The sequence below is a fragment of the Sinohyriopsis cumingii genome, unplaced genomic scaffold (assembly GCF_028554795.1).
Source record: "Sinohyriopsis cumingii isolate HCF-2022 unplaced genomic scaffold, ASM2855479v2 utg000360l, whole genome shotgun sequence".
Classification (NCBI taxonomy): Eukaryota; Metazoa; Mollusca; class Bivalvia; order Unionida; family Unionidae; genus Sinohyriopsis; species Sinohyriopsis cumingii.
The window spans coordinates 1,824,364-1,968,542 of NW_028315892.1; the positions used below are offsets into that span (position 1 = coordinate 1,824,364).

The following is a 144,179-nucleotide window of genomic DNA, read 5'->3' on the forward strand; positions in this document are numbered from 1 at the left end:
ATAGTACCTAGACTTTCACAATCACTTTTGTGTTCATGATCTGACATAATCCTTTTCAAGTGCCTCACGCGCGTGTTAATAACCTTTTTCGTTTCGTAAAGCTGATCTAATTTTTTCAATACGAATTTTTTTACTTCCGTAGCTTTGACCGTAGCAAAGGATTGTAACATAGACTCCTGAATGAGCTTAATAAATCTATACTCTGCTGTTAGTGTATATCAGTCTTCACATTTTTGTGTTCGTAATGATTCAAAATCACAAATAATTTATTCTGGAACAAGCTGATTTTTTTATACCACCATATTTTAATTTTTGAATTGCAGAATAATAGCATTAATATTTACTTATATATATATATATATATATATATATATATATATATATATATATATATATATATATATATATATATGTATATTCTTTATTATATGGACGGCACAGCATATATCAAGCTATTTATAACATTATATTAAGCTATTTATAAGATCAGATTAAGCTATTTACAGCACTATAAACAATCTTAGTTCTAAGGACGGCACAACATATGGCAAGCTATATATTGCATTGTATTAAGCTATTCACATCATTGTATTAAGTTAATTATATCATTATATTAAACCATCTACAGCATTGTATTAATCTCTTTACAACATTGTATTAAGCTATCTACATAATTTTATTAAGCCATTTACAGCAATGTATACAATCTTAGTTATATTGACTGCAAACCTTAGATCAAGAATGTATAGCATTGTGATAAGCTATTTACAGCATATTATATACAATCTTAGTTATAAGGACGGCATAACATTGACCTAGTTCTAAGGACGGCACAATACATATACGAGGCCTTCTCTACGTTCAACAGATTTATCACCCCCATCATATTACTCAACCCCAGAAGAGTGCAAAAGAGCACCCACCACGGGGTAATACGGTATGGAGGATATATATGTTTTTGTTGAAGCTCGAGCGTGGGGTGCACCCCCACTTTCATACTCAAACATCGCAAAATATTGCCAGCGTCGACAGTCTCAGTCACGGGATTAGATAGCCAGACATCGAGTATGAGAATCCAACACGTTAATACTGCGCTACACACACATCATACATATATATGTAATATAAATTATTATAAAGTTGTCTATCATGGATTACTACAAATAACAAAAACGTGCATTTATGTTCCATTTCTCATAATACAGCGTATTAAAATAAACATATATTGTACACATTTCTGACTTTGAGTAAGTCAGATTTAAAACACACGTAGTTCTGTATCACAAAGACATCCAAAAAAATAGCTATTGTATTGCAAAGCGGAGATTGACTTTGTCAAGGGATACGAAATTTAGTTGCAATTATCCTTTTACTAAATTGAACCATTACAAAATTAAATTACTTCAATGGTACCAATTATCACACATATGGTTAAATTATTGTATATTTGTATATAAATAGTTACGATGACAAAAAAAAAATGTGGTCCAGATCACAGTAACAAGAGAGATTACTACTTAATTACTCTACCGGAGAGAGCTTATATCAACAGAGTTATCTCCCTTCAACATTAATAGTATTTTTTGTTTATTTTTCTTCCAAAAACCCGATATGGTGATATCATCTGCGACATACATTACTGAACGTGAGCTAATATCAAAATATTTTCCAGCTTCATTTATTGATTTATTTCTTCGCTAGTTTCTGTTTTTACTGACTTAATCATTTGTGCACATTTTGAATGGTTACCGATTTTTCCAAATTTGCTGTTCTGCCTTAGTGTTATGGCTCGTATATTATTTAAAGAGTTATCGACTTTTGGCCACAATAGGACTGATTACCCCACGAACACATTTGTAGACAAACTTATGCTTGAGATAATCTTTATTCCCTTTGCATTGAACACGAGGTAACCATTATTAATGATGGCATTACCAACTGGTTATTGAAGTTGACACTTCCTGATTACAACATTTTGGGATCCCTCGTAATCCTTGATGATAGGATGTTTTACAAATTCTTTTTGCTCCATTATATATAATAACAGTATATGTCTAATTCATTATTTTGAAAATCTAGCGAGATAATCGTCAGCGCCTTTTATGACTGTCATTATTATCAGTGTTGTTTACTATCATAATATTTTTTTAGTTCTCTGTATTTTATCACCCCATTGCACACACACCTTTCCACTAACCCCAACACCACATTTCAAACACGATTTAGGTCCTGCACTCCCTATATTCTAGCTGTGTTACATGGACTTGTAGAATCTATCATAAGCCATATACATTTATTCTTTGTTTGAATCATTGTGTGTATATATATATATATATATATATATATATATATATATATATATATATATATATATATATATATATATATATATATATATATATATTTATATATACACATATATATACACACACACACACATATATATATATATATATATATATATATATATATATATATATATATATATATATATATATATATATATATATATATACATATACATATATACATATATATATGTGTGTGTGTGTGTGTGTGTGTGTGTGTGTTTGTGTTAAAACCTCTGAATATAGATTCGATTTTATTAGTAGAACCACTGACCCACCAAGACGAGCTCTGGATGATCCGACGAAAAATGTAATCAAAGGTATTCGAAATACTTAGAAAGAATTTCGTGACGATCTCACATGTGGTCAACATTCAAAATCAAGAACGAAGTCATCGATGCTACAATGAACAACCAATGAGCGGCGGCTATTATTAATTATCTCGACAATCAAAGATATTTTTCAGAGCAAAGTTTATTAAGGAAGTAGACGATACTTGGATTATCAGTGACAAACGTGTCCCTGTCCTTCATAATGAAAAAAACGCCGTATTAAGTAAAAATCCAAACCAGTAATGTTGACTGGTATTGGAGCCGTATTATGAAAGAGCGTATCCTGTAACCAATGTTATTTGTGCAATATATCCGACAAAAATGATAAACCCAGCGTTCAAGGTCGTTAACCGATGAAATTATCCAGGCTATATTTTGTAGCTGAACGAGAAACGGAACATTTTACAATTTCGACTTGTGGAAATGGTTTAACTGATGAAAGACGTAATATAATAAATGATTGGGCAGAAATAGTTAAAGATACCGGAGTGCCTATCAAAGACGTTACTGAGCTAGAAACAAATTAAAACTTCCAATGATGGTAAAAATGATATCCGGAAAGAGTTTGGAAGAAGCAAAGGATAAATCGAAATGAGCTGCGACTGAAATTATTGGTCGTAATGCGCTTGCGTGGACTAAGGCAGCAATAATATTTCCACGAAATCGAATTGTTAAAATTTACCAAGGAGATATATTTGACTTTGTTTTAAAAAATAAGTATAAACGATCCTGTATGAGTATGGTTATTTCAGAGTTCCGATTATGACAACTAATGTCGATATGTATCGTACAGAATCTCTCCACGAATAAATGAAAGATACTGCGTCAAAATAAAACCATGGCGATGTAATTGTTTTACGATCCCATCAGTCGCGGCTCATTTTGTTAGAGAGAAAAATGTATTGAAGCCTACGAGGTTTGATTTTCTCAATGATATAATATCGAGTTGTGTCGAATACGGACACTGTGGATTATGGAATACCAGTTACGATTGTAAGGATTTTATCTCGGTTGATATGGTTGCATGTTATCCCGGAAGTTTTCTTGGAATTGGAGAGTTTTTAGAGTATTTTTAGCGTTTTGGACATCTAACTTACGAGATGACCAGAGTATTGATAAATGGACCATTAACTAGATTCGCTTGTATTAAGTCATTTAAGTTTGCCGAAGAACTTAATCCTATTTGTTATGTCTGGTTTGGCAAACATTTTTCAGAAGAAACGTGGGCACCAACAGTGTTATTACGATATATGCTCGTTGTAAAAATACTGATGTCGTTTGTTGCAAGTGTAGCAATCATAGAATATAAATCGTAGAAACATGTTTGGTCACCACAGCGATATAAATAGTCTGATGACGGAAATCCTGATATGACTGAATTTGAGAATATAATCGCAAAACATCTTGGCAGAACAATAATCGATAAATTCACCCAAGGAGGATCATATGATCATAAACCAAATTATATAATATTAATTTTAGATGATGCTTAACTCGATTTTCTAATTGCTGATACAAAGAATAGAAACAAATTTATAAGTCGAAGTTATGTTAATTTATCAGTCGGAACTAAATTAGGTACAAGTGTGAGTTACATTGATGGTGAGTTAACACAGTGTACTAATTTAAGATCTTCAATGCTCGCGTACACTTCGAAAAACCTATTATCAATGATAAATATAGTTTCTGAGTTTGCTGTCAAAGTCGCTACGGATTCATTTTGTACCAATACAAATTACAGGATTGCTATGACAACTTCATATTGGCACTTAAGCATCATGGGATGAATGGAGAATTAAACAAGAAAATATACTTAATTTATCTGAATCCGCCGACGTTGAAATTAAAGATATTTATTACCCAAAAAATCAAATATTAAAAGTGTCATCTGCGCCATCGGTATATGACCCTGTGACCATAAATAGGACTGCTTTTCTCAATGGCATGCAGGTTCTGGTAAAACAAGTCGTGAGATTGAATTATTTCGGAAGTTTGATATAGTTGAATTAACACCTACACACGGACTCCCAAGGGAAATGAAAGAAAGAAATGCTAAAGCATATACTTATCAAAATTGTTTTCGATGGAAGGGAGATAAATTGACTCATGAACGAATGGGCGAGCAATATATTCCAAGGAGTATTGTTTGGGACGAAATATGCACCGTTTCATTAGAAACGTTAACATTATTGCTTGATTAGTTATTGATAAAAAATAATGCTGTGATAATGTGTGGCGATCATGGTCAACCACCAGCTTTTGTGGAGTTGTCTCCACATAAACGGCTGAAAATATTGTGGATTATTATGATGAAGTAACTGATGATCCTAGAGCGCTTGCTCCAGAATGAAGAGAGTTTAAGAAATTGATCAGAATACAACCGAGTACAATTCAATAATGCGTGAAATAAATTCAGAAACTCCTATAAACATTTTTTGGAATTTATGGAGACCAGCTGATTTGATAGTTGCAAATAGGAAGATAGTTCGTGATACACTTCAACAACAATTATTTATGTTACCTAAAGAAAAATTGTCAAATCTACCCGTACTGTTGTGTTATCGACAAGCAGATAAGCGACAACAAAATATTGAAGTTGATATACCAGGATCGTCTGAGAAATAAAACCTTTTGTTAAATGATATTATGTTACGACCTGTCCGTGTTGTTGAGAGTGCGTTAACTATGGACAAAACTCCATGGTGGCTAGGATACGCAATGACAATTCATTCATCACAAGGATTAACCATCTTTGATACAAATGTTTGGATCGTCGATGATGGTATCGACTGGACAAACTTAATTTATCTCGTAGTGTCTCGAGTCAGGAGAATCTCTCAGTTGCGGAGAGTTATCATAGACTTCACAGAAAATACTAATCAAATACAGGAAACTAACGATGATATAGTAAGAATTTTTTAAAATTATAAACAGTAAGAAAAAATCCCGAATAAACCCCACTTTGATATCGATGCTTAATTTATCACGACATTGAAACAACGACAGAATAATCTTTGTGCGAGCTGTAACACAGTAATGTGGTGGCAATTTTCAAATAATAATCCAAGAAGATTTGCCGTATATAGAATTAATAGTAGTCTGGTCACACACGCGAAAATGTGATGATGATAATAATGATAATAATAATAATAATAATAATAATAATAATAATAATGAGGACTTTCTCTAGCGCCTGATCTTTAGAAGCTCTAAGCGCTTTACAACTTTAGACAACACCTGTAAGATAAGACACATACTAATATTATTACAAAAACAAACAACATGAAATTAGAAAAACATTTAAAAAAATAAAAAACATGCTGAGAATATTTCAGTTAGGAAACATTATTAGGCCTTTAAATGTGTTCTTGCTGTCGAAATAAGTGAGTTTTGAGAGCCCTCTTGTAAGAAACATCTTGTAATAAATGATGACCTATCTTGAATGTAATCAATGTCGAGGTGCTAGTTTATCGAGGTGAATGCGGTCGTAATTGTGTGTCGTCAGGAATTACTTGTAATTGTTCACGTACAAATCCACGTTGAAGAGCAGTTGAATGTAATCTGTTGATTTGCAGGTATACCCATGGATCTTATCACGCTGGAAATTGTATGTGTCGTCACACTCAACATAGGATCAGTCGCAATTGTTAACAACTTCAAGTTCACAGGGTTCATATAAATATCTTACAGTCACATTACCTAGTACTGGTTGTTTTGCAAAGTCATGTCGTTGTATTGATATATGCTCTTTTGTAATCGCTTTGTTGGGTTTCATATAAATTAAACGAGCAATTTCATTACTTAACGAAGATATCACACTTGGTATTCCTGCAACCCTTTCGCGAGATCTCATATCTTTCTGAATTAGTTCCTTTTCACATTGATATCCAAATAATCGCTCAGAAAGTGTTCAAATAAATCGCTCAACTATTTCCTGATCACAATGAATTACGGCATGTCCTCGTCTAATTGTGACATTATGCTTTTTCATCAGAGATGACATTGCACCAATAAATTTCTTGCCAGGATCAACCTGCAGCATCTGTGGCCATCGCAAGTGGCCTCGTTGATAAATTCGTTCAAAAGCAGATACAACTTCAGCTGCTGATTTAGTTAATAGTGGCTCTGCTTCCTTATATCTACTTGCAACGTCAACGAGTTAACTCGTATTTGTATGTACGTGATTGATGTCTACCAATTTTAATAATATCGTGTGGTAAAAATAAATATCTGCTTGATGAACTTCATTAGGAATGCTGGCATCAAGATATGGCCACTTAATTTGTTTAGGTGGTGGTGAATAAATTTGCCATATTGCCCATCTAGCTAACCATTTTGCAGCAACAGAACGTGTAACATTTTCTGAATATACAAGTTTACTAATCGCTGCTCTACCTCTCCAATACCCTATTCGGCTGTAATAAATCGATTCCATTGTTTTATGATAATTGATCGATTAATTACCAACCTCTAATACTAGTTTACCTTTCATCGCAGATCTTACCAACCAATTAGCTAATGAGTCTCAAAAAGATTTATGTTTTATTGCAATTCAATCAGTGAATCAACTTAACATCTGAACTATGTCGTTGATTTAAATCTTTACTTGTATAAGCTACATCATGAACGTGACATACTTGATCAATTGCACTTATTGGATACTTTCAAGGTTTTGGTTGGCATCGCTCGTCAAGTTGGATATCAAGTCGAGTTTCAGCACCACAACAGTTGTATCCAGTAAGATGTTTTTTTCTCCTGGACATTTAGCCCACGGTGTTCCTTTTAATTTTGCTAATGAAGCAGCGATATCACCACCTGTCCTTATACGATACGAAATAAATTTATATTGATATGCATCACATTTCACACACTTGCCTGTAAGTGTACGCTTTTTATGTTTTGTTATCATTGTTGTTAATCCACTTGCGGGGTGAATGCTCTGAATCGAACACAATATAGATCGATATTATTTATTATACTTGTACAACATGGATGTCATTGATTTTTCCGCGACAGGAAGGCAAGAGCCAGAAAAACATCACCCATCGCTACCAAATTATATCAGAGCAATTCTCATAGATCAATCTGGTCTGGTAAGACGCAGTTATGACTTAATCTGATAATGAGATGGCTCAAGTGGGATAAGTTGGATCTAGTGGCTCCGTCAGTTGATGATCAGAGATGTTACGATGTACTTACAGATTTTAATGCAAATGCACAATTGTCGGACGAGGACGGTAGTTATATTTTTAATTTTATCACATATATTGACGAAGCCCCATCTGTAGATGACCTCGATGGATTTATTTATAATTTTGTAATATATGATGATGTAATGCTAGATAAACAACCAAATCCACTCAGATATTTTCTCAAGGAAAACATAAAAATATCGATGTTATATATGTTACCTAGCATATACACAAATACCTAAAGTGATCAGAGATAATTGGAATAGTTTAGTTGTGTTTAATGAAAGCGATACAGATACTCTGCGAAACATTCTTCGGACTTGGTGTTCAGGGGATATTGACATGATTAAGTTCAAAAACTCAAAAGCACAATTTACCCTACAACGGTTTATAATAGTAAACTTACATGATCCTCGATCACGATATCGTATAGTTCTTGACAAAATATTCAGCTGAGAGATTGATCTAATCAAGATTTAATTACACAACACAGCAGCAGGGAGGGTGCGATCGCAAATACGTGTCACGGTAGATAAACTAAACACATACACATTTTTAAAACACGAACGATAAACATACTGTAACAAAACAAACTAACCCGATTGGAGAAACTCTCAGTCTTAGTTAAAGGATTTGGTTTGACGTTATTGACTTATTTTTCATGTTTCGTAGAAAGCATTATTTTTCAAAAATGGACCTTCCAGCAAGTAGTCTGTTCACCCTCTTTGCTGCTGACGAAACTAAAAAAAACATTGTTTAGTCTGTTGGTATTTGGTTGAATGATTTATACTTATTTGTAATTGCATAAATCATATTGTAATATATTGTAATATATCTACCATGCTATACTTTTGTTGACCTCATTTCGAGTTATATGACACAAATACATAGCGTAATATCAAAATGTTGATCATAAATCTTCGGGCATGGAAATCGGTTTTACACGGGTTTACTTTATAAAGGTCCTGAGCTATTAAACCTGTATACTGTTATACCATTTACACCAATCAATCTGCGTAGATCCAGACACATATTTAACGTTTGCCCAAAATAGGCAAAAACGAATTATGAACGCAAATATAGTACTAAGACACCTGAAACATACATATTTCTCTTCGTGTTCCTCAGCAATAGTAATCATGGTGGCTTACTTTCGTAGAACGTCGTTACCGATGACAATGGGAAAATAATTTTTTTTTTTATTTCACACTACAAACAATTGTAAATTGATGATGGCAAGGCCGAAATACGGTTCAGCCATACAGACATACGAAATATTGTATCTTCTCCCATATTTATGGGTACAGTGTCTTTGTACGAGAATGTTAATGGAAATTTACCCTTTATGTATTTAGCACCCCCACACCGAGTCCAGTACTTAGGAAATAAAAGCCGTTTGAGTGTAATCCAGCGTTTACATTACGAACTATTTCCTTTCATGAAAGATTTTGATATATAACACGGATTGAGTCGCATCATGTTTTGCTGATTCGTGCTTAGTCGTTATGGAATATGAGCTGGTGTGTGCAGGCAAGGCGATGTGTGCCGTTTACGCGCAAACCTGAGTTTAAATCTCCATAGAGTACTAATTAATATGTATCGAACATGTATGACAGTATTATTTGTATTAAACTATTAATTCTGACCACTATTATCAAGTAATAATCTATATACTCCAGGAATAACACTTTCCATCCTGTTTGATGCATATTTATAATTCTTTATAATTAATCATCCGGAAGGACTGTGAAGATAGATGAGAATTAAATACTTTGTCGGCATGCGAGTGTGTCTGCTACGCACGACTGAATATAACACCGATTCAGTCGCTTCATTTTGGTGATGCGTGCTTAGTCGTGATGGAATTGGGGCTGGTGTGTGCAGGTAAGGCGATGTATGCAGTTTCACCGCGGACGTAAGTTCGGATCTCCGTAGAGTACGAATCAAAAATTCTCTAACCTGTATGATAGCATTATTTCTATCAAAATATTAATTCTGCCTAGCATTAACAAGCATTCTTCTATATACTCATATATATAGCAAACACGGTTAACCGCAATTATTTTAGGGACCAACAGTTTAATTTCCTGATCACAAAACTTCATCCTACGACTTTCAAGAGATTTATCTCTAACCGGTGATGTTCCAAAATATCCACATTGGGCATGTGTTTGCCAAGGATCTAAACGGTTTTATTAACAGGTACGGTGGATGGGAGGTTATATTAAGTCCGGTAGGTATAGTATTCATTAAGGTCCACTAATGCTCTCGTTCATTAAAAGATTGTGGCCTGTTAGTTACTGTCTTATGAACAGTTGTAGGTGTTTTTGGAAGTTTCTTGGTTGCCTCTCTGTATTCGGCAAATACATTAGTGCAAAGATTTTCCCAATTTCTTCGAAAAATTCTTTGGCTACCTAAATTGCTTCTGACAATGGTTCAATAGTAACCGCGGTTGCCATCGTGGAATTCTGTATATCATTGGTGTGTTTAGCTATCGTACGAATCGTATCCTGTTCTTCGTCTCTTCTCGCTACCGTGGTATCTTCTTGCGGGAATACTCTAGTGGTCTTTTGAATATTTTCAACACGTGTGGGCCTGGTGAGTGGTTTATATGTTTGTTCAAAGACATATGTGAGGTCTTCTCATGTAGTCTGGTTTAACTTTAACATATCTTTGACACCTTTGCGGCCGGCTATAACCATACGAATCAGATACTGTTCCTGTTCATTTTCAGCTATGATAACTCTGATAGGTGTGAAATGTAATATGATTATGCTCTTTTTTTATCTTGTTTCATCCAAAACCCGTGCCATATTTGTTTGACACACTATTTAATTCAATACGGAGAAACCTCGCCAGATCTTAAGTGACCTGCACAAACTTATTCCAGAACTCATTTTAGGAAACACCTGCGGCACATCGCGTCAAATGGGCAGTTGCTACACCATGACTAACATTATCATGTTACAGTTGTCTCGGATGACTTTGGACATGTGTACATATGTAACAACCTCAGCAAAATATTCTCGAGTGGATGGTTTGGTGTTGAAGAATCGCGCTGTCGTACACAACTTGTTTACATCTAGTTGAATACGTGTCATCATTGGCAGGTGGTTCATCAATAGTGGGAAATAAGTCGAAAGGATGCAATTTACTTTTCAAAGATGACTGGAGCGATATCGTAAATACTTTAAGAACAGCATAACATTATTTATCATCAACCGACGGCGCTATCATAACAGACGATTTCATCTTAACCATCTCATACTCAGATTCTACAATAGTTGAGGTTTTCCTGATCTAGCCGGAAAACATAGTTAACGCTCGAACTGAGTTTAGAAACATGATACCGTACTTGAGTGGTGATTGCCTACTTGAAAAAATGCAATGATATAAAAAATACAGAATGCTTTCAAAAGATCTTCATTTTCTTTTATTTATTATGACCGGCAATTTTTGTATAATGCAGTTGTTATATAATTCAACCATCTTTTCATATTATGTGGTATGCAGCATGAAAACACTTCTCAGGAACATGTGTTTGATATGAAACAAAAAAGTTAGTATTTGTCTGACCTTCAAATTCTAAAAAAAAAATTTCGCTGGTGATGTCGCTTTTGCATTAACAAAACTACCATCGACACCTAGGATTAAATAAACTGGTGACGAACACATTCCTGGATATAATTACTGTAGGTTTGATATACGACTTGATTCTAATGCCCAATCGACACCAAAAGAAGCAGCACTAAATCGTATTGATACGGAATGTTATCGACATACCATGTTTTTTTAACATCAAATATTAGCCGTGCACGTCAATGTCACCATATGTAATTAATATATGACCTACATTCAGTTAATCCTGCACTAGGAGGAAGAATAGCCAAATGAAATATGGAGGCCTAGATATGACTGGTAGGTTCCACCCCCTTTGGCAATATCCATTAATAGGAGGTAAACTATGTTGATATAATGGCACACGATCAAAATATTCTAGCGTCTATATGAAAGGTGAAGCGACAATTCCAAAGAATGCAACCGCGGCAAATGGCACACTTTGGTTAGTCTAACATAGTTGGTCAAACAAGCTTTATGATAAATATACCTACCTGCATCAAGGTAGATTACCCTTAATTGGTTTGATGTCTAAACATTCAACGAGGTTTATTATGTTGATCTTTTCTTTTTCTACATGACTGAATGTGGAGAAGAATATACAAGTACACATGAACCATTATCAAGGTTGTGCGAATGTAGAAGATGAATTAACCATATTCACACACGCGGATCGCCAAGGTTGTTAAAAATAGATCAGAACCTTTTCTCTTCTGATCACATAAAAAGGTACATGTACGTGACGGACAAATTAATCAACATCGTGACCACGTTTACGAAATGTTCAGTCTTAACCTTTTTCGATCTTTTGTTGTATTCTTCTTTCCCTTATTTACTCCGGTAAGAAAACGTTTCATAATCAAGTGCATAGTAGTTGTTTTTCAAGGCCATCAACTGGGCGATACTATTTATCAGTTAAGATGGTAATGTTTAATATTACATCATGCCTCCTAATTAAACAGGTTCATTTTCCTAACATGGGTTAAATGTGTAAGGTAGCAAGTCACAGTAACCTTTCTTGTTGCTGTATTATGTCCGTTTTACCATTTATGTTATACATGCTTGTACAGCAACTGTTGCATCAAAGCATATCCTTACATATCCAATAATCTCAAATATTTGTGTCGCTTATACATATAATCCATGCTGTAAATTGATTGCTTAATTATGGCTTTAATAAATTTATCAAACATGTCAGACGTCTCGCTTCTGCGTCATTGTAGATTATTTCGTACGTTTTCTTACAGTGGATGAATGTGTACAGCTACTATTATATGGTCTTAAACGAACTAATAAAAAATAGCGAATACCAAAATTTTGTGCAAACGTCAAGAAATATTTTATTTTCCCTAGAATCCAAAGTGAAAATTTAGAAAGGACTTACAGTATGGTGAATTAAATTCCAAATATTCTTAAACGTTATATCATAACTCCAAGTGTAATCACCTCAATATTAATTCCAGGGATGATGCGGTTTAATTCCAATTATACAGGTGCTGATGTGTCAATAGCCTGAAATGTGGTGATGTATTAACTGTATCGATGTATCACAATTATATAATCCAAAATGTATTTGAGTGAATTAACAATAATGTCTCAATAACATTTTTGTACAAAAAGTAAAAATGATGAACATTTTACAATTCCAGTGAATAATTTAAATAAATACATTTTCCCAAATTAAACAATGGACACAGCAATAACCTGATTATGTTTCGGATTATATGGTGGGACATATGAATTGCGAAGTAAACGAAATGAATATAATAATCTGAGGCATAATAATAGGGCCAGGATATATGTCAATTTCCGTTTTAAAACGTCCACGGTGTCAACAAGGTCAGGAATTTTCAAGTGAAAAAGTAATGTTCTAAAGTCAGATACAGGCAAAAATGTTTACCTCCAGTGATAACGATCTGCATGTATAATAAAGAATCATGAATAAATATTAGCTACGTAGTATGTTTCCAGAATAAATGTAAATAGCAAGATATACCCGTTCCTCAATTTTGGACAAAGACCAATTGCATAATACAGCTATACATATCGTATAATCATGGAGATAATCCTAAATAAAATACAAATTAAGCATACTAATACACTCATCATAAAGACAAATAATGATTTATGCAGGAAAACTTTCTTTTACATATTAGTCATATATATATATATATATATATATATATATATATATATATATATATATATATATATATATATATATATATATATATATATATATATATATATATATATATATATATATATATATATATAATACTATGACAATTAAAATCATACAGGAAGGCGACTTATGATATGACATTGTATGTGACAAAAGTGATAGGAATGAAAAATGTATTAGATAATAATGCTCAAAATATTGAACTCACCGAAGGACAATCTGGTATACCAGTGTCGGTAAATGTTCTTAAGCTACACATTGCAATATGATCACATAACTGGCACTAATATTAATCATAAAATCAATACTTGCCAAGAAGTCAACAGAAATCATTTATATTGACAAATTCTTTGATTTGTCATAGGTTTCTTGCATAATCGTTAGTGCATCTTATTAAGATTACGAATTTTTATTTTGTCCTCCCAAGAGAAATATTGTTATCATATTTCCATTTATATTTTAAATCTTTCTCGAAAGTAATTTCCTATTATAGTCAAACATATCGTCAATTTTGACCGTTTGGCTTCATGGCAACCAACGTACATTGTTTAAATATCGTTGTATTATTATCATTTTGTTATTTGGTCCATAATTTCAAAACCATTTTCGTCATTGATATATTCTTTTACAGATATCTACACTGATAGTCAACTTATATGTTAATTATCGTTATAATGCTTGAATAATTAATATAGCTTGATTCACTTGATGTTCAAAAGTATCGTTTGTACATATCACATTTTCCCTTGCTGCTTTTACTTCGTCCATCTCTTTCCCCATACTTACTAAGTCTTTAATGTCTTGACGCAATAATTTTTGCAGTACATACATAGTAAGTTATTAAGGGCTAAAGGGAAGGAATGAAACGAATTTGTTCTCTTTCTGGAGAAGGTTGCCAGTTTGCACATTACATTTTGCCAATCTATTTCATGCAAACAAGTATTCTTTTAGAAGTTAGGTAAAATGCTAGATCGTTGCATGTGTTCTTATTACTACTTTTCCTTCACCAAATTGACATATTTCAACTTTTGCACTAGAAGTTTGCTGTTACTGTGCTATACACAAGCGACGTATACTTAATCGTTTCATTACTTTCTGATAATACTGACCAAATGCATCCAGTTATTACGACGAAGGACCATTCAAACTCTGACTAATGAGATACATTTATTATTATTTACATTTGTGTTTCGTCGAATGAAGCTTCATGATCTTGTTCCCCATCTGCAGTAAATAAATAAAAACAAAGCTCTGACATTTTCTAAATAAACATGCTTACTCTTATTACAAAATGTTAACATGCTCATCCTTTAGATTGCAAAATCACGGATCTCAGTAGATTATATTGATCTTACATATATTGCTTATCGATAACATGGAACTTGAAAAAAACAATTAAGAATTTAGAAGTGATCAAATGTTGCCAAGGACATATGTAGATTTAAGCAGGAATTATCATGGCATCATTAAATGGAACATACAAGAAGATAAATAATATGAGTTACATAAAATGAATGAAACATATACGAATTTCATAAGAACATATTGTAATGCTCAGGCAGCAGAGATATCTAAGTTATTATTTAGCTTTGTCATATAGAGTTTTATTTCAATAGTTAGCAAACTTTTCCAGTTGATAAATGATAAATACACAATGACTATAGATGTTCTATCGAACTTAATTAATACTTTACTGACTTTTGTGTCATTTACAATGGGTGATTGATATACGAAAGAACTTTATCAACTTTAAATCGTATTGATTGAGGAAAACAATACTGTAACAGTTAGCTTACTGACTTACTTGCTAAGGATCACAAATGTTTTATTTCCTACAAATTACCCTACAAGGTGTCTCATATTGTATTTGGGACCATGCAAACAATCACTTTATAAAGTTTACATTGTATTTGTTTCCTTTCAGATTACTATCACCCGAGTATAATGATCTGTGAAGATAAGAGTGTTAAAAGAGAAGGCAATAATCTTCAGGATTAATCGAATGTTCATATTGTAACTATTGTAAAATATAGATGTCCCTTGAATTTTATCTCCTATAACAACATTGCATATGTATGTTCCCATACAAGCGAAAGTACCTAGTCGCAGAATAATACCAAACATAATGTTACAAAACTTAGAGAATACGCATTGCAGAAACACCGAAAAAGTATTAGGTAAAACAAAATTATCTTCGGAATATATAATTTGCACGTATAACCTTTGCCTAATAAAATGTCTTAGTACATTAATAAAGGAGAAAGGAAAATTGCATACCATATAAAAACAAAGACCCCATTTTGGAAATGTTGTTTTCTGTGTTCCACCTTAACAACGTTCCCTCCTGTTCCCCGTGAGAATTTTTATATAGAGTGTTATATCTTTAGAGACACATAACATTTTCTGTTTCAAATTCTACATCATTTATACATAAGCGTTTATTGTTTTCCTTTCATCTACCTACCAGCATGTCTCTCTCGAACTGATAGTAGAATTGGACTTGTTCCTCTTTGAGATTTTGTATGCACTATTCCGAACTCTGTATCAAAAATAAATAATGAACATCTGCTACCTCATTTAATTTTACTACCTCATTATTACGTCCGTTAATAAGTGTGAAAGTACGTTTCATATTACAGAATGACTGCTGTTAAATAAATATATTATGACAAATTCAACCATATCGACTAAATGGACATTGAAGATATTTTCTCGAAGTAAATATATATTGCTCAAAACATATTAAAATTTAAGTATGAATCAGTCATTTCTATCTTAAATGGAATATACAAGTGTATAGATGCTGCAGTGGTGCAAATATGAGAAACTCAGTTGAAGTAGGACTAAATAACATTGAGAACATACCTAATCATACAATATTAGACTGCATCCGAAGGATACTAACTTCAAGTTACAGACAAAAATATTGCAACACAAACACAAAATATGTACCTACGGTTGAAAATGAACAATACAACTTTGCATAATATCAAGCTAATGTAAAATGCTAAATATGAAATGTGAAGGAACACGAAATGTATAATACGGACGTTGTAAATACGAGACAATTATCTTTCAGAACAATCATAACTTCAAACTGTTAAATGGTAAAATTATAGCTTCAATGAGCATGACTATGACATGTGATTATCGGTGATTGAGAAAAGATATTTATTCCTTAAATAATAACAAATAGATGATTTTATAGCATTTCCTGGCTCCTCAAAGCCTTTGGCGGATACTAGCTCAACAGTACACCACTTCACGACATCGAAAAAACACACTTATATGCTACTCTTATAAAATTTCTAAGAGGTGCACATTTGAATGCGTAAAACATGCCACAATAGCTCCAGGACCCAGAAACAATGTATGCACAGTTCATTAGTCAATATTAAACTGTGTTGTTATAATTGTATATACATTTATTCTAAAGCATGTTTTGTTTTAACGTTTAACCAACCTTCAACGAGTTGCATAGGTAAATGTCTAAAGTAAATAAGTTTAGTTTGGTCTAGTCAAAAAACAATTATTCATTTATTTTCAGAGGTATTCTTTCAGATCAAATAATTCACAAACTGATTTTAAAGGTTAGGATGATAGCAATATTCACTAGTTCACGCTCTTACACTCCTACAATCAGACACAGCAAATAAGCTCGTTTTATACTGATATTTGCCCAAAATTGTCAGATACATATTTATGCAGTCCCTATACACGGACAACCACAACTGATCCAAGAGGACAATACTACACAGGACTCTTATGAAAAAAACAAAGCGAGTGAGCTAGAGTCACCCTAAACATATAAATATCAAGAATAATTGAGGCATGTTCAGATCAAAGGAGTAATAACGAATTGTCAATTATATTGAAATTTTGAAATCTGTTAAGAATTACTGGTTCTTTAAACCTTTGACAAATTTAATGATTATGTATTTTGTTCCAAAAAGAGCTGTTCATTTCCTGCATTTGTTAGTCCAATTTTACCAGCTAAATGTAAAGATTTGTATGGTCCTTTTAGTCAATTCGCTACCATTTATTTCATCAAGGTCGTTATTCCTAAGTACGTTAGATAAGCTCAAAATCACCTGCCATACATGTATCACCTACTTAGGCTCAGAAGAAGCTCATTGGTACAGATTTCAGTACAATTCTTAACATGATAAATTAAGGATATTCTCTACGCTGGCTCAAATATATATATAAGCTCTTATGAAACGGATATGAATCTGAAAACGAACTTACGTCTCTGCAGTATCTTTAAAATCACGATCACAACTAATAGGACGAGGAAGACTATGACAAGGACAACCGAGACTATGACAACAGTCGGTAAATCATTCGTCTGCATTTGTGGCATTTCGGATAATGTTGCTAAACCGTTGCCTGTAAAATAAATCAATAAAGTTTGTACATAAGGCACTCGAAATTTGTTTTATAAATATCTTTCATTAGTCCTGCATACTTGTATTAATACTATTGTTCACGTACCCGGCAGAATTTTAGCTACAACAAGGCCGCTACTGTATGTTGCTCACATCCACTATATAATGTTTGGTAATTGTAGTATAACTAGTATAAATTAAAAACGAAATATAAATTACAAATTGTGATAGTGACTATGACATGACAGTAAATTTCCATTATATGGCTTTTGCGTTTGACATATGTGGTGACAAAACATTTTCCCATCTTCATCAAACAAAGCGTCTCATATCAGTTTAAAATACCTATTTGGCGCCCGGTTTAGGTGGAATTGCAATAGTTTAGATACTTAAAACTCCCACAATTCTTTTCTAGTGCTTATGAAGATTGCTGCATTTAACAGTTTCAAAGTGAACCATATACTCCCTTGGAGTTCTCCTATCCTAGATATCCAATCTAACATATCAAAATAACAGCATTCTGCATTTACTTTTAGCGCTTTAATCTAGTATCATTAGGTCATATGCTTCACTTTCAATGCAAATATTGTTTTAAAGAGATTTTAGATGTACGTGTTAGGCCCAATTACACGTTTATCTGCATTAGATCACATTTTAAAATAAGCTACGATATAGGTAGGACTGGCGCTTCAACATGTTGCTATTCTAATAGTTAATCCTATGCTAGCAAATGTTTGTGGTGTTGCTAAAATAGAGAATGCATAAGATAAAAAACAGACTAAAGTTAAATTCAAGTGCTTATGTCGTCAGTAGAATAAAATATGGTTAGCATTCTGCTTTAACCATACAGGAACATTTGTATATATATCCAAACTATATTAGTAATATCTTTGTAGGCAGTTCTTAAAATGTATCCTTTTTTATCTTCACTTGGATTATGACGTTTCATAGTATTATCAATGGAAATTGAAGGTCTTTACTCACATAAGTAAGTATATCTAAATCAAAGATTTATAAATGTCTGACTGAAGTGTATCTTTCTTTACCTACTTCTATCTTATTGTTATCTTCGTATTATTTAATACATTGTTTTCGTTTCGTTTGTTTATGCTCGCCTGCATTTTCCTTGTGCCAATAATTCTTTATTAATCGTTTCACTTTTACACTTAAATCGTCAATATTTCTATATACCACACCAATATTCTGCCTCTGTATAAAATGTTATTTTTCAGTAGTGTTCATATTTGCGAGTTCTCAGTTCTGTTATATCTATTTATTATTAAGTCGCTTCGATCTGGAAAAGACAAATCGTAGGTTGTATTCGTGTGTATTATAGAAATTTCAGCAGCATTCATTTGTTTTATTTTTTATCAAATTTTTACTACATTCTATCACACGTGTATTGATTTTTTCTAGTCAAATGTAATGAATCCTTTCTAATACGCTACATTTTGTTTTATTTGTATCTAACTTTAAACTAAAATAAGTTATTCGTTTGCTTAAAACCGCAACGGATAATCGTAGGTTTCTTTGAAAGAATCAAAATATTATCATTCACATTAATCTTATATATAAGTCTTCTATTTTATATTGTCTTCATGAAAGTCATTATTTTTCTGTAAATGTTAAAGGCTATAATTATGAACTGCTCTTCAGTCTTTCAGCTTTATTTAAAAAATTTAAAAATATGTAATAATTCTATTTTTTCCCATTATTTAAGTTTTCTGCTGACGTTGAATTGCGATTGTAATACAGTAAATGACTTGAACTAATTTTGTTCCTCCACAACAACTTCGAAGGGAGATATTTCAGCATATTCCTTTTATTTGATGTAATACTTTCCTGGTGTTCTCTACGGGTCATATATTTGTGTACGATATATCAATTATAAAAGCAGAACAGTAGTAAATAGAGTAATTCAACTTTAGACAATACATATTTGGCATCATAAATATTGTTCCTTTTGTTATCTTTCGTTTCTGAAGTTCTGTGAATTGTATAAGAATTTTTGCAAATATCTAATCCACAGCTGTCAAATTGTTCTAACCTTTTCATAATACCTTTAGATTTTTAACGTTGTATTACGGCATGGTTATGGGGTGAGAGTGGGGATGTGGAACGTGTATTAGCTGCATCATTTTTAGCATCAGAGAGGGCGAACAGCCTCTAACTGACTCACTAGCGAATCGCAAAAATAAGCCTTCCTAAAAATCACCAAATAAAATCGCAAAAAAAGAGATCGCGGCAGTGACTGTGCCGAGACAGCGCCCTCGTTGCTTATATCAAAAAAAAAAAAATTATAACAAATAATGCCGAAAGCCCAGGAATCATGCACAGCTAAATTAGCTCAAGAACGATTAGAAGCAAGTATGAAATATATTCATATACATAATGCTGTTAAACAAAAACTACAAACAGGTCAAGAATAACAAGTTGAATATGCAGATTGCACAGAACAATTGTTTAGACCTGTTACAGGAGTTACTGAAAGAGTTGCAACGGCTACTGAAGGGTTTTCTCAGACAATAATACAAACCGCCGTACAAACAAAGAAGAGTTTACAAGATCTTCCGACTAATATAGCTACCGCACTACGGCCACCTGCTGATAAAGAAATACTTGAAAACATCGGTGAAATATGAGGAGAACCTGCGCCTAAATAAAAATTAGGGGAAGAAGCGGAATAGGAAGAGCAGAGTAAAATGCTTGATACATTTACTGACAAAACTATTAAGCAAATAGAGGGGCAGTATGATATTTCCAAAAGAGCATCGTTTGCAGCTTCGAGTTAAAATTACATAGACATATATTTAAAACCCGAATATAATAAATCCGAAAGTAAAGAAACTTGGTACAAATGGATATTTCGCATACTTATTTTAATTAACAATTGAGTCTCAAAAGGTGATGCGATATATTTAGCATATTTAGATGAAACAAATACATTTTTCTGGGTGATCAATTTCTACAACAATCTCCTCAACCTCAATCTAAACTAAAACCTTCTCCATGGCAACCACAAAAACGATCACAGCAAAGAATAGAAGGTAGCCGACCTAGAGGTATGCTTACTGATGATGCTCTTAATTAATTTTAAGACCTGGATAATTTAATCGATGTTGATGTAGATGGATATGAAATTATTTAAAACAACATGATCGCAAGATATCACGTGGTAATTGGATTCTTGTGGTATAATTTGCTGCAAAAACTCACCGATTAATCTACAAGATCAAGGATAGATTGAATTCAAACAGCACGTAGACAAAAGAAAAAAACTAGAACAACTTCTCGACCACAATCTCCATATCTATATTATGATGCACCTGACACTGGTGCTACTGAAAGTGTTATTACAGGAAGTGATCTTGTTACTTGTTCTAAAAACATCCTCGATGACGTGCAACGACTAAAAGTTCTCATAGGAGGAAAACGAGCAGGTAATAAATTTCCAGAAATTATTAATGAAGCAGCTGATATTTGTCGACGATTATTTCAAGGCGGTATCATGGATATCAATGTTTATCGAGCGTTTATTGATAAAATCGAGGACGGCTACTACAGTGATTAGATAAATGAATAACAAATAAGATGATCATACACAACAGCGGCACCGCAGACCCGTGATGGTCAGAGTAGTAAATTCACGATTACCTGTTTACAGCTCGTATTACGGAGATAGATTCGGTAATGTTGTTCAGGGATTATTTGCAAGGATGGCTCCCAAAGCAGCACCAATCGCAAAACAATTATCAATGAACGTCATCGACGTTATTCGGGAAAAAAGTTCCTGGTGCAATCTGTAACGTTGCTCGTAAAGCGTTCTCGGTAATCAAAGACAGAAAAGCACGATTAATACGCATTTTAAAATCGGTCAAACCACAATCAGAGAAATTACAATCCACGGAAACCATGCCCGCGGTGTCAGTAAAAAAATAAATCAGGCCGCAAATCAAAAACGATTAGATCAGGTAAATCAAGGAGAACCTAGGGTAGAAATAAACACACGTTTCATTTCAGGAAGTGGTCTTCGTAGATCTGCGCGATAACCATTTGTAAAAACGGTAATCCAATAAGATGTTCAAGCGTACAGCCGACACAGCATGCGACATGGATGAACCAGTTCGCAAAGATGAATCCATACGCGATTATCGATTTTATTCTTATGACGCACGTGTTCCTAAGGCACGAGAAAGAATTGAATAGCAAGTCCATGATACAATCAGACATATTTTTTTTTTACCCGCCGAGGCATTTATTGAAGTAGAATGTGAGCTTGTAACATATATTCCTCTCAACAAACCATACGACAGGGATGTTACAGTTGGTTTTGTTAATAACGGTATTATGGCGTTATTTGACAGCGCCACATACATGATTTTTTGCCAAAACATCGAGACAATTCAAAAGGATGTTGACTTTGCCACAACAAGAGTAGCGTTAGCAGGATACTCTGACGATTATACAAGATCAATTGATCCGTCAAAGATGTTTTACAAAGATAACTCTGATCATCATGATACCATTCAATTTCGTCATATACTTGTACCACGCAATACTGCGGTTGATCCACAACCACCTGGAGAGAATAGATAGACCTGGCGCTGACATTTTTATGCCACATAGCCACAACAACGATTAGAACCTTGGTTTTGTCACACGTTGGACAGTGTTGAAAGGTGACTGTATAATATTTCATGCGCAATTCCACTGTCACATATCCTTTGGATTTTTCAGAAATATCAGAAAAAAATATCTTTGGAGCGAATCACACAGTTGTGATTGTACGAAAAGGTAACGATAATGATGCTATTTGGCGATCAGCCGTAGCAGGCGTTACTGATGGTAAACTAAATCCGCATAGATTTTCACTATGGATGCCAGTAATGACTCCACCACTGAAGAACAACGATTATTTTCTTTCATGAACACAAATGTAAGTCGTTGCTATCATGGCATACAATGTCCACATATTGCATTCAGAGCAATATGGCCGATATATATACATGTCAAATAGCGACTCAGCAAGATGTTTCTGCACCACATGTATTTGATCCCCTTGAAGTCAGTTAAGCATCTTTACGAGTAAACGGACACCAAGAACAATCCGAGGATATAATCGTGAATTTTGAAAACAATAGTGTTGCGTACGTGTATCATCGATTGTTTTCGTATATGGGACGTGATCAAAATGTAGATACCGGTTTACAAATCTCACATTTGGATTTTACAACACTGTATCCCATCTATTACTTTTCACTGGGACATTTAGATTTATTTAGGCAATATGTCGTTGACATACACTTCAGACCTAGAGTAAATCCAGGTGGTGTTAATTGCAGAGCAATTGCGGTTATACTCAGCGACAAGGCAATGCTGCTTGATGGTGCTGGTGGTCGAATGAATGTTGTTGAAGCACCAGTTGAAATCATGTAACTGGTGATTTAAAATGAAGTTTAATTATAAATGTTATCATGTTATCATGTTTGTGTCAGTCTGACTCCTGGTCAGATTAAAAAGCCACAATCCGCATCATTACAACAAACAGGAACCACAATAACGCTAAAGCAAAGCCAGATTATAGGTGGTGAAAACAATTTATCGCTGACAGAACGTCAGCTTAAACATCTTAATAAAGCCAAACAATCCAAGACTGGAATACGACTTGAACTTTCCGCCGGTGTCATTGAAGATAGTGATAAAACCGGCGGTATATTTCCACTCCTCGAGGCAATACTAGCGTTAATGTTGCAGCAGCTCCAGCCGTTGCAAAAGCATCTGCATTAGGTGCTGTTCAGCAGCTGGTGGAATGGCATTAAAAAAGCAATGGCTAATGGCTTAAGACTTCCAGGAAGGGCCTTAGACTTCCAGGAACACTTCGTTAACACTGTTGTCAATTTTTGGTTTAATTGATGCTGCCAAGCAACTAAAAATAATATTAAAAAAAACTTCAGATGTATTCTCATGCGCGATCAGTTACCGAAAACGACCAAACAGCACTGAGACGGGTATTACTAATTTTGATAGCATTACCGATGTAGGAACTCATTGGGTATCATACGTGACTGATCCCTGTGGAATGGTTTATTTCGATTCGTATGGGTAGCCTCCCCCGCTTTAATTTATCAACTATGTCAAGCATTCCTTGACGCAGTCAAGGATCCTGGTTTGGCACTCAAACACTAACCGATCCGAGGATATGCGGCCGTGAGGTAATTGCTGTGCTCGATGCTATATCAAAATTAGCGCTGCCACCTCACAATGTCGTGCATACTTATACAAGTGGGCGTTATAACGAATAATTGTAGATATTTACGGAATCAGCCGCGACGATACTACTAGGGGAGTACAAATGACGATGAAATAGATTTGTCAAATTAAGAGACAAAGGATGAACGAGTAACATCAAGTGGAATGGCATTATTCGTAGAGTTCATGGCGCTGCCACGGATAACATAACTGTGTTTCCTTAAACGCGGTATTCAGAAATGAAATTGCAAAAATCGTTGCTAATCGTCTGAAGAATGCCGGTGATATAATCACAGGTGAACTCAAGATAAACGGAAATAAAATAGTTGAATTAAGAGATACAATATCCGACGCAGATGCAGCAATAAAAAATATTTAGACGTTAACTACAGCGTCGTTGATGGTAAATTACCAACGCTGCGGGTCGAGTATGACATTCGCGTAAATATGTTCATAAACACGCGTACACATTTTCAGCGACTTAATAAAATCGCAAACGATTTCTTTTGTACTCCGTTGACCACTGACATCAAACTCTCTGATATCAAGACGGGCATTTCTGCAATTAAGAAAACACTAGATGTCTTAAGTGGAATTCCTGATATCGTTAAAAAAATCTAATACGATTAAAATTCCTCACAAACAGATTGCCAATATAGTAAACACAGTGGTCACAGCAAAATAATACTATCAAACATACCGCGGAAGTCACTGGTGTGTACAGAGTGTCTGTGTTCAGCGTTGAAAAATTTAGCATATACAGTATGTATCCCTGGCGCCATTCAACCGATACATTTTCTGGAACCGTGTCTATTGTGTTAAATAGCGAAGACGAAGAAACGTTTATGCTGGAAGCAGCTGATAAGAAATTAACCGCAGCATCTTACTGGTGGTGTCTGGAATTTCCTGCCGAAACGCCGCGATTGGTTACTATGTAAAGTATATGAACGTTCAAAAATGTATATATGATCTGGTACGTGATTGGCAAATAACGTCGAAAAAAATCATCGACAAGTACGCAAAGAAAGCATAAAAAAATACCGAATACGCGCGGTTCTCATTGATGTTATTGTGTACTCTGTATCTACGCTCGTTGCTGGTATCGGTGTGGTATTATCAGCGCTAGCACCAGTGACAACAATTGTAGCTGCAACAATATGTGTTTCATCACCGGCAACCATCGCTGGGGTTTCTAATATTATCGCGATAAAAATATCCACCTGCACGAATACAAAATTGCATAATTACCCTGTAAAATTACACACGGCAACACACGTGTATTCTAAATTATCGTCGTTGATATCATCAAGCCTCGACAATACGACGATATCAGATTCTGAATTTGACACGATGCATACAACATACAATGAAGTCCTTGGTTTAGAAAACCATAATATCAATCGTTGCTTCAGCAGATAATCGCAAATACAACCCCGCTGAAAACCACGATAATATCAGTAGACTCCATTAGCCATGAACTCAGCATTACTTTTCCAACCGCGATTCCAGTAAATAAAATCTCGTTGGATCAGTTGTGAGTATACTTCAGTTGGCCTAATATTATATCAAAATCATTCGGTGGACTACAATCAAATAATTCGTTGGTATTTCCATTTAAAAACAAGATGATGGAACACCCGATTGGCAAGTTGTTGGAATACCGACCAGAATTTACCAAATCGAACAAATCAATGATGAATTCCAGTGCAGAATAAAATCGGTAACAGGCCAATAATCCAGGATAGCCATAACATTACATGAACCGACATTTTCAACCGCGATATAGATAAATTCCTCCGACTACGCCGTTGATATATATGTCAACGATTAGATCGGTACTAGGATGAGTTGATGTTGCACCTGAATATCAAGGACTGCCATAACCTACGCGGTGGTGATTTTTCCACTAACAAAATAAAGTTCATAATAATTACAAAATACCGAGAAACAGATCAGTGGAGTGATGTGGGGAGAGGAAGATAAGCTATGATTGGAGACTCTTTTGCTGTGACTATTGGTAAAAAAAAACTTAAAAGATTTTGTAGAACACTACATGGTTTAAATGAAAAAACCTGGCGTCATTTTATAGATCTTGAATAATTTTTTTAATGAATATGCTAGGTCAATCAAATCTGAACATACACGTGTACTTAATAATCTACAAAATGTATTTTCCAATATTACGCAACATTATAGTAACGATGTAAAACAATAAATTATTGAAACAATACAACATTTAAATCAAATTGAATCAGATCTTGAATTTGTTAATTATCTTATTGTTCAAGAAGCTTTTTCTAATGAAGATTTTACTGATTATGATACTTTTCCGACAAAACCAATACGTACTAGATTAAGTAGGATATTTGCTGATCATTATAAAATAGCCGAAGAAGAACTACCAACATTTGTAATATCATAATTTAAGACCGTAGATCTCAAAAATTCACTCAACGATCTTATCAACCAAAACATTCCTAAAGTTGTCGGATCATGGAGAAAAATAACCCCACCATCAAATATTATCAGGTGTAATAATAATCCACACGGTGAAGGTTGTCATATTTATCCCGCAGTTGTAAATATAACCTCAACGATCGCGGTTAATCTTGTATGTGACGTAACTGATGGGAGCTATCAGACAAACACACACAAATCAAATCAGCCACAGGAAGGATATATTCCATAATCGTTTACACCACAAGTCCCACCCGGATATCTGATTGTGCAAGAGCCGATCAATCCGATCTATATATGATGTCATAATCCGCTATTATTAAGCATACATTTTAATATAACTGACAAGATCAATATTTTTGCTTGATCTTCGTGGAGAGGTTCTAAGTCTCAATCTATGTGCAAAATCCTAAGAATTTCCAATCTTGGATTTTTACTCGTACGAAACTTGAAAAATACGACTGACGCGTGATATATACATTAAAACAGGAGAAAAATGTACAATAATCCCCGTCCTTGATCTTCAAGTGGATTTGACAAATCAGTGGGAAAAAAGACAGTTAGTATTCACTGACGATCTTTTTTAAACTCATCTGACATGCTTTTACTATATGATCCTGGAATTGTTTGAGTATTTCCACGAATTAACCTAACATTAATTTTCACTAACAGTTTCTGACATAATTTTTCTTAATTGTCTTATACGGGTGTTGATTGTCTTTTTTGCTTCTTATTCACGAGACAGTTCTAATCTATTTTTTCTATTGCGCGCGAGAGAGAGTGAGAGATAGAGACGAATTACCCCGCTTCAGTTTAATTTACTCTAGCCAACGATTGAAACATAGAACTCTGAATTCGCTTCCCAAACTTATATTATGATGGTAGTGTGTTTCCACCTTTGTGTTTACGTTAATGTAATGTTTCAAAATATTTTTTTCAGGATATAGTTTATCAGATATATTTATGCAATCATGTTTTAATTTTTTAATAGCAGAAATAATATCATTGATATTTTAGTAATTCATCATACAGTATGTAATATATCTTTAAATTATATTTCTCAACCATGTAGTATAATACAATTGTGTTAAACACAAACTCTAGATTACTGAAGAAAATGTTTCACTTTCATGTGCCAACTTAAGTCCAGACTGATTAGAAAGTCGCGATTCCACGTCTTTATAATTATATAAGGTATTTCAAGTGAATCGGTTAAATTGAGTTATTTTGGGAATGTACATGATGAGTTATTTTGGGAAATGACATGATGAGTTATTTTGGAAATTCAAGCGATGAGTTGTATTGGGAATTTACGCGATTCACTGAAAATACCTGACTATAACAATATAGACGGGGGAATCGCGAATTCCGAGTCAGTCTGGACAGAAGTTGGCAGAGGTAAGTGAACTATTTGCTTCAATATGTTATATAAATTATCACACAGACATTTGAATTGTATGATCATGGCAGCTACAATGATCAAAAACAATATTTACTCAGTAACAACGATAACTATTTAATTAATCTACCGGAGAAAAGTTAGCCTGACGGAATAATCTGTGTAGATTTTATCAAGGACGTTGTCCGTATCTAACACTTTTGGAACATAAATCCAATGTTCATTCTTCTGTTAAAAGGCCGATTTTGTATTTTATCTGCAACACGTCGTACTGGAGTTATGCAGATACCGAAATACTTGCCAACCGTGACTGAATCAGTATATCTTCACCGGTCTTAATATTTACATATTTTAATTGCCTTCCTTGCAACAGTTTTACATTTTCCAGTATTTCCGAATGCACAGTTTTTGCTCTGTTTGATAGCTTTTAAGTTATCCAAGGAGTTATTGAGTTTTTGTACGTCATTATGATATATCACAAGACTGTCTTTGATCTCCTCGTGAAAAGTCTCGTATACAAACCAATGATTGTAATACCTTTTCTTCCCAGCGATGAAAATTAGATGACCAGTATTATTAACAAAACCAACATATTTTTTCAACAGACAGTGTCTTGCTACACCATCATGTGATGCTCCATAATTCTTGATGATAGGATGTCTAACAAATTCTTTTTACTCAAATTTATATATATTATTATTTGTCTAAATTATAATTTGTCTTTACAAATATAGCTATGTAATCTTCAGGTTTTCTTATAACATATCGTGTAAATTTGTATCAAAGACAGAGTATTTGACAACGTCAACACTGTTATGTTTTAATCATAATATCGTTTTAGTTCTCTATATTTTTTACACCACATCGCACACGCAACTGTGTTTTCCCTTTAACTCCAGCACAACAACATAAGCAGGGCTTTGGACGTAGACTCGTCTTCTTACTCATTGCAAATGTTGTCCGAAGAATTCATTTGAACAAGATTTGTTACAAAGAGTTAAACACCTTATCATCAGCCATCTGCACTGGATTTTAATGGAGTCATTGTATATATAATATTTTTATTTAAATACTTGTCTAAAATATAATGTGGAAGAGTCTGAGAGATTATCCACAATCGAGCCCTGGAAAACTTTGTCTCTGAATCCATATTCGATCTTGACAGAAGAACTCCTGACTTGCGGAGGCGAATTCTGGCTGTTCCGAAGAATAATCTGATTAATAATATTCGAGATGCTTGAAAAGAATTTTGCGACGATGGTGCATCTCACGTATGGTAGACATTCAAAGTTATACGCGGTGGAAAAGATTATTAATTATCTCAACGATCAATGCTATTTTTTCACAATAAAGTTTATTGTGCTAGCAGAAACAGATTCCGATGAGTGGATTATCCGTGACAAACATGACCTTGTCCTTTGTAATGGTAAAACCGCTGTGCTAAGTATAATTTCCAAACCAGGAATGTTGACTGGTATTGACAGACCATATTATGCTCGAGCATATCATATGACCTTGGTTATTTATGGAATTTATCAACTAATTAATAACCCCAACATTAATGATCTTGCACCAATGAGATTGTCAAAACTAAATTTTGTATCCGAACGAGTAATCGAACATTTTACAAACGCGATACGTGGAAATAGGTTAGCGGATCTACGACGTGAAAAAATAAACAAATGGGCTGAATCGGATAAGGATACCGGAGCTACAATAAATGATGTCGCCGAGTAAGAAGTAAATTAAAATTTCCAATAACATTAAAAACGATTACCGAAGATATTTTATACGAATCTAAGCATAAGTCGAATGAAGCTCCAATTGAAATTGTTGATCATAATGCGCATGCGTGGACTAAAGGAGTAACAATACTTCCACGAGATCGGACTGCAAGATTTTAACCAGAGAAAGGCTCTTGGGGAAATATGTTTGATTTTATTCAGGAAATAAGAAAAAACGATCCTGTATCAGTATGGCTATTTAAGAGTTCAGATAATGAAAGACCTGATCAATTTCTAGGACCTAACAGCGAAATATATCGTAAAGAATCTCTTCATGAAGAAATGATAAATCTTGCGCAGAAATTTTCACCAGAAAATAATGAAACATTACTAAATGATTGTTTAACCATTCCGTAAGTTGCTGCTCACTTTGCAACAGAGAACAATTCGTGGAAGCCAATGCAGTTTGAATTTGTTGAGGACGTACAGCTAAGCTGCTGTGAATACGGACACAGTGGATTGTGGAATACCGATAATGACCACAACGTTATCTCGGTTGATATGGTCGCGTTTTATCCGATAAAGTTTCTTGGTTACGGAGAGTGTTATGGATATTTTAGAAGATTTTGGACACCCCACACACGAGATGACTGTAGTGGCAATAAATGGACTCCTGCTCGATATTAAACTGACAGGATTCGATCGTATTGTATCATTTGAGTTTGCTAAGGGTCTTCATCCGATCTGTTATGTTTGGTTTTGTAGTCACTTTTCAGAACAACGTTATAGTGCTGTCACGTTATATGCTTGATTGTAAAATACTGATATCGTTGATTATTAGTAAGGCAATTATATCACACGGTCCTCAGAAAGAAGTTTGGTTGCCATCAGAGAATTATTCTGATGATAAAAATAAAATCGTATAAGATCTTGGTAGAAGAATAATTGGTAAATTTGCTCAAGGGGGGGCATATGATCATAAACGACATTATATAAGACTGATCAAAGACAATGTTGAGCTCGATTTTATAACTGCGATGCAACGAAAAGAGATATATTTATAAGTCGAGAAAACGCTTACTTGTCTTACGGAACACGATTAGGTACAATTGTTGGTTATATTGATGGCGAGTCACATCAATTTACTCATTTAAAATCCTCAATGCTAGATTATATTTCTATGAATATATTATCGATGATAAACATATTTCCTTCCACCGCGGAAAGAGTTGCCACGGATTCATTTTATATCGAAAACAAGTACTTATAAATACTGACTCAATTTACCGTTCATGATGCATCGTGGGGTAAATGGAGGATAAAACAAGAAATGTTATGTAATTATTCTGAACCCACAGACGCTGAAATCAAAGATATTTATTACAAAAATAATCAGATATCAGAATTATCATCTGCACCGTCCATGTATGATCCAGTATCCTGACACAAGACTATTATCTAAACAGATCAGGTAGTTCCGGTAAAACAACTCGAGTGCTCGAATTATATAGACGGAGATCAGATGATATGGTTGTTTTAACAACTACACACAGACTCGCAAGATAAATGAGCGAACGAGGAGTGCGATCATGTACTTATTATAGCTTCTTCCGATGGAAGGGTGACACACTGACTCCTGACCGAATGGGCGAGAAATACATTCCATGGATCATCATTTGGGATGAGATATGTACATTATCTTTAGATATATTAAAAATGTTTCTCGATTGGCTATTATTAAAAAATACAGCTGTGGTCATGGCGATCATGGTGAACCACCGCCGTTTTGTTGGGTTATCTCCACACGAATGGCTAAAGAATTGTGTGGTTTATTAAGAGGAGATAACTGATGATCATATATCTCTTGAAGTAGAATAAAGGGAGATTAATAAATGAATCAGACTACAACCGAATAAAATTCGTGTGAAATAATGTGTAAAATAAAATCCACTTTGAGGGGAAGTTGAATCTAATCTGTAAATTGCGGGTCTCTCGTGGATCTTACCACGCTGGACAGTTTATGTGTCGTAATACCCCATATAGGATCAGTCGCTCTTTCTTTAACACCTTCAAGTTCACCGGGTTCATATAAAAACCTCACAGTCATATTAACTAATATTGGTTGTTTTGAAAAATCCTGTCCTTGTACAGGCATATGCGCTTTTGTGATCGCGCTAATAGGTTTCATGTTAGTTGTTCGAGTAATTTCATTATCTAATGCAGCATTTACACTAGGTAATCTTGCAACCCATTCGCGAGATGTTTTTTCGTGAATTATTTCTTTTTATACTGATATCCAAATAACCGCTCAGCAAATGTTCGATTAAATCGATCAAGAATTGCCTGATCACGATGAATTGCAGTGTGTCCTCCTCGTATTTCAACGTTATGCTGCTTCATCAGCGATGATACAGCAACCTGAAATTCTTTGCCAGGATCTGCTCTGGCCATCGTAGGGGTCCTAGTTGATAAATTAGTTCAAACGCAGAAGCTACTTCAGTTGCTGTCATTGCTGATAGTGGCCCTGCTTCCATAAATCTACTTGCAACATCAAAGACAGTTAAAGCGTATTTCTACGTGCGCTGGCGTCTTCCAATTTTAATTGTGTCGTGTGGTAAAAATCAAATATCTGCTTGATGAACTTCATTTTTCAAGATAACATAAAAATGTGCATAATCGATTAGTTTAGGTGGTGGTAGTTAACATTTGCTGCTCAGCGAGCTTGCTAATCTCTGCTCTACCTTTCCAATATCTTCTTGGGCTATAATAAATCGATTCCATTATTTTTTATAATCGGATGATTAAATACCGGCTCCTAATAGAAGCTTACCCTTCATCACAGATTTCACCAACCAATTAGCTAATGATTTATTGAAAGATTTTTTTAATGGAATTTAACGCATAAATCAATTTCACATCTGCAATATGTTTATCTTGTATGTTTTTACTTTTATAAGCAACATCATGAGCGTGAAACGCTTTATCAATAGCGTTTACTGGATACTCACCAGGTTTGGGTTGATTTTAGTTATCAAGTCGGATATCAAGTCGGGTACCAGGACTGCAATACCCATATCCTGGAAGATGTTTTATCCTGGGTACTTAGCCCATGGTGTTCCTGATAACTTTGTTAACTGTGCGGCAATATCACCTCCTTTTCAATACTATTTCTGATTAGAAATAAATTTAAATTTCTTTGTACTACATTGTGTACACTTACCTGTAACTACTGATCTGTTATTCTTTGTTGTAATACGCGTACTGCATTTTACACATTATAAATATCCATATTATTTATTGTATTTCTACAACATGGATGTAATGGATTTTACGGCGACAAGAAAGCGAGAACCGGTTAAACATCTCGCAGCGTTAACAAGTTATATTAGAATGATTATCATAGCTCCATCTGGAAATGGTTAAACGCAACTGCTGCTTAATTTGATAATGAGATGGATGAAATGGGACAAATGATATTTAGTAGCTCCGTCAGTTGATGGTCAGCGATGTCACGATGCACTGAAAGAATTCAATGACAACGCAAAGTTGTTGGATGAAAACGGTGATGTTATTAAATGTATTACTGATATCGATGACGCACCGTCCGTAGATGCCCTTGATGGATTTATTAATAATTTAGTTGTGTACGATGATGTAATACTAGATAAACAATCAGACCCTGCTAGAATATTTTTACGCGGTAGACATAAAAACACAGACGTGATCTATGTTACTCAACGATACACACAAATACCTAAAGTGATCAGAGACAATTGTAATATTTTAGCTGTATTTAACGGAGTTGATACACATACTCTGCGACATATTAATCAGACTTGGTGTAGCGGACATATGGACATAATTATGTTTATAAATTTATTTAGTCAGGCTTAGTTATCCCCGCATGGATTTATAACAATAAACTTACATGATCCGCGGTCGAGATACCGAGTCGGCCTTGATAAATTTTTTGGATAGCAGCAGCAATGAGGGCGTTGTCTCGGCACCCCCAGTTACCGCCACGATCTTCTTTTGAGATTTCTTTTGCGATTTTCAGGAAGGCTTATTTTTCCGGTTGGTGAGTAAATCAATTCGAGACTGTTCGCCCTCTCTGCTGCTTTTTATTACAGGATTCACGGTAGGCACGAAGCAGTGTCGGAGGTGGCTGTAGAGGCGGCGTAGACGGGGGAATTAGCCATAACGAATTAATTGACAAATTTCATAAATTATCATAAAGATAAGCAATATTGGAAGTGTATTAACCTGGCTGGAAACAAAAATTTCTAAAATCGCATGCTTCTACACATATTTTGTTAACCCGGGTCACATCTCTTTCAGGAAGAATTCTTTCTGCAAACTAATTAAATCTTTTAAAGATTGAATGTTTTCGTATCCTTACGGAAAGTGAATTAAGTTGCACATTTCGTAATCTCGGTGGAGGGAGATTAGAGATTTTTCTCTTAAAAAGTACTACATGCATTTTGTCCGTTGATTTTTTCACGAAAATTGATCGTTGGTGAAGTGCTATGCAAAATTATAATGAAAGGTATGACGGATTTAAGATGAAGATACATTTCTTTAATGTCAGTCGAATGCTGCGAATAGAGTCTTGCATGACGCAGTAGTAAACCAAATGAGATCGATACAAAAGAACCTTCTTGAAGATGTTTCAAATGGATCCTTTATGTGTAGAAGCATGTGATTTGTTCACGGTTAACAATTTAGTCAACGTTCAAATAAGCTTGAAGACTGAATTAAAATATAAGAATAACTACACGTATACATTATCCCTCCGATTAATTACTAGTAATATCCCTTTGGAACAATTAATGTTTGTTTTTTTACAAACGGATTCACTATAAAGACAATCCAGTTTTGGGTAAATGATATGTGATTCACAAAGTGCTTTAATTGAGCTCCACCGCATTTCTGTAGGTAAATTGTAAAATAGAGATATACATGTATTATACAGAAGACATTTCTCATTAATAAAGATTTCTCTAGGCGGGCGTATTTTTCATGATATAAATTCATGATCCTTATCCGTTTTAACTTTGATGAGTTTTTAAATACCAACAGTCGTGATTTTATCGCAATTTTGATGCGAATATGTGTGTGTTGTCTGTTATTCATATTTAAAATAGATGTATATAGAACGTCTACTGGTATATAAGTTTCCTCCTGTATATTTCTGGATGGTGCTACAATATTTGACACCAATTATCGCTTAAAAAACTCTGTCTGAACAGAAGATCAGCGATATAAAGTAGAGCTTATGATGACTTTAGAATAATGGTCATTTTAGCTTTATGGTATGTTAAAAACTGTGCAGGAACACATGTTGTTTGATTTTGTAAAATGTTCTGGTCAATGGCTTTGTATTTTGTGACTAAGGTGAGGTGTGTCGAGCTTTACAAACGGTATAACAGGTGTGAGAATAGCAGGGCAGTGGCTCTATATAACAGAGTCTCTTTAGACCTTAATGCCAAATGAGGTAAAATTATTGTAAGGAAGTCGTATTTGGCTATGTATAATATCTTAAAAGAACTATCAAAATAATGATAATATTATGTGACAGAACAAAAACAATGTCTTACTTCCTACTATAGGTTTTATATTGAAGCTTGTGCAGTTGTCCCATTGCGTTGAATTTTTTAGACACTTTAGGGCCACACCCTCAATACAGGCTCTATATGTACCAGCTTCCTTTCCATGCGGTAACTCTATTACTGTTTCGTCCTGTAAAAGAACATATCTTAGAAGGCTTCGTGCTGTGATAATTGCTTTAAATGTAAATTTGAATATGAAATCTCTCGCCCTATCCATGATACAAAGACAGCGAATTATCTCTTTATCGTTGAACTTTTAACATATCTACTTTCTTGGATATTTTCGTGATACTTAAACTATTGTCATTTTCAGTTATCGCTTTTCGGTCGGATTTCAAATGTCAGGCAATAAAAACGTTGCTTAAACCAGTCAATCACTATTTCATGTATTTTGTTTATTGTTTTTATTTAAATATCGCTAATAAAATTTACGTGAGTCAGGCATTGTATCAAATCTTTGAAAAATAAATATTACCTTAAGCACAAATATAAAATGAAAGCAGAGAGTAGGAGATCAATATGTGGTTGGTGTGCATTTAAACACGGTCAGTACTATTAATTTTTTACTTCATACATCTACTGACTATTTTATAATATTTAAGGCAATATATAACGGGCACATACAAACATTGGAAGTAGTTTTAAAGTCACGCTTGTTAAAAAGCAGTTCTAATCTGATTTAGTTATACTTTAAATAAATGTAAATTTAATATGATGAAAAAAAGACTTAATAATGTATATCGGAGGTTTCCTGTGAAAACGATTTGTAAATATGACAATAGATCGAATAATTTGTTTGTACAATAATTATGAAAATGTATATTGATAATAACGTTACATTTAGAATTTAATATTATAAAAGATACATGACAAATGTATTATCTCGATCAAAGCATAATTTGGCCACATAACTTCGGGGTATTAAACAATGCTTCTCTCACATATGTCGTTTATCACAAATAAATCGAAGGAAAAAAAAAATCAACCATTGTAATTATATCAAATTACTGTACCGAGAAATCAAATTCGACTTTCATCCAAAACTTTCAAGATCACAAGTTTACAAAGCGGACATTAAATGGATATTTAAATCATGTCACGTTATTACATGCAAATATGTATAAATGGTACAATATACACAATGAAAATGATGAAAAACAAAGAGGAGTGGAACATTACGTTTAATTCCATTCTGCCGCTAGTCCCTCTCACCATGTTGGCCACTAAGTGTAAGCGTGGATTAATATGCATAGTCATGGTTACTTTGTCCAAATCTACTCAACAAAGCCCGCACATAGTTACCATAACCCATAATAGTGATAAAATTAATAATAATAATAATAATAATAATAATAATAATAATAATAATAAATACTGATAATATTATTAATAATGTGGACTTAGTATACGGCCTAATCTTTAGAAGCTCTAAGCGCTTTAGAATATTACATAACACAACAATATGCACAAAGATAAGATTACAAAAACGCAACATGAAATTAAAGAACAAAACACAAACAGGTTGACAATAATTAATGAAATGAGCGTTATTAACTTTTTAAGTCTCTTCTTGTAGGCGAAATAAGTGCGTTTTAAAAGCACTCTTTAATGCGATGACAGTTTCCATATGTCTCACATATATGGACAATTTTGTTCAACGTTTGTGGGCCATGGTACGCGGAAGAACGTTGTCCATATGAATTCGTTATAATAGTGGGAACATTGGGAATACCAGTGTCGAATGAAGACATGTAAGTTTGTAGATGGGGTGTACACGTGGATGATGCTAGACATATGAATTTGACTGAATTAAGTCAACGATTGAATGGATAGACAGAGAAGATTGCAGGACAGGTAAAGGTGTGCTCATTTTTCGTACTCTAAGTATAATCCGAGCAGGAAGGTTTGAATTTTCCGTTAGTTTGTGGTTGTCTTTGTACCGTAAGAGAGGGCCGCCTATTACACAGTTGCTGATGAGGCAAAAATCCACATGTCCTTCACTTTGTCATTTGCGACTCCACAACAATATTACCGCACGCCCTACTCATTGTTTGTATCGTCTGTTCTTACCTTGGTATTAAGATAACCTTTTATCACGAGCATGTCGTGTTGTGTTGGAAATTGCTAGTTCATACAAGTCCTAATCTTCCTCCTCAGCTTCGTTTGTAGGGGTATAACATTGCGGTATGGTGAACGTTTAGTATTGGGACTCGAATGCTGTTCTAATAAATCTGACACTAATATTGGTTCCCATTCTAGGAGTGATTTTGTACTAGCTTTGCTGCTGATAATGGCTACACCACTGGAATGGAAATCACTGAGCCATCACTTGTCATCTTGAATCCAAAACATTTTTATATGGTCCCACTGACACCGAAGATATCCTATTTTTACCTGTTCTTCCCATTAATGACTGGTGCATGTTTATTGATGTTTCAAACATAGTGAGGAAATGTCATGCACCAAGACCAGCCGTAGTTTAGGGTCCTAATAAAATTCCTGGTCGAGTCTCTGAATCATCGGGAATGATTTTTATCAGAAGCTGTCATGACACCTAATAGTTGGTTGGAGTTGTTTATTTGACCTCATGTATTTATTGGAGTTGAAGTTGAAGCTGCTAAAGTTTATGTAACGGTTTTGTTTTACCATCTACCACATCTCTTCATATTTCTGTATGGTTTTACTTTAATGCTCTAAATCCCGCTGATGTAATTGCATATCACGCTCTAAAATGTGATTGATCCAGCAATAAATGTTGTCAGAGTTTTTTGCCAGTTTGTTTGATATTCTGGCTGGAAAGATGAGCATTGCTCCAGCAAAAGACATGATCAACAACAACAACATCCGTTTAAGAAACTATGTTTCATACCCAATATAAATGAACTACGGGCTCAATTTATGTTTGTGTAATCTCATGTCGAGTACAAATAATTTAGAAGTACGGTCTTTTCCACTGTGGCGTCGGTTTTGGAGCCCGTAGTCTCCCAAGATTGCAAGTTCTAGAAAACGGTAGCATGACGCGAGGAAAATAAATCGTACAAACGTGCTTATCAATAATAAGCAGAGTCACAAGCCAGTGCTGCTGAAATGAGGGAAATATACATTAAACTATACAGAAAGTAACTTTCTTAGACTCAGAGAAACACATACAAATTCACTTTACACTTCTCATGAAGCTCATGACTCACCTTCCAAGCCGCGGTGAGGACATTGCAGAAAAAAGGCATTACAAAAATGTTTTAAAAAATATCGACTTAACAAGGCAAATAATAAGAGGTGAAGCACCATCATAGAATTTTACGAATGGTACAAGGCAGAACTAGATGCTTCCATACCACATGCAATGATGACGATATGGAAGAATCGAAGTAGGCAGAATTCCATCCTGTGCCATCTTTGACGACATCAGTTCAAATGGAATTTGAAATCAAACGGCCAATCACATAATAAAGTGATCGAGATGAAAGTTCCAGGTACTTGATTGTGAAAATTATCAGATCCGACAACACTAATCCAGCTACCGTAGTTCCCATCAGAAATTGTATGCAAAGTTTGTTAAGCGACGTGGTTTTCTATTTAAAACAAATAAAAGCACTTATGTCACGTACAGCATTGGCACTTAATTTTGCCATGCTTACCGCGATAATCTACTAATTTTTGCAAAAGAAGCCAAGCAAACATACGTTGATGCTTGCATGGTGTTAAAATCGGACATATTGTGAATGTTTAAAGACATATCTGATTAACGAAGAAACTGCAGACGACAATGTAGGATTTAACTACGGACAAGAAACATCAAACAGGAACGCACATTATGAAAATTTTACCCTTGGGCCTGTGTTTGTACACATATTTATCAAACAGCAAACGTGTGCGTCTAAGACTGAATTGAAGCACGTCCTCCATTTGATAGCCAAATTTAAATGGTACAAAGCGAATATATTGAGTGCAGGTAATCATTCTGCACGACAAATCAAAGTAAAATCCCTTCACCATTGTCTCAGGACTATAATCCAGGTTCAAAACTATTGTCGTCTAGGACCAGATTCTTAAAGTTTAATTCGTAGCATTGTCAGAGCTCAACATGTGTATCGGACACTTTAATCTTATTTTTCACCACAAAGAATACATACGATCTTACCGGACACTGCTTGAAGCCAAAGAACAATTGAGAATCAACAGTTTTCATGACAATTTATACGACAACTATGCAAGATGGTATTGCCTACTAGGATTTAATTTCACACCATTCCAAGAAATGACAAGGGTCATTTTCCACCCTATACAATCATGACAGCTCGGTGTTAAGCTTCAAATTGCACTAGAGCTTAGGAATGTGAGCTTTATTACAGTTTTTAATAATATACTTGAAGACAGCAGTCTACGAAAAGTAACCACGGACCTCTTAGCCAATTATATTTATGACGATCAGTATTAAGAAGTACAACAGTTGAAGATCCAACCTAAATCGTGAACTAAAGAAGAAAGAAGTAAGAAAAGCTAACAGTAGTGTCAAGATAGCGAGAATCAAAACAGGATCTAGTTTCAATTTTGCTGACAATTTGGCTGATATGATCACAGTTTGTGGTTGTTAAATCCGCCATCATAGTCAAAGACTGTACAAACAGTACTTAACGATGAGTCAAGAATAAAGTTAAAAATGTAAATGTATGACGCAGGGTCTCTCGTCCAAGAAAATGATATCTAGATAGTTTGGTATACATTAATTACAGACCATTTCAAACCTCACCTGTCTGATATTAAAAGAAACCCAACGAGTTGTTCGACACACCTGGCAGATCTCCTTATTTAAAAAATTAAAGAAATCATTGCTTATCATTAACTTTGAGACAAATGAGCTAATACATGGAACCTTAGTGACCTTCTGATCCACTGTGCGTATACACTACTCTGAAATCCAGTAGCTTGTGCTGAGTATCCACTTCAACGGTTGAAATCTAGAGTTGTTTGAGATTGTCATCATAATAGACGATATACAGATACCAGGAAACCCATGGATGTGAGTCTACTATTGCAACGACTACAGTGTAGAAGAGTTTCACTTCAAAGGATTCCACTAAGTTCAATACTGTGACATTACAAGGATCTCATTTCCACGCACGTCTTATTCATCTCCCTTCCCTAATCCGGACATTTGAAAATTTGCTCACGTTAGATCTCAATTGGCTATTTAGTGATTCCATGAAGTAGATACATGTGTATGAATCAGGTTGTTTGGAAATATATATATTTGTTTTAATGGACTTACGTTAGTCGCTAAAAATCACCGCGTGTAATCTTTACCGAGACAAACCATATTCATGCTATAGTAATTACATTAGAATCTATGATATTCGAACACCTCTACCAGAATTCTCGACATTACACAGTTGCATAAATTTGTTCATTTTATATCTTCACTACAGCTATTATAAGGATATTGATTTTTCAAGTAGACCGATTAATCAAATGTAGAATATTGCAATGTATTTAGATTTTTCAAGACATTATTTATCCAAATGCATTTAGTCAAAGAAAAATGAAAGGCAGATCTTGACAGATTGTACAATACATTTATAAATACACTTCGGGTAAAAACAATTTACTTACTGAACGGGAACTATTATGATACTCCATCCAGTGGACAGCCACTACAGGTTTTCCGCAGTAATCTGGATTATCCAGAGACACAGTCAAAACGTTTCCATCCTGTACTATGTTTGGTTTGCAGGGCTTAGTTGGTGGAACTGACAATTTTAGAGAGAAGATATTATATTTGCTTAAGCTAATCATTTGTATACACAAGTTTTGAAATCTCTCGACGACGTATTTTAAAATCAAGAATAGGATGTTTAATTTTAATAATATATATATATATCTATATATATATCTATCTCTCTATATATATATATATATATATATATATATATATATATATATATATATATATATATATATATATATATATATATATATATATATATATATATATATATATATATTGCAATTTAATATTTAAATAGCAACACACAATTAATGCTTGCAAATTAAATATTTTATATTCTTTTGGTAACGATATTATCTTAAGTACACTTACAGGTACACTGTATTCATATACCAAAATAAATTATCATACCGCATTCATACTATGTGAACACAAATATGAAGCTTAATAGTGCAATCCCCACCTCATGCACGATAAGTTCGTCGAACGTTTTAAAAGGATATATGTTGTAAGTGCATGGTTTCATCGACGCATAATAAATGAAAAAATAAACAAGATCGTACATTTTAATTACATATCTACCAACTGTCAGCTACTCTAGTACAAATTCTGAGCACTCAATATTTTCTTTTTTAACTTTTAACTAGTACAATACCGATGTATTCGCAAAATGTATCACATGTATAACTGTTGTATGTATGTATTTTTGTTGACTGTAGTAGAGCTGATGAGCATCGACAGGAGCGAAATTTCAATAGTTCAAAACGCAATACATCATACACTGAAATTTAATCAGTGATATAAATATTAATTGATTATCATAAAAGCAACAATACTTGTCTCAAGAGATGGTGTATATCTGTTACTTGATTTGAGTGGATACGGGTGTCAACAAATTGAATTGTATTACAAATAATACAAGATACTAATAATAACGAATCGGGATTTAAAGCAGTTTTAAGATATCTAGTTGCAAGGAAAATGCAGATTTGCTTTCATCATAAAGATATACAGATTTAACAAATTAAGATCAATAGTATAGTGCAGGGCGAAGAATATATAAACAGTATATATATATATATATATAATATATATACACACATTAGATATTACACTCAGCTGAAGGAAGGATAAACACAAACATCAAATGTATGTATTATAATATCTGAAGTAATTAAGCGAACATTGCATTGTCTAATTTAGTTGGTGTCACTATCAATCATCGTATATAGTTTTGCAACCCTTTTCAACACTAATGTTACAAGAAGTTTCTTATAGTGTGCTCTAGATCTAATCTCAATAATACTGTGATTCGTCTATATTGTGTCCTCTTTTTATCAAGTCATTGAAGTTTCTAATAAGCGTTAGTGAAACTGTTTTCATCTTTAACGAGTAACCATTTTAATTTCAGATGCACTATATATTAATCGACCAAAACCATCAACAATATTTACAGTGTCATCAATGCGAATTTAATCGGATGAACCTACCACTTTATGATCTCTTTATTCGGGGCTTTCGTCTTGTTTCATTTCATAACCTTTACACTCAGCCATTTATTTGCTTTTTTGAATAGTGAAGAATGAACTGAGTACGCGTGCAGAGCATACTATAGATAGAATCAAGAAGTTAGATTTATCGATGACTAAAGTAGAAAACACACTTTCCTCGAGAGATTTAAAATTACATGAACAGAACATACCTGTGTAAATAGAACATATAAACAGATAATCCGTAAACGGTTGAGTGACAAATGAGCCGGAGAAGTGTGACAAAATCAAGTTAGGAAATTGAAGAGCTCCTAAAAGTTATGTTCAGTTGTCCTACTAAGCACCGTAATATATATGAATACTAAAACAAATTCCAAGCAAAGTCTTGGAGGTAACGCTGACTTGTATTTTCTGTTCACACAGTTATCACTTATCATTAACATTTGATTAAGTTGATCAAGTTAACTGCCTTGAATCATTCAATATAGGTATCTTCAATTGCATTTATCTTGGTTATTTTCTTAATTTTGCTCGTTGTCGCTGCATATTTTAAAGTTTCAGCTATCAAAAAGTGCATGTGCTTCCACATATAAATGTTCCGCGAAACAAGCAAGCAAACACAGACAGTAATAGCTATGTTAACCTTGCCGCATTCTAAACTGCGCTCAGGCAAGCACTTAATGTAAGTCGATATGTCCACATCAAACATGGACTTTAAAGGTGTTGGAATAGTTATCATTGCTCTTTACAAATTTAGACTGTAAAAGATAAACATGTCACCGTCGACTACCTAATGGAACATGGACCCTGCCTGACAATATTTATCAATATAATCACAAATGTAAAATTAAATAGAAATTGATAGACAACTTAAGTTTCTGGGGTAATACACAATAGACAAATGTCGACTGAAATGATAACGTTTACCATTACTAAGTTAACTTATACTTCTGCCTAGAATGTGATGTGTATCAGGGTACATATTATGTCTACAATGAAACATGACCATTTAAAAGTTGTTTAGTACAGCCGGTTTTCGATTGAATAAGACATAGTATTTGAAGTCTTAAAGACATAGTCGTTCGCAAAAAATAACAAAAACAGTAGGCAATCAAACCATTCAACCGAAGGACAGATAATAAGCAGCAGCAGCAGCGGCTAAATCTACAAGAATAAGAACAAACAATAAACAACTATTAGAATGATATTTGAGATTTTAATAAAATATTCATAACAGACACAGGAAAGGTGAATAAATAGAAGCTGGCAGCATTACAAACTGTGTAACTCATAAATAGAATGATCCCAACTACGGGTGTTTTGATTTTATTTTAAGGAAGAAAATTAACTATGATAAGTAATATGAAACAAAATCAGCAACTAATTAAAATCAAACGCTTAATTATTTGAATGGTGATTTATTATTTGAACAAACAAGACGCAGCATTTGCCATGTACGCATCTACTCATAGTGACCATAGTAAAGATTTTTTGACCATTTCATATTGCAAAAGTTCATTATTTATACCATCATTCAGAAGCTTAAGTAAAATATGTCATGTCTATCTGGATGATTTTGTGCATGGTGTCTCCAGGTTTATGTAGCTTATAATTCTCATATATTTATATTCAATAAATATGAACATATAGTAAACACTGATGCCACCTCTGAAACTGGAGAGTACACCTTAAGAAGTTAAATAAGCCAACAAGCCAGCTTACTACATCCGCTTCATGCAGTATTAAATAGGAAACATTCTATGTTTGAGAACTGTGATCGGACATTTAGGATCATTTGGGATTTCATTCGCAATAAAATGCTGTACCTTGAATTTCCAGTTTGCATTGTATAGAAAAAAAATCTTAGCTGATTTTACCAACATATCACTTTCATTATATTGCATAACTTAAGGCACAGGATCGTAACAAAACTTGGGAGCTTTTGGGGATCTGAATTTCTTCAAAACAAAAATATTTCAGAGATATATATTAAAACGTATAAAATTTAAATTGACTTTGTTTCGGAATTGTCATTTTCCCTGGAAAACAGTTTAATTTAACACATTTAATCGGATGTTGATACATTGACTCAAATCCTACCCAGGATCGGTTAGAGTCTATAAAAAAGGACGAGGTGCTTCATCAAGGTATACATTTTGACAGTTCTGGAATGAAAGAATTTTAACAAAGAACAAGAATGACAATTCTTTTATTCAGTATTTGGTTGGAAAGACAAGCTGGAATATTATTGCTTTGGATTATGATAGCAAATTGACAGAATTATAGTTAAAAACAACTGATGGAACTGGAATAAGAAAGTTCATCTTCAGAAAAAATGATGGAAATACAAATTCAAAGGCAGGACAAGAAGAATGAAATAAAAGTGCAAATTAAATTAAGAGTGAGGAAAACCAAATGCAAATGCAGAAGGAGAAAAGAGCAATATGAGTAAAACAATGAAAATTCGGCATAGACTAGTGGAAATAGAATTGGTAAACAGATCACTCCTCTCTTACAAAAATGCTAGGCATTAATGTCACCAGAAACATTAGGTTGGAATCCAGTTTTTCAACAACCAGTAGATACTTATTTTTCACTTTGAGAATATTGTTAAAAATGTTAAATGGCATTGGACTCTTCTATTACAAAGTGTAATTACTGACAAAGATCTGGAAATCTACTGTTCATTGTTAGTACAACATCCTGCTGTAGATTTTCCTTCAGATGTTTTATTTTGGTAAAAAAATGATCTTAATCTCATACGGGTACTTTCAAATATCAATCCATCACAACTTTTAGAAATCAGATATCGATAAGACTGATCAAATATCCTTATCTCCTCCTTGTCCTACCTGCACGCACATTAAAATAAAGGACACGTCATTTCTGATTACAATAGATCGTATAATATAATAAAGTACAATAAGCAACAAAATAAAGGTTTTCCAAATGATCTTATCTTCAAGACCTTAAGGTCACGGTCTTGTATTAAAACAGTACATTGTTAAACCCCTCTCTGATTTCGGAGAATTATGAACCATGCATGTCAGCATGTTTTTATTGCTTCGCTAGGATTCTGTCAAGCCTATCTCATCTCTGTTAAAACATTAATGTACAAAGGAACTTCCGAGAGCCTTTTTGTATCAAGTACTGAGAGGAATTTCGAAAATATTATATCTGGATTCCCAGTGCATATTAGTAAAAAACAAATAATGCAATATATTGATATGATTGTATATTATTTGAAAATTGTTCACATTTATCTACAATTGCCGTACTACTGACAAAATTGTTTGCAATAAGAAAGCCATATTCATTCCTCTGAAAATGTAGGAAGGCTTTTAACAAAATAAAGACCATACTTAAAAGTGCACAAGTTCTTTCAACACAAAATTCCGGTCAATTATTTAAAATGTCTCTTGATGCAATATCTTCATGACAATCCAGTGTTATTTATGATGCAACAGCGGTAATTGAAAAGGGAATTATTCCTTAAATATTGATACAGGAGCTGGGAATTCACAAAACACTGTTCTTGAAGCTATACAGTTTGCGGTGTATGGCAATAGGTTTATTGTCCTCCACATACACCAAATCATAGATTTATGTGCATTTCAGTTCTTCCTCTGGCTTTAGGATTTAACGCAACATTTATAAAAAGCTTGAAATTGATCTAAGGGCTTACATGGACTGCAAACTGGATCTCGGGTGTTGATAGTCGGATAGAAATACCTCTGAATTAATTGAACAATCAGTTAATGACACATAAAGAAATGGCGCTGTGTTATTTTGCTACAGCATAACGATTGGGAAAATAATCTACATTGCAACTACTACAAGTCGTGAAATCTTATAATTAGATCATCCACCAATGTTTACTTCTGCACACATTTGTATGTGTGCCCATTTACCGTGCATGGGCAAAGATCGCACCAATTTAAAAGTTCGCGAGTTTTCCAATATAAGTCTAGTTTTGGACTAATTGCTTATTTGGGTTGAGATGTAATAGGAAGGGAGCAGCATTATATTTTATACTTCATTTCTTGTAAATAAAAGAGTCTTATTAACTGGTAATCTGTATAATAGAAATGCTATGTATAATTAGGCATTCTTAGTATTACCACTAGTCTAGGAAGTCATCTTCAAGCAACACATTTTGCTTAAATTATGTATTCGTTCGGACTAATGTATTCGAAATATTTTAGATTATTTTGATTTGTAACAGCTGTCACGGAAATACTATTTAAGGACTAGTTGGATATTTATAGCCGTTACGGAATTATTGTGGATTATTTTAAAGACATTTTGGGGTTGTATTATAGTGCTTTTTATCTCGTGTTGATAAGCCAATACAATAAAGACCAAATCAAATTAATCGATATTTTTGGAATTGATAGACCATTTAAGACCTTAATAATTAATTCACTCTACTTTACGTTATTGATAATTTTTTTCAGTTTCATTTCCTGCAAAAAATTATTTTAGTTAAAAATATTAATATTTTCAGTTATACCAAATGTGTTGGTTTTTCCTCCTTCACGTTATTTTATTTTAAGACCATAGTGTTGTAACTATATATATATATATATATATATATATATATATATGTATCCAGCGTTAACAAAGATGTCTTTAGATGTCTTTAGAAACCACTATGCTGAACTATAGCACAATGTTCCAACTAAATATATATATAGAGAGGTGCTGGAACCAGTCGTCTGTCCAACGTGCGCTGTGCTGATGTATGCTTTTCAATGCATTTCAATGCGCGCTCCGATTCTTATACGTGCATCTGATTGCCGCCTCTTCTTGTATCGGGTACTGTGTTCATAATGATAAACATGATTTTCTTGTTAACTGTTTCTCAAAATCAGCTGTGATGAATCAACGTTTATGCCATAAAGTGCACATTAGGTTTTTTCACGTCCGAAGCAGTGATGGAAACAATGTCAGCAGAAACAAATGACGTTAAATTTTTGTACTTAGAATAGAAGTAATGAAATATTTTGTGTTATATTTGTCATCTAAAAATGACTGGTATGTGCTTATGTTCAAAACATTTGCAATGCAGATTCATACAGAGAATATTGGTAATCGAGTTGTCTTGTGCAAATTGCAAGGTAGTGGGAGACAAATCGTGGAACAATACATTTAGTTACATCGACTAAATTTTGATCTGAACTACATTTCTGGAACGTCTAGCCATAACAACATTACTTGTATTCGTTGCATTAGTGGTAGGGCTTATTCAACGTACTGAATGTGTGTCAGCTGTCGCTTGCTAATGATGAAATAGATGAAATGATCAAATCGTATTATATCCAGTGCCAGTAAGTATACATAAGCTTCTCAAATTATTGTTGACGTTGCATGTTTCTGCAGATAATTGAATGCTCATATATAATGTATTTTAAACTGGAAAACTATGACAAACTTAAATGCCTAGTATCCTGTAAAACAACACGGAATTGTCATTTCATAAAAACTACTAGCTGTAAGTGAACATGTTGGGAGGATGGATAACGTCGGTCACATGGTATGCTGAAGCTGCAACCATAAAATATGAACATATTGGGTCATATTCTCTCTCTCTACCTCTCTCTCTCTATCTTAATATTAACACTTGAAACAATAAATATATACATATATAAACCTGCATTTGGCTGATTATTAATTAATTAATGTGTGTGGCTTATACTATGCTGAAAATTCACTGTTTTGCTATCTTTTTGACATCCTTCCAAAGTCTTTCGGGGAAGAACGCATTGCAAGTAAATTAGAGCGTGGCAACAGGTGCCATTATTCGCTGTGCGTATTCGAGTCCTTTCGGACTAGAACAAATTAATATTCACTATGTTGTGCGATTATAACTGGGGTATTTTATATTATTATATACAAATTTGTTTCATTTGATTATGTTTTCATGTATGCATCGTGGTGCCCATGGATAAACCATTTCGTCTCTGTTTGACCTCAGTATTATTAGCTCTTAATCTTTATGTGCTATTGTTGAATTAGAAATAAATAGGTTTTGATAGCGAATATACAAAGCACCGTAACATGATCAATTTGCATTCAACTTTTTTCGCAAAGAACAAGAGGACAAAAGAACAATAATTATAGAATAAAATGATACATGCAAACGATTTAGAGCTGAAATTTCTGACGTATCCTAACTCGCTACACTGCTATAAGTACATACAACAAATCTGGACTATAAAAGTATAATTGAATACTCACCAGTTGCACATATTGCCACCTTGTTCCTTTTAGATAAACCGTCATATAAAATAGTATATATCGCTTCATCCGATTTTTGAAAGTCTCTTATCAATATATCTCCATTTTCCAAAGACAACTTTTGCTTGTATCTATCATGTATTACATCTTTTTCGCTACGAAACTGAGCAATTGCCTCTACTTTATCGGCAATTTTTTTGTAAAGGATAATATCTCCACTGAAATTGGAAGATGTAATGTTTTGAAACACATGTACGGGATCTCCGATGCAGACAAATATAAAACTATGTCTTGTATCTGAAATTTAAAATATTAGATAAAAATATTTTTATCTGAAACATTATCGTCAGAAATAATACTACTACTACTACTACTACTACTACTACTACTACTACTACTACTACTAATAATAATAATAATAATAATAAGAAGAAGAAGAAGAAGAAGAAGAAGATGATGAAGAAGAAGAAGAAGACGAAGAAGAAGAAAAACTAGAAGAATTCCAGGATTTTCGTCATCAACGACAAGAAGTAAGTGATGAATGTTCATATGGTCAACATAACTGGTCATGTCAAGGAGGAAGAAAAGCGCTACAATCAAACGGACAACCCTTAACCCGATAAGGTGGTCAATGGGGGAGAAGACTCTATCCGATGGTCTTTGTCTTCTAATAATAGACAGACAAGGAAGCGTGGTGGCTATAGAAAAGTGTATGATATTAGCCCCTGAACATTGTTAGACGGATTAGATAGAATGAACTACTATGCATGTTTATATGTTGGATGAACCATGAAAAAGGTAAATACTGATACTTCGGACTATATTATTAACACTGACCTGAATATAAACACTAACCATAAATGTTCAGTATAAATATTGATATAAAATAAATAGAAGAAACTGGAACAAAATACAAACAATAGCGTTTAGTCGAAATCCAGACAGTTAGAGACACGCAGCCGTGGATCGTGGAACTAAACTATCAAATAATGGTATTAGTATCAAACAATGATAAAAAGGAACCCTGCATTAAAAAAACTAAAGTACCAAATAAGCATCAGAGATCGATTTAACGCACGCCGTGTGCTAAAGCTATTACACACCGACAGAATCGAATACAAAAATATAAAACTTATATTCGAGGGTGCTGCGATAATAAACCAGGCTCTGTGCAGTAAACTTTTCAACAAAACTGCAAACGAAAAGAATGCCATCTAAATAAGCAAATACATATTACAGAGAAAATAAAAACCAAAAGGAACCAAAAAGAAGGAGGGGCATAACATATAATTAAACTAAAATTAGACAGAAAAAGATGGAAAACGGGTTATTAGCAGAACAGCATACGTCATTAGTTGTGTAATACATAGACCAAGTCATTATATGAAGTGATCGAAATTCTGAAGCAAGAGATCTACGGGTCATAAGAAATGAGTAGATATAAAAAGTTTGCAAAATAGTGCAAATAAGACTAGCGATTCAAGATCAAGCAACAACAGGTACACTCAGAGATCAGTGTTCGAGATAACTTATCCAGTACCATGCTGCACAAAACTGAGGGTAAACCGATTAAACACTAAGGCAGATCAAAGACGGGGAGGAGCTGAAGGATGTCGATCAGCAAGAATACAAATTAAGACCAACAGAACGGATGGGAAATTATTACGTCCAAAGTTCAACGGTTCTGCCTACAGAAATCCACCAGTATTGAACTATATTTGCAAGACACTACTGCATACTCAAATGCAGGTTTTCTGATGAATGAGGAAAGTCTGCAAGATGATTTCCTAAATGAGACGAACTACATGTTAATTAAAATATTTGCAACTACAAAAAAGAAAAGGTCCGGGTTGAAACGATCAATATGATCTTCGACCAAATTTGCCAGCAACACAGATTCGGCTTCCCATATATAGCAGTGTCATCCGAAAAGGAAGAGATAATAAACGAAACAAGTGATTAACATTGATAACTTCAGAAATGCACTCTGCACTCTTGGATCTTGGAATGTCTGATAGTCTGCAAAGCCTTAAACACGCCGAAATTCATTGCATTCAGTAATTTATCTAATTTATCTTCCTGGATGCAGCCATTCAGGGCTTTTTGAATCATAACTGATGTCTTCTATATAGGTTTTATATCAAGATAGTTTTCTTAAGTGTGTAATTTCTCCTCGAGCGCTTATTATGATTCCATATTAAATACATTAAAGAATGAAGGACTCCATAAAAATAAATATCAACCACCTACTGCCGACGGACAGCTTTATAATATAAAGTCACAGATAAACTGAAATTGAGGTTTCTTTCCAGACAGTAATATTTTAATAATACTCTTTAGATAGATTCTGGAATTAAATAACTTGATATTTTAAGTATCACAATATAAACGAAAGATACACTGAGGTAACACTGTAGCAGTCGTGATATTTGCACGGCCTCAGGTGTACGGTACAAATCCTGCATCGTCGATTGAACCAAAAGAATGAATGGAGCTGAATTGATATATATGGTGTACTGAACCGAATATATGATGATATATGAATTCATGTCATTGGTGCCGGAAAGTCTTTAAAAGGCTATTATACCAAATACGGACGACTCGCTATTACATACATTAATTAACAGCATGTACAGTTTCTGAGAGAACCAGTGCAAGAGGCTAGAGATTTTACATCTAGATATGACTTCATCTGGGAGAAGCAGTACTACAAAGAGAGGAACCTATGAGACTAGAGCGGGAGCACAATAACCAATAAGGTAAAGACGAAGTAGTAGTCAGTATGTATCACTTTTGGGCAGAGTTAATAAGCATAGTGATAGAAAGGTGAATAAACCATTTAATATTTTCATGGAACTAAAATATTAAACAATGGTATCAGTGTCAAACAACGATAAAATACCTCCTGCATTAAAGGAGCTAAAGTACCAAATAATCATCAGAGATCGATTTAACGTACACCACGTACTAATACTAGTCCACACCGACAAAATCGAAGAAACAAACATGAAACTTATATTCGAGAGTGCTGCGATAATAAACCGGGATCTATGCTGTAATCGTTTCGATAAAAACTGCAGACGAAAATAATGCCATCTCAATAAAATACAAATTGCAGAGAAAAAAATGAACGAGAAAAGGGGGTGCATATCATGTAATTAAACAGAAATTCCACATAGAAAGATGGAAAAAATGTTATTAGCAGAACAGCATACGTCGGTAGTTGAATAATCTAAACACCAAGTCATTATATGAAGTGAGTGAAATATTGAAGCTAGAACTCTACATAATGTCGTAATACTACAAATAGAGGAACTTCTCAGAGTAGAGCAGGAGCACAATAATCGACAAGGTAAAGATGAAGCAGTGGACAATATGTGTCAGAGGTAGTTAAATTAATGATAAAACGGTGACCAAGCTATGTTCTGCCTTTATAAACTAACACAATGTGAACACACACACACACACATTCGTTAAATTGTTTCCAGCTATTCACGGGCAACAATCTTGGAATTATGTGTGCATTGTAAAGACAAATGCTACGATTTTGTAGCAGAAGGAGCAAATACATTTGAAACTGAAAAGATGGCAGACAATGTAATAGTTGGCCAAAGCGGAATCTGACATACATGAAAAAGTTGACGAATGAAGGAACATGATTAATTAAGAACAGTGATTTTGCCAAATAACTTTAGATTTATGGAAAACTAGACTAGCCTAGCGCACCGAATCTCTTTTTGGAAGCAATGGGATTACTATTATGAACTGAGCTGTTATTATTATAAGCTTCCAATACTATAATCTACAATACTTGTCCTTATGGATATTTAGTGCATAAAACTAAATTACCCTATTTCACATATACATAGAATTACTTTGACGATACTTGTAAGAGTGCGCCATGTTTATAATGTAAACAGTACTTTTTCTGACGAGTTCATTGATAAACAATACAGCTTATTTTCTTATTTCTAATAGTAACATAATCTGCACATATGTGCTATGTTCCTCAATATGGTTTTAAATTGTATTCGTGTGTGTATCTATTATTGAAGTGACACAAATCAAGTTCTGAAAGAAAGTTCCTGTTATTGTCTTGTGAAGTAACAACATTATTGAATGTCAGAATTAGTTCACATATACCAAGTAAGTTAATATCTGATTAGAGTCAATCTTAATCTTGTGTTTGCAATTCTCTTTTTATTTCGACATAATTTGAATGTTTCCTTTTTCCTTGCCAGTTTGTTTTCCAGGACATTTTGTCTCAAATAAGAGAGAAAGAACGAGGTGAGGAAAAGCAATATGCCCAATCTCTTCTTATAAATAGAAAGATAAATATTTATATTCAGAAACTCACATATTTTTTGAAATAATATGATAATATATATTATATACCATTGAACAACTTATTAAAACGTAACTATAGTGACATTACCGACCTGTACACAGTGATGCCAATAGAGTTACCGGTAAGAACACGCAGCAATGCAAGGGTTTGATCATCTTGTTAATCTAAAAGTAAGAAATGGTCATTAGTACACGTGAACAGGCATATATTTTGACCTGCTAATTATAACGAGTAGCGAACGTCAAATTAACTTTCGTGATTTAGTAAACGATCCCATATGCATTATCGGTTTTCTTTTAACTTTCTTGTTTCGTTTTCATTTCCTCATTTACAGCTCCGGCGGCCCGTTGATTAGACCGTCCGCCTCGGATGCGAGAGATCTCGGGTTTGAACCCCGGCTGGGTCATACCAGAGACTTATACGAATGGTACTAACGGCTGCCTTGCAATGCGCTAAGCATTAAGAGGTTAGTGTTAGAACTGTGGTCATGATAATGTGACTGGATGGGGCACAATGCTAAATGTCTGCGGCATAATGCCCCAGTGTTAGACATTATTATAAACTCCAACACTGCAGACATCGCAGTGATATGACTGTAAAGTTGTTAAAGCTACGTTACAGAAATACAAATCCAAATCTTTTCACCATCTATCTCTCGGTAAACCAGCCAATCTGTTATAACAATAATTTCATGTTCTACACAGCTGTTTAACCTTTCTTAGAACTTTTGTTTAAAGTTGTGATATATTACAATTGTTCCATCAATAACAAGTACAACAAGTTATGTTTGACAGAAGTTTCCATTCGATATTTAAGAAAGCGATTCCGTTCAGTACAATATTTCAATTATAAGCAACATGTGCTAATTAAATGGTTATCTATTTAAATGCATCATCTAAATACTATAATAATAAAATATGTAATGTAATGCATTACGCAAGACCATTTTCGTTCCAATGAACGATTGCTCAGACACAGATATGCTGAATAATGCATTTTTAAAATCTCGGTATAATTATGCGTATAAAACAATTCTCCTTTATTTCTTGCCAGCTTCGAAGCTAGTGTAATCGGCTAAACGCCGTTTAATTGTATCTCGGTAATGCTCTCAATTTTGATTTTGTTTTTCAATAATTGTCATTTTTAACTCTCCTTATACACTTCAATGTTACTCGTGGTTGAACTAGTTAACCTGTATGCAAGAGGCTAATCTGACTGAGACAAATACAGAAGTTGCGGAAAGGATAACGCTGGATATCTATAATGCGAACATATTGGTATGACCAAACATGTAAGTCTCGCGAGCTTATGACTCTTCCAATACTTTCACTTTTCTCTCTGGAGGTACAAACTTATGTCTATTAATTGCAAATTAGTGCTACTTATTTAAATACACTATGAATAATCCACTTAGGGTCTAAAACAAATCACTCGTCCACTCATCTTGACAGGATGAACGCCGAGTAAAGCTTTACTAGAGAATTGTCAAATGGCCAAATGTCGCTTTACACCTTGAAAATTATTATGTGTACATTTAAACCCTCAACAAGCGCTGAAGTTCAATGTTGCTAAACATTCAGGAGTGCGTCATTGATAAATAAAATAAACTTAATATTCCTACTTGCTGTCAATCTTGAACATGTTTCAATGGAAACGATTTATTTTTTGTGTTCTATTCTGTTTATTAAAACGGGCAAATATCATAAACATGCCACATGTTTTCTTCTGGAAATGCATGTTTTTATTTGAAGTGATCTGACCATATATACTATAAATCATCGACGACAATGTACTTAACGCGAATAATCGTGTCATGTGCAATGATGTGACATAATCATCCTTTGGCCAAGTATGGCTTTACTCCTTGAAAATAAAACCCTTAGCAAGTGCCGAAGTTCAACATCACATAACATTAAGGCATGCAACACTGACAAATAAAATACATCTAATTTGCCTATTTGCTGTATGTCTAGAACATGTTGTAATGGAAAAAGACTTATTTTTGTGGTTTTTTGTGTGTTTGTTTAACCCACGTCTCAGGAAAGCTTGATACTAAAATGGGTACATATCATAAACACCCCGCATGTGTTCAACGTGAAATGCACGTAAATATTTCATTTGCATTGATCCTTCCAAATATACTATATTTCATCCATGTACTCGGCGCCAATAATCTTGTCGTGTGCGCAAATATGAAGCTTGACCAGCAAGATAAACCCTCCGAGATTGTTTTCTCAAGGATGGCACAATAAAACATACGTATCCTATGTGACCCGACGATACTGAAAATGCCAAATGTAACCCAGGAAAATTGTAATATGTGTAAGATGTTTCGCCGGTTGTCGTGCGAAGCCTTGCAAATGTGTTGGACCTGGTGTGCAGTCGAAGCTTCATGGTGAGAAGAATTTTGGGACCCATGTAGCTTCCTCACAATTGACTTAACTTGTGTAGGAAAAATGTACCGCTCGATTTACGACACGAACGCGAACACGTCACACCCAAACGTGTAAAGAAATATCAGCTACAACAATGAATACAATGCCGAAAGAGGAGAATATCGATTTGCCAGAGGTTGCTCGCCGTCAACATCATGAACACCGAGACCTTGCACTCTTTAATCATAGACTGATTGTAGACATCGGTGATGCAAAAAGCACTGACGATGAGTTCTTAGGCGCTTCCTATTCTTTGTGAAATCAATGCCACGATGAAGAGTGGTGTTCTAGATACAACCCGAGAATCACCTCAATAGCATCGATCTTGTCAATGATGCCACAATTCCACATGGCTGTTCGGACGCCGATCGCCGAGGAGGAATCCCGAACACTCAAGATCACACTCAAGGAATGCTTGGTAAAGCAGTGGCGTACGTATCTACAGGCTAAATAGAAAGAGGATCTTTTAAATCTGAACTATGCGATCTTTAGCTGTATGTTAATCTGAACAAGTCTTCGATGTTTGTAGTCAGACAACTATTGAAATAGAGAAAACGTTTACACGTAATTGTTCAAACCGGCTCAAAGATGTCGCAAACTTAGTACAGGATAGTTATAAAAAGAAACTTCGAAGCTAAATTAGAAATTACGTGAACTATGGGCCATAACATGTTCTTCTCAAAATAGTATTTGGACCTTCTTGAGATTTACGTCTTTGATCTGCATGGACACCAAGTGGAAATAATTGAGGAAATTCGTTGAATGAAATCGCCTAAATAAGATGGTCTCTTGGGATCTTTCCAGCATAGAGATTACATGAGATACATAATTTAGAATATGCGATCACCTGTCTAAATTATATTTATTTGTATCCCTTTCAGAGGTCTTGTATTTAGAGATCTGTTCAGCTACGATATTGAATTAGAGGAAACTGGTTCAGTTGTGTGTACGATATATACTGTAATGGTTGCAAAAGATGGAATAATCATATGAAGCATAAGAGCAGATACATATTATTGCCCACATATGAGTGGAATGAGTCTATAAATGCAGGAATTGAAACTAAGCATAGCAATCAGAATGTCGAGTAAAAATAAAATTAAAATCTTAAGTGACAAAGAGTTCTAAATAATGGACAGAAAACAAATTAAGAGTATATGCTTATTTTAATTTTAATTGGAGATCAGCTAAAGGAGTTAATTCCTCCCCATTTAAACAAATCTACAGAGGTGATTACATAGCAACTGATATAATAATATATTTTGTAATGTTTTTACAATTCAGTGCACTTTTAACAACGTTTAAACATACACTTTTCAACGACATGAAACTGAGAGTAGCGATGCTGAGCAACTACAACAACTTCAAATGAGTAATGAGCAAGTCTTTAAATTTGTGTACACGAAACCACTGACAATTCCTAATTACTGTGTACTGGATTGTGATCGTTAAATATATTTCATGTATTACTTGATAGGTGGTGTAGTAAAAGGCACAGGTTTGGAATTGATATATTTAAAGAAATCCATAATTAACTGTGGAATCCATCAATCAACCTGCAAGCAGTGAGTAAGAAGAGCAAGTTCTAGAATAGTTGTTCCAATATGTCAAGGAACAACGAATACATTTCCAGAAATGTTATGGGGAAAGTTCCTGAAGTTCACAGTAGTAAATGGCAAGTGAGATAAAACCTGTATGCATTTCCTTCCTCTGCCTTTGTAAGGTGTCCTAAAATATCGAGGGCTACGAGCTTCTCTCCTTTTTCCTCAGCAGTTATGGCCTGAAGTTTCGCTCGGCGCTTCTGGTTCTAACTTTTCTGCTAGGAGCACACGGAGCTAGACGCACAATACTCACGAATATCGTCCCTCATACAGGAACAATAGTAACATTTGCTCACTTTACTGAAAGTTTTGTAGACGCATAAATGTCTACCGGTAATCCATCATGGCGTTGCTTTAAGACTTCTCGCAACCAGCTGTACGATACGACAAGGAAACTTTTAATTGGCTTGCCGGAACAATCTAGCCAAACTCTTACAATCATCTCGTCTAAAATCTCTAAAACATGATATGCCCTCCATGTCGCCTAACGTCTGCGCTATACCCATATACGTCTTCACAAGAGAGGCGTTACTGTGCTCAAATCCAACTAAGTGCTTGTGACAAAGTATTATATTGTCTCTGTATCTCTCCAAAGTGTATCATACGCTATCAACATAAATTTATTTCCTGTAACAAGCAAAGGGGTTTCTTGACCAAGCGATGTCAAACCTTGGGGCGATTCCGCTAAGTCATAAGTTTCCCCTGATTCAAAAGACCTCTATACAACTGCTGTTGTAAACTGGAAAGTGCAACGCATCCATTCTATAAATAATTTTACGCTAATTAATGCAAGACCACAAATCTCACAAGTACCCAATTGTCTGTCATCTATTTAGGTTTGAGGACTATATGCGCAGCACCGACTTCTCATAATCAAACAAGTAGTCACAAAAATCTAAGACATCCTTAAAACGGAACGCTATAAACAAAAGCGCATACTCAAAATATATATATATGGGCGTGATATAAGTACTCAAACTAAAGTAACATGGATACAGTTTGTAATAATACGATAAATATATTGAGACATTTTGGAATAGACTAGCTCGGAATGTCATCATCAAGTATCATTTGAACCGAGCGACATCCAACGGGAGTATAATGGTTAATTACGGTCCTATATACATGCCGCCTGCGGGATTCGAGTCATCGCCGGCAGAGATTTGTGGCTTAGTAGTGCAATGTGCTAAATGTTATTGCTTGGCTCATTGAATCGTTAGCAATTCATTGTGTTCACCTTTTTTGTTTGTCGCACTGGAGCGGTATCGTTCTGATTTCTTTTCAATTTCATACGTGAACACTGTCGAGTCGTCCTTTACTGGTATATACATTTCGTACTATCAGTAACAGTTAAAGAAAACCAATATTATGTCGTATTTCCCAACTGAAATAACTTAAAATATACTTTCCTATCCTAGTCTTGTCCATAGTTTGTTATAACAATGAAAAAGGACTAGTGTTATATGATTAGTTCACTAAACTCAACTTCCCTCCTTACACCGGCCAAGGTAAACTTTGCTGGAATTATAACAGTTAGCAGTAATTGCAAATGGCGATCCTATCATGCGTCCATTGCACATGCGTACTGAATGCCAACAATCCGACAAAGCCGCATTGCGAAAAAAACTATAACAGAATGGAGCTAAATCAAAACATCTCAGAAAATCCAAGCGCCATCGCGACTAAATATGGCCATAAAGTGTCAAAATAAGACCGTTGCATTTTCAACCCCGTTTTGTCTTGCTGATGTGGCATTTTGTCGGGATGTCAATTTGTCATACTGGAACATTATCGGCTTATGACAATATGAAATGACCAAAAATCGGTCACCATAAATTATCCTCTGAACTTAACATGATAACCGTCTTTCTAGACTGATAAAGAATGAAATGCAGCAACATAAGCGTGGCAATGGATATGGTTTTGTAATAGGTTAAGGCCATTAGGTGATTTCGCGTAATAATTCATTCGATATTAGTTGATATCTTGGTATGTCTGCTGTATATATGATAAAAAAACCTATCCCAAATTAAATGAAAGTTTTAGTTAAAAAATTTAAATGACTAGTCCGATGTAGTGCCATAATATATTTACTTGTTACAGATATATACATATATATATATATATATATATATATATATATATATATATATATATATATATATATATATATATATATAATCTCCGAGAGAAGAGGCGCCTAGAAATATCGCTTTCGATGATCATGAAATACGGCGAAGTGTTATCAAGAGCGTTACAGTTAACCTCGAGTAATAGTTACGACATTGTGAAGAAAGAACAGTATTCCATGTGACTAGTGTGACTCGTTCCTTTATTGTATCGCACACTAGCAAGAACAACAATACGAGAAATAGCGGAATAAAATCAATGAGAGAATTGAATTGCGATTGGTATAAAACACGTTCGTTTTTGTGGTTATAGCTGGGATAATCGCTCTCTGCCTTTTTCATAGAAATCATTACTTGACAAGCCTCAACAATACATTTCTTAGTTTTCTATATATTTAGAAAATATCACAATTTTGAATATTCACTGGCCTACATATATAAATGTTTCCAAATTAGATCAGTATAATACAACTATAAAAATAGAATAAGTTTGGGCTTATTGCTCAAAAAAGCACCAAAGCGTTCAAACTGAAACCTCAGAATAAAACCTCATTCACTTCAGACTTATTCAGATGAGAACTTAATGCAATATTTAAAGAGATGCAGGGAGGGGGAATAACGTATCTAATTCATGTCGGTCCTGTAAGGACGCCAATTCTCCATCATTTGTACAAGATATTTCAAGGATCGTGACCAAAATAAACTTGAAATAAGTAAGTATTCGGATGTACGCGTGTGGAGAAAACTCTAATTTTGTTTTTTTTTTAAGAAGACGCTCACATTCGCTCTCTTAATGGCGACATGCATTTCAAAACAGCATTCAGTGCCTAAGTATTACTGACCTTTCTAAAATCAGCAATTAACATAATCACTTAATTTAGAAAGAATCATACATATGCATTTCGGTACAAAAAGGTCTGAATCCACTTAAAATCGGATAATAAACACCGTATTGTTTAACAATGGCTATGGAATAGTTAAAGTTCGGCTTACGGGTGATATACACCTTTATCTATAACGTATTCACGGTAGCAAGCAAAACGGTTTAAACAGAGGGGACATAAGCCAATTTGTAATGCATTTGTGGGGAAAAAGATGGTCTTATTTCCCAATAAGTATAAAATACCAATCTGAGAAAGAAACGTCACCTCATAAATAAAAGAGCATACTATCATTATACTTTTTTAATTCGTCTGGATTTGTAGAAATAATATATATATATATATATATATATATATATATATATATATATATATATATATATATATATATATATATATATATATATATATATATATATTGCTTGATATTTACCTATTGTCATGATCAGTTATAAACTAAATAGTTGCCGATTCTCTTTTAAGCTAATGATCTATAAATATGATATTAATTTGGGTATGTGTTCGATATCATGGACATGATTACAGTTCGGGGTAATTTCCAATTAGGTGATTAAGTCACGTGGGTTGTGTCACCACATTAGTCAGGTGGGAGGTTTTGGGCCATATAGCCTTAATTGAATAGTTGGGCTATTTATCTGGATGCAGAAGCGATTAAATCATTCCTAAATCCAAATGTATTATTGTTCTTAATTCATTTCAGTATATAAATGTATATAATGTTGTGTTTAGTTTTAATTTGAGAGGTCTCAATTATTAAAATTATTTATTACAATATGTTGATAAGGACATTTTCTATTTAGCTGACGCCTTTATTGACCAGTCTTTTGATGAGATCAATTTCGCTCCTGATATTGATGACTCAAAAGGCATTGATCATGAACATTCTAATCTGGGTGACAAGACAATCACGGAGACAATATCCTGAGAGCTTCTGTTTATTTCAAAGGATAATTAGCGAAATGGAAGTCACGCTAGTACCAGTTTGTGATTGTGTGAATCATGGGGTTCTTTTGAGATAATGGAGATTAAATGTGGTACTTGCTGGTGGCGTGTGGTCAATGAGATATCAACAATTATTCCTAGGTCAAAGCAACAGGAATTCCTTGGTCTAACCAATGAATCTCCATCGGAAAGTCATTTATGTGATTGCTGTAAATACTGTTCGCACACTCGTGAAATCGCAGGAAAAACCTACAAGATACCGTAGGTTCATCTGCCAACCTATTCCTGCATTTGACAAACCATTTAGCAGAATAATGGTATTCTGTGTAGTTCCCTCACCTAAGACTAAGTCAGTCAAGCAACATTTGGTGACCATAACATTTCCAGAGGGGAGTTCTTTTAAGAAATATTAAACCAGAAACCATCATTAAATCTTTTTTACCATTACACTTGTTGTCGTCCCTAATCTGTTTAATTTGATCAAAGGGAAAATGTTATATCTGTATTTTCCAGCATCGTATGAATTCGGCAACCAATAGTTCAAATATTCTGCCAATCACCCTGAAATCAAGGCGCTTTGGAAAGATTACATCAAAATCGTAAAAGTATGATACAGATCATATTGCTTTGATACAGGGAAATATTGTAATGAATATGCACATTCGCTTTTTGTGAATCAGTTCATGAGTTATTAGGACCGCTCTTGTGGCCTAGTGGTTAGAGCATCCGCCTCGAATGCGGAAGGTCGTGGGTTCGATTTCCGGCCGAATCATACCATACACTCATACTAATGTTACCTCGCATGCCGCTCAGCATTAAGAGGTTAGTGTTAGGTCTGGTCGGTCTGGTGTCAGTGATGCCCCAGTGCTCAACATGACTTTAAACTGCCACACTGCAGACATCGTAGTTAAATGACTGAAACCTTTTAAAGCTACGTTAAAATTCCAAATCAGACGCACACACACACACACACACACACACAATAATTTTTTAGTCATTTTGAACTAGATTTGTACATACTGTGTGTGGATCATTGTACGTAGCCAAAGCATAACTGCTTTCAACCAAATATACGTAGGTTAATATTCATAGCTATTTCTCTGATTTCAAATAAAAGTCCTCAAAGAGTGTAATGTAGAAATACGTAATCTTCACTCTAATTGTCTCTGTCTAACTTGATATCGAGTTATGACATAAATACAAAAAAGGAGGTTTCAGCCTGGTGTGGCAGAGTTCTGGCTATATTGCCGATATCAAAATTACCCACTGGCTAAGTATCATCGTTCAAAAATAGGTAAAAATAACCGTAAGTGACTTAACCTATATAACCAGGAGGGTAATAACGAAAACAATTGTGCCATTTAAAATGTGAAGGAGTACTATGATATAGATACTACTGTTGATTATCAACTCAATTTAGTCGTACCTGTCCCACAGTTGTGGATTTAAAAGATGGCGTTCGATCAGACTTTAGTAACGTTGCTTTAACCAGTCTCCGGAATTCAAAAATATTAAACATTCTCGATCAGAAACTTTCATATTTACAGCTACAAGAAGATTGTGAATTAAAACAGCTGTTATGTGTCTATGAGCACTTGTTTCCAGATATTCCGACAAATAAAATGTACCGTGACGTTTAAAGTGTCGATTCTACAGCCGTGAAACAGTATCCTTACATGTTGAATCCTATTATGCGTGAATGTTTGGAAAATGAAACTCAATATTTGCTGGAGAATAATGTTATTGTACGAAGTAAACGAAATAGGATTTCACTACGTATTCTTTCGCTGAAACTAGATAATACTTTCCGTATGTGTACAAATTATAGAAAAGTAAACATTGTCACCAAACAGACTCGTTTCTATAACCACATATCGATGAATACATTGACAAAATCGGAAATGCAAAATAAGTCACCAAGTTTCACCTTTTTAAAGGATTGAGGCAAATTCCATTCACAGAAAGAACAAAAATAAATTTCGGCATTTACAACTCAAGATGGACCATATGAATATTAAACCATTTGAATCTTTCTGCATTTAATAAACATGATTAAATGTGGTCTTGATAATTGTGACATATAAATATATGTCATCACCGACTAAAACTACAGGTGCAAATATAGTTTTAGAAACCGTTCTATGTGATACAAATTTCGCAATTACTTCGGGTTCAAGTTTGCCTTACTTGCAGCACATTTTTAGGACGTGTTAAATCTGTAGACGTTAACGTTAATCTTCTCACTGAATGTATAGTACATATCTGCGAAATGCAACTGATACAAATATTGGGTATGGCTAGATGTTGTCGGACATTTTGCTCAAATATTTCATAACTGATGTATCAGTTACACCTTTGTTGAGTACGAAAACCAGGCTTCATTGCTCTGAAAAATGTCAGCAGGATTTTGATAAACTAAAGTCCATACTTAAGAGTGCTCAGTTTCTTTCAGCTCTAAATTTCAGTCTATCATTTAACATGTCTGTTGATATAAATGATGTAAGGGTTGTTGGTGTATTGGTTGCAAAAAAAAAACAAAAAGGCAAGAATCGTCCAGAGTGCTGGCTTTGTTCAGATAGATACATTAAACGTTCACAGCATTTTATTTTACAGATAACATTTTACATCATTACATTTTACATTATCTCGGTGTTAATTGGACAAAAGGCAAACGACTGTATAAAACACTTATATAAAAACTACCTTTTCTAAGATTACACAACCATTCTACACACTTTACAGTCATAATATAATCTAAGAAACAATACAACCAAACACTAAATCGCACTCACGGCTAGTCATGCAACGTAAGACGTCACCCCTGATATTCACACTTTTATGTTGCCGCCTTATCGCTTTTATAACGGCGTTGTGTAGAGTATTCCGAGGTCGAGTAACATAAGAAACAGACGTCAAATTTTCAGGAATATCTCACACACTTGGTAGCCCATATTGACTCTTTTCCGCACAATAAAGGAGTGTTGCTTTAGTCGGAAAATACTTCCTCTCATGTCATTTTTCTAATACATTCAAAAATGCAAATTGTGACAGAAGCCACACACACAATACACAAGAAGAACAAGAAAAGAATCTTGTTTTCTAGTTCCATTGACCTATAATTAAAGACAGAGAGAGATATCAGACGGAGTGGAAAGTGTTATAACTGGATCCAGTGGTGCAAGCAAGCTGTTACGTTCATGTAAACCTTACCATTAAGACACAAATTATTGCCGGAATGACAGGGTGGGACGGACAGTATCATAACTGTAAGATTACAGATCAATCTGGATAGCAGTCTGAATCCTACATGTGGATGCATTATAATGTAGCTCAAAAACATATAAAGGGAAATATTATCATGATACAGGTTAGACAAGTTTTAAGTTGTTCCCTGTCTGAGATTCGAACCTGGGTCGGAGGGTTACGGCATTAACTGCCTTATCTTGACGTACCAAACTATAGACACATCGATCATGCGCAAGTCTCCATTAGAGGCAGCAACATAATCATTGATATAAGCACTTTGTACGTCGCAGCCGAACGAAGACGAAACACTCACAGTCATACATATGAAGGCGTACAGAGATTAGTATAACTAGTGCAAATATACATCAAACAGACTGGAAAGTACCAAGCGTGAAAACTGAACTATGATGCATGCTGATATAGGGTGAAATAGTGTGTGATATATCTTTATACTTATCTCTATACCTACCGACCGCTCCGTGGCCTAGTAGTTAGAGCGTCCGCCTCGGATGCGGGAGGTCGTGGGTTCTATCCCCGGCCGATTCATACCAGAGACTTAAAAAATGGTACTAACAGCTGCCTCGCTTGGAGTTCAGTATTAAGAGGTTAGTGTTAGGACTGGTCGGCCTGGTGTCAGGATAATGTGACTGGGTGGGACATCATGCTACATGTCTGCGGCATGATGCCCCAGTGCTAGACATCACAATAAGCTGCCACATTGCAGACATCGTAGCGATATGACTGAAAAACTGTTAAAGCTACGTTAAAAATCAAAATCACATCACATCACCTCACATCTATACCTACCTATTTCATCTTACATCTACATACATGTATTTTGTTGTATAATCATTTTGTAAACACTGGGGTGACATACGAGTTGATTTGAGGTAGTGGGCACCCGCACATAGGGGCAAAGGGGGCCTTCCCCATCCCAATTTCGCTTTACAGTGAAGTCTAGCACTGGGACATCATTTCGCAGACATGTAACATGGTGTCCCACCCATTCACATTATCTTGACACCAGGCCGACCAGTCCTAACACTAACCGCTTAATGCTGAGCGACAAGCGAGACAGCTATTAGTACCATTTTTGTAAGTCTTTGTTAAGACTCGACCGGGGATCGAACCCAAGACCTCCGTATTCTTAGGCGGGCGAACTAACCACTAGGCCAACGGAGATAGAGAGAGAGAGAGAGAGGGAGAGAGAGAGAGAGAAAGAGAGAGAAATATATAGAGAGATAGAGATTTAAAATCGATGCGCCTGAGGATCTTAAACTGTAAACTTGACGGAGTTTCCAGTGCTATCCCTGGATCCAGTGGTGCAAGTAAACTGGTAAATTCAGGTATGCCGTACCATGCAGTCATTTATTACTGGAATGACCGGGTAAGAGAGTCGGTACCATACAAGTAAGAGTTAAAATTTAATTACATATCTGTCTGGATCCTAGATGAGGATGCGTGATAATATACCTTTAAGGTATATATAGGGAAATAATAGTATCATAAATGTTAGAAACGTTTAAAGTGGTTCCCTATATGAGATTCGGACCTGGATCGGCGGGATACAGCAATAATGGTCTTGTCTGGGCACACCAAACCATATAACCCTCAATCATACGCACATTGAATCATACGCACATTGCCTAAGTTAATATATAAATTTGTCCCTTGCATAAGCAAGTATTTCTGCGTAACGGACACACAACATCGACACAGTCACAGCGACTCCGCATGACGGAAATCAAGGCTTGTAGAAATTAATATAGATAGGTGCAAATAAATACCAGGCAGAGTAGAAAGCACTATATGTGGATACTAAACAAGGATGTTTTCTAATATAGGGTGAAAAAATGTATATTTATACCTGTCTCTATACCTATATATCTCTGCTGACATGTACATACATGTATTACGTTGCATAACCATTTTGTAAACTCTGAGGTGACATACATTTTTATCTAGTGGATATAGACGCCGACACATATGGGCAAGAGAGTGGGAGGACCTCTCCCACCCCGATTTGACCTCTAACCATGTTTTGTCCTTCATCTGTAAAACGTAAAGCTGACCACTGTATATTTGCCCCCACCCCCAAATAATTATTTGGGAAATTACATTATATTTTTAAAGCATTTTTTTACATACATAATTTTACGTCAGTACACTTTACCTCAACATTAATATAGCGACATGTAAAGAACTGTATACAACACTTTCATACATCAATCACCATTGCAAGGCGGACATAAAAATTACAAAATTGGCTGAAATGCATAAATATATCGAGATCGAGATCGAGAGAGAGAGAGAGAGAGAGAATATACACGAGGCAGTTTATAAACATTACATCAGTCGGAGTGGACTGTGCTATCAATGTTTCCAGTGGTGCAAGTAAGTTCGTACGTCCAAGTAAACCATAAACTGAAGACATGTATTACTGGAAAGGGTGTGGGAGGGTCGGTACATTACCGGTAAGAGTTAACTTTTAATTACACAGCTGCCTGAATCCTACAAGAAGATGCGTGATAATATATCTTCGAAGTATCTAAATAGAAATAACATTATCATAAATGTTAGAATACAGATGTAAAGTGGTTTCCTATCTGGAATTCGAACCTGGGTCAGCAGGATACAACAATAATGGCGCACCAAACTATATACTCGTTGATCATGGGCACATTGGCAAGAGAGTCTGGAAAATTGTCCCTTATATAAGGAAGCATTCTTGCGTAACAGACACACACGAAGACAACAGACTCACAACAATTCCGCATGTTTATGACATAAATGAAGGCGTATATAAATTGATATAGATAGGTACAAATCTACGCCAGACATATGTACAAGAGTATGCGTGATAATATAAAGTGAAATAATGTATGGTGTACATTTATACCAATCTCTATACATACATATCTCTGCAGACTTGTATATACATGCATTTCGTTGTATAACCATTTTGTAAACACAAAGCAGATATACAATTTAATAAAGGGACCTTACATATCGCATAAGCTTAGGTTGGTAAGGAACGAAACGTTATGTCGTACTTACCACAAGCAAGCCCCATGTCATTTTCACACAAGATTCACTATAAGCGACGTCGCAAAACGAAAGACTTCCACTTTAATATATACACTTTACATAAATTCCTCGATACGTTTACTGACAATTGTGACAGTGCATTTAATATGCTACTACCTTGTCATGTATGTTTGGAACGTACAGTCCATTTGTGCGTTGATAAAGTCAATAATACCTATCACGACAAAAATAGTCGCTTGAGATAGTTGGACACTATTTATAACATTCAAACGACTACCTAACATTGGTGAGGTTCAATACGTATGAAATAATAACTAACAGTGTGTGCATGTATAGATAATATCATGTCAATGACAACGTTAGTGGGAAAACAGACATGTATGTATAGATATATATATTCAAGGGTCATATGAAAAACTTGGCAACTGTTCAATAACTTGAAACTTAACGTTGATTACTTGATTGTGGGTTTTATGGTGAAAAATAACTAAGACAATCTAGCCCTCCTGAAAAGATTACATGATAAGGATTTATATATTACAAAAGGTTTGTTACCAACGAGTGACACAAGTACAAAAAATACCATAACGATGAGATCGTGAGGATAATATATGAAGTTCCTCGATCAAAGGGGGATGCAACTAGTAAGTATAAGATATAATAATATAATAAGAATTAGGGTGATTAACAGTACAAATGTTGTTTAAAGTACTCAAATGAACCGTTATTGCACAAAAACCATATATTAGAATAAACATTAACTTCCTTAAAATATTTAAAGTACAAATATATATTTACCGCATCAAAAAGTTAATTCATCAGCGGAACCATGTAATAAATGATCTCGTTTAGGTTGGAGATCGACATAAACTACTGTATAGTCTTCAAAGTAAAGGGTTCATTGCGAGAGACAAACTCGGGTGGGTTCTTGCTCATTAGTATGTAGCGATGGGTTATATATACACAGCCTATTCTAATTCGTTCAATGACTACCTCGATTGTACGGCTTGTTCTGAAAGTAGGAAGCCATACTCCTATTGTCGTTTTTTTCACATGGATCTAATTGTCGGCATCATTCCATGATGCCTAGCACTTAGTACAAACTTATTTTGGTAAAAACATGTTTAAAACCGATGTATGATATTTAAAAGTAAGAAGGTTGTAGAGATAGGGCTATTTTATCTTTGAATCTGTTTAATATCGACATAGCTAGGCAACCAGAAATACACGATGTTGTGAGAGGTACACAATTCGGTATGTTTGATGCGAATATTGGTCAATAATGGGCTTTCCACTTTCATATTGAGTATTGACTGATGTGATAATAGTGAATCGTAGAAGGTAATACAGTTTAAAATAGTTTTGCTTTCGATATATTTCAGGGCAAGGTATATTGCCATAACGTCTGCTAAAAATGTCGATACACTATCTGTGAAACGAAGTTTTGCAGTGATTCCACAAATAAAGGCTGCAATAACATTTTCTCCGTCCTTTGAGGTTCCTTATGTATTTCTTAAATTGGGAGAGAAGTTCGTTATAAGAGTAATTTAAAGTGGAAAGCTGTCTGACTTGTTTCCTTCACGAGGAAACAAAAAATAGTTTCGGTTGTTTTAGAAGTCCGTAAGGTGTTGTATAAACAACAGACTTTTAGATGTTTAAAAGGCATACGTTTATTTTGTTAAAGCTGGAAGATATTATGAGAGAGGTAGGAATGGCTTTTTTTATCACGTTTTGTATCTGGGTGGAAAACAAATTCAAAAGCAGGGTTTACATGGTCGGTCTCAGTTTCAGGGCATATTGTAATGACACTGTTTATTCACGATGTGATAAGAAGTGTGTCATTCGCTTCAGTCAAAAGACGTTAACGTTCAAGCCTTGCATATAGAGAGAGAGAGAGTGAGACAGACAGACAGACAGAGAGACATAAAGCTTACACCAGATGGTTTAAAAAGTTTACACCAGTTGGAGAGGATAGTGCTATCAATGGATCCAGTGGTGCAAGTAAACTGGTGCATTCAGGTAAACCATACGATGAAGACATGTATTGACGGAAAGACGGGGTGGAAGGTCGGTACCATATTTGCAAAAGTTAAAATCTAAATGCACAACTGCCTGGATGATGATGCGTGATAATATAGATTTAACTTATCTAAAGGGAAACAATGTTGTCATAAATGTTAGAAATGCAATGTGGTTCCCTATTTGAGATTCGAACCTGGGTCGACAGGGTACGGCAAAAACCGCTTTATCTGGGTTCACCAAACCATACACCGCTGCATCATGCGTACATGACCAAGAGAGTCTAGAAAACATTGGCACTTGTAAAGGTAAGCATTACTGCGTAAAAGAAGCACGAAGACGACACAATCACATCAATGGAAATGAAGGCGTGAAGAAATTTATATAGATAGGCAAAAATCTACACCAGACAATTGTGGAAAATACTATCCGTTGATCCTACAAGAGTATGGGTGATACTATAGAGCGAGATAATGTGTGGTGTTCTTTTATACACATCTCTATTCATATCTCTGCAGACGTGTATATACATGCATTTCGTTGTATCGTCATTTTGTAAACACTCATCAGAAATACAATTTAATATAAGGTCCTTACTTCACGCAAAAGCTTGGGGGAATAAGGAAAGAAACATTATGCCCTACTTCCCACAAGCATGCCCCGATGTCATTTACACACCAGATTCACTATAAGCGACGATGCAGAACGAAAGGTTTCCACTTAAATATTTACACTATACATACATTCCATGATACTTTTACTGGCTATTGTGACGGTGCATTCAATATACTACTACCTTATCTGGTACGTTTGAAACATGCACTCTATTTGTTACTTCGTAACGTCAATAATACTTAGCCCGACAAAAAATATCGCTTAACATAGTTGGACAATATTCATAAATTCAACCGACTACCTGACACTGGTATGGTTCAACACGTCTGTAATATTAACTAACAGTGTGTGCAGGTATTGATAATAGCATGTCACCCACAACGGTAGTGGAAAAACAGACATGTATGTATAGACAAATATGTTCAAACGGTAATATTAAGTAATTGGCAACTGTTCAATAACTTCAGACTTAACGTCGATTACTTGATTATGGGTTCACCAGAACTGTAAGACAATCTAGTGCTACTGAAAAGATTACATGATACAGATTTATATATTAAGACAGATGTTTATTACCACCGAGAGATACAAGTACTGAAAAGAGAAAACGATGAGATCGTGAGGACAATATATAAAGGTCCACGATCAACGGGTGATGTAAATAGTGGGTATAAAAAAATAATAATATAGTAAAAGTTAGTGCGATTTACATTATAAATGTTGTTTAAAATACTCAGAGGAACTCTAATTGAACACAAACCATACACTGGAAAAAAATAGTAACTTCCTTCAAGAAATTTAAAGCACAAATGTACATTTTCCGCATTAAAAAGTTAATTCATGTGCCAAACCATGTACTTAACGATATCTTGTATGTTGGGAAACAAAAGAGACAACCATATAGTGCTTTACATTGAAGGGTTCATTAAGAGAGACACACTCGGGTGGGTTCTCGCCCTTTAGCATGCATGGATGGATTCTGTAACCATTGAGTATTCTGATTCGTGCAGTGACTACCTTGACTTTACGGCTGGTTCTGAAAGAAGGAAGCCATTCTCCTGTGGTAGGTTTGATCACATGGGGCTTATTGACATCATCATTTCATGATGCCTGTCATTAACTAAAAACTGATTTTGTTAATACCAGGGTTAAAATAGGTGTATTATATTTACAAATAAGATGGTTGTAGAGATAGGGCTATTTTAGCAATACAATCTGTTTTTTATTCCTTTCAATATCGACATATCTAGGCAACCAAAAATCCACTATATTGTGAGAGGTACACAGATCGGTATGTTTGATGAGAATACTGGTCAATAGTGAGTTTCCACCTTCATATTGTGTAATGACTGATGTATTATAGAGAAATGTAGAAGGTGATAGAGTTTATAATATGTTTGCTTTCGATATATTTCAGGGCAAAGTATATTGCCCTAATTTCTGCTAGAAATGTCGATACACCATCTGTCAAACAGAGATTTGCAGTGATTTCCAGAAATAAAGGGTGCAATAGCCTTTTTTCCGTACTTTGAGTTTCCTTGTGTATTTATTAAACTGAGAGAGAACTTCGTTATAAGAGTAATAAAAAGTAGAAATCTTTGTCTGAATTATTTCCTTCACGAGGCAATACAAGATAGTGTCTGCTGTTTTAGATGTCAGTGGGGTATTATATTGAACAGAAGACTTTTAGAGTTTTCAAAGGCAAATTTTTGTTTGTTAAAGCTGGAAGATATTCTGAGACAGGCAGGAATGGCATTTGGGTTTTGTATCACGTGTTTTATTTGGGTAGAAAACAGATGCAAACGCAGGGTTCACAGGGTCGGGTCTCAGTTTTAGGTCATATTGTAAAGATAATGTTTATCAAAGATGTGATAAGGAGTGGGTCATTCGCTTCAATCAAAAGACGTTCATTTTTAAGATTTGCATTGCGTATTCGTTTCATCGTTTTAGAGACACATCTCGTCAAGCCAGAGGGACAGTCGTTCAAAGGATTTGCGTTATACGTACCTGCGAACACGTGTTGTCGGGTATTCTTCCCAAGTTTTAGGGATATTACCAATGTTCCATTAATCATTTTAAACTTCCCAAACGATCAATTAATGAGGGTTTTGTTAGATATTTCAAACACTGGAATTGTTTTTGGTCACGGTGGATGAAGCATTGGCCTTGCTCAAAGCATCCATAAGTTCCAAATATAATAACAGTTCATTATCACTTTCTGAAATTACTTGATGAGACTTTTATATGTATATTCTCTCTGCGACTACTCATGTACATGCTGCAAAAGACTCCACATTTACACATGTCATTCTCTCAGAAGTTCATAATATATGTAGAGCGCTCCCCCAACACCCCACCAGATTCTATGATTTAATTTTGGTTGTATAGTTGACACATGTATGTAGCAATCAAAAAAGGGTCCTTGTGAATAAATTTCATGTTTTTTTCCCGACAAAACGGTATTCACTAGTAGCAGAGCCCACATTATCAAAGCCCTCCACCTCAATTAAAAGTGACCCATTGAAGCAAACGCATATCGCATTTTTGGAACACAGCAACCAATGTTTTGTTGAAATACAAGAACGTGAATCATGCAATAATTATTCCTAACACGTGACTAATAAATTGTATAGTTTGAAAAGGTATGGAACGAATCTGACAGCTTCATCGAGGTCAATCACCCCCCTCCCCCGTCTTATGAAGGAACTTGACTTATTTTTAAAATGCACATTGGATTATTTTAATATATCAAACAATGTTATGCTGAAAAACAGTATCATGAAACTTGCTACAATTATTACTGAAATGTCATTAATATATGTTACAGTTTAAAAAGGGATGGAACACATCAGGTTCAAAGAAGTCAACGGTGGTTAATATGCTGGGTTTGTTTTGAGAGTATGATGATATGTAAAACAGAAAATAATAATTGTTAAAACTTTCGTATTTGTTTTAAGTCGGCACTCAACAGTTCCATATTTTGAAGAGAGTTACATTTTTAAAGAAAGAGATTTTTCCCCGTTTTCCTCAAAGGTTTTAACTATTTAAAAAAGACAATGTATATCTTAGGTATTGTTAAAAGACATTGTATTTCCTTTTATTTTGGTGAATGATTGATGGGTATACTATGGACTACATAGTATACAGCTTGGCCTTACCTCAGATGAGATGTGAATTTATAAAGAAAAAAGAAAAACCAAATGCTAGATGCACTTGGTAATTTTCATTGGTAAGCCGTGTATACATAGGAGATCTGTTCTTCTACATTTTATGTATTTGATAACTCATACATTGCATTGCAAACAGCTTCTCTTTGCACGTGTCTCTCTCTCTCTCACTCTCTCTCTCTCTCTCTCTCTCTCTCTCTCTCTCTCTCATAAGTTCATAATATATGCTGAGCACTTTCTAATCCTAGTCCGAATCAGTCAGTTTAGTAGAGAAAGCACATCACTAACTACATGTACTATTTCTGCCATGTTGGCAATGCATCTTCCGGTTTGGAGACTTGATTTGGATACCAAGGTTGGCCCAAAACTTAGTTACATCCAAGGCGCATATCCATTACAATTTTCAAAACTATTCTAAAACTCGTTCCAAATGTCCTTTAAATGTGTATATGCTGAAACGTTTTGGGGTCATTAGGCGCATCGTTTCACCACAGAACACCGCTGAATACATCCGATTGCACCAATTGTAATGCCGTTTTCCCATGTAGATCAAACGGTTTTTAATAACAGGTTCAATGCATATAATTTGAATCCTCCACACCCATTTTGTTTTGCACTCCTTCCCCCACCTCCTCCACCCAAAGAAGACAATTGCTTTCTTGCATTGATTTATTCAGAATAAATTCATTACACATGCTTCATAAACAAAAGTATAACTGATACAGATATGCTATTTTTTTTTTTCAATATCAAGGATCACTGATTATGAAGAAACATTTCACGTAGTAACAATCCCAACAGGGGACTTCACACTTGCATCATTTTTGAATTTAATATCCAACAATTTGTATAATTGAATAATATCTACAAAGTGAATGACATTCAAATTTAATAACGAATTGAATCAGTAATAGTTATTACTGAATGAAATACATATTTCAGCCTTAGAATGAACTCCGGGGAAATAACGGTATACACTCAATTGCTATATCTTAAAATAAAACGATAAACTTGTACAAAAAGAAGATGCGAATAAACTCACCGAATGCATGTCTTACTGAGAAAAGACTTACATCACATAGATTGCAGTTACGTAATCAAAGATAACTTCTCCAAAAGTAAAAACATGCAATTCTGCTTTATTCATAGTTTGTCTTATCCCAAATACATTCTGATTTCAACGGAATTATTGTAGGATTCACCTATTAACCTTTGTACACACTCACTGGAAGTCCCCTATTCAACTGGGCCCCGTTTCACGTTGCAATGTAAGTTTACGCACATTTTTTGTAAGTTTTAAGCTCAAGAATAACGTACGCTATTTCGTAAGTGTGTTTCACAAATATATCCGTAGGAACATTTCGTATTTCTATGAAACATTTTGCGTAGGCTACTCATTTGTATGGGAGGTAGATAATACATCGGTAAAATATCATATGGTACGTGCAAGATACTTGCAAAGGACGGCGATGAAGATGACAAGAACAATACTAGTAATACAATGACCAAATATATTAGGCAAAATATACCTTAACGTACTGGTTATATTGAATGAAATATATATACTATTTCTGATTAAAGAAGATAGGGTGCATGTGTATGTGTCTGCCTCTGGCGACGGATGTATGATTTTGCAACCCCAAGTCACTATCAGACTTGGAGCACCACCTCCACCCCGTGCAAAAGTAAAGCCTTCAAACCAAACTTTTTAAAGGCCTTTCATCTCTTGATATAAACAAATTGTATCCGGTGTTTTTGATGTGCAATATAAATACACTTTTGAACAAACCCAGATTTTCACACTTTAGAATTTGCTGCTGCTTTGATTTATTTCCGCTCTAGGCAGGCAGTTGCCTTGTCTGTTATATGGGAAAACAGTCAGTGCGTGTGAGAGAGAGAGAGAAAGAGAGAAAGAAAGAGAGAGAGAGAGACAGAGACAGAGACAGAGAGAGAAAGATTGTCGAGCTATAATAGAAGTCGATGAATAAACATAATTCAAGCTACCTGTTGACGGTAGACGTTAAGCAACAATACTTTAACGGTCTAGATCAAAATGCTTATCTCATCACTATATTTATCGACTTTTATGTCCTTGCATACTTGCATATGTATACAAAATTCCATTGTAAGACTGTATGAAATAAAGAGTTCTGAGCTGCTGTTTCCAGATGTCCGAATGTCCTTATTGAAAAAATATGCAGTTAAATTATAAAACGATACCTTATGTAGACTTGTACAAAACATTCCATTCTGTTCATTAAACAAGTCAAGCACATTGACAGTGATATAGGAAAAGGGATTAGCAATATCCTTCTGCAAACAACTACAAACTCGAAATAGAAGTCAGATGAAACTATAGTTATCCTATCAAGATATTATCAAGATTTGCTGCAATTGTACGCCCATAATTGAGTGATTGCCCCGCTGACTGATAATGTTACCTGCATTATGTGTGCACTAGTAAACAGCCCTCTTGATTGAATTATTTCAATCGAACTTTGCTATCATGCACTGTACGCACTATGGTCAAATTTTACCTGATGAATACAGATACCGCTTATCATTTGCTTTAATAATAGTTTGCTCAGGCTTACTTAGATACTACAATGTTTTTAATCACAATATTTGTAGCTCTAAGGAATCGTTGAAAAATGTGCAGTTTCAAGGGAAATATGAACATACAAAGTGAAAATGGTTTGTTAAGCTCACTAACGAATCACAATAAACCAGTGGGAAAAGTGTATTATTCTCTCTATATAATAGTTGTGTCGATATTAAATTTTGTATAATAGCCAATTGTAACTAAATACTGTACAGATGTTGTGGATAATACCAGCCAAGATTTTATTTTTATTTTCGATTTAAATATTCTTCAATAATACAGTTATCACTTTCATAAATATTATTTTCTTGTTTTAGATGACACGATTTATTATAGTCAAACTACCGCAAAGTCTGCAGGAAAAAATTATAATATTTGCCGTTATTTAAACTTTTACTAATTCCAGTTTCTTGAGGGTAGGGCTGTCTCCTTTTGGTTATACTGAAGATGTTGTTGATGATGGTACTCATCGGTCGAAGTGATACCTGTATGATTTTTATTTCTCGATTGATTTCGTAAGAGACAGCTTGGCCCTTGGTGGCCGAATGGTCTAGTCACTGCCATCACACCTCAGTCGCGTGGGTTCGAGTCTCGGGCTTGGCCAATGTGGGTATGGATTTTACTAACCCTGACATACCGTGCATAAAAGAGTAATTTTTCTGCCGTAGTTTTGAAATAATTTGATTATAATTGATGAATTAATATCTCGCATGTTTATATTTTTTCTAATCAAGAAATGACATGTATCATACGCATATTATCGTTTACTTATTTATTTGTTTTACAGAAATCATTTATAAATATAAATTATGTTTTTAATAAAGAAAGGACCGCTATACGGTATATATTGGAATCTCAAATCAACCCTTTCAGGTTGACGTTAGCTCGTCACTAATCTACGAAAGAACTAGCAACTTACGACTGCCTGGTACTTGCCGTAAAGTTAAGTAAAACTGTAAGGGAAACTTTGGAAATGAAACGTACGCAACGTAATTCTCGTTAGTCATGTACAAATATGTTACGTAAAACTTTAAAAAATCTTGGGCGCATCTTGTTTTGTGAAACAGAGCCCTGATCGCTATTCACCAACAGCTATCTAGAGCTGTTTATCGTCCCAATGTAGGTCATATGCAAATCATCCGGGCTGGTGGCAAAACAGTTTCACTATATCCTTGGAAGGGAGCCTTGCATTCACTAAATTAACTATTTCCATCTATTAAATAATATTTGTTATCTACTCATATAAATAACAAAACAAATATAACCATATATTTATATCGCCATTTCTAAAATAAAGCCATTTTGTAACTTTTAACAAATAATTTGTTTTTTTAACATATTTTCCTCCCTCGAAAGTTTAGTATCAACCGAAACAGGTATCACAATGAGGTTTCAGTTAATAAACATGTCATAAACACTGACAATCGCAACAACTTTCTTGCAAGCCGAGTGAGGATTTTTAAAGTTTATTTGTATCTAAAAGTTATATAAAATAATGAAAAGAGTAGAATAAGATTCTACTGTTCGTCAACGAAATATGTGGTATAAATTCAAATATTTGCACTCTTCTACGAGTCGTATATACGCCACCCCTCCTTTCGTATTTTATCATTTAAAGATCGTGATGAATATAACAAACGTAAATATCAGCTATGCACAGCTTAGATACACTTAGCATGGCATGCCATGACACAATGGCATCCAATAAAAGTAGTTTTAGAAGTTTGACGTCTGAAATAATGTATATACCGGCGAGGTCAAAGAGGATATTGATGCTTTGATCACAAAATTCGCGATTTCCGGATGAGAAGGATGAAATGAGTGCAAGAAATATGGTTTACCTCTGCTCTGAGTTCGCTGTGATGATAAGGATGAGATTGTCAAGCGCATTAATTTTCCCGTAGACGAAATGCATGACTATATTTTAAATATTCTTTTTTTTGTGAAGGCTTAAGAAGTGTGCCTTGTATAGGTTTTTGTGTGGTGTTCCTGGCAGCTTCATAGTGTTTTAAACAAGTCTGGATGTGTTTTGTCAGACTTGTCTGAGTGTCAAAGTGTCAGCTATCACCAAACTCTATTGTTTCAATTAAATATATAAAAATTACATTTTTTCACATTTTGAAGAATTATTTTCAAACCCCAAATACTAACAAAATACTAGTATTATATGTCATTGGTGCAATTTGATATGCTCTGTGGTGTTCTATGGTGAAAAGACTTGCCATTGGACCATATTAAGAGAATCAAATGCAATTCAAACATTTTATAGTTCCTTCCTCGGCTGAAAACGAGTGGTAATATTATTAGAAGGCCAAATACACAAGGGGTGTGGTTTTGCTTTGTATAAATATCAATTCCGTACAAGATATCACCACATAAGTACAATGTATGATGCCGAAATAGGGATGTTTTGGACTCGGATTTGATTTTGCTGTCCCAGAGCTGCTTAGAGTTACCCTCTCTTGATTAGGCATCGCTAATGAACTTCTGATAATGGTAACGTAATCATGTCATTGTGATCCTTTACTGTATCTTGCTTTCTAGTCATTCATATATTTCTCTTTTTATTATAAGATATCAATTTGAAGATGCCCACATAGAAGGTCCCATTTATGGGCCATTTGATTTGTATCCATGACTCCTTGGTTTACATACACTTAAGCACATACTTTCACCTTTTCAAAAATATACTTCTTCCATACTGATATTTTATTACTTTAGAGACATGAGTTATTTAGCAAGAATGGATAACAAATGACAATGATACATTTCGTCATACACTTCTTAAGGACTATTAGGAGTGTAAATAGGCTTGACATGTTGGGTGGGTGTGGTGTAGCCAAATACAATATATTTTACAAAATAAGTCAAATGTTTGGTATTAGTTACTTCAGAAATGAAAATTAAATGAAAATTCAATGTGTAGGTACAACTGTACAATCTTTTGCGGAAAGCTTACTTATAAGATTTTAATTAAACATTTTACACGCAGATCACGGCATTGGAATAAAACTGAGCTACTTCATTGTAATGATTGTGTTGCTGTAAGATTATGCAATATGCAGTGAGTGTTATATCTTGCACGTACATGGTACCCTGCATACACTGCATGCAAAACTCATGACCATTATATGTAAAGGGGGGGGGGGCTTCCATATTGGTCTTCTTGCAGTCAAGACAGTCCTGTGACTGAGCGTCACAATAACATTATGTCTTTAATTTGATGGCTATTAAACTTTTCATATAGAAATAAGACTTATAGTTGATTAGGTTAATACCAAAGAGTATTCTGGACCATTACTGACATAGACAGTATCAAATGAGTTATGTGTTTGTTTACATTCAACTTCTTCTTGTTTCTCCGTTAGCCGCATGTAGGTCTTTAAACATCATTCCACATAAGTGTATATCGTATGGTATTATTCCATCGATAATCGGTCTTCTTATAAGTGCAATGGTTATTAAAAGTATTTAACATCAGCTAAATATTTGTATCATAATATTTGTGCATAATTGTGATATATATATATATATATATATATATATATATATATATATATATATATATATATATATATATATATATATATATATTTAAATTCTTTTAAAGACTTTAGGTAAGATGGTTATTATCATCCAGCAGTAGAATGATTTTGCATAGTCATGGAGTGTTTCAGAAAGAATAAGGGGCGACGTGATAACTCTGGTGGTCTACACAGTCAAAAGTATAGGCAAACCATGAAGAACAGTTGTGCGTCCAGAGATGATAAGGTGCAGCATCATTGTAGGACAAGATTATATACCAACCATATCAGTTGATAACAAAGAAAGGGTTGTATGCTGAAGGGAAAGTCACCAAAATTGTTGTTCGGCACATTAATATATAGCGTAATAGGAAGTTGCATATGCTCCATGGTAATAAGAATATTGTATTACTTAAAATCAAACAGTTTGTTGATATTTTGGAGGGTTAGAAAAGCTTTTCCATAGCCAAGCTTTGTACATTGATAGGTTATGAACATCGCATGGGAAGGAGGATGTCAAATTAAGAAGAAAGAGAGTGTGACTCGAAAAGCAGGCATAGAAGGCCAAACAATACCATGGATCAGATGTGCTAAATGATAACATATGTAAAACCAGATAAGCTTCTTAATTTTTGCTCATTATACATATACAAGGTCATACAACAGACAGATGAAGAAATTAAGAACATTGAAGAAGGAACCAGACAGCAATATTAGAGATCTGAAAAGAGAATTAAAATATTTGACTGACGTTCTTCATTTGGGAAACAATATGTTGAAAAGCTTCTAATGTCTCCTAAAAATTAGTTAAAAATCTTTAATACACAGTATTCCAATTGCCATGGCAATATATTCACGGTCAGAGGTTTGGTACTGGAAAGCAACCCTAAAATAAAACAGACATCAAAAGGGTGATAGCAATATGGTGGAAAAGTTGGCTTGGTCATTAAAAGAGACCACCCGCATCTGGCTGCATATACTGATGGGAAGATAATAGAAAAAGATGAAAATATTGCCCTATTGGAAATAAAAAAGTTTCCCGAGAAAAACAGATCTCTTTAAAAGACTACGGAAATGCCAGAATCTGCATAACATTACATGTCTTACTATTTTTTAATGCGTGTCAAGTAAGTTTTTTTCAATATTTCCCTTGAAAACAGGTAGACCATATGCAGGCATCGAAATTATCAATTGGCAGTTGTTTTTAAAAGTGGGCTGAAAAAGTCGCAAATACAATTATATCTTCATTCTGTAAAGCACAGTTTATGACAGTGAGGAAATGCACATTATCTGTGTTGAAGTGATGATAAGTCTGCTTTCGCCATTAAAAGTAGTTGTTGCATTAAACCATGATTTAAAGAAAATCTTGACAGAAGTAAAATTATGACAGGGAAGGTAAATTCTTGAGGGATATAGGTAGATAAAGGTAGAGTGAAAGGTAGTCTCACCCGAAATAAGCCCCCACCCCCACCCCCATGTTGACGTAACACCGCTTACACCATCTGGCTGCAATATCGGCAGTCCTGACGACGCAGGTATTAGTTTACTCACAACTTATTCTGAAGGGAAAGCTCAGATATGACTAATGTTTGGCATAATCGTTAGCTATTGCGATGGTGATTCCCCGCGGTTTACTCACTTGTGATCATAGATGCTTGCGTACTTGTCAATAAACCTGTTATCAATGATCAACATATTTCCAAATGACGCTGTTAGAGTAGCAACGGATTATTTTATATAAGTCGATCAAAAACAGATCTTGTTAAACCGTTTATTGACACAGCTCCGATATGCGCAGACGCAACGCCTTAAGACGGCGTTGAAAACGACAGTGGCAGCAAAGACATTAGTCCACGTTGGGGTCATTAGAGAATAAAGCGTGAACAAATACGTACTTATATTGAATCAACTAACGTTAAGCCGCCTGCGATATATTGATGTAATAAGAATTTATCACGACCATCATTGTCTCCGTCAGTGATTGATTCAATCGCAAGACATTAACCGTTTTATCTCAATGTTTCAGGTTGTTCTGGTAAAGCAACACGTGTGATACATTTATGTAGAAATTCAGATAAGATTGTGCTTACGCCAACTCAACGGCTTTGTCTGGGAGGTGAAACAACGTGCAGTTACATAATGCACGTATCATGGCTTCTTTCGATGGCATGGTGATGTGTGGACACCCACACAGCTGGATGGGAATAATAATCTTAAAATTATAATTTGGTACGAAATATGTATTGTGTCTAATTACATGTTAAAAATGTTGACTGACTGGTTATGTACAAAAATCACGGCAATTATCATGTGCGGAAGGCAAGGACAATATCCTCCGTTTAAAGGTGTAGCAGGACAAACCTCGTTAAAAGTTACGTCGACTCTTATGAGGAAATTTAGCAAGACCACCGTTTCAGCGATGAATCAATACTTGAGCTGAAAATGTTAATTGGACTTCAGCCGGACAAGATTCAATGTGAAATAATGCATAGTTTAATTCCAGAAACATCCATGTTTGAATTTTGGAAAATCTGACACTTTAATGATTTCATAGTTGCATCACGAAAAAGTGATTCACTACAACGTAGACTATTTGAACTTAACGAACATATTTCAAACGTTACCGGTTCCACTGTGCTATCGCCAAGCGGATACCAGCCGACAAAATATTCCCGTTAGAATTCGAGGAACGGATACACAACAAAAGATAATTTGTAATGATCTCGCTGAGGTTCCAGTAGAGGCAGTACAGCATGCTTTAGCGCCGTCATAGAGGGTATTGACTTTGTCAACGGCGTCGAAGTGCTGTACTCTAGGATATCCAATAACAAATAATTCGTCTTAAGGGCTAACAATCTCAGATACCTATATCTAGGTTGTCGGCAATCACATCGAATGGTCAAATTTATTATATTTCGCAGTATCGACGGTTGCAAAAATATCGCAGCTGCATAGTCTTGTCTATTATAATTTGAATCAACCATACACTACAACGGCGACGAAGACGCTATTGGCCCTGCCGATGTCTGGATCACCCCTCTTTCTCAGCAGGTTAAAAAACAAATTGGCTGGTAATGCGCGAAAAGATAAAAAAGATGTCGTTTGATCTCGATGTTCAATTAACCATGACTCTCAAACAACGACAAAACAATCACTGCACCTTCTGCAACACAATAATGAGGTGGCAATATTTTCATTATGACGTACAACAATTTTATATTGACAAAATCCATAGTAGTCACGGCCACACATGCGAAAATTTCACACTAACATGTCTTGAATGTAAAAAAACGTTGGGGCGATTGTGTTCTTTTCTAGCGCGAATCCAACCTGGCAGTAATTGTGTATTTTCAGGAATTACAGGTAATTGTTCACAGACAAATCAATGTTGTCGAGCAGTTGAATCTTTTCTGTTGATTGCAGGCCTGCCAGTAGATCTTACCACGCTGAAAATGTATGTGTGGTTACACTCCAGATGGGATCAGTTGCTTTACCGCCCTCAAGTTCACCAAGATCATATAAACATATGATTGTTATTTTGCAATTTCACGCGTGACATCATTTATTTAACACGGTTATCACGTGAGGTTGTCTGTCTACCCATTCATTATGCCCTTACTCAGTAATTCTTGCGCGTACTGATGTCCAAATGATCTCTCTGCAAGTGTTCGATTAAATACTTCAACGATTGCGTAATCACGATATAACGAGGTTTGTCCACGTCTGATTTTAATGTTATCTTGTTGCATCAGCGATGTTACTACACCGATAATTTCTTTGCATGGATCAACGTATAACAATCGTGGCCATGTCAGGCCAAAAGGTGAATAAATTCGTTGATGTTTCAGTTTATAACAGTTCCGCTTCTTTGTATCTACTTGCAAAGTCAACGAACTTCAATGCCTATTTGTATGTGCTCCATTTGCGTAATGTGCCAAATGACATAATGTGCTAAAAACAAGATATCTGCCTGATGAACTTCTTTGGGTGCGCTGAGATCAAGAAGTCCAAGCTGAATCGCTTTGTGACGTGGCAGATACATTTGCCATACTGCCTGTTGTGACAACCAATTTGTGGCAACAGCACGTGTGACACGTGCTCCACCGGCGAATTTGCTAATCGCTGCTGTACCCCTCTAATATCCACATGAACTATAATACATTGACTCCATTTTTATTAATTATTAGATAATTATTTGCCTGCGCCAACGGTTAACTTACCACTCAGAGCCGATCTTGCCAACCAGTTTGGGAGTGGTTCTGGTATATTTGCATTTGTATAGACTGTAGCCTTCGAATCAACTTGACATCCGCGGTATGTCGTTGTTGAAGATCCTTACTTTTATACGCGATTTCATGAGTATGGCACGCTTGATCGAAGGCATTTACCGGAAATGCTCCTGGTTTTGTTTGATTTTGTTTTCGTCAAGTCTTATACCATGTCAGAACGACAATAGTTATATCCCGAAAAATGTATCTCCCCATGTTACTTCGCCATGGCGTTGCTGGTAATTTCCCGAGTTTCTTAGCAATATCACCGCCAATCACCGCGACACTAGGTACAAACCTGTATTTTTACATGCCGCGTTGTACGCACTTACCGATAAGTGCTCGCCTGTTATTTATCGTTGTCGTTGCTTTTAACCCAATGTATCCTTGACCGTCTTGCATCGAACAAAATATATACTCATGATTATACTGTATTTTTACAACATGAGCATGATTGACTTTTCACCACTCACGTATGACCCAGCGTTACCAAATTATATCCGTGCCATTATAATTGGTCCGTCTCGATCTGGTAAAACTCAGTTGCTGCTCAACATGATAATGAAGTAGCTAATATGGGACAAACTTGATTTAGTTGCACCATCTGTGGATGACCAACCATGCTGTACTTTTCTTAAGGAATTCAATAAAGCCTCACGCAATACGAACGTAATTGAATTTATCATTGACATCAATGTTGCGCCATCCTTAGAATATTTCGAAAGGGGGGAGGCAATACGTTTCTTGATGGTATGCTTGAAAAACAAACAACAGAGATAACTGTAATTTATTTGGTTATCCTTAACCTAGTTGACACACATACATTGCGATATATTCACCAGTCTTGGCGCCCTGGCGACATGGACATAAATGTAAAACCATCCTTTTTTCCTATAATCTAAAAACCCACATGAATTTATTACAGTAAGCTTGCATGATCTATTGAAACGATATCGATTTGGTAGAGATAAAATATTTGGTGGACCCCTTGTAACGGTTTTTAAAAACAAATAGCGACATTATGAATGATGTTTTGTGTTCAGTTGTCAGCATAATCCCAGTGCGAAAATGACCTAGAAGACATGTATAGTATCCGGCCACAGAGTGCAGGCTTATAAGAACCTCACATTAAACAGCCAGTTACATGTATAAATACATATCGTCTGCTTGCGGAAGTACTGATAGAATTGTTAATTCTCTGAGAAATTCTTTACTTGTGAGCATATAACATTTTCTGTTTGTCTTAATAAATTATCAACGTGCGAGGAATTATAAATATTTTCTGTGCGAAATTGTCTCAGTGAGAAATTATCTGTGTGTGAGAAATTATAAATACTGTCTCTCTGTATATGAAATATTGCTGGGCGTGCTTAGACCTCGTAGCTGCACTTATTTATAGTTGATCACATGTCGTCATAGAGGCATGTATTTATAGCTGATCACATGACCTTACAGGTGCATTTATACTGATCAAATTAAACTTTTCTGGTATGGTAGCATGATTATAATTATAAAGTCACAAAGCTTTTATATTACAGAATTATAACAGAGTCACAAATTTTGTTGTATTACAGAATTACAAATATTGTGTCATACCTTAATATACCTTTATATATATATATATATATATATATATATATATATATATATATATATATATATATATATATATATATAGAGAGAGAGAGAGAGAGAGAGAGAGAGAGAGAGAGAGAGAGATGTATATATATATATATATATATATATATATATATATATATATATATATATCATATTTTTGACAGCACCGATAGTAATACGGTGAAGGCATTTTCTCAGTGTTCGCGTTGGGAAAATTCGCTCTGGTTCGAGCCCACGTGAAGGACAATGATTGTAAAATAAAAATGTATTACTGTGGTGGCCCCGCATGGCTCAAGCGTCAACGGAATATATACTATGTACTATGTCATATGTACTAATCATTGAAAATTCGCCCACTCGCCAACTCCAGCCTCCGCGGTCGATCTTTCTTGCACTCCATGGATTATCTTTGAGGGGTTGGAAGTGCAAAATAAATGTCAATGATTAGTACATATCCTGGTCGTGATAAAACTCGCAGAAATAATTACTTGGACAAGCTTTTGAACTTCTATAATTTCATTTCGCTGTCTAGGAGCTCGCCGAAGTGGAGTTGTTTCCTCAAACATGAGAGGAAAAGAGGCACCCCGCCACTTCGTGATAAAAATACTAAGTGTATTGAATTTGTTGGGAACAAGTTTGTACATAAATTTTAATGATAAACTAGTGAAAGTCAGTATCGTCTACCTTTTCATTGTTTAAAGTAACTATATGAATATAGTCTCCCTCTCTCTCTCTCTCTCTCTCTCTCTCTCTCTCTCTTATGCACATGTAGGCCTAAATTCAATTGTTTGTAGCGACTCAAAACTGGGGCCCTCGATGGGGCAATGAAAAAATTCACTAACGTACAGAAAATGTTAGCGAATAAAATATCGTTATATCAATATGTGTTCATATATACCATTAAAGTAAAGCTAGTCATATTATTGCATTGACCATTATAATTTGACAGCGGTTTCGAAGGCAAATTTTGTCCATAAATATTTTAATAGGGGTCGTGTATTAATTATGTCAACACAGTAGGGGGACGGGGTTTAAAGAAGTTTGACAATTGTTGACATGGGGAGGGGGGAGTTCAAGATAAATTGACGTCAACAATGTTATTTTTTTAACAATAAATTTAATAAATCAAAAAATAGGAAATTCGTCAGGGCTTTGGTATGGCAGACACTCGCTCGCCCGTCAACAGCCCACCAGTTTAATCCTAAACCGGTTGAGCTTTTGCCAAGGAAGTCATAGTCATCATCATATTTTGTTTTTATTCAGTGTAGATTGTAGACTGTAGACATTTTTAATGGAAGCTGTTACTAAATTCAAAGACTGCATTGTGCCATAAACATCTTAAATAGTATAGCTGTCCATGGACTTATATTTAATAGTTTGTAGGGGAGGGTACAATTTAATTAGGGGGGTCACTTAAAGTTTGACAGTTGTTGACAAGAGGGTAGGGGGGTAAAAAATTGCCTAAAAATTGTTCACATAATTAATGGACGTCCCCATACTGTATAATAGACATGTAGGCTGACATGTTTGTCTTTATTCCTACTAAAAAAATATGCGAATACCTCGACGTAAGGCTTTCTATAACTGGAGGTTCAGAAAAACGTTAAAATGAAAATATATGCATGCAAGAGACGACGAAGCATCTGATAAAATAAATGCACTCACTAAACACACATACCTAACGGTAGCAGTTAACCAAAACTAATTGCAAATCCTTATGATTCTAGCATACCCTCATTTCTGCCCATAATATGACTCAGGGGTGATGCTCTCCTGCCGTCTGTACAGTTGAGATGAGTAACCTTTACTGTAATATCCATTTTGTGTGTATATAACCTTGGACCCCTCTTAGATTTAATGGGAGGTGACCAGACAAAACTTGCAATGTATGCACAGTCATCTGAGAGAATAAAAGCATTAAAAATCAACTATTCAGGCCAACATGAATATTAAATTCAAATTTGTATTGAGTATATCTTAAAAATATACCCTTTGGTATTCAGTTGAAAGTAGTATGTATATTGCCAGATTACCCATTAAGCATAGCAAGTACATGCTTGAGCGCACCAGAAGAAAAAAAAATATCATTATTTTCTGATGATAAAATTGAATGAATTATATATGACGAGTTTGATCTGCTTGCACAAGTATTTTGATGGCAGCACTGATATTGTCCAGCCCTTTTTGGCTTCTAATATTTGTTGGGTTTTGTTCTTTCAAATTTAGTAGTGGGGGTGGGGTACTGTAATATATTCATTGATAAGGGCCCTGGAAGGCCTTAATCTAGCAATTGTTATTTATTATCATTCCCCCTTCATCAATATCACACTGATAAGATGCCATGATGATGGAAACATCATGATATGGATGCCAATTAAAATTATACAAAAGCATTTTGTCATATAAGCTTAACAGGAGCCAGATGACTACTGTCAAATGTAGTGGTCACATTGTAGAAAAACAACTCGTTTGATTCCCCACTGTCATAATAACAGTCTGGAATAGATGATGCATCCTTAAGATAACTAGTAAGTGATGCTTTCTTTATCAACTCATCATTTACCCATCTTTTTCAGCCAATAAACCATAGTAAACTAGATACATGGGCACAACCCCCAACAACCCGAGCATCAGCCTTGCAGATACAGTACCGTCCTCTGATGGATTCCATGGAATATTTCGGCTTGTATAGAATCCACAGAATATTGATTTTATTTTCGGAGTGACGAGACTGGATTGTAACATGTAACTGACCTGGAAAATCATTGCAAGTCATGACCTCATAGCATCCCTCCTCTAATTTGTTTACTTTGGGGCCTGTTGATAAATGCCCTTAGTGATGTCACGCAGGTACTCATCTGATATTCCGGGAAATTAGTTCAGTTTTCAAGTGGATGTATCCATCCTGAAGTACAATTTGTGCTTATTCAGCAAGTTTTTCTCTTGCACCAGGTTTGTGAGATCTTGATGTCGATGGAATTTGAAGCTGAATTGATTGTGGACCTTTTATGTCAGCATTTGAAGCGTTTAAGACCATTCACCATTTATATCTGACATAAAGTCTCATTTGTTGGGTGCTTTTCATAAATTTGCAAGTATTAACTTTGGCAGTCATATTTAGTCTATAATGATATGTGTGTCTGATTTGGATTTTTAAAGTAGCTTTAATAATTTTTCACTCATATCGCTACTCATGTGCAATGTGGCAGTTTATAGTGATGTCTAGTACAGGGGCATCATGCCGCAGACATGTAGCATGATGTCCCACCCAGTCACATTATACTGACACTAGGTCAACCAGTCCTAACACTAACCTCTTAATACTGGGCGCCAAGCGAGGCAGCTGTTAGTACAATTTTTGTAAGTCTTTGGTATGCCTCGGCCTCGGATCGAACCCACAACCTCTCGCATCCCAGGTGGACGCTCTAACCACTAGGCCATCGGAGCGTAGTCTATAATGATACACAGAGCCTGCTTATTCCATAAAATCAGTTCTTGTAGGGATGGAGCAAGAAACTAATTTTATGAACATTATCTAAAAAGAAACAACTTGGCTTATTATGTATTAAATATCATAATTCTTGTTTTATATCATAAATTCTGGTGTCATCTATTATGCCATGTTAGTAGTATAGTGGATTACTATAGGGTCAAGGGGACATTAATGTTAAACTAGGCGGGTTGTACCGTATGGGAATTTAACATGGAGAATTTTAACATGGATGGGACTGTATCGTGTCAAGGGCAAATGAACATGGATGGGACTGTATAGCGTCAAGGGAAAATTAACGTGGAATATATCGTGGGTCTGTATAGAGTCAAGGGAAAATTAACATGGGAATATATCGTGGGTCTGTATAGAGTCAAGGGAAATTGAACATGGGATATTGATATAACACAAACAGACAAGACACGAACACTGATACAAATGAAAACAAACTTAGGCAAGAAAGTCATTTCTTTTCGAGACCATATGAGGAGCCTGAGAAGGGCCTTTGATTTCTTCTATTTCCTCCACTTCTTCAGCCATCTCCTGACATTTCCCACTATTCCTGTCTTCTTCTTTTTCTTTTGGGACTCTGGCATCCAGGCAGGGTGGCCCATAGCTCTAAACTTGTTCGGGATTTTGATCCAGTTATGGTTCAGCCTTTCAAACTCTTCCTGTTTATGTATATTTTCTGTTTCTTTTCTCTTATTTAACCAACATTCCTTCATCTTCTTCACTTCTACATCTATCACCTTTCTCATCTGTTCTTCCGCTTTCTTCAGTTTTTCACGACCCCTTTTGACAAAGGGCCACTCTGACCATTGTTCTATCTCTTCCAAATAACATCTTACTTATTTTACCTCATCCATAGTTTCTTTATTGTCCCCACTCTGACATAGGGGTGATTGATTCATCCTCTCAACATTTTCACTACTTCTTCTATTATCCCTTCTATCATCTCCCTGGCTAATTTCAGTTGGTTAACATAGTCTAGGCTCTTTGTCAACATCCATTCTCTTTCAATTCTTTGAACTGCATAATCACCATCCACCATCCAAAAGTAACTATTTCTTAAACCATAGAACAAAGCTGACACTGCCATCTTATCTGCTTATTCCGTAGAATGGCGCGAACGACGAACGCTTTGAGTTTTTATATCTAAAGCACGGACGTGAAGGAACACATCCCCTACCTTTTCTCTTCTTATATTATTTACTATCCACACAGAGGTGAGGAGACACATAACTAACCATAATCTACTATCCAGACACGTGAAGAAGCCAAATCAAACCCCAAAATCTACCATCCACACACGCCAAGCAGCAGAAACAAACCCACCATTTACTATCCACACACGCAGAGATGCCAAATCAAACACTCATCTACTATCCACAAACGCTGAGAAGCAAAAACATAACCATAATCTACTATCCACACACGAGAAAAAGCCAAATCAAAGCCAAACTTTACTATCCACACACGCTAAGAAGCAAAAACATAACCATAATCTACTATCCACACACGAGAATAAGCCAAATCAAACCCAAAGTTTACCATTGACACACGTCAAGAAGCAGAAACAAACCCACCATTTACATTCCACACACGCAGATATGCCAAATAAAACCCCAAAATCTAGCATCCACACACGGGAAAAGCTAAAAACATAACCACAATATACTATCCACACGCGGAGAAGCAGAAACGTAACCATAATATACTATCCACACACGGGAAGGTTTAAAAAATCATACTCTCTACTATCTACACAATCGTATTTCAGCGCTTACAAAATCCAATAATCTACCATCCACGCAAATGTACCTGAGCGCTTACAAACACACACACACACACAAACACAATCACATCAAGAAAGGAGTAAGTGTTTTTAATCACACTACTCCACTCTCACACCAATTGACAACTTGAATAGTGTTTCTTTTCTAGATTTTTGGTTAGCCCTGAAAAGGGCTTTTTTTAACTTAGAGTCACCTAGCTAATACTGGCATCTCCCAGGTCTGACACCGCAAACACATCTCCTGCTCCAACCATTATCCCAGTTACCTGTAGCAGGTGTGAGTGCATAGGCTTGATGAATAGCCTCAGCACCCCAATCTTCAGTTTCTGGGATAATGAAAACTTCCCTCTGTCTTCTTCTTATATCCCGCATTCTAGGATGTCTTCTTGTCTTTGTTCCCGTTCAATATCTAGCTCCTCCTCCCAGTTTTTTATTTGGTGAACCACTAGTGTTTGTACTGTTTGTATTTCATGTTGTTTTTGTTGTTGTTCACGCTGAGGCTGTGATGCAGCTACTCGCTGGGGTGCAGCCGTTGCCTGTGGAGGTGCCCTCACCATAGGCTTCACCTCATTACTTCACCTCATGAATAGGTAAGGTCGGATCCCTCTCTTCTTTTCCTCCTCTTCTTTCATTTGTCTCTCTTCCTCCTCCTTCCCTATTCTGGCTTCTCCACAATAGTCTCCGCTGCCAGCTCGTCCAGGAGTCGCTAGCATAATCCAGGTGCATCTGAAGTTTCATTAACTTAGTCAGTCTGCTGCTCATTCTGTATTGTTGATGATTCAACGATGGGTAGCGAGACTGACGAACGTTTTCCTATAAATAGTTGAAGCACGAACGTGAAGGAAAACACCCCCAAGACCAAAATCTTACATTACATATATGATTGCCAAAAAAACCCCCCAAAAATGCTCTGACCTAAAAGAAACACTCACTCACTTTTTTCTACTGACAATTACTTATTGAACATTTTTTTGACTAGCGACGGAAACGAAGGACTTAGAGTTACACTTTTTAACCAAGATAAAGAAACATGTGCTTATAGACGCACTTCTATTTTTTTCTAACTGACTAACGTATCATAGGCAATGAAATGAATGTTTCTTTTCGAGAGTATGGAGTAGCTCTGAAAAGGGATGTTTTTTTTTGTGAACGAGGAGTGATGGCAATCTTCTAGGATCTAAGATTGCTTCCTAGTTTGGTGGCAGACTTTCTCACAGGATAGGGTCTGCTTCTTCGGGAGGAGAAGGAGAACTATTTGGTGTCGACACGGCAGTCGACAGAGCCTCTGTCAGGTTCCTGCTGCGATTGCTGCTGATGCTGTTGCTGCTGTCTCTGTTCTCTCTGCTGTTTCTGAAGTCTGTACTTTTCCGTCCATTCTTCTTTCTCCCTGTTAATTTTCTCTCTGAAGAGCTTTTCTATCAGGTCTTCAGTGATTTGTAACATTCTGACATTGTTTATATCTTCCGGCTTAGGTATCAGGCTTTGCCTGACACGATGCAAATTGATGTAGTCTTTGTTCAGCTTGGCTAATCTTGAGTACATCTTCGTAGGAGGTTGAGTCGACAATGGATGGTCAGACTGTAGATTACCCCTGCTTTTTTGGTAAATGCGCGGACGCAAACGAAAACATCCCTACGCGGTTTCGACTCGGAACGGTAATATAGTGTGATGTGAGGGATAGAAAGAAGTCAAAGTGAATGGTTCAATATACACATAGCAAAGCAAACGACGAACGCATTTTTTTCAAAACACAATATTTTTTATTCAAATAACTCACAACTAACAATTAACAATTCTTTTTTTTAAATTAACCATTCAAACAACTAGCAAACATGTTTTTCAACTAACACTCTATTATGAACAAGGTTGACCACATTGTGAATGAAATAGAGATTTCCACTTTTGGAAGTCATTGGGTCATTGATATACACCACGTTTCCTAGCTAAAAAAACAAAAGATAACCACAATGACACGTGTAGAGAGGAATAACAGTCTTCCATGACTTCTAATAGTCTAAAATGACTTCTCTCAAACTGTTGATTTCTAGGTCATTATCGAATTCAGCATACAGGATAACGTTGGCCGTCTGGGGTAGAGGATCTGCAAACTGAAGTTCCACACGCAGTTGACCTGATTTTATAGGGTGGACATGTCCCTCGTCTCTGCCTTGGTCTGGAGTGAAATAAAAAGCTCAGAAAGTATAGCCTCCTGCATAATCGGCATACGAAATGCCGTGAATGGTGTTGGTCCCTATCTGGCCGGTAGCTTCATACAGGGACAAGTACGATTTCAAGTAATTCCTGTCACCAAACTTTGGCTCGAAAGGTCGGGAACACAAGTCTGACTTCTATTTTGGAGACTCTGATGTCTTAAACGGGAATCAATTCTGATCGTAGACTCCACTGAGTGTTGTGACTTCCAGCTTGAGGTAACACTTCCACACGACACACATAGAGTCTGGCTTCTTAGATGATGGTTTTGTACTAATTAGCATGAGCTAGTAAATGGAATGCGGTACTGCTACGATTCAGTCTCAGGCGGATATCCACACCGTTCAGCAAATACTTCTCTTGCATCCACATGTACAAATGCAAACGATCCATCAGTTCTAAACTTCATTCTTGCAAGATTTTCTTTCTACGGTTGTTAAAACCTACATTGTGAGGATCGTCATCTGCTGTCAGGGTTGTGTCGTTAAACGTGTTCCCCGTTGCTGTGTCAGCTTTCCATACCACGCAAACATCCAGATGAATCTTCTTGGTCTCTTTTCCGTACGTCAATAGATTGTCCATGTACGCTCGGTAAGGGTAAGTATCCATGCTACTGCTGACCAGTTTGTTATTCAAATACAAATCCACTTCACTGAACAAGGAATTCATGAAATTGTTGACGGGATCAACTATAGCATCGGCTCCTGGAGCAGTGTCGTCCGTTTTGATCATTTTGACTTTCAGGTACAAGTAAGTGCTATTCAGATCGATGTAATCTTCGGGTTGTCCTTTGATTTCAAACTGGATGGGAGCTGAATCCGTCAAAGAGGAAACGGGATGAAATTCGACCCATTGGAATTCTTGCATCATCATCATGGTGGGTGGCATGGCAAACAGATCCAGTTCCAACTTCGAACAGGCGCAATACTCTTGGTGCATCAGTCTTTTTTTAATAATCCAAAACGTCTAAGTCTCTAACAGTTCTTCTTTTCTTTGTATTTCTAGCTTTAGAAGTGTGAAGACTGGTGAAAGGGTGTTTTCTTCGTCGTCTCTTTCGACCTTGTTCTTGCTGATTCGTCAGGGAAGCAAGAATATCTGACTCGCTATCATTCAGGGTGTTTATAGGAGTTTCCCGAAATGTCTTTGCCCGTTTGCAGTAAGACTTTTTTGCCTGCCCTCAAGAATGCTTCTTTAGGGTTTTGTTTGTCAATGATGACATTTTGGAGAAATTCTTTGCCTTGTGTCAATGCCGCATCTTCCAAAGCATGCAATCCTCGTGTCACCATCGGTTTCAACGCCGGAGCCACCGATCGAAAGGCTGATTTTAACATATCTCCAAAACCTAGTCCTCTCTGTCGAGCAACGCCTCGGTACACTGGATACATGACTTACAATTCGTTAGAGAATCGTTTTCGGAAACTCAGTATCACCATGACTTTCCCTTTGGAGAATGGAATATTTTGTCCCAGATCTCCTTTTACAGCAATGTTGACAGTGTCAAAATACGACTTACTGACGAGAAATAGTGAGAATGGACAAATTCACGGTGTACGTGATAGGTGTTTCACCTTCCTGGTCATTGGTCGTGGTACTATTCACTTTGAAAGGAATGACACGCAAAGTCAGTCCTTCGTTCAGTTCTACCTGTTTTCCAAATGCCCTGTAAAAACTCCACACTACTGTTGATCTTGGGACTCAAATTGTTTGCTACCATTTGTGCATGTCCACCCAAAAGTTCAAGAAAACTACCATTAAACCTGAGGGACAATATGTCCGTATCCTGCAATTTGTTCATGAGGCGATTAGCCACGTTATGGTACTCAATCTTCACACTTCCTTTGACTCTGTTCAAGGCTAAGTCGAACTTGTCAATATGTCGATACTGACGGATGAATTGCTTGTTCGTCTTGTGCCCCATAAAAACCCGATTTTATTTATTTCTTCTTGCAATCGGGCATTCAAGATTTCCACCTGGAAAGTGTTTTGCTTTTCAATGATGTTTTTGTTTTGTGTTGGGTGAATGATTTCTACCAAAGCCTAATCCCAATGGATTTCGTGATCTAATTGAATGGACTGAGGTGATCTGGCCGTGTAACAGCACAAAGTGGAGTTGTGAAACACCTCCATGTAACTGTCACTGGATAAGGTTAAGTAAAATTGGTTCTTATTGTTCATAATTCCAGGGTCCTGTGACTGTCCGAAGGGTTACTAGAAGTCAGAGGTGTGTGTCCACCCAAACTGGGGTTGTTATTGTTGTTGGAATGGTGACTCACACTGGACGCAAGATTCCTGTTGTTGCCGTTCGAGGAGAATTTCAAGGATGGATTGGGAAGCAGGTAACCGATGCAACTGCACAATAAAATGGTCCACAATTGTTTGTCTCCTTGTTGCAAACTCACATTGGCAATGGCTGCACCGTTGACACAATACACCACACAGATTAGGGACACGTTCTACACATCACACCCAAAAAGGTTGTTTATGTAGATCTTGTAGAGAAGAACTGGATGAAGGATTGGTAACGGTAACTGGGTCTGTATGAAAGGGCATGATGGTCACTTCTTCTTATAGTCGATGACTTGCGAAGCCTCGATCCAAGAATCAAAACTGGGTGGATATCCTTTTCAATGTACTTTAACTTCTTTGACACGTCGTTAGCCTTCTTTTCGGGTTCTGCGTTCGAGAATGCTTTTGATGTCATACAAGTCGTCTTCTTGTTTGGTGACACGTTATAAATCAGGCAAGTAAAACCTTCCTTTTAGCACTTCTCCGTTCACGTCTTCCAATTTATAGAAGGTAGGATGACGACCATGCACTTGTCCAGTGACACGAAACAATTCGGTGGTCCAGTTAGGTAAGTAACCTTTGTCGATGCGCGTTTGGTTTTGCCAATACGTACCCAATCTCCTACAGCAAACACATCACCTTTCTTGGAGACAGCCACCGTCGGCGACGTACCAAACAGGCGATCAGAAACCAGCACTTCGTTGTCGGGAGTAACCTCTTGCGAAAAAACGTCTAATGCTTCGATGGTACTATTAATTGTACGCTTGCACCAGGCACTGCAAAATGTCGATCTAGTTGAGAGTTTGGTGACGCGTAAAATATTTCCACATGCGTTCTTTCAAACTGCGTTGAAAACGTTCCACGGTACTGGCTTTGGTTTCGGGATTCTCGGTGGTGAAAAAATGAATGTCACGTTTCTTTAATTCTTTATGGAAAGCTTGATTCAGAAAGTCGGTGCTTTTGTCCTTTTGACATCGAAGAGGGTGACGACAACTTTGCTTCAACACCTGTCGCAGGGCTCGCCCTAATTAGCTGCTCGATTTGGAAGTCAATGGCACGACCCAGGCAAATTTGGAAAAGACGTCAAAGACACAAAACAAATATTTGTAGCTCCAATTGTTGGTGACCAAATGAGAGACATCGGCTAAATCGGCTTGCAATTCATGATCGATGCCTTTGTCTTGGGTGCGGCGTCTGGAAAACTTGCGTCGAATGGGTTTGTGTAAAGTGTAGGTAGCTTGTTCTTGGAACCATAGTTGCACTTAAGTTAAGCGGATACGTTTCAGTCGAGTTTAGGCAGTACGATACAATTTTTGAATTCCTCCGTAACCTGCAGGATGGGATGGATCTTAGTAAATGCTGGCTAACACCTTCTCCATTTATTTGTTTTAATAAGTCATCCACTCTTCGCTGATGCCACTCATATTTTCGTGTGGTATTTTCTTGGTTTGTAATGCTTTGCGTGTCATGCCAGCGATAGGTGTCAAGGAGGAGGATGTCTGAACAGGGGTAATCGGTTCTTGTTTCACTTCTGCCTTCACCTTGTTTTTTTTCTGATGAAGAAGGGGTGGTCATAATCCACTTCTGGATGTAGGTAGTGTTGTTAACTTGCGTACTTTTTCTGGCACAGTTTGAAACCCTTCTTCAATTTCTCCTTTTACTATCTTGGACACTGGTATTAGTAGTGGTGGTGGTGGACCTTTCATCAAGGTCTTAAAATCTTTCAGAATGGGTAGAGCTGTTTCGTCTAAAGTTTTCTGGGGTAAGAGTTGCAGTCGTTGCAAGAGTTGACCGTACTTTTGTGATTTTTCTGTTTCGGACAAGTGGCGATCCATCAAAGACTGCAATTCGTGTTGTAACTGGGACATCTCGCTCAAATTGGGATTGGGAGTCAAATGCGGGGTTATTTTTCTTGCCAACGATGGTATTCCATCCATCATTTATAAGGCACTAAAGCTAGATTTCGTCCTTCCATTCGATGTCAAGGGTCACGTCTGAGATCTTGGGACTCCAGAGGTCCTTTTTATCCTGCTCTCACGAGGCCTACCAACATGGTTCCCAATACTCTTTTCAGCAAAGGTCCTAACAATAGCGGCACAATTCCTCCACGTTGGACCAACATCTTCTTTTGACTAATGGGGATTTTCTTTTGATCCATTTGGCGAATAACGTGGCGATGTTTGCCTAAGCATTGTTTCTGGTGTTTTGACAAAGGGATCGTGCCTTTCAAGACGTTCAAACAACATTCGCACACGGTATCGATGAAATCTTAGGAGGCCTTTTGAATGAGATTTGTTCGCATGAGTGGAGAAGCTTTGGACAGGACAGACAACATATCCTTATGTTTGACTAAACGAGGAGGTAGTCCTTTCCTTGTCTTTTGTTTGGGTTTAGATGAGGGATGGTTTTTGGTGGGTGACAACTTTGAGTCTACAGGAGGACAAAAACACTGATAACCAGGCTTTGTCTCAGACCTTTTTTTACTGGAACGGGTCGCCACTGATTGTCTTGACGTCGTATCAACTTGATGACAAGCATCACACGTCGTAGAGGGGTTCGCAACGGACTAAATCGAATTAGTTCTTGCTTGGACAAATCCAGTAAACTCTGTAACATGCCCGATCTGTCTTGGACTTTTTGGGAGCAGGTACTTTGTGAGCAGCCGCCACTGTCACTAGAGAGGAGGGTATCGCCACTGGGGGAGAAGTTCTTGGAGACGCGGGCTTCCATGGTGTCATCATCGGAGACGTGAATGAACCTGAGGCTACCGGAGACGCGGTCACCGTCGTTGCAGGTCGTGGTTTGCGTAAGTAAGGTTGCGTTCTGGCCGAAGTGACTCTCTTGCGAAAAGAAGCTGTTTTCAGTGGGCTTTTCACTTTCTGTGGGCTTTTCTTTTTCTTGGGTTGTGACCTGGTCTTGACACCGTTGCTCTTTTTCTTATTGGGACTTCGTTTGGCTTTTCTGGGAGTGGCTTTTTTCTTGGGGAGAACTTTGGGGGCATTAGGATCCCCTCTTAAAAGGGAGCGAATCATAACACGTACTACAGTACCGCTCCCTTCAGGTTTCAACATGATTTGCTTTTTGGCTTGAGTGTCGATACGGGGATCAGCCAGTTGGGTCAAGACTACTTTGTTTCCTTCAAAAAAGCGTTTGGTTTGATGAGGAATCTGAATGATGCCTTGCAGTAATTGACGTGCTGTCACCTTAAGCCATGGTATGACTTCTTTTAGACTTTCTTCTAAGACACGAGCACGTATTTGTGGATTTTTTGTTTCGCGACTGATGCCATGCAAGGCACGAATCAATTTTACGGGAACATGAGACTGAAGGTACGTCATATTGACACTGTATGAGACAGACGAAGTGTCTGATGTTTTTATAGATCTTTTGGGGTCAAGTCGCGGATGGAGCCGTATACAGGACAAGCCATCCGTCTTGACGCCAGTGGTGAAACAAATGGGCACGAAATCGCAAATAATTGGGGGTATTGGGTTTCAAATCGATGAGTAAATAGGCGTGTGGAGTTTGAGTGGCATCGTCGTACACCTGAGTTAGCCAAGGGGTTCCTAACTGTTTGGCTAAGACTTGCACTTGCGATTTATCTAGAGGGCTTTTAAACAAGACCACGTAATGAACACTGGGACTGATGGTCCGATGGGCTTTACTTTGTTGAAACAAATTTTGAGTGATGTAAATGACACTAACATTACGATGATGACCTTTGCGCCTAAACCACAGTTTAATTTCTTCTTCGTCTTCCCCTAGCATTTTGACCAAAATGACCAGATGGGTTCGACAGGGTCAGATACGATTCCGTCGACTTCGTTCGGAATGCCTTCTACAAGCACGACTGAATCGCCTTGACTTTCTCGCTAGAGGCTGTACGCCGATTGTCAATCTTTGTAATACCGCACGATTCGTTGAGGTGGAGGATCGATCAAATGATGTTTATGTTCGATCAAACTTTTGACAAATTCGGTTTTGCCTGAACCGTTAGGTCCATCAATGAGCATGTTAAAGGGATGGCGCAGATACAATGGCTCCCAACTAGCACGATCTAAGTGTTCGTCGATGACTTTGAAAGTGGAACAAGGGGGATCAGAGACAGCAGAGGAAGCCATAGTGTCAGGAATGTCATTTTGTGACACGAAGACAGACACGAGTTTATATACCTTTTCAGGACACGTTTATTGATGTTTCAAAAATAAACCACGACAAATCTGGTTTCTTGAGCGAAATGGTAGGTCAGTTCAATGCCTCGGTCCAACTAAAGGTAGGTAGTGACAATTCGGAGACCATCGAGCATGTTCAAGGTAGGCTGAATCTTGTTGTTCTCACTGGTGTAGTGACACACCGCATCTGAAGCATTTGAATTTATCCCCTTTGCCTAAGTAGAAAAATCCGGCTCTGGCTAATTCTTCAGGGGTTGGTCCCCCCAGATACAAAGGCCATAATCCTTTGAAGGATTGAAGACGATTTTAAAGTTTCAGCTTTCAGGCAAACGCACAGGGAACGAATATTCATCTTTCACAGGTTCGTTTTGATGACGGTAGGCTGAAATCGACAGCAGTTTGCCCAGGGGTGGATGACATCTGTAGGGTGGTAGACGTGACGGTTGACATCCACAATGACAACCAGTAAAGAGTATATGAGGATGAGTGGCATCGCTATTGCATCCGTCAGTTTTGACACGGACAGCATCACTTTCCATGATAGGCGTAGTGATAGTAGTATTAGTGAGAACAAAGTTCACATGATGTTTTACTGCATCGATCTCTTTGCAAGGAAGAGCATCGCACTCCTCTTCAGAGTCCCCTAACTTGAATTGTGCCTGTCTGAACTTGTTTTATGTTTCTCTCAAAGTATTCATCTTGTTTGATTGGTCTTGGTAGTCACAATGAACTATCGGTCTTGCATATAGTACCTTTTTATATGCTGGCCAATGTCGATGTGACTGTACGGTAAAGCGGAGTCGTTAGGAAACCTCACTCGCTTCTGGCACACAATTTGATAAACTTTTTCCAAGGATCGACTGACAATTTGATGAGTGGGTAAACGTAGAGTCTTGATCGGTTGGTGGTTGGTCACTTTAAAGTTTCCATCCTCTTCAGATTGCAAGGCTTCTTTCAATACCCCAAAGTTCACCACTCGAATGGTACGATAATTCAGAGACAATCCTTTTACTTTACACTCTGTGTGCACTTCTCCTTGCGGGTCCCGGTATTCGTAGCCGTAATTTTTAGGACCGCCACTATCAAAACTTGTCGTCGAGGTGCTTGTCTGTCCAGGCTCCTAAATGGTCTCCTTTGATGTCAGGGTGTTGCTGACCTGGGCGATCAATGTAGATGCAACTGTCCGTGTCAAAGTACAGGACGCGATCCACTAACAGTTCTAAAGCTTCGTACAATTTTAAGCGAGCATGAGCTGTCACGTAAGCCGCAATGATGACATTTTCAAAATCTTCGGCTTGTACAAAGTCCAGATCTTCTTCGTAATTGACTAAGATCAAATCCTCACGAACGATGTCCACGTATTTTATGTATTTGGTTTTGTTCTGAATCATCTGGAAGTAGCGGGAAGGTTCTGTCAAATAACCCGTCTTGGGTAAACACGGTCGTTGTGCCATTTAGCCCCACAAGCAATTTAACATGACTTTGTTTTTCTCGATGTGATCTGAAGGGATGCCTTCCTGCTCCCAGTATTTCTCTTTGAATGTCTTTTCGTCTTCGGGAGTGTGACACCAGGAAGGATAGCCGCTGGCTTATTGTTTCAGTTTCAAAAAGGCATCCACGTAGTCTGCGAAAATACCTTTCGGAGTCTCGTCGCCCTTGTTGTATTGTTGTGTCTTGGGAAAGTGGTAAATTTCGTACACTTCTAACAGTTGGTATCCCATGTCCAGAGCTTTAAACAATTCCACGCTGACCGTCGTTCCCGTCAAGGCGCGTTCTTTTTGGGTGTGCTGACAATTCTGGTCTTGGTTGCACGTTTCGGCACAAGTACAGCACAAAGGAAACCAGTTTGCCTTGGCAATGGTGCGGTGACACGGGATGGTACAAGTCCGTGGGAGGCAACACTTTGCACTTGATAAAGACTTCGTATTGTCAAATGTGGTCGAAGTCGATGTATTTCGTCAGTAATTACGGCTGCCCTACAGGAAAGCGACAATATTTGTACACGAAAGGATACAGTGAACACACTTTCAAGTATCTGATTTCTTCTCCTTTCTCTTCGTCGGCTTGGTTAAGCAAGCAGGTGGCATTTGTCCTTCCTCCGTCAAAACTGTCCCTCGGGTTCAGGGGTTCCATCAACTTGAAATTTTCCACGATGCGTTTAATTTCGGGATCGGATTTCAAACGGTGATCGTACTCGTGTTCCCACATTTCCACCACATTGTGTCCTTGCTGTTCTAACTATAATCGTCGCTGACAAGTGGCCTGGCAAAAATCTTCCAAGGTTCGTTATAAAAACTGATTTTTAGCGTCACGTTCAAGGTAACGGACGGGATATCCGAGAAATAAGCAACCATTAAACTCGTACACAATCTTGGGGTTTTCTACGTCCCAGCCATCTACTTAATCTGTTGCGGGCATGCTGAATCTATTTGTCTTCCTTGTCGCACAATAATGTAACGAGCGTAGGGCTTTGACCGAATATTAACGTTTGACAAAGTTGGTCATTTGAGGACTGATGACAGCCAGGGTGTTTTCAGGCACGAATCGTTGCCGGTACACTAAGGAACACGCTTTGGCAATGGTCCAGGCTTCTTTCAAAGGATCGACCCCTCCGTGTTCCATGAACAGTTCTCGACATTTTCCACAGCAACGTCGTAAAATGTCCACGTCGGAATGACAATACTTTAACTATTCTTCCTGAAAGTCGAAAGGGTCTGAGGCGTGAGCCAGGTACCAAGCGTAGAAAGCTTCTCGTTGTTCGGTACGCATGTTGTCGGGGTCGTAGTCGTGAGCCTCAGGCAAACGGGGTAGAAAGGCATGCTGATTGGCTTCCGTGTTGAAAAAGAGTGCAAAGTAACCTTTGGCCATTTCTGTCATTCCAAACGTTTTAGGCATTCGGCTCAAAGGCATGGCCAACTAACTCATCGAATCTTTAAACTGTACTTGTCCCACGTGCATATAAATGATTTTGGCTCCGTTCAAAGTCACATTAGGACGTTCGGTGCCTTGTTTCGTATAGTATCTCAAAAGAAAATGTCCATCGTATCCCGAAAAGATGTTGGCCATCACTGTGGAATGGCGATGACAATCTCTGTAACGATCGATGTCCTCTTGGCTCCATGTCTCGTCGATAGGGTCTAAGAGCCATTGAGCCAATTCGGCTAGCGTGTTCGGTCCTCGAAAGATTTTTTCACGTCCTCCAGGAATATTGCTGCAGTGAGGGCAATGACTAAAGACACCTTCTTGGATGCACTTCTCGCACGCTCGATGTGGCACACACAAATTAGGAATGTGAATGCCAGTCTCTTGCATGCATTCGAAATCGAAACAGATAAAATTGCCTTTCTTCTTGTTCTCATCTTGCTGATGGGTTTGGTATTTTTGAATGTAGCATTGATGTTCCAAGTCAACGTTTTGGTGAAAAATTTGACATATTTTCTTTCCTGACCATACGTGTTCCTTCGTATTATTGCTACGTATGCCTTGTCCACACGTAGCACACAATCTCATGAGTTGACAAGCACATTTCTGCTGTGAACCTTGCGTCTTTCGATGTTGTTGGTAACAGGCAGGGCTGACAAAAGTGTGCCGACAAGCAGGACGATGCACTCGTTCCTGTCCTTTGTCCAGACTGGGGTGAGAAGCCAAACATCCTGAGCATTTCGTTCTACAATGTTTGTGTTGCTCTTGACTGTTATAGCCATAGTCACATTTATCACACTAGTAACCGTATCCCATCGATACGAACCGCATCGAAGTGTTCATCGTGGTGATAGACGTGAATTTATTTTCTATCCTTAAAATCTTGGCCTCTGAACAACAGAGACCCACGCTCTTCTTGAGGGTACACTTTCAATGTGTAGCGTGGAGCTAGGACATCTTGCAATTTTTGCATTTCAGGAATGCCACAGGGCATGTCTTTGGACAGTCCAGCTTGTTGTAACAAGAGTTCTGCTTCATTTCGTTGTAGGGCTCGGTCCGATTGTCTAATATTCTCCCAGGCTCTTTTCCATTCTGCCGTGTCGTTCTTGTTGGCATAGGTTTGTCCCACCACGATAGCCCTGGCTAAACACATTTGGTCACGAGGGTTGTTAATTCGGACGAGACTATGCTTCATGTTGCGAAGGCCGTCCACCAATAAGACCTTTTTGCGTACAGTCCCTTGAGGAGGAGAAATGTGGGTCATAAGCAGTGTCACTTTTCCATGGGTGATGTGAAACTTTTCATTGGATTGTTGCACGTGTTGAATCTTGTTGATGACTTTGGGAGGTGTCAATTCTGCTGGGCTGCCAAACTCGATCTAAATAAGGGATTTCAAGCTCTCGTGATGTATGGAAAGTCTCAAGCAATCGTCTTCTTTGGCTTGACATTGTCACTTAAGAGTGGGTAACAAAGAATCCCAAATCTCGGCGATGAACCCTTCTGCTTTCTCCAACGGTACGTCGGACTTGAAATTTTTAAACTTCACCCTGTAAGTGTAAGTTGTGGTTCTAAATTTTCTAGAGGAGCTCTTTTCCGTCTCTCGAATGTGATAGTACTTTTCAGGGTTTACTGGTGAACTTTGACTAGGTGCAGACTCTCTGGGCCTGGATTCTGGTTGACTCATATCATCTTCAAAATCACTGACATGAATGTATGCCAAGACTTCAGCTATGGTACGAGGGGATACATCACGTGTCTGCCTCTCACTTTCTTCTCCTTCCTTCACGAATGGATGCAATTGTTTCATCTTAACTGAAAAAAGTCAAATGACTACTTGTTAAACACCATGGGTCACTCTATATCCATGACAAGCCAGCGTATATAAAGGGTGCGTATCTTGCCCTTCCACTATTAATTTCACTCTCAAACCGACCAGAACAATGGAAGAGCCTACTTTGATCGAACGTTTGATCAGAGCTTTGCGAGGGGTCATTAGACAATTTTCTTCAGACAAGCCAACGGACTACTAACCCTCCTTTCGAGATAAAAGTCAGATACTTGCTTTATGTGTGAGAAGAAAGGACATTGGTCTTCAAAGTGTCCCGACCGTCAAAAAAACAAAACAAGGGTTAGAAGAGACAAAAGTCAAGATACCTGTTATCATTGTCAAGAAAAAGAACATTGGTCTTCAGATTGCCCTAAGAAACAACAGAAGCGAGAAGAAGAAGAACAAGAGAGGAGTTATGGACAGGACGGAAAAGAGGTACCCTCCCCCAAGGAAGAACCCAGACACGTGCAGAAAGAGAAACAGAAGAAGAAAAGAAGACATGGAGAAAGTGAGAAAGAAGTGGAGAAAACAGCTGTGACAATGAAGAAACTTAAAATCCAGACGCAGTGAAGAGAGATACAGAACAAACTTATAAACTTTTTAAAGTGAATTGCAATGTAAAATTTGGACCAGAATAGACTAGGTATAAAACGTAAGTGTCTCTTAGTTTTGATTTTTAGAATAAGAATCTAAATTCACGCACTCATACATTTACACATACCATAGGAGTAAAAAAGAGGGCTTTTTGAGTTTTAATTGAAATTGGCAATTGAAATACTATTTTCGAGAGAAATGGGTGGCCCTGAAAAGGGCCTTTGGGTATTTGTTGGTTTAAATCAACTTTAACTGCCTTAAACCTTCGCTACTGTCAAGGCCTACTTGTGGTTTGCCTCCTGTCGATGATGATTGAGTATAAATCACTGGGGATGGATCAGCAGGAGCACTCACAAGGTTGGGATGTTTAATTCGGGAAGGTCTTATTATCTTCAGTCGTGATAAAAAAGTTTGATACATTTGTTTCAGACTTCTTAACTCTGCTAAAATGTATAAAAGTACCGAGACCGTTTGACGTTCACTACCTTAGCAGCCAGAGGGGGGCGAACAGATCATGTTCTGGAGCGTTCCAAATGTCTAAATAAGTCTTTCAAAAAAAAATGATTAAAAACCATTAAAAATAAAAAACAACTAACTACACTGATGATATTTTTTTTTTAAAAAATTCATTTCTAATGATTACTCTTTGGGTTAGTCCACGTTATTTCTGACTCAAATATCGTTAATAGCAAGTACATTACAAAAACGAACCAACTTGAAGTCGTCCCCCGCCCACCGCTGCCGTAATTAAATCATTATCCGTTATATAATAATATGGTTCATCCAGAATCTCACACAGCTAGATTAGCTCGAGAACGATTGGAAGCAATTAAGAAATTTCCCCCCGTGAGAGATTATTTTAGAGAAAATCTACAAGCTCAACAAGGAGCACGATTTGAACACGCTTAGGATATAGAACAGTTATTTAAACCCGTCAGTACAGTTACTGAAAAAATCGTAACGGCTATCAAGGAGGGTAAGAAGGTGGAGGGTTTACTCGCGCCAATAAAACGAACTCTGAACAAAGTGAAAAAAAATAGCAGAGAGACCTAAGAAAACAAAAAAGATTGTACGAGAACTTCTTGCCGGTATAGAAATGGGAATAGCTGCAGCTCGGTCTCAAATACAACCACGAACTGTTGTCATTGACCCTGTCGCAAAAGATGTTGATAAAGAAGAACCTAAGGGGTGAATTGCTTTTATAGAAAAATTTACTGATGATGGTGTACGGACAATAAAGGGAATTATATGAAAAACTAAAGATAATGTGACGGATTTTGGTGCGTTCGCTACTTCAAGTTATAAACACAGACATACTTTTTTAAAACCTGGATATGGTAAGGGTATTAGTCGTGATATATGGATTAGATGGGTGTATAAAATAAATCGGGGTATTAATCGGATATCTAAAGATGATATTTATGAATATTTTATGGACAGAGTAGTATCATTTGAAAGATTTGAACAGGAAAAAAAAAACGAGAAAAGCAAACAGAAAAAATAAGAAGAAAAACAGCAAAAACTGAAACAACACTAGCAGGAGCCTTCATATCAACTTCTTCCACCTCTGTAACAAATAAAATTAAAAAAATCTTCTTAATCGAGGCGGGAGTCAATTGAAGAGTTTAAAAAAGAACGGGAACAGGTGTTGACAGACATGGAACAAGAAAAAGAAAGAGCGAAACAAGAAAAAGAAGAACTGAGTGAGAGGGAGAAATTGCTTTTTATCAAGTAAAAAAGATTCTAAAGAAGATTTTCACGATGTACCTAGTGTTACTGGTAGTGGTTTTGTTACTTTTCCTGATAATATCCCCAATGATGTACAATGGTTAGAAGTAATCATAGGAGAAAAACGGGCTGGTAATAACTCACCAGAAATAATTAATGAAGCAGCTGCTATTTGCCAACTATTATTTCGCGGCGGTATCATGGATTTTGGTATTTACCGGGAACTTACCGATGAACTCGTTGATAATTACAGTGATTAGATAAATGGTAATAGAATAAGATGATCGTTCATGATAATGGTCAGAGCAGTAAACTCACGATTACCAGTCTACAAAGTATTTTACGGAGATGGGTTTGGCGATGTTGTTCAGGGATTATTTACAAGGATGGCCCCAAAAGTAGCGCCTACTGCAAAATAATTATCAATGAAGGCTAAAGCTCCTGGTGCAATTGTTAATGTTGCTGGTAAGGCGTTCTCGGCAATCAAGGAAAGACTAGCACAATTAATACGACGAAAACAACAACCACCAGTAAAATTACCAAGCACTGAAATTATGCCCGCAAATGTCACTAAAATAATAAATCAAGCTGCAAATCGGAGACTGACAGCGCTAGCAGATCAATGATTCGGTGAATCAGGGAACAATATTTCAAGATTAATATCAGGAAGTGGAGTTTTCCGAACGCGGTAATCCACGTGTTAGACGAAGAATAATTATAATAAGATGTTCAAGCGCATATCCGACGAAGCATTTGACATGGAAGCACCTGTCCGTAATGATGAGTCCGTGCGTGATTATCAATTGTATTCTTATGACGCACGATTACCAGATCGACGTAGAAGAAATGAACTTCAAGTTCAGGATACAACTAGATATTTCTTACCCTCTGAGGCTTTTATTGAGGTAGAAGGTGAAATCATAAAAAACAGATGATACTGTATACGCAGGTGAAGTACGAGTTGATTTTGTCAACAACGGCATCATGGCACTGTTTGATTATATAATTGACGGGAAAAAATTCGAGGCAATTGAGTAAAACGTCGATGTTGCTACAACAATACTAGTAATAGCAAGATGCTCTGATGATTATACAAGATCAGCAGGTCCCACAATGATGTTTGCGAAAGATAATAATGATTCCGCCGAAGATAATCAGTATAATATAAGACGACCAAGAAATTTTGCCAATAACGCAGACGCTGATGTGGCGCCAGTAATAAATAGTCCTAATACAAATTTCAACTTGGGATTTGCATCACGCCGAGCAATATTGGGAGGGGACCTTATCAATTTTTCATGGGCAATTCAACTATCACATATCTTTGGATTTTGCAGAAATGTTAGAAAATTTATTTTTGGAGCTAGACACATGGTTGCTCTTGTGAGAGATGACGATGACGCTATCTGGAGACCAATGGGTGATGCTGGTAAAGTAGTATTAACAAAGCTGTCGTTGTGGATGCCGTTGATGACTCCACGATCGCAGAAGAACAAAAATTACTTTATTGTATGGACACAGGTGGTAAATCCCTGTTGTCATGGTTGACAACAACCACAAACAGCATAGATTCTACCAATAATGGTCAATTTACATGGCATATATCATCACAACAAAATGTTTCTGCACCACGACATATAAATATTGCTTTTCAGAGGACTGATCAATTAAATTCATAAATTTGCTCCCACATGATATTTGCCAGACTGTGTGTTGCCGAGGTTTCTTTACAGATAAACGGACAACAAGAACCAACAGAAAACATATTACTAAATTATGAACAAAATCATGTAGCACGTGTATACTATCGGTTAATGACGTTTATGGGACGTGATCAAAACGTAGATACTGTTTTACAGATCTCACAACATGATTTTAAAACTCGGTATCCGATCTACTACATTTCGCTGGAGCATCTTGATTTATCAAAACAATCTGTCGTTGATATACACTTCAGAGCCAGCGTGAATACAGGTGGTGGTGTTGATAACAGAGCAATCGCGGTTATACTCAGTGACAATGCGATGTTACTTGAAGGTATTAGCGGTCGAATGAGAGTCGTTGTTGCATCACTGGAAAATATTTAATCGTGTTATTTAGAAAATGTTGTTTTAAAAAATGTCATACAGTCACGTTAATGTTGCTCTGACTCCTGGTCATATTAAAAAACTTCAATCAAATTCAGCAAAATACAAAAATAACATTGAAAAAGGATCAGATTTCGAATGGTGGTTCGAAAAAAGTATCCCTAACCAAGAATCAGATTAAACACTTCAATAAAGCACTAAAATCAAAAACTCGAATTCAACTTTATCTTTCTCCGAGTGCTATTAAAGATATGATTAAAACAGGTGGTATTTGTCTACTTCTCGCGGCTATACCAGCACTAATTGACGCAGCCGCTCCAGCCGTAGCGAAAGCAGATGCGTTAGGTACGGTTGGAACAGCTGCTGCAATGGCATTAAAGAAAGCAACAGGAAAAGGATCTAAAAAAGGGAAGCGGCCTGAGATTACTGGGATCTCGTTGGGGAAGAGGTCTGATGCTTCCAGGAACAATCCATTAGACGCAATGCGTCTTCTTCCAGCATCAAATTTCTGATTTACTTAATGCTGCTAAACATCTAAAAATAAAAGCCTTTAGAGGTGTTTTCATTCGAGATCAATTACCACAACGACCAAATAATATTGAAACGGGTATTATTAATCTCGACTCGAATTCAGGACCCGGTACTCATTGGGTATTATACGAAATTGAGCCACGTGGACTTGTTTATTTCGATTCGTACGGGTTAGCTCCACCGGGTGAATTTATCAAGTATGTCGCGCCACTTGATAAAAAAGTTTGGTATTCGACGCAACCAACACAAACAATGACGGATCCACCAATATGCGACCGTGAAGTAATTATTGTACTTAATGTTGTATCAAGGTCATTAAAACCGCCACACAAAGTCGTGCATGATTATACAAGTAACCAGTTCGCTAAACGTAAAACGTTTTAAACAGATCTTAGATTTTATAATGGTTGATATTTACGGAAGATCTTCCTCTACAAGTAAGTGCACAAAAAATCTGACACTGATCTGTCAAAGTACTTGACTAAAGATGAACTTGCTGATATTATCAATCTTGCTGGAGTTGGCCGAGATCAAGTTGTTGTTTTTCAGGATAAATACGTTCTTTTAAAAACGAGCAACATCAAATGGAATGACATAGTTCGACGAGTACTCAGTACGGTCACGGATAACATTCCAGTGTTTACCGATGACGGTAGAATCAGTGATTCAAGCATATCGTTTACAATCATAAGATATGATATTGCAAGAAACGTTGCTAATCGTTTGAAAAACATGGCGACACAATGAGGGCAGAACTCAGCATTAACGGGAATAAGATATTAATTTTGAGAGATCCAACATCCGACGAAGATGCAGCAACAAAAAGGTATGTTGACGTTAACTACGGCACCGTAGACAGTAAATTATCCACGTTGCGGGCTGAGTGTGATGTTGACGTACACGCGTTTACAAATCTCCGTAGAAATTTTAGAAAACTGAATGAAACTGCGGATGAATTTTTCGGTAATCCACTCACCGTTAACATAAAGCTCTCTGATATATCAAGGCAGCCATTGAAACAACCAAAAAAGACATTAGAAGATGTTGTAAGTGGGATTCATGAGATCGTTAACAAAATTAGTCTGATTAAAATTCCACCCGGAGTAACTCCCGGGCATACTACCAACATAGTAGACACAGTGTCATCCGGGTTCGCAACGTGGTCAAAACAAACTAATACTATGAAATATACCGCAACAGTTACTGGCGTGTACAGGCTGTCTGTGTTCAGTGCTGCAAAATTCGAGATATTTACATTGTATCCATGGCGGCACTCAATCGATAAGTTCTCGATGGTTGTGTCTGTCATATTAAATAAAAGGAACCGAAGAAACGTTTATATTGGAATCAGCTGATAAGAAATTACCCTCAACACCTTACTGGTGGTGTCTAGAATTTGTAGCTGAAACACCTCAATTGGTTACTGCATAAAATAAAATGAGTGACGATGCATCTCAATACTGGTACAACCAAGCACGTGAATGTCAAACAGCGTTATAAGATATCGTCGAACTTTATACAGGAAAAGGAAAAAAATTTCGACGACTAGTCATCGTCGACGTGATTGTTTATTCAGTATCCGCTGTTGTTGCGTCCACCGGCGTGTTATTATCAACAATGACATTGATGGCACTTGTAGCCGTAACAATATGTATCTTAGCTACAACAACAATTGCAGGTGTTCTCAATATTGTTGCAAAAACAATATGTACCTACATGAATGAATAATTATCAGATTACATGATAAAGTTACACACACAACGACGGTCGCATACTCCAAATTATCTTCGTTGTTATTATCGAGTCTTAGTGATGGAATTATATCTGATTTTGAGTTTTCAGAGGTGATTAAAATATATAACTGTGCTGGTATTAAAGGTACGAGTATTAATAATGACATCACAAGAACTACTTCAACAGATCGTGACAAATACAACTACACCAAAAACAACGATGATCTCAGTAAGCTCGACTAATCCCGAATTTAACAGCGACTTTCCAACTGCGATTCGCACAAACGAAATCACACTGGCGCAATTACAAGTATATTACAGCTGGACAAACATCAGATTAAAATCATTTAATGGATCACCAGCAAGTAATTCGATTGTATTTGCTAATAAGAATAAACTAGTTGGAACACCTGACTTGCTATACCAACTGGCAGTTATGAGATTGAAGAATTCAATGATGAATTTCAGCTTACAATAAAATCAATAACAGGAAAGGAATCAAAAATATCAATTGACGTTCATGAGCCAACTTTATCTGCCACGACTGAAATACATTCGCAAGATTACGCCGTTGATATGTATTAATCATCGATATCATCCGTACTAGGTTGGCCTGAAATCGCCCTAGAATATCATGGACCACCAGAACCGAAGTTAAATGATTTTATCACAAGTGAATTTTTTTAATAACAACTCCAGGATATCGTACGTCTTTTCCATGGGCTAAAAACATGGGATATTGTATCGTAGATGGTACTGAATTTTATATAATACCACTTAACATCATTGATTATGAAAAAAAACTTCATCTCATATTAATGTTGAAAAAAATTCAGATCACTGGCTGATACAATTAAAACTGAATACATGAACATATATTCAATATTCCTACAGTCGTTCAAAAAATATATTATAAAATATCCTAATGATAATATAAAGAAGCAGGTTATTGATTCGATAAAACATCTGAATCAGGTTGTGTCGGACCTTGAATTCGCTAATCGGACTATTGTTAAGATGATAAATGCTAGTAATTATGATAGAGAAGAAGGTGACAAAACAACAACCATTAGGAAGGCATATATTGATCATTATAAGATAAATGAGCAGATTTATTAAATTTTATATTACCAGGATTTGCTACTGAATGGCTAAAAAAAATCATTTAACAATTTCGTCAATGAGAATTTTGCAAAAATACTCGATGCGTGGAGAAAAGTAGCTCCACCCGAGTCTATTCTCAGGCACAATAATGACCCACAAGGAGGCGGTAGACATATTTCACAAGGAATCGTTAATATAACATCAACGATCGCAGTCAATCTTGTTTGTGATGTTATCGATGGCAGTTATCAAATAGAACTTGGAAAATCAAATCAGGCTCAACAGGGATATATTTTATATACATTTACTCCACGCGTATCTCCTGGAAGTTTAATCGTGCAAGAACCAGGCAATGTTGTTTATCTACGTACGCATAATCAAATCACCGACCACCTCGGACACCTTATTGACCTGCGTGGGGAGGAATTAATTGTGAATTTCTATGTAAAGTCTTAAGCCTTATCGTAGATTTCTTATCGTAGATCTTTATTAAGACTTTTATTGTAATGATCTTTGATGAGAAATATTTTATTTGATTATTATTATGAAATATTTTTATTATTCTGAAATATTTTTTAATCATAAAATCTGATCGATTTGTATAATTTTGACTATGTAACTACCCATTAGAATTAATAAACTGATCGATTTTTTAATTTTGATTAGCTAACTACCCATCAGAATTAACAAACTGATTGATTTTTATAATTTTGACTACCTAACTACCCACCAGAATTAACAAACTGATCGATTTGTATAATTTTGGCTACATAACTACCCATCAATTTCAGAATTAAAAACATTTCAGAATAAAATAAATATTTCATAAAAAATAAAAATATTTCAGAATAAAAATAATATTTCAGAAATGTAATAAAATATATCAGAATAATAATAAAATTTTTCAGAATAAAAAAAATATTTCATAATAATAATAAAGATTGCACATGCTCAGTCGTTTCACCAACGAATTTACTTTCTGACATCATTTTTCTTAATTGTCTTATACGAGTATGAATTGTTTTCTTAGCCTCGTATTCACGAGATAGTTCTGATCTAATTTCTTCCACCGCAGCAGAGAGCGGGACAAATTCCTTCACCTCATCATCTTGTTTGGTAGCTAGTAACTGAAACATCGCCGCCTGAATTAGTTGTATGGACTTGTATTGAGATGATAGTGTATATATTCCTTGATTTTTACGTACAGCTAAAATTTCAAAACAAGAAATATTTTTTTTCAGGATTCAGTTCATCGCATATATTAATTCCGTTTTTTTCTAATTTTTATTAGCAGAAATAACATCATTGATATTTTCATTATATATATTTAATTAAAATGTTTCGTGAATGCCGACACAGTACATACATCTCAATACGGGGGTATACCCTACGCACAACAAATTTTTGCATACACCCTCTCAACCGATGCAAGTAATTTTCCATTGAGGTGGAAATGGAGCAGTAACTAATGCCGGTAATATTCCATTGACCTCAGAATGGACAGTAACTAGGGCCAGTAATTTCCATTGACCTCAGAATGGTTAGCAACTAGTGCCAGTAATTTTCCATTGACCTCAGAATGGACAGTAACCGATGCCAGTAAGTTTCTATTGAGGTCGCAATGGAGCAGTAATGTCAGAAAAAAATTGAAATCTACTAGTTGTTTTAATCAGACACTGTCGGTTGAAAAAAACAGTTGGTTTTGTTAATAATTGGCAAGTTCACCAAAGGAGGATCATAGACGACATTTACACAAGGTTGGTTATGGACCATGCTGAGTTAGATATCGGATATTCGCCCGGTCTTGGTTTCATCTTGATTCCGTGGCCACAGTGTCGCGGAAAATATAAGAATCGCGAAATATGCGTAACCACCGACAGTTGCTAGTCGTGGGACTCGATCGCCGGACTACACGCTACCAATGAGCCACGGAATCATCTGACAGTTATACTCTTTAGAAATTATTATTATTATTATTATTATTATTATAATTATCTATCTATCTATCTATCTATCTATCTATCTATCTATCTATCTATCTATCTATCTATCTATCTATCTATCTATCTATATATATATATATATATATATATATATATATATATATATATATATATATATATCTGCATTAAAACAGCGGTTTCTGAATGAATTTTAAATATCTACATAAAATATAAATGAAACAGCGGTTTCTGAACAGATTATATATATTTCTGTATAGATATAATAGCGGTTTATGAACAGATGATATATCTTTCTGTATAGATATAAATGCGGTTTCTGAACAGATTACATATATTTCTGCACTTTGGATATAATAAAGCAGCGGTTTCTGAACAGATTATATATATTTCTGGATAGGTATAACGGCATGTTCTGCCGTGTACATGTATCTCGTAACATATCTGTATTGTACAATGTAACCGCATTTTTTTCCTATTTAGTAAGTTAGAAACCATGAATATCTTCCTATTTGTTAAATAAATGCTATTAATTACGACGTAGATTGTTAATTAAATAATTACGACCATAACAGCACAATCTACGGAGAAAGCTAAATTACATAATTATCTCCCATTTTCAAGTCGAAAAATAAGTAGTATGTGGGTGTAATACGTCCCCAACAAATAAAAAAGAAAAGATTAAATATATATAATTTTGAGGTAGCTACTTGATAAAGATATCTTGGCTTGAAGTTTACACCTAAAAATAGTTATGGAACATACTATTTTGTTTATAATTTTTTGAGAAAGAGGATTTGTATATATTTTCTGCGGCTTTTGTACTTCTTCCGGGTAAATATCAAACTATTTTGCAGCTCAATTTATTGACTGAAAATTTTTCTCTTCGCCAGTTTCTGTGTGGATGGATCTACATCTCCCAGTACTACCACATGCAGAATTCTCGATCTGAGTAAAATCCTGAAGGTTTTGTAAAGAGTTGTTCTGAGGGTTTGCGTCAATATGATCGATCACGAGACCATCTTTGATCATCCTATGAAATGTTTCGTACACAAATCTGTGACAGAAATACCTTTTCTTTCCAACAGTAAACATGATATAGCCAGTATTAGTAACAGTACTGTTTTTTTAACTTACAATTTCTAATCACACCATCACAATTTGCAATTTGCTTCGTAGTTCTTGATTATAGGATGTTGGACAAATTCATTTTGCTCCATTTATATAATAATATAATTTGTTTAAATCATAGTTTGTCTGAAAACTTATTTATGTAATCCTCTCCGGATTTTATAGCACTATCACCGTTTTTCATAATATCTGTTGAGATCCCTGTATCTCGTACCACCACATTGTGCACACAATTGTGTTTTATTTATAACTCCGAGATCACATCGAAGACATGGTATTGGTTTCAAACTTCCAGTCGAATACATTGCAAATGTTGTCAGCAGAATTCCTTTAAACAGGATTTAGTACAAGGAGTCAATGAACCGATCATCAGCCATTTGCAATTATCTCGTTGAGACATTGTATATATATAATATTTCAGTTTACTTACATATCGTTAATATAGTATGGATGAGTTCGATAGATTATCCAAAATCAAGCCTTGGGAAATAGGTAAATTGAATCTCTACAGGATATCTCCCAACTTACCAATACAAGATCAATTTGCTCCGAAAAATAACAATTTGATTAATACAATTCACGACGCCAAGAAAGAATTTCACACAGATGGTAATCTCACGTATGGTCAACGTTCAAAATTATACGCGACACCAAAGGTGTTGAATCTGTCATCGACGTTACGATGAATGACAAACGAGCGGCAACTATCATTAACTAACGTGATGATCGAAAATATTTATTCAGAGTAAACTTTATTTTACTTGCAGAAAAGATCATTGGTATATCCTTGTCAAATATGATCCTGTCCTTGGTAATAAAATTTGTTTTCATATTAAGTAAAAATTCCAAACTAGGAGGGCTGACTGGTATTGACAAACCGTACTATGAGCGAGCGTATCCTGTAACAGCAGTTATTTATGTAATCTATCCGATAAATGAAAAACCAAGTGCTGATAACCTGAAACGGATGAAATTTTCAAAACTAAATTGTGTAGCCGAGCGAGTAACAGAACATTTTACCGTTTCGACTCGTTGAAACGGTCTAACGGATAAAAGACTTAAAGTAATAAACGAGTGTGGAGAAATAGTTAAAGATACCAGGGCGTCTATCGAAGATGTCGCTGAGTTAGGAAAGAAACTAAAATTCCCAATAACTGTAAAAACGATAACGGAGAGATTTTGTATGAATCGAAAGAAAAATCAAAAGGAGCTTCGATCGAAATTATTCATCATAATGCACATGCATGTACTGGCGCAGTAACAACATTTCCACGTGATCGAACCCTTACATTTTATCAAGGATATGTTTTTTATTTTATCAACGACATGAGAACAACCGATCCTCTATCCGTGTGGCTGTTTCAAAGTTCTGAAGACAACGATGAATTAGGAAGTATTTGTATCGAAGAAAAAAAACATGTTTGATCATTTTGTACGACCAGTGGGTTTAATTTATCGTAGGAATTATTCTCCACGAAAAAATGAAAAATCTTGCAATGATTATGGAATACTAAATACGATCATAAACATGTTATTTCGTTTGATATGTTTGCATGTTATCCTGGAAGTTTTCTTGGATACGGAGAATGTTCTGTATACTTTAACAGATTTGGACATTCGACGTACGAGATGACCAGATTATCGATGAATGGACTATTACCGGATTTTGACGTGACTGAATTCGCTTGTATCGAGTCATTCGAGTTTGCTAAAGATCTCCGTGCGATTTATTATACTTGCTTTGGAAAACATTTTTCAGAAAAAATGTGGGTACCAATAGTACTGTTACGGTATATAATCGATTGTGCGATGTTAATATCGCTGACGATCCGAGAAGCAATTATATCATACCGGAAACAAACTGAAGTTTGGTTACCACAACAAGAGAAATATTCTGATAATGAAAATCCTGATATAACCGATTATGAGAATACAATTACAAATGATATCGGTAGAAAACATAATTGGCAAGTTCACCCAAGGAGCAGCACATTATCATAGACGACATTTTACAAGATTGATTATGGACGATACTGAGTTAGATTTTATATTCGCTGACACAACGAGTAGAAACACGTTTAAAAGTCGAGAAATAGCTTTCTTGTCAAATGGAACTAAATTAGCTGCAATTGTAAGTTATATGGACGGTGAGTCACCAAAATTCACTCATTTAAGATCGTCGATGCTCGCATATGTTTTGATAAATCTAGTGTCGATGATAAACAGAATTTATGTACTCGCTGTCAGAGTCGCTTAGAATTCGTTTTATATCAGCAAAGAAATATTCAGGATTGCTAGAAAAACTACATATTGGTACTTGTGCATCATGGGGTTCGTGGAAAATAAAAAAGGAAAGTAAACTTAATTATTCCGAATCAGCTGATGTTGGGGTTAAAGTTATTTATTGTAAAAAAAACATCTGGTATTAAAGCTATCGTTAGCACTATCAGTACATGATCCAATAACTAGAAATAAAACATTTTATCTAAACGGACCTGGAGTTCTGATAAAACCACTCGAGCAATCGAAGTATTTCAGAATTCAGATATGGCTGTTTTAACACCAACACATAGACTGGCGCGAGAGATGAAACAACGAGGAGTACAATCATATACTTCTCACAGCTTTTTTAGATACAGTGGAGACGCATGGACTTCTTCGAGGATGGGCGATAAATATATTCCAAGGATTATCGTTTGGAATGAGATATGCATGGTGCAGTTACAAATACTAAAAACATTTCTCGATTGGTTATTAACAAGAAATACTGCTGTGATAATGTGTGGCGATCACGGTCAACCACCACCGTTTGTTGGACTATCTCCACATAATTGGCTTAAGAACTTTGTTGACTATTGTGAAGAAATAACTGATGATCAGACATATCTTAATGCAGAATTAAACGAGTTCAATACATTAAATAGACTACAACCGAATAAAATTCAGTGTGAAATAATTTCGGAAACTTCAATGAACGACTTTCTGCAAACGTGGCGACCGAATGATTTGATAGTGGCAAGTAGAAATATAGAGATACACTTCAGCAGCTATTGTTTCAGTTACATAAAGAAAAGTTTCCGGAATTACCAGTGACGTTGTATTATCCACCAGCAAATACACGACGGCAGAATATAGACGTTAATATACCAGGACAGACCGAGAAACATAATCTAGTTCTTAATGATATTGTCGCGGTTGATGTAAATATTTTTGAAGATGCATTGCGCGTGGATAAATCTCCATGGCTGCTAGGATACGCTATGACGATTCATTCACCTCAGGGATTAACTATTTATGATACGCGGGTTTCGTATCGAATGGTCATGTTTAGTTTATCTCGCAGTGTCTTGAGTTAGAAGAATATCTCACAGACGCGCCAGTGATTAATGATGTAACCAACGATAGCACAATAAGAAAATAATTAGCTGGTTATAAACAAAGTGACACAAAAATAATCACTGTGCAAGTTGTAATTGTGATGTTATGGAGATATTCGAGCAATAATCCAAGACAATTCACCGTGGATAGAAAATATAGTAGTGGCGGTCATACACGTGAAAATACCATGTTGACCTGTCTTGAGTGTAATAGACGTAGGGGTGCTAGTTAATTGATCGCGGTGGTAACTGAGTGTCCTCAGGAATTACTTGTAATTGTTCACGTGTAAATCCACGTTGAGGAGCAGTTGAATCCAGTCTGTAGATTGCGGGTCTACCTAGGGATCTTGTTATGTTAGATATTTTGTGCGTCGTAATACTCCAAATAGGATCAGTCGCTCATTTTTTACCACCTTCGAGTTCACCCGGTTCATATAAATATCTTAGTCACATTACCCAGTACTGGCTCCGATGAAAAATCACGCTGTTGTTTTGTTATATGTTGTATTGTAATTGCATTAATGAGTTTCTTGTTAGATGTTTGAGTAATCTCATTATTTAACGCAGTTATCACACTTGGTAATCTTGCAATCCATTCACGAGATCTTTTATCTTGAATAAATTCCTTCTAGACGCGTTCACCGGAAAATGTGATAAAAATTCATTATAAAAATTGATTGTAAATAAACTTGCATGAAGAATAACCGCTTCACAACATTGCTTCCAATATCGTTATTTTCTGATACAGACATGATTAGCCACCATTGTATAGTTCCATTTTCAGATGACACAAAATGTTACCTTGCGCGACATAAAAAAGAAATGATTTTCAAATTGCACATTATGTTTTGTTTGTTTTGAAAACTGAGCAGTTACTAATTTTGTTTCAAACCTGTAAATTGATAGATGTTGATATTATGGATATTAATTCTTAAACAGAAAGAAGAAAAAAGTAGGAAGCTTTGGATTTTCGAACTTTGAACGACATTTTCGCGAAATAATGCTATACCGTTTGACTTATTGAAGCTTGCTTTGTTTAATCTGTATATGATGCAGATGACGCATTTCTTCCTATCAGAGTTATATAACTGTAGACGATCCTTTGTTGTTTGTCCGGTTAATGCTTTAGTTTTAAATATGAATATTGCTACTATATGAGGATAGACCCAGTTAACAAAGTTTTATGAAAAAATACGCTTGTTGTAACCAATATTTCCATCTGGAGATGTATAGATTAATTTAAAGATTATATGCACGGATTTATGCTGTAATAGTGAGTGAATTAAACGCAGCAAACGTCATCATGGTGGAAATGAAGCAATAACCATGTTGTATATACATAAAGCAAATAATATATATGCAATTATCCTATTACTTACAGCATGCATTTGCATAAACATTGGCAACATAAAATTACTATTCCATTTAATGTTTACTCCACGTAGTTTTTGTTTACATATAGTTCCAAATGCCCCTTTCAACTCCTCTTAGACAAACCGTGTTTTCAGGACAATTTAGAAAAAATGAAGAAAGAGAGAAATAAATGAATAACATTTAAAAACAAAAAAAAATATCTGAATCCTGACTATTCATGGAATTGTTTTAATATAATAATGAATTAAATAACTTAGCGCACTCTAGAAATGCCAGTCTAATTGCTCACGCGTAGTGATACGTAGACAGCTATCCGAAAAAAACGACAATGATAAATAGAAAGCAAAATTCAATATTTTATAATTTTTTTAGTGACTAACGTAAACCTGATCGCATAAGGTAATATGAGAACCCCAAAATTTCAATAAAGATTTTCGATCAGTGTAAATACCCTGTCTGATCAAACCAGCTCTTAGATCTTATTTCTAGTTAACGTTACTCAAATGTATCATTTTCTCTTAAATTTCCCATACCAGACCATGTTCAAAGGTCGTGTTTAGGTATGAAAAAGAAATTTATATGCATATTTAATGCAGAATATGATGATTTAAACATGGAATAATACAATGAGATACAGAGTTGTGGTATTTACAAGATTTTTTCCTCCATTTTATTCAATAAAGTCCTTTGGATTAAATTTAAACAAAACTAGTTTGAAATACACTTGTATTTTCAAAACATACAGTTGTGATACCTTTGTGTAATACTGTCAATAATGCATTAAGTACTGTGTGTATATATTAAAATTCCATGAATTCAAGTACATATCGCAAGTTAGAAAATTCATGTACGGGTCACATCCCGTTAGAAAACATTTAAATAAACGCGTTCAAACAAAGGAACACAAAGACACACACACAGATATACACATATACTCAAGTGTGTGTATGTTTCATTGTACTAAAAGTACATTAAAATACATTACGCTTCAATAAATATTTCTCCAATGACAGCCACTTTTATATATCTGCCTTATATGCTATTGTAGACAGAGACAGTCTTCGGTTTTGATCTGCACAGATAATTCTTTGAAGTTGCTTACTAAAGTAATTAATTAAGCGATAATACATGATTAATGATCGTAACAAATATTGCATTTTGACTAGGTTAAGCCCTAATTACCTTCATAGCTTGTATTCGTGTGATTCACATTATTATTTCATAACCTGATAATGTTTGAAAGAGTATTATAAAATTGTAAATCCATATAAGGGTATAATACAGTCTACGAATCAAATTGAAATAATAAATGCAATTTAAAAAGATCAAGTTAAACCATTATTACACTAATTTTAGTTCTTATCACCATCCTTTTGGACACAAATTCATTCAAATGTTAATACGATCTTCTGGTCATTGTTTATACCAATAGTCTTCTTTTATATGTCTCTTCTGTATTTAGCTATCCTCATCCCGTCCTCATAGGTCTGCATGATATGTTTAGTAATCGAACTCTTGAAAAACATGCTTTTCAGACCACTTACCATTAAATTATATCGAAAATGGCATTGTAATCTTGAGCCCAAAAGGAAAAAAAATGCATGCCTTTAAACATGTTGCACATCGAGATAGCGACGTCTGTGAGATGAAACCAAATTATTACATACTCACTCGATCTTAAATTGTTAGCTTGATGTTCAAGGGAGCTGTCAATAATTATTTCCGTATTCCAAACAAACTGCAAGAATTCGGATGCTTTCAGAGACTTTCGCGTGTCAGTGTTCTTAGATTCATAAAAATGGAAACTCGATACAATTTCAATTTTGAATTTCATTTCATTTCATACTGCAAGGAGACCAAATATTTGGAAAGCTTATACAATGACATTTAATAAATATAATAAACACGTGGATGCTTGGTTCATAGTTAGGAAAAACCCTCCAGAAAGAACACAGTTGCAGATGTGTGTTTTTATCCTAAATGCAGCATAAAGGACGTGCATGTATTTAATCAATCGAACATTATAGTTTCCCCTAAATGGCATTAGGTTCAAATTTCTTAAATACTTGTAAGTTCTTTGATAGATATATGAATGTTCATAAGGTACCTACATCAGATAGATTATATTTACAGTATTGATCATTTTATTCATTTTACCATTTATAAAATTATTTGAGAAGTACAAAATGTAATATCATATTAACCGAATGACGAAAATACAGACTGTATTTGACCAAACCGCAGAATAGTGCTGTGTATTGATTTTGAGATAAATTAAAATGCAACTGTTGTTACGTATTTCATTTTCATGACGTTCATGACGTTTGTGACGCTGTGAGGTTACATTATATGTGTTACAATTACACAAACTCCGAAATGGGTTTATTAACGTAACTAGCACACTAGACATGTGATACAGATGCATAATTAATCATAACCAAGCCCTTAGAAGACATCGTTTAAACAATAAGCTCACCGTAAAAGGCAGCTGAAAGTCACTGTGGTCAATGCGTATACGGTTCATCTTATAGGCCCGAACAATTTAGATCGCAAATTCGTAAATGACTAGTTGGGCAATAGGCAGTAAATATCGCAAGGATGGCTGGTATGTTTACGAGCATAGATACATCCGCGTCTCAATTTTTAAGGTTAGCGGCGGCATCGGAGAATACCACCAACTCATCTGGGTCTGTATTATCAGCGCCGTTGCTAAACTCCGTGAGTATGGCTTAGGTCGTATATTTAGCGGGCCAAGCAAGTTTGGGATGTCCACGTTTTAAGCTCCAAAAATCTTTTCTGACATTGCTCTTTCGCCAAACGAGACTATGCTGAAATAGAGATTGCATCCAGATTAGGTTCCGATGAAAGACAACGCCACCTTAAACATCTTTGAGGCGTTAGATTGTGCTGAAGCTCTTTAAGCACTGTGTCGGAGAGAAGGCCTCAAATCGACCAATACGTCTTGTTGAAGTTAGAGCGTGGAGTAGGTTACCGACAGTGAGAAAATACAAAATTAGTTCAGGAGGCGGCGCTAGTGTGTATGAGTCAATGAACAAACGTACTATGGCGTCGCTCTGATAGCTTCCCATTACGTCCTTTCATTTTCCTAAACGTCTAAGCTGATGCTAGGAGCGCTAATGGGTTGTACTTGTTGAAGCACACTATTTTAAGGCATTGGTCAACGGCAGAAGTTAAAATGATGGAGAGAGCCTTTACGGGTTGACCGGTAATTACAAACACTGTCATTATTTTTATTTGACACCACTGCTGCGCTTGATGGCGGCTTTGCCGAAGTCCTTGAGGGCAAGGCCACTGCCTGTATCAACCACCCTATGAGCTGCTAACCTTGCCAATGACTATGCATATCGAAAAATACAAGGGCGAGCAGGAGCAGAAAAGCAGCCGTGTTTATACATGGCATTCAGGGTCGTGATCGAACGTTCAATATCTAGATTGCGTTTTGACTTAAGGCCTTCTTCGAGGTGGTCCGCCTGGGTGGTTGTTAGCATGCTGAGGGCGCACCCTTTTGAGGGATTCACTTGTTTTCTTGCGTGGCTTGTGCGCGCGCTGCAAATGTACATATGGTTGGCTGTGTCGTTTAAATTACGTTTTCCACGGGATCATTAATAAAACTTATTCTGTCCCTCACGTCGTCTATCAGCTGTGTTTTGTTTTAGAGGATGACTGCAATAGCCCTGTAGTTCGGAACTGTACCCAACGTGACGCGAACCATGAAGAACAAATCTTCAACAAATTGCTTTATCAGGTCGAGGTTTCGCAGGTTGAGGTCGTAACGTGGGTAGAAGCCAGCAAAGTCCATTGTGATTATCTAGAGGCTCGGGATCTCTTTTTCTTCGCGACTCATAGAGCTTAGAAATGGCATTCTGTTACGATTTCATTTTAGAAAAATAACCATACCTCACCCTATCATTTACCGTCCCGACATCTTTATAAATAGTCAGCTATTAGGATAGGAAATATGTCTATCGATTTTGAGGTCAAAAGGCCAAAAGGTCAAAGATCAAGGTCATTGAGTCCGATAAAGGATTCCCCACACACAGCATTATTAGTACATCACAGACATGTACCAAACGTTGTGATACTCTAGTATTTTATGTAAGTAAGTAGCATATTGATAGGGGGAATATACATAGAGAAAGATCACGATCATTTTGGTTAAACGTGAAAGAACGGATTATGCACCAATATTTCGGTTCTCGACCACATGTCTCTGACACAAATTTAGGATGTATTTCGCATCAGGTAAGAAAGAATCTAATCAATTTTTGTCAACGGTCAGGGTCATCTTGACTTTTTTAATGTCAATTTTGTTCTTTGGCAAACTCATCGACCAACCGTTTAGTATTTGGTGCCTAAAGGTCAGAGATTACATTCAAAAATTACGTCTGTTTGCAAATAATGCTATGATGCACGGCAACTTAGTGGAAGACCCCATCTCTACATTACAAGTGAATATATATAGGACTATTACATACTGGGCAGACCTATACTATGTACACAATACTTTTGTTGGAGGTTAGAAAACCGCAAGTACATTTATCATTCGACCATTGAAAGAGTAATCGAACAATAGTAAAACAAATATTTTCATCTATACAATGGAGCAGGAATCTGTATTACATCTTACGCCGATGACAAGAAATGTAATTTTAACTATAATTTGCAAATTGCTGACTCTTGCTTGACTGTGAAATATTTTTCTTGCCCCTAATTATAGAATGCAATTAGAAAACTAACATATATGTTTTGCTATTGCTTTTTTACGATACTATCAATTAGGTAGTTTGTAATCTAGCCAGATCATACAAGACATTTATTGTGAGAACGGATATAATAACGGAGCTATTGCAAATGGCTGACTCAGTAAAACACCTAGTATCCATGCATTCAGCCATTTAATTAGAGCCTGTGTGGGATGATGGTCATGTAAGTGGTAGATCGTTGTTTGCATTATGATAAAGAGCTGTTGATACTTTACCCTCAATTCAAAGTACGAATGATCTTTAGATAATAAAGATTTATGGGATGTCAGATATAGGTACTCATGATAGGGTATCATTGAAGAAGAATACAATATTAGTTATTAACTACTTAATGACAAGGAAAATATGATGGTTCCTTTTTAACTTTCAAACAGATAGCCGCTACGATCAGTTTACTTCCTAATCCATTCCTGAAATGAAATGAAAGAAAAATAAATGATCAGGAATCTCTATGAAATGCTTTTATTAATGCTGAAAGCATATCAACTGATTAATGTTTCCGGTATAATGCACTTTTGCTGTTAAATACCAACATAACACATAGCTTTCCTAGAAGAAGCAACAGTCTAAACAAACTTTTCCATGATACCAAATCCAAATAAAAAGACAAGATGATGGCATAGAGAGAAAGACAGGAATATTTTGTAAGTATATTACGTGCAATGAAACTGGTCAGAGAAGAAACAAATATCCTCCAAACATTATATAGTTCTCAAAATGTTTTGAGCTAAGGAGACGCTATCTATTGAAGGAAATTGGTGGTCAATATTTAACAGAACAGATCCATTCAAACTATCCTTTTCGTCGATTTGAACGTAGTCTAAAAATAAAAGAATAATTTAGCCTGGATGATCACCCAAATATATCCCTTTTGAGATATATGTTTGTTTTTCTCCAGACATTCGTTTTATGTACTCTCAGTTGGAACATTTGACCTGCAAATATTTTTACAAACCAGACATACAATTATGTCACAAGAAACTTAGATTGTTTTGCATGAAATCTTGGTCGCTACAAGGTTTGGAAGAATGCCAAATTATGAAAAGTGATGTAACTGTATAAATATAACAGGATATCATATAAGATATTATCTCTGATTCTCTGTATCCAAACTGCGCTAGTTGGGTTCTAACCTGCTTACCCACGTCATCTTCGCCAAACGTTTTGATGTCCATACCTACGACGCCAACGAAACTTACCCAAAACGTTGTTGAAGTAATATAAATGTCTAAATAGGTACGGCCATATATGCTTCCTTCTATCTCTTACTTATTAAGACGTGACCTTGCAATGCTATTCATTTCTTATTGGAATATTTGCCAAATTTTGGTGTGACATTTAAAGATACATAGGTATATAATGATTTGTTTCTTCAAGTGATGTTAATATACATATGTGTTATACATACGGGTCTGCCTAATCTTACCTATATTAGATCTTAGTGTCTGTTAGAGCAGTTAGAGCAGTTGTACCATGCCAGCAGAAGACATTATAATATTAGGGACAGTTAACACGAAGGAAGATAATTTGATCATTTACTTGCCGTGTACAAATGCTAGTTAATGCATCTTTTTCCAACGTAATGAGCTTAGTGACTTTTTCGTGAAAATTCAAATGGAACTTGCTTGTGGTATGAAGTTTATAAATGTTCTTTTTTTGTTCTAACTGCACCATCTATTTGCGACAATTTACGTCCCCAAATGAAATTGTAATGTGCCAGTGGTCTATATAAAGAGGTCACAAATACATTCGTTAAATCACCATACTAGTAATATATATCTCTTTAAATTATTTTACAATTTTTTCGTTCATCCAGCAGTCATTAGCCTGAAGCTGTGACACAAATGGATATGCTATTTACTAATCCTGGAACAAATGGGTTGGATATAAATTTTCGTTTAATAAATTTAAAAAATGTTGCATACATATTATCGACTGGTGTTTAGATAAAGATCGATCCCAATCTTTTCATGTGAATATTTTAATACTTCTTAGGCCCCATACGGTTTTAAACTTCTCAGAAAGTTTCATTTCTGCCTCTTTAAAAATTAAAGTAAATGGATTACACAGATAACTCGTGGATGACCTCTGCACTTGATACTATCTACACATGCATAAAGTAATTCACTTTGGTCGTAGAGTAAAGAGTTATTACAGTGAACATTAGATGCAGTGCAGAAGCTTGATTGTATTGGTTTTTGGAATATTTAGAGCAAATCATATTGGAGAAAATAAAACAAAATAAAGACATATGTGCAATTATTTTGTGAATGGATAGAAGTCCTAAATATGTTCCCCAACCCCATAAAAAACATGATCATGCCAATCAAGGGTCTGTTATTTTAAATCTTGCACAACTTTTGATTGCAGAAAGAATCCTGAACGTCATTTCGTTGTTTATTTCCCCTATGTTTAATTAAAACGCAATACTAAAACGTGCGTAGTAAATTATCTAAGAGAATGTATATTAGCGTTGGGTATCATATAATGGCTTGTGCTGTATTCCTGAACATGATGTGATAGGCAGCAGGGTATACTGCACTCATTTTAGTGACCAACAATTTAAACGTCAGTGGCAAGGGCCTGGAATTTCTGTTTAAGTTCCTATCCTCAATTACCGGGAATAAGATTTTATCCGATTTATATCATTACTGGATTATATCAAGAGAGTACAATATTATACCCATTGCTGATTTATAGCAAGAGATTACCATATTATATCCATTACAGTATGTGAAAAAATACCTTAAGATAAAAAATCTGAAATATCTATGTTCGAAAAATATTTGCAAATCTGTTCTCTCCAAAAAAGGCAAATTAAATGATCAGAACCCTATGCAGTATGTTGTTGTTGCATAAGTTGTTCTCATCTGAACACAAAAACTAAGGTGTGACTATTAAGCTTAAAATATAGCTCACACCCTGTCAAATACAGATTGATGACATCAGAGACCTTGGTGATATAAAGGCAAAGTGTTGACTTTGAATATTATACTCTACTTGATAAACTATTTGTCGAATAGGCAGGTACATTTTGGTGTCCATACATTATATATCTAATATACAAAATCGATCTCTTACAAAAAAATTTATTTTGTAAAACTATTTATTTTTTAAATAATTGCATCATAAGATATGACTAATCAATAAATTCGTAAAATGACTACTCGGGAGTATTTTGTACATTCCTCAGTGACGGAAACTGCCCAAGTAATTGGGCAGTGGAAAAGTACGGTAGTAACCTACCACCTGGGAAAATATTGCAGTAAACTGGTAAACAATTAGTAGGTCTATATATAGATAGGAAGTAGCTGTTACACTGCTAATATGTGCTGAGAGTTACTGATTTCGAAACGGAAAATTAAAGTCAGAACCTGAAGGCTGCAACGTAGCAATTGTTTATTGAAATCAAACATCACAAATCAAAGTATAAATTTAAGTCATATAACGCAAATGTATTTATTTAAAGCTAACCAACTTCACGCAATTGCGTAATTTATGTATATGTGATTTAAATGCCGAATAAGTTACAAGTAATCCAAAAATATGCTTAAGAATGAAATTTTACCAATTAATATCAACATTATTTGCAATCAAAGCATTTTATCGAATTTTGTTCAACAAATCTGAAATATTATTTTCTGTAATTTAAAAGGTATTCCATTTCTAAATTAGTTATTAATAGGCATAAGGTCGATAGCAAATCATTTCTACAAAAGTCAATCCTATAATTAGAAATTCTAAATAAAATTTAAATAATCCAAGACGCCCTATATTTGAAAATTAATACTATATAATTAAAGATTACAAACGTCTTTGAGGTATGTGGAATACTTCCTAAATAAGTTTCTTCTCAAACGTCGTTGTATTAAGGCACTTAGGAACACAAATCTCGAAACTAAGATTACGTATTTCAACTTACCTGTTCTTGGAGCTCGGATCGCGGTTCCGAAGAACAACGAACAACCCTCCATTTCTTGCATTCCTCTTCCAAGAACAATTTTCATCGTCAAAAGTTACCGACATTGCAAAACTTGTATTCTGTCTGCATTAATTTCTCTCATTTTGCCTTTCTACGTCAGAGATTGGGAATGTTGCTGGCTTAAATCGGTTTCCTTATGTGTCTACTGTATTTGCTACCTTTCTTTATTGGAATATACAAGAAACGCAGAAATATATATTAGCGTAATGTACAAATGCTGCAGTAGCGGAGAAGATCCGTAATCTCTACTTAAGGTATACAATTTGTGTTCCAATATAACAATTCTAACAAATCACAGACGCTATTAAAGTCATGCAATTATGAATTACGCAATATACAAATTCAGACAATCATTATCAGGTAAAAATATGTTTAGTCAGCTGTAATTATCTGATTCAGCAAAGTTTGATACCACTGGTAATTCATTCTAAAAATTGTCCTGAATGCCCTTGTAAGAGTATCACCTCCCACATTTTTTTACACAATTAATTAAGAGAGAGAGAGAGAACAAAAAGAAGCAAGTGCAAGGGAGTAAACGTTTGGAGTATCTAAACATTAGTTGCCTAGCTAGTATCTAGGGAAAATGAACTTCGCCTTTTAAGTGCTCAGTGTAATTTCTATAAAATGCTAATGTCAATAAAATGATAACTGTTTTCATAGATCTACCTTAATGCATAAATGGGCCAATATCGGTTGAAATATGTACTTGGCATATGTAGCTTTTGAAAACTGTACTTGATTTCTAATTTGCTTATAGTTATTGCTACCAGTAATACATATGACTAAGAGTTTCATTATTTATTGGTTTAAATTTGTCACAAAATATTGAAAATTAAAAATATTCGCACGTATGAATAGTTTTTCTTAATCAAATTCAGCATAGCCTCCCTACAAATATTAAATACACTAAAAAGTAATGGGATTTGTTACAAACTTATCTAGGTCTTTAAGCTCCCTGTTGGTAACCAAAGCAGATTGTATGTCCTTGTGATATTACAACTTTTTGTATATCGTATGACCTACAATGAATTAGTGTTAAGACTTTAACTCCACATCTCCAGTATTGTTGGAAAATGGGATTAATTTCGCTTCTTTCTTAATTCGAGGTGTCTTGTTGTGACTGCTCAATGTAGTGCAACACATTTATAACTAACTTATTTAAGACTTCCACATTTACCTCCTTGTATAAGTTATGCATTATTTCACTATTAAAGGAACACATATCAATGTCATGATGCATGCAAATGACCGGATTTTGATAATAAGTTGTAATAAACAGAGGTATTAGTAAGCATTTCGTTTCGAAATAAAGTTATGTTAAATATAGGGACTGCTGAGTATAATATGATTTCTAATAATCCTAAACATTCATGCAGGTATATACGACGTAGCTTTAAAAATGTATCACATAATCTATGACAATATAAGCATTTCATGGCAGAAGGACCCTTGTCTTGCCGCTAGCCTCTAAAGATAGATGTATTACCTATAGAGATCTGGGTAAATGTTTAACGGTAAAAGTGCGGGGGGGGGGGCTTAATGCGTATGTACACCTCTTTTACACAGTGGGTTGACAGGATTAAAATATTTGATTGCGTGCACCCGATTAAGACGATGTTTCAATTAATGTTATCAACTCAATATTCCCAAATAATGTTCACACATTGGAGACCCGAAATCTGGAGATTTTTTAAGCAGATCCGACAATCCTTAGACGATGCTAAAGAGCCGGAGACTCCAGATATTATCCGGAGATTTGGTAGACTTGTAAATGACAAACTACTTAACCAGGTTTGAGGTGCTGCAATCTAAAACTGGATACTGTAATATAGGCCTCAAAATCCTTTTGACGTATCTGTAGACCTTCGTCCAGGTTTCCATCGAGGCTAGTTTAACACAGAATTATTACGATCAACGATGTTCACGGAATAGTATAAAGAGATTTCGTCAACCTTCACAGTTTCACCTCTTTAATAAGGCAACACATATTTTCCTGGTTGCATTGATATCCCAATGGACATGTATTTACCATGAATACTGACTGTTGACAGCTATCTCCTGGGAGACTATGGTCAAGGGCTGGAAGGCTATTGTAATCGTGTCCTCCTGCTGCCCATAATGTGTTCAGCATTTGGGTCTCAACAACTAGTGGCTGTGGTATAACTGGCATCAAAATGAAGAGTTTTGAGGTTGTGACCTTGCCTTTGCCCGCGGCTTTATCCTAAAAATATCGTCAGCGTCTGTGTTTTTACGGGTAAACGCGATCGTTTGCTTGGTACCAAAGTTTACACTGCGAACACCGACGCTGACGCCACATATTGTGTTTGTCAATAATATTTCAATGCAACATTATCTGCAAATTCATATTGTTTATAGTCTACTCTTTTGTGATTATCAAAATAATCAACGTTTAAACAAGGAATAAGAGGCAGACATGCCATGTAATCTCTCTGAATGGGTGTTGTGTGTGTTGTTTGATGGGGAGGGGATGATAATTGAGTGTGAGGCCGATTCGTTTCACAATATTATTACTAAAATTGGAATGTTTACATCTGCTGGACATGCATAACGTATCATATTAAAGATCGAAACCATACATCATTCTGTTCCGTTTTAATTTTCGAACAAAACTCTGCTAACCGAATCGTTTGCTGTTAATATATTTTATAAATAGATAACGATTATAATAGGAAAGACGTATATAGCTTTGATTGCCAGAGTGATATTCATTGTGACCGAAAACAGTATTATATGTAATGCAGGAGCATATTTATATATAGGGATGTCAAATGGCCAGAGATCAAATCCGTTTTTAGCTTAAAAGGGGAAATGGTTTCTGAACAAACATTTCACTTCTAGACTACATGTTTCCACCAAAGTCGAAGGATGTCTTATACATTGCCTATTGATTTGGGAACCATAAGATCAAGGTTTGTTGATGTAAAATAGATTTTTTCAGAATCGTTTTTATTCTAGAGTACGTTCCTTAATCGAAGCATTGCTAATATCGTGATGTAGTGTAGTACATAATTGTGTGGACTTTTGGATCCAGCTGTAAGGAATTACTGTTTGGAGATTCATTAAAGAAATGTTGATTGTCTGCACGGGAACTTTCTTTTAAGACCGCATCTCGGGTTATTACTCGTCTCGACCAACTTGGGTACACAATAAAACGTGTCAGTAACGCCACATGGTGTAGTGGTTCTTACCGTAATATTCTCTGTTATTTCTCCATCAAATATTTTGGCCTATACATGTACAGACAATATTTGCAAGATACGTCGTTCAACCCACAAACACAACCTTGCACAAGGATCTGAACGGGAGACTTAATTAAGTTAAAATGCGGGATATTTGCACACTAAATCGAAAATTTAATATGCACCTGTAAGAAGAACTATATAATCAATCTATCTCTCTGTCTATGCATATTTCCATATATTTATCTATCTATCTTTCTATATATATATATATATATATATATATATATATATATATATATATATATATATATATATATATATATATATATAGAGAGAGAGAGAGAGAGAGAGAGAGAGAGAGAGAGAGAGATACCAAGGACAAATGTTAACTATTGGACAAACTGCCAACTGGAAATTCGAATTCTTTGCTGAGAGTAGGATATAAAGAGAATAGGTGATGTCATACCAAAATAAAGGAATGTAAAAAGACATATAAATAAGGATGAAATTCTCTATATTGCCAAATTTTCGCACTGATGAGCGCATTACAAAACATCTGCGTTACATTGTGAAATTTATTTTGATATAAATATATCGCTATATTTTCCAAATATCCATCTTATATCAACACCAAAACTACTGAAATCCACCCAAATATTTATCTCATCTATAATGCACAGTCCTGTGAACATGATCGGAACCAATCAGATAATGTAGCTTATTGGATCGCCATAATATAGTCCCATATGGAGTTAAATACTGAAGTTGCTATTGGATACACGTGTTTAAACGTTGGCCAAACTGATTTAACTTTCATACAAGTTTTATCCATTCTGTATAACATCTTTAATTCCCTTCTTGTATGCTACTTTTGTTGTCGATACAGTGAGTAAGTTATAGATCGACATAAATTAATCATTATTGAAAGATAGAAAACTATGTAGGCTTAAGTCATATACATGTATACCCTGGAAAAGAAGATGATTCTACGAATAAAATATGCAAAAACATATGACAATATTTTAGTCAGATTTATTACAAATGTTGTATATTTACAATGAGTAAACAGCAGCGAATATTAAATAAAGAAGTGCTGAACTTTTAATTGCATTTTACTTCTTACTAATGTTGACCAAGAGTGGTCAGCTACGCTAAGCTGAGGAGAATCATCTGCGTTTTATAAGGCTGCAAAACATATATTTTCACAGACAACCTACCACACCCTTGTTGTAAATCAGAAGGGAAAATATCAGGCCCGTACACCGTACATCCATACATGTCTATAGACATTTCGACATTGCTTTGTTACTGTATTTAGACAAATATGAGAGAGAGAGGACGTTCCCTCTCTTAAAGCCAATATAGGCCCACTTAAAGATAGTTTTCCATCCCCCACTAGGTTTAAGTCGGAGGAGATAAGCGAGCTGCAACACACCATGCGTGGAAAACCCTTTTAGCAGCAGACCTGCTCATATGCGGCTCTAGGCACGAGGTCGCTTGTCACTAGAACCGGGGCTGCTTTTGAAGTAGAGCCACTCCAACCCCAGCCCGCCCTCCAGTGATTGAGAAGCCCATTTTAGGATCACATGTTTTCCTCCGTATCATAGAAAAGTATCTAAGAAAAGGTGCCTTAAAGATTGCCTGCTTCACCTTAATCCTAGTCCAAGTATTATATATCGGTCCTGAATGAAACTCTCCTTGGCAAGTAAGAACAAATCACTGGTGTAAGAACTCTTTATACTTTCTACTGCAGCAGCGGAATCATGGAAAACCGGCCCGAAGCCATTTTTAATTTTGCAATGTCAGAACTAATCAGCACCCTGTCAAATCTTACAAAGGACATAAATGACAGTCTAATTCATACGAGACTCCCAATGTCGGGAAGAATAAATGCACTATTTCAAATGAGAATCTCACTATCTGGAAGAAGACATAAACCGGTGCACCCACCATAATCAGCCAAGATGAGATAAAGGAGACGTTATCGGGAGACTTGGAATATCTTATGTCAGAAGTACCGAACTCAGACAGGCTCAGCGTTGGCACAGTTCAGATCACAGTTGGACTGATGATCAACTGAAGATAGCAGAATTCAGACCATTTAATTATGTCAATTGGTCTTCGAACAACAAGCAACTGCAGTATATATTTCAAGCTTGCAACCCCGAAGACAGAGTGACAATGAGTATTCATATATGTTTCATTAAAATATCGCTTCAATTTATATTCAATTTTGTGATTGTTTAATTGTAATGAGTATCGTCGTCTCCTGCCAGTATGTATGTATATTTGTGTGTGTGTATATCTGTGTGTGCGTGTGTGTTGGTGTCTATGTGTGTGTGCATTATGATCTGTTTAACAATATTTGCCGGGATTCGCTTGTCACGCAAGTTGAGTGAATACAGTCAGAATATATGCCATGCGTCTTAACATCGACTGAAGATAATATGGTTTCATACACTTCACTAGAGTGTTTCTATTTATTGCATTGGCAAGTTGAGTGAATACAGTCAGAGTATATGCCATGTGTCTTAACATCGATTGAAGATACTATGGTTTCATACACATCGCTAGAGTTTTCCTTTTTATTGCATTGGCATATATGCAAACGATTATCGAAGAGACGATCGTACTTTTATGAAACCTCCAAAACCTGTTATCTACAAATGGAAACCGTTGGTGTCACATTAGCTTATAACTCCAGTTTCTGTCATTTATATATTTCATTATTTAACTATTGTCCTTGTTGGATGCTACCCCGCGAGTCTAGCCCAGCTTCGAGACGATTGATGTCCGAAAGAAACATACAATACATATGCATACATGCCACTAATATCTACACATATATTTACATACATAATCAATTAAGTAAACTAGCTCGGATATTTACCAGTGGTGTACATATGTAACTCAAGTACATTTTTCTTTCTTCAAATCGGATGATTGAGGATTGGCGTTGGATTTCTAAAGGAACTTGCTTGTGGTATGTATTACACAACCACTTTGTTACAATACTTACTGCAAAACATTTACAAACATTAATGCCACTATATTAATGTGTAATGTCTTTGTGGTTTATATATAGTGGTACTGTGTACATGTTTTAAATCACCATGCTAAAAAAGTGTCTGTTTAATATAGTACAGTTTTGTAGTGAGTTAAGTATATGGCACAACGGAATATATCATTTCACTGTTAAATGGATCCGATACGACATTTGTTTTACTTAGGAAAGAGCGGGCAATCTGGAAGAAAACAAACTGCGTATATATTACCTCTGTTGTGCTGAAGAATGAATAGTGTCAATCTTTTTCTAGAATATATTAACATATGACAGGATCAATACAAGCTCAATATTAAGCTTCTCAGTATGTCCTTTCTATTACGTTTCCTCATTACTGTATATATTTCAAATAATGTTTGAAGATGACCTCCACATTAGTTTTATATAGATATGCATACGGTGATAAACTTTCTACCGTAAGAGGAAAAACAAGTTAAACAAACAATGCCAAGTAGCAGATGACCGCTGCGGTCGCCTAGTGGTTAAAGCGTCCACCTCGGATGCGCGAGGTCGTGGGTTCGATCCAAAGTCATACCAAAGACTTACAAAAATGGTACTAACAGCTGCTTCGCTTGGCGCTCAGCATTATGAGGTTAGTGTTAGGACTGGTCGGCCTGGTGTCAGGATAATGTGACTGAGTGGGACATCATGCTACATGTCTGCGGCATGATGCCCTGTGCTAGACATCACTATAAACTGCCACAATGCAGACATCGTAGCGATATGACTGAAAAATTGTTAAATCTACGTTAAAAGTCCAAATCACACACACACACACACACACACACACACACACACAAGTAGCAGAAGTTTATTTCTATATTTGGGATATCTAGCGCAAATCAAAGAGGACGCTTGGTTCTTGGTTTGTAATATTTATCGAAAATTATACATCAGAAATATATCTATAATTATGCTGTAAAAATCTAATTAATGTTACCTCTCTCTTTCTCTCTCTCTCTCTCTCTGATGAACGCATATCATAAAGACGGGTCAACAGCAAGTTTGAGATGGGAACCTTTGGGTTAGTAAGCATTCAAAATAGCATTCATTTCGGTATTTCGCTTAGGTTCCAGTTCTTGATAACGAAAGAAAAAACCAACATAATAAGTCAATACAAGCTCAGTTTTAGTCTTCTCAGTACGTTATTTATATTACCTTTCCTCATTAATCTGCTTATTACGGATAGATTTCAAATAATGTTTGAAGATGTCTTCCAAACATGTTGTATCTAGATATACATTTGGTAATACAGTTTCTGCAGTAAGAGGAAATGTCGTTAAAATTCAATAAAACATGCCAAGTGGCAGAAGTTTGTTTCTATATTTGGGATATTCAGCGCAAATCAAACAGGACACTTGGTTCTTGGTTTGGAATATTTATCGAAAATTAAAGATCGGAAATATATATACAATTATGTTGTAAAAATCTATTAATATCACATATCTCTTTCTAATGACAAATGTATATTATAAACAGGGGTTAACCGCAAGTTACAAATGGGAACCTTTGGGTTAGTAAGCATTCAAAATAACATTCAGTTGGTATTTCACTTAGGCTCCAGTTCTTGATAACTTAAAAAATCCAGATTAAGCCAGTTAATATTACTAGTATTTATATTATCAGAGAGTGTGGTATTTTCATTTCGGGGCACCATAGGAATTAAGTTGTCTCGACTAGTTTCAAATGACTTTTATTCATAATGTTTAGGTTCAATTTCAGAATAATTGCTTTAATCCACTAAAATGTATTGATAAAATAAATATAAAATATGCCATACCCTGAAAGTTTTAAAGACTTAACGCACCGCAACTTGTTTAGAATATGTATTTGCTTTCTTTATTCACTCGATAAGTAGGATACGTCTTTTTATAGATGTGCATTTGTTAAATGAGTTTGTTTAATTCTGACACCAACGTTGTATTGTATATTTGTGTTTGCACAAGTTTATCACATTTTTGTCAAATTAGTTTTGTGAACAATGATCATAAACCCGCCTTGCCTATAAAGACTATTTTTTTGGGCTTAGCTTGTCAATACAGATTACCAGGTATGTCCATTAATATTTTTATCAAACACAGCGACATGCTTCTGAAATTCGAGTCAAGCATACATTTCCCTGCAAATGTGCCCTCCCACTGTAACAGTAAATACATAAATAAATGAATAAATCTTTTTACACCAGAACTATTTGCAAGTTTAAAATAAAAGAAAATGAGATGTAGAAAACCCGATACATCACGACCTGCCCAGATATCATACCATATGGGAACAATTTGGTTTGCACCATACTTTATCAGATAAATACCCATGGGATATAAGAAGTTTGACCTGACATAAATCGTGACGATTTTTTGTTTCGTTTTCTCTAATTCATGGTATTTTCTGGATTTTAAGACTTATTTAATCTAACATTGTATGGAGCTAGATCATCAGTCGGCAAGTAATAGAACTGGCTTTTCGCTGTCAAGGATAATACACGTTAATAAAGTATAGATTGAATGTGAAAATCGTAGGACGTATTCACAAACTGCGGCCCACATATAGCCCATCACGTTTCTTTATTTTTTCCCCTTTCGTTTTCCTGAGTACATATTTTGTGTGTATGCGAGTTTGGATGTTGCTTTTTGTTTAGAAATATTACCGAAAGAGTATTATTACATGTTACATATCATTGCATAAGCATCACAAAGTTACTAAGAAAACCGAGAACGTAGCTATGATATCAAATCGACTTGTACGATCTTTCCACTTTATATTGCAATCTGCTTAGGTGAACAGAATAGCTGAAAACTCGATACATCGATCGTGTATTAAACTTCCTGCATCCACATACTAATGAATATGGTACAGAAGGAGTGATAATGACGCCGGAATCCATTGACACACATTTAAATACACGATAGATTCTTTAACATAGATTTTGTTTATGATTTAGCTGAAATTAGCTGAATATTGATCATTGAAAACTTATCGAATTTAATGTGTAGACATTCGATTTAGAATTTTCTGTAGATTCGCAATGATGAGGCATTGTGAATCTCAATTTAATATATTTTTCAGAGTCTCAGTTAGGATCGTTTTACTTGAGGTAATTGTGGAAACAGTTTCTATGTTATCAACATAGCTGAACAAAACAAAACTTCATTGCTTTGCGTTACTGCATATTGACTCTCATCTTAGCGACCCCTCCCCTTCCCGATTGAATATGTATGAATAATCCGATAATAAACAAGTTGACTTGTATGACTAGCACATAATAATGCACACAAAAAGACACATCACTTATCAAACTATCATATTCCTCAAAGACATGCCTGTGATTTAAAAAAGTGAAATTGGAATGAATGTAAACACAACAAACTGCACATAATAAAAAAGTTTGACTGTTAGCAATGTACTCTCAATCCCTCTCTCTCCTTAATTTGCAAACTCGTTAAATAATCATGGATAATAATGACGAGTTACCAATCACAGCGAGCCCTGTGTTTTTGACGTAATAATTATGTACCAATCCAACCGGAAACTAATTATATGCTTTAAGTATATTTGTAAGCCTTGAGGTTTTCGCTCGTGTACAGTCTTGAGGAGTCAATTACACGTAGATTTGTCCAAATTGTAATTTTGGCCACATTATAAAATCGTCCACCAACCCCATTCAACTGTTTAAGTCTTCTCAGGACCGCTGGCATGGTAGGAAAAATACCAAAGGCCCTCAACGGTCGTGGGGTTTGCTGCTGTTTCAATTTCTAATTCATAGGGGCCTACTGGATACTTTTCCCTAGGACCCACACATTCTCTCCACAACTCTGGTCCTCTCTCATGCAGTTTGAGCTCATATCTACTTTTTGTTTTATGCAGGTTATTGAAATATTCACTCACAATTTGCAAACACTCTATATCTTTAAACGTTGTACAGGTTTCAGAAATTTATAAATTGTTTGAACATGTCTTCACGAACATACACTATGTTAATGACGATCCCTTAAAAGTTGCCCTACGTTGACTCCGCTTGTGTTAAATATTGGTGTAGAAAATCCCGATTCAACTTTTGGAAAAATGGTCTATAAAGGCGATCACTTTGGAATAATTGTCAACCAATGCCCACAAGACAAGGAGATAATTGAGTATATAAATAGTATATGCCCAATAAGTATCTAGATAAATGAAGTGCACCCTTCAAATGCTCATTGAGTTCTTTCATACAAAGCTAAACGTCAGTGATTTAGATGAAATATATGTTGAGATGTTAATGAAATTCGTTAGCCAAATTACACAGGGATTCAGCCTTCCTCAATGGTAACCAAAACAGATTAAATTACATTGAACTTTAACATTGTATTTGTATATCGTAGAAATTAAAATGAATTAGTTTCAATAATTAACTCTATACATCCATCGTTACTGACAAATGGGGTAACTATGCCTCTTGATACACACAATATGTCTTGATCGTGCAGCCTATTGATGAATGCACATTTATAACAAGCCTACATTAATTATTTTACTCATCGATTTCATTAGAGCTTTCTTCTATTTTTTCTATTTTTTTCTTTTATGAAACATGTATATTAATTAATTTTGCTTTCCGTCGTAAAGGTCCTAATTGTTGGTATGCAGTAGGTATAATCATTCATGAAATTGACACCTTAAGGCTGTTAGTCAATACTATACAATAGTCGACCGCTTGACTTCTTATTACGTGCTTCGCAAGACACGATACATGTAAGGGTTACAATTTTACCGCATGTTTACGTTATAATGATGATTCAAGGTAGATCCAACAGTCTGGATTTACTTTATTTGACTTTGATGAGCAGACCCAAGCAAAAGATAAATAATGTAACTTTCTTCTGCGATGTCCAAGTCTCGTTGCAAAATGTGATATAGATTTTAGGAATCTACTTGTCAACCTTAGTTGAGAATGTTTATCGTGAGTTTGTTGATCAATATATGTTATGGATTGGTTATGCTATTAACTGTTATCATGCAATCGATATATTTTCTTTCTCGTCAAATTAAAAAAAATCGAGTTATTAAGTTACACTTGTCAATCAAGTTTATAAACCATCGCTGAAACATACAATCCTGTTCACGAGGAGATATAGACACATGATCTGAGATAAGTAATTGGGAAGAAAAATCAAGAAAATGAAGGAGAATAACAGAGTCAAGAAGAAGTTAAACTTCGTAATATCGTGAGATTTTTTGTCATACGGGAGAGATATCAAATATTTACGATATGTTGTTTTAGACTTTAACCGATATGGTTTTTTTGTTGATATATTGTACCAATAAATCTACTGATGATATTAATATACCAGTATTAGTTTATGAAGCATTAATAATTAGTTTATAAAGCATTAATATGGAACTCGCAATGTTCGCTAGAATATAAATCATAATCGATATGATGACGCTCTATTTGCATCTTTCCACAAAATCATATACTATAACAAATCAATCACTGAACATTGTCTAGAGGCTCCATCATATTCATTTATTCATAATATAACCTACTTGTATTTGATGTGCCCGAATAAAGGTATGCGCATTTGAATTTGAACTGTGCGACGCTGTTAATTCCTCTTAATTATAAAAAATAAATGTCGCGTGATAAACTACAAGACCAGATGAGTTAGTGGTTATGAAGGAAAATTATCGTATTTTATGTATTCTCTATTATACATACAGTTTGGTGATAATTCTATGACATTAAATGATCAGTTGAGGAAAATCTATATGACTTGCTTCGGCTGCGGTACGTATGGAGAAATCAAAGTTTTGTGTAGGTTAAATTGAGGACGATCACATTAACACATAGAGTTGTATTAGATTACTATCATCATAAAACCGATAAACAGCAATTGTTCATATCGCCTTTCTAAGTTTAGACTGAACTGCTTAATAATGAATCCATTTTAAATCTAATACAAGTAAAAGCATAGCGGTGAAACATGGTTATGAGACTGCCAAACAAAAAAGTGTTTCTTCCAAACGAACTAAATTTGTAATTGATATATAATATTGACCCAGTTACAGGTTTTTATCAAACTTTGTGAGGAGAATGAAGTAATTATTCAGCAAAATGAGTTAGACAAAACTCTGCTTCTCATTAGATATTGTGATGCTTTGAAATCTTGTTCAGTTACTCATGCGATATAAAACTATCATAGACTTTGTAAACTTTTGGCAGATATAATAGGTAATTTTTATTAAAGTCTTGAACTGAGTTGAATTTCTGTATGATTACTCTTTTCGTTAGAGTTAAGGATACTTCGTATGCCTTTTACAAGGATAAATTTACTTCTCATAAAATATATAGGATGTTTCTGATTATCATGTATTTGCATTAAAGCTAACCTAGATCATACTTAATGAAGACTATATTTAGTTCTTATAGCCCGACTTCCAGTTTAAGTATGTGACTACTCAGCGTGCTCTAATCACAAACAGCTCTGGGGACAAGCATTGTATAATAATGAACACTACGTTTGAAGATGTGCAATGCTGTTTTGATCCAGTGGATAGTTGCAGGGCGAAATGGGTTGGAGGAGGACATTTTTGTCAGCATCATTTTCCAATATATGACTAAATACTTTTAGAGAATCGGAACCTTTATTTCTTGGCGCTGTATTTACAGTAGTTAGATAGCAGAAGGTAATATTAACTTTTACTCTAGAGATTTCTAGCCGGGTAGCAGTGATCATTGATAGTTACATTCAAAACCATTCAAGTGTATGTAAATATAATTAAAGCAACTCAGGCGAGATTGCAAAACAAGAGGATCAATATAGCGTAATTGGTCAAAATATATTGCATTGTGTGATATTTCACGAAACATATAACCTCACAAGACAACAAATGCAAGCCATGTAATAGTAGCATAATGCGGGTTGAATTCACACTTAGCTGTAATGACTGCTAACCCAGAACGTTTCTCCATTTGGGTATATTTTGCACACACATGCACCCGCGATTGTAGTTTGTGTGTGTCTTCTAGCGGGTTTTGCTTGACAAACCCAGGGGTTCGGCGAGTGGAAAGTAGTGAAAGGTAAGCGGGGCATCATACAACTCATTGATTATACCTCTCGTATGTTCGATTTTGCTGCATGCAAATCAATTATATTTTGTGTTCCGTGTCTAGGTGCTGAGTCCACGGAAGGTTTCCATTTCGGTTATGGTAGTCGTTTATGTTTCGATAGCCACATATGTACATGTGATGTGATTACTTTTTACTGCCGCGAGAATTTCTGATTAGACACGTATTCCTTTATAGTAGGATAACGGAGTGTTTCTTGCGTTTGGCGTAATAATGTTATTGGCTTGAAAAATGTTCATTTAGTAACATATACCTCAGACAGGAGAAGATCTTATGAAAGCAAATTGAACAATGAGCTCACTTATACGGGTAAATACAGTGTAAGTTTCTACAAGAAATGTTTTGAACATAGTCTACTTTATATGTGTGATATGCTTTCACAGCAAGTAACTATTATTGACTATACTATGTTTAAAGCTAAATACGGTGTCTCCGACATTCTTTTCAAAGTATAATTCAATGTGTAAATGCCACATGTAAGAAGTTATAGTTAGATATAATGACACCGGTTAGACCATTTATCTGTTTACATTTGGAAATTGTATTTCAAAATAATAAAGGGTGTAAAGACCGCTACAATCAACTTTTGCAATAAAATGTTTGACCAACCTGTGAAAACAAATGAAACGAACCTTTCAATTTTAATATGGCTGTGTGGCCTAATATATAGACTGCAATGTTTAGAATAACAAGAATTCAAAATTAAACTGGTTTAAAATATCGGTCACTCAAATAATTTTACCAATGAATTCATTTTGTATCAAATAAATGTATTTCATACTGATAAATGTAATCTGATTAAACAAAATACAATACTGCATGTGTTTTGGTAATGTAATGTGAAAAACAGGCTGTGCAATGATGTGTCCTACTGGATTCGGAATAAAATTAACACAGGTATTATACCAAGTGCAAAAATAAAATATTGCGAGATACAAGTTCTGAAGGGTTATATGAGCATCCTCCATACTTTTGTGTTCCTCTAGCTAAATATTACACATATGTGTGTAAAATGGAAAAGGATGTGCCTGGATTGGAGGTGTTGAAAGTGTTTCTTAAAGACCACTATAATTTGGAAAAATGCTGCAATATAATATGTAAAGAAATATACATTTGTGTTTATATGGGAAATGTGGAAGCCATCATCCAACTGGTAACTAAGACGATTTAGTGATGTAATTCAAATGCACGTGTTATATCATGATGTACATTACAGTGTTTCATACGCTTTTTCTTTGATCTTACAGTGACAAGATATTGTTTAGATCTATAGTACCAGTATGCATTAAGACATCATCTACGTTATATATTGTGAATGAAAAGGTACGTCAAATTAGCCAACACGTCAAAATAGCCAACAAAGGTCAAAATCCAACACAAAAGAGAACAAACTAATTCGGCATTACTAGTGTACTTGCTCTGCAGGCTGACCTTTCTCAGTTTCAACGCAGACAACAACTTCGAATCAAGAACATTGTGTCATTGGATAGCTGCAACTCAATCAGGGAATATACCTTTCTGGGCTATAATTGTCTCGGGCGATTGTAGGTTCCTGGGCATTGACACCATATTCACCTACAACTGTATTAATTACACTCTCGATAGCCCTTAGTCTGTGCGAGCAACGACCGAACATAAAAATTTGCTAAATAAAAAGATCTCGACTGATAGTCATGAAATATACATTTGCCCGTGTAACTGTGCTTAGAGAATAACGGAAAATATCATGTATACATACAGCTAAAATGTTGCAAGTGCAAACACCAAAACATTGAATGGTATCCAGCTGTAGTGATGTTGATTTCTTCGAAATGAATTTCATCTTCGGCGACAAGCCGCCACTACATCGTATATGCCAAAGATTTTGGAACATTGTTATCTTAGATGCTAAGCATTATTCTTGGTACATGTTACTGCATATTATTTATCACCATTGATATCGAACCCTACCCACCACCAAGACTGGACAAAATGGATATGTACGATCTAGACCCAGGTCTGTCCAGGACAGTGACATCAACAGCGAAAACATGTCGAACATCTACTATGCCAGCTTTATGTTTTCTTTCCTTCGCCGGTCAACATTCCTAGGTATGCTCCCAATGAAGTTATAACATGTATTGGAGCAATTAAGTCTGATAACACGTTGGTGGCTTTGATATGCCACAGTTACCTTTCTGTCATTTACGTACGTTACGTCACCTGCATACATTTACAGTTTTCTGTGTTATACACGTAAAGCTGCAGGTCATGTTATAAGAGTTTGGTTTGTCCATCGATCATCAGTACAATTTTCTA

General features: G+C 35.7%; 1 protein-coding gene and 1 long non-coding RNA gene across 2 annotated transcripts; one reads left to right on the forward strand and one right to left on the reverse strand.

The window, feature by feature from the left end:
- Positions 1 to 11,279: 11,279 nt before the first annotated feature.
- Positions 11,280 to 67,800, reverse strand: LOC149774249 (uncharacterized). The gene is made up of 9 exons (XM_089945580.1): positions 67,617 to 67,800; positions 53,396 to 53,468; positions 48,957 to 49,253; positions 41,112 to 41,248; positions 35,490 to 35,631; positions 17,924 to 18,064; positions 16,140 to 16,214; positions 14,857 to 14,899; positions 11,280 to 13,406 (listed from the first exon to the last, which is right to left on the reverse strand). The coding sequence occupies exons 1-9, from the start codon at positions 67,635 to 67,637 to the stop codon at positions 13,367 to 13,369; spliced, it is 969 nt and encodes a 322-aa protein (XP_089801706.1). The 5' UTR covers positions 67,638 to 67,800; the 3' UTR covers positions 11,280 to 13,366.
- A 270-nt stretch (positions 67,801 to 68,070) lies between these two features.
- Positions 68,071 to 89,011, forward strand: LOC149774250 (uncharacterized). The gene is made up of 2 exons (XR_016416920.1): positions 68,071 to 68,251; positions 87,999 to 89,011. It is a non-coding gene; the product is annotated as an uncharacterized LOC149774250 (long non-coding RNA).
- Positions 89,012 to 144,179: the final 55,168 nt, after the last annotated feature.

What these genes read in the sequence shown, in the direction of transcription:
- LOC149774249 (XM_089945580.1), bottom strand. Translation starts at nt 67,637, where the DNA reads ATGACATGGGGCTTGCTTGTG. An exon ending in TGACATGGGGCTTGCTTGTG is followed by an intron (nt 53,469 to 67,616) that starts GTAAGTACGACA and finishes TCTTACTTTTAG; the next exon opens with ATTAACAAGATGATCAAACC. An exon ending in ATCATAATAGTTCCCGTTCA is followed by an intron (nt 35,632 to 41,111) that starts GTAAGTAAATTG and finishes GTTCTTTTACAG; the next exon opens with GACGAAACAGTAATAGAGTT.